The following is a 144179-nucleotide window of genomic DNA, read 5'->3' on the forward strand; positions in this document are numbered from 1 at the left end:
AATGATGTTACTTGCTCTTCCACCCTCAGTTGCTCACATACACATTATTTATTCATAAATATACGTGCAAAATTCTATTTGAGGCTTCCATGTTTATTATTTTGTACAATTTATGTGGCTGCCCCATCTCAACAAAGTGATTCTGAGGGGATAACAATTATATGTCTGTCTGTCTGTCTGTCTGTCTGTCTGTCTGTCTGTCTGTCGACACAAAAATATGTAACCCTTCCCTGGTGCAGAGCTAAAGGGATTGGATACTGTAGCCTAAAGGATAATTCTCTGCCTTACAAGGCAAAGGTTGCAGGTTCAAGTCCCAGTGGGTATGGCTAGCTGATGAGGCCAAAATAGATCTATCCTAGTCTCCCTTAATTTTCAAATTCAGCAAAAAAAATGTGACATATATATATGTTATCCCCTCAGAATCACTTTGTTGAGATGAGGCAGCCACATAAATTATATATAATTTATGAAATGGTGCCATCCTAGTCTCCCTTAATTCTAAAAATTCAGAAAAAAACCCAAACGTGATACATATATATATGTGTGTGTGTTTATGTATGTCATGTTTTGGCTGAATTTGAAAATTAAGGGAGACTAGGATAGATCTATTATATATACATATATTTACAGTATGTACATACATATGGCGGTGGGCTATGAGCCGGAATGCTAAATAGCACTCACCGCCGCAGCTTGTAAGTGTTTGTGGGCCCAGCGTGATTTTGCTTCTGTACCTGTGGAGGTAGCAGAATCGTGCATGGTCCAATAGGTGTGCCAATGTTTCAGCAAGGGTTTTTTGCTTCTGTGCATGCCGAAACATGGGCTCCGTGTGCAATTTTGCTACCTCCACAGGTGCAGAAGCAAAATCGCGCTGGCCCCACAAGCACTCATGAGCCGCCGCGGCAAGCGCAATTTAGCATTCTGGCTCATAGCCCACCCCTGTATGTGTATGTATGTATGTATGTATGTATGTATGTATGTATGTATGTATAGTATATATATATGTTTGTGTGGGGTTTTTTTTCTATTGGATGAGGCCAGAACAAGGCCGAAATAGTGTTACCCTAGTCTCCATCAATATTAAAAATTCAGCAAAAAACATGTGATAAATATATATATGTGGCTAGTTGATGAGGCCAGAACAAGGCCAAAATAGTGCTATCCTAGTTTCCCTTAATTTTAAAAATGCAGCAAAAACACACACACAGAGAGAGATTTCCTTTGTTTTTAAGGAGAGCATTTTAATATTCTGTCTATAGCACTGTCAACTGCTGTATTCCAACCAAATATATCCTTCTACTCAGAATTTGCAATCAAGATCAGAAATGAGATTGCTTAGTTCTTGTTAGTTTGTTCAAAATCAAACATACTTTATGTTGTTGCATATAAGGAGTCAATGAAAAGTGGAGATGATTAGTTTATTTGGAAGAGAGGTAAACTGACGGAAAACACATTCTCTTTCAGTACTACCGTGTTTTCCCGCAAATAAGGCCCACCACAAAAATAACCCCCAGCCTCAGATCGGGGGTGTGGTGAGCAAAAGACGTGGTGAGCACATAGGAGCCAATGGTGTCTGGCAGCAGCCGCAGCCTGCTGGCCCCTTGGCGCAGCACAGATAAGTCCAAGCACAGCGGAAGAAGTGGGGAACAGGTGATCCAGATAGGCTGCATAGCTATCGGTTCATGGGAGGTCATGCAAAATAGTTTTGTCTAGTTTCTAAATGTGTGGCTTTAGGTATAGGTTTTAGGAAGAGGTGCTTTGCAGCATGCATTGACATGAGCAAAAGATCTTTAGCTGAGTGCAAAAGTGCTGTATCCTCTTCAAAGCCCAACATAACTGCTTCAATGGGTTTCTTTTATCAACATTTAATGTATATGTTCATCTAGCAACCAAACTTCAGTAGCAATTTTATTTTTATAAGTAGAATTGTGAAGCACCACTTCAAACACTTTAACTCTTCTAGAAAACAGAATTACTAGGGGAAACAGGGTTTGTGACTCTCTAAATAAACTGAAGAGTCTCCTGATGTTTGATTTTCTTCATCTTTACTAACTGGAGTAAGATTCTTATACTTTATTCTATATATCCTATATCAGGCCAACAAGGAATCCCTAAAGATGGTGGTATGTATTTTTGTTGTGGTCTCTGAAGCTTTTACTATAACATGAAGTTTGTAAATCAATAAGTAAACATAAAGCCATAGTTGCAGAGTAATTATTAGAGAGATGATTACCTTTTTAAAATTATTAATGTGAATTCTTCGATCTAATCTAATAGTTACTTGGAATTTTGCATTCCATTTTTTGCTGTCTTAAGTATATATGTACCTTCACATCACAATTTGGAACAGTATTTTCTTTAATTTTTTTCAGACTGCGACTTTGTCACTAAATTCTTTTCAGGGACATTCTATACATTAGAGATAGGATTACTGCATTCTTCATGTGGTTCTCCCCGGGCGGGGGGAGGGCTACTGCCTGGACCAGGGGGGAACACGGGGGACGCAGTAGGGTAGCAAAAATGAAGCTATACCCCAAAGCACCCAATTTGCACTGAAAGATGTTGAAAGAAAATGCAGGACGTCCTGCATTATCCACACTCACAAATTAAAAGTGAATGTTAAAAATGTTATCAGAATCTCCTAGGGCTGCCAAATTTTGTAAGACATTGGTGTATCCATTAGAAATCTATCAAAACAAGTTGAGTATGTTAAAATCATGCTAGATTTGTGATGTTCCAAAAGATTGGCCCATTTAAAATTAGTTTGGCACAGCCTTTAGGAACTTCTTCCATTTCTGTGTGAGTTGTCCATACATCATAGAGAGAAACCACTCTCTAATCTAGACTAAATATACAGAATATTGTGGGTAAGTGGGTATTTATGTTTTGGTTTGTTTGTTTAATCCTGCCTTCATTGTTTTATAACTAACCTAATACTCCAGCCTATTTTACCCACCTCACACTATGAGATGGGTTGGGATGAGAGAATGTGCCTGGCACAAAATCACCCACTCATCTTTCATGCCTAAGGTTGGACTTAAAACTATAACCTCTTGGTATCTAACCTAGTGTCTTAACCACCAGGCAACAGAATATTCATAATTTGGAAAGCAAACTACTAGACTATGTACAACAAACCATTTTCATTTTATTTTCTAAAAAGATTCTGCAGTCTATTTGAAATCCAGAATCATTATTGGAAAGACAATTTGGGTTTACAATTAAGTCCCTATAACTTTTTAAATTAAAAAGCATGTTTAGAACAAAAATAAACATAATAGAACATGCTACTGGGACAGCATTGCTTTTTGTACAGTATTGAGGAACTAAGATTTAGATTGTTTGATGTAATTTTGGGATCTTCATCTTCATTCTTCAATTGTGTAGTCATTGAAATGGCAACACAATTACATCTTAGTAAAGGGGATTTAGGATGGCATCATTTTTAGATAGAATAGAATTATTACTAAGATTATGCATGTACAATTATGAATAATAATAAGAAAGCTAAGACTTGTAATGCATAAAACATTCATGCTGTAGATTTGGCAGTTGTCCAACTGTGCAATGAATAAGCAAGAGGAAGTAGCCGGCAATCTCTGTTTTAAGTATAGATGGGAAGATAATAAAAGCAATGTGCAATAAGTCAAAAAGAATAGTACAGATTTTGTTAGCATTCTTTGCTGTACCTATTTTATTCAGGTATTATGTTAGTTTGAGCTGTGGAGCAATCTGAACAAGATTAGATTCAGCTTGATTATAGTATGACTGTTCCTGCCTGCCCCAACTATCACCATCTTCTAATTTGTTATTGATTTAATTACTGGGTTTTGTTCTTTATTTATGCATTGTTCTGAGCTGTAGTGCATTGGCAGCCTTGTACATTTAAATTATAAATAAAATAAATTATAAAATCCATTTACACGAGCAAACTGCAAAGTACAAAAATGCTCATCATATAAGCTCATGGCAATTAATGCTCACAATCTGGAACAGAAAATCACAGTCAGTAAAAAAAGCAATTTAAAACTATTAATCTGTGTGAAATATACAACATTACAATACATAATTAAATTCTAATGAGTAATGGTAAAATTATTCCTCTTGTCGTACTTTGTTTCATGCAAAATTAGGACAAAGGAGAAGCCTTGGATTTTATATACAAGGGCTCCTCAACTTAGAACCATTTATTTAGCAACTGGTTTGAAATTACAACGTTACAGGAGAAAATTACTTATAATCAGTCCTCGCATTTACAACTTTTGCAGCATTCCGATAGTTGTGTGTCCTGATTGCCATTTGTAATCTTCCTTTGGAATCTGCTTCTGACAAGCAAAGTCAACAGAGGAAGCAAGATTCACTTAATAGCTTCAATAATTTACTTAACAACTCTGTGCAAAAAATTTGTAAAATCAGTGCAACTCATTTAACAACAGCTTTTCTTGGCAATGGAAAGTCTACTCCCAACTGTGGTCTTGTCAGGATTATCTATAGTTCAACCTCACACTGCACTCAGTATAAGAACATTGAAATATCAGTTCATCCATGGACTTAATCCAGTGAAGGGCTACCAGAATTTTTACTACCACATTGTGGGCGTGGCTTATGTCTGCATTTTCTTTCAACATCTTTCAGGGAAAAATTAGGTGCTCTGGGGTGGAGCTCCATTTTCACTACCCCACTGCGCCCCCCCCCCCCCATCCAGGTAGTAGCCCATCCGTGACTTAATCGTTCATCTTTAGTTTTGGTATGCAGGGGGGGAAAGTACTTTGTTTCATGTTTGAAACCAAACACTGCAATCTGAAAGTGCCATCGAACAAAATTTGGAAGCAAATGAGTCATTCTGTGCTTTATCAAAGCAAAACTCAATTTGCATTTTGGCAATGAAAAACAACTGTGACCTACTGAAAAGAATGATCTAGCTCAGGGTCGATGTTGATGTTTTCTGAGCTTGATTGTTTACTTGAAGATCTTTTCATTAAGCTACTAAGTTATAAATTCCTTGCATCGTCTTTGTGAACAAGGAATAAATCACATCCCCACCAAAAGTGGCACGGCGGACTACTACTGTATATACAGTATAAACAGGCAGCGAACATCACACTCACTTGAACTGATGATGTTACCCCAGATGGTAACAAAACTTATAGTTTAGTGAAAAGAAGGGCTAAGGCTGACAAGATAGCAGTGTTCCAATATTTGAGAGGCTGCCACAAAGAATACTGGGGTGTGTGTGCTCAATTGCCAAAAGAGCTGCATGCCCACACATCCAATGCCCTCCCCTTGTGCATACGTGCACAATCTCCCTCCAATACTTCCCACACACACGTGTGCAGGACTCACTGAAGCCTCCAGAGCCTGTGGATGGCAAAAAATGGACCCAACAGGCCTACTGGAAGTTCGGAAACCAGAAGTTCCCCAGACTTTCTGAAGCCTAAGGAAGGTGAAAACAACCTCCCCCTTGTCCTCCAGAAGGCCAAAACTCAGCTGGCCAGCACACATGCACACTGGATCTGACATAGGGGAACACCTGGCGTACCCTCAGATATGGCATGTTCTGCCGGCGTGTCCCAACCGCCCGTAATTACAGGGTAATTAGTCCAAAAAGACACACACCACACGATAGAAGGAAAACCAAAAGTCTTTATCAACAGAAAAGCAGAAAAAACTCCCTTTTTAAATGTCAAAGGGATTTTCTGGTACACACAAGGCACAGGTTAAATGCAATCCAATTTCTCATCCAGTAACTGGGAAATTGAGTCCAATTCCAAAGTCCAGAAGGGCCACACACAGTCTTGAACAGGGAAACAGCAAAACCACGATGTTGACGAAACTATGAATCAGATAAACTTCCATAAGGCTAAACCAGCACGCTGCTCTTTTTATCTGTAGCACTAATTACAGCAGCCTCACCCAACCACAGGTGGCCTCACCTATCTCCTGTAATAATCCTCCAGTTGTTCTCTCCTATGCATCACTCTGCGCATGCGTGGGTCCGTCATACATTCTTGTTCAGAATTCAGGGATGATAAGGATGATTTATCTCCTCCTGTGCTGTCTGCCAAACTCCCCTCTTCCCTGCTACTCACGCTTCCTTCGTCAGAGGACCCTTTGTCGGGAGATTCTATCGGGAGCAAAACAGGCCTGTGGCATGTGGATGTTTCCCCCACATCCACCTCCACATTCCTTGGGGCAGGAGCTGGGCCAGAGCCAACCACAACATGGCACATGTGCCATAGGTTCGCCATCACGGGTATAGGGTCTCCTGCTTGTGCAGGAGATTGGACTAAATGATCTCCAAAATCCCTTCCAACTCTGTTATTCTGTTCTTTTAATTAAACAAACAAGTTCAGCAAGCACCAAGGACTCCACACAAACAACTCTGTATTTAAGCTATACGTTTTATATTGATGTGTGAATATTAATACAGCTCCGTCCAAGCAGATGGACTTCAATGTCTTTTTCAAAAGTGCCGATGTTGCCTGCCTCAGTCTTTTGTTTTTTTTTCTTATGAAAAAGTCAAAGCGGTACAAAAATCACAGGAAAAAAAATTGTTCCTACTGCAGAAAACTTTCCAATACTTGTGGAATAAATTGGTAGAGATTTGAAAGGCTCAATCATACTAAAACAAGCCATCATTAAAAACCCGGAAGATGGGGAAGACCAACTACAGATGATGGCTTGATTTAGGTATGCATGTTTCGTGCTGGCTTTTTTCTACCTAAAGGCATCTTACATCAATGCCAACAGAAAACAGGAGGATGCACAGAATTTACATATGTCAGCTCTCCCAGGTAACCCAGATAGGAAACAACTATATAAACTAACTCTACTGTAAAGCTATGTTAACGGAATCTTCCAAGTCTGACAGTTCAAACTTCCTGCTGCCACTTTAGATTGCTTCATCCATCAGGACAAGTCTTTCTCAAGCTCATCATTGCAGCTCCTCCATATATTTACAGATTTTAAAATTAAGGAAATCACATCAATGCCTTTGTTTTCTTTTCCAATTGACTTAACTAGTCGTCAACCATTGATGTATCAGCATGATTTCGTATTTTAGTAAGCTTAAGCAGAAAACCTATCAGGAAAGACTTAATGAACTCAATCTGTATAGTCTGGAGGACAGAAGGAAAAGGGGGGACATGATCGAAACATTTAAATATGTTAAAGGATCATATAAGGTTCAGGAGGGAAGTGTTTTTAATCAGAAAGTGAACACACAAACAAAGGAGTACAATCTGAGGTTAGTTGGAGGAAAGATCAGAAGCAACATGAGGAAATATTATTTTACTGAAAGAATAGTACAGTAGTTGCTTGGAACAAACTTCCAGCAGACATGGTTGGTAAATCCACAGCAACTGAATTTAAACATGCCTGGGATGAACATATATCCATCCTAAGATAAAATATAGGAAATAGTATAAGGGCAGACTAGATGTTCTATGAGTTCTTTTTTTTTGCTGTCAATCTTCTATGTTTCTAACCTTGTCCTTTCTTTTGCATGATCCTAACATTTGTTAAACAGTATAATTTTAATGCAGATTTATCTGAGATCAAGTCTCATTAAAATTGCATCAAATTATTCTAGAGTAAACATGCAGGGGAATTGTATGCATGCCTAACATTTAAATCTGGGTAATTTGCATATCTGCATATCTGTATGTATTATGCTTTCTTACTTGTTCTTATATTTTGAGTAAGCATCATAGGGACGTATTGTTTAAGACAAATCTTGCCTAAAGGGTTCAGGTTTGGTTGCACATCCAATACAAATCAAACAACGTGGGTTATGCAGGCCCCCTAGTGCCAAACATGTTACAGTACATTAAAAAAAATGTTTTATCATTTGAGTTAACTATCATTTCTTCTCCCCCTTTTTATCAAAATTATCCATATTGAGTAGCAAGGGTACTTAACAGAGAGACATGTTAAGAAACTACCATAGGGGAAAAAAATGTACGCAATTCTTTCTTAAAAGTATTTTTAAGTTGCATTTCCTTTATTATAAAGCAATAAACATATTTCAGCAGAAAATACAAGGCCATATGTTCAAAGTCAAATAAAGGTGAAAGAATAAAATTGAGTTCACAGTATTAAATTAAACTATATAATACTTAAAATGCATTCACATCTACTTCCTGTCATTTATTCATTCAGGGACCTAGCATACAGGGACCAAGTTTTTTAATCAGTCCAAAGGACCACAATAACATTGGTTCATCTCAGTTTTAGAGGGACGAGGGCAGAAAGGTGAATTACAATTTTTAAGACCACTCTAAAACTTAACATATTAACCTGTATTTCACTTTTTAGAAGCTCTCATCCATTTTGTGTAATCACTATAATCAGAAAAGCTGAAAAACAACCAGAAAAATAAAATAAAAGCAGTTTGTGGATCATGCCTGGTCCACAGGCTATGGTGTAGATACTTTGGCTTATTACAATATATTAATGAAATGAAAAACAAGAAATTACAATTATAAAAAGACAAAAAATAATCCTACATATTTTTGAAATCGTGAACTCACATTAATAGCATCATCAACATGGAAGGTTTTTATATTCACTTATGTAAAGAAAACTACAGGGAAAAATCTATAAGGTTTTTTTCCCCATAGGCTACACACGCAGACACCCATGTATTTATGATATTAGCATAATATTTTACCTACAAAAAAAAATAAGTCATACTTTATATATCAAAATGCAGATCTACAGTAGTTTTCCAAATTTGCATATTTGGTGTGCTATATGAAAATCCTATTAATATTTGATAAATTGGAATGTTTTATTTCAGTACTTAGAGTAATGTAGACTACCCCTAGGAATATTTAGCACCTTAGTTATAGAACAGTTACAACAAATCTTAGAAAACCACAGAACTGCATTAATTGTAAATAAAGCCAAAACCTTATATGGGGAAAATCTAGTCTATTTTAAAATAAAATGATATCTTGGAGGATTCTCTTAAATTCAATTTTTTGTATAAACAGTAGTTAAAGTAGAAAACACCAAGCACCATTTAGCTAAATGAATGATATTAATTAATATAATTCTGGAATGTAATGGAAGTCACATTCAAGCAACCACTTTATAACTTTCAGGTGTGGTCAACCTGGAATATTTAGTTTCTAGTGTGAGAGGATGAAAGGCAAATTGAATGCTTTTTTCCCATTGAGTTTTAGGTGTAGAAAACTTTATAAGTATCCTCAAAAAATTTATAAGCATCCTCAAAAACAAAAATGCATCTGAAAATATTGGTCCTGCCCATTCAAATGATTCATGAGGTTACCAGCTGGCAGATGGATAAGGGAAAATGCTGCCTGAAGTCCCAAAAGCAAGGTTTAACTCAAGCCTCCCTAAGAAGATAACTCTCAAATATACCAGGACTTCAGTTTTCATGATCCCTAGAAGAGTTATGCATAAAATAGTTTTGGAAACAATGGGTGTACTTAGTATCATTTATCTTCACGGTACTATACAAATCCAATCGGTTTAAAGTGCTTGGACCACACAGGGAGTGAGTACCGGTAGAAAATAAAGGTGTAGGGGAGAGAAAACTAATGAGGCTCAGAATCATCTATTTGTATAATAATAAGAAATGTTGTAGAAGATGTATCAATGAATTTGTGGCAATAGTTTATTTTTTAAAAAGAGCAAAATCATTTTAAAGTGCTACATTATTTCCAAGAAAGATGTATAAAAGAAGGGACTATCAAAAAAGGGATTCGACAAAATACAGCATTGAATGAATGGTGATTCTATGGAAGATGTATCAGTGATTTTGTGGCAAGTTTCTTTTTTAAAAAGAGCAAAATCATTTTTAAAGTGCTACATTATTCCAAGAAAGATGTATAAAAGAAAAGAATACAAAAAAAGGGGGGAAAGGGGGGGGGATTCAACAAAATACAACATTGTTTGGGTGGATGGTGATGTCTACTCTGAAAACACTAAAACAACATGCTAGGATACAGGGAGATATAAGAAAAGGAAGGGACTCGAAAGGAGGCTCGGAATGTGGAAAACTGTTTCCTTTGCGTGTTCTAGAAGAAACGTTGTCCTTTATTAAAAAATTGGTTACCTGAGAATTTTTATATCACACTGTTCCTTAATGGACAGAAACAACTATAGCAGAAGTTCTTTGATCAAAGAGGAAAAGCCATCACTCCTATTCACATTAAAAAGCCATCCTCTTCAACTTTTCCCATAAGAGTTTTAAATGAACACAAATAGGTAAGTGCAATTTCTCAAATGAAATATGTGCAATTAATGCAATCATAAACTACATATAGTGCTAAAGTATTTACCAATTCCAGATATGAAAAAGACAAGAACGATGTGAGTTCTACTGAGGGTTAGGCTAATACTTCTGTCACCTCTTTGCCAAGCCCATAATAATAAATACAAAATGGTAAGTCAAATCCTGTGTAATTTACTGTAAACCCCAAACTAACAAGTGCTGCTCCATTCCTACTTATTGACCCCAAAAGAGGATCATATCCTTTTTGCTTAAATTGAAAAGTTATTGGGGACACTTAGAACTATTCTTGCACAAGGTTCATAGAACTCAAGGCTTTCACAGCAAGCCTTTTATTCTCAAGCTGCTGCAAAGTGGTGAATTTTCCAAAATTCACCGCTTTGGAACATAAAAAGTGATTTTACAGAAAGGAATGGGAAGGATAAGTTCTATAAAGAGGTACAATCTGAATTTTTCCCCTTATAGTACAATATACTGTATCAGTTTAAACAATATGATCAAATCATTTTAAAATCTACTTATGTTCTTCTTCAGGCTGGCAATTTAATCAAAAAAGTACGCTTGGTCAAAAGATGAAAAGGTCCCAGTGTAGACAGGATTAAAATTATAAATCAGTGCATCAGCCTCAGCCTTTTTGCTGGAAAAATGGTGATTGCTCTTCCGGGCTGCAAAATATTGGAGATATATGAATTATTTCATGTCATCATCTTGCATAATCCCAATTCTTTTGTTAACATTCTAACACTCAATATAATCCAGAAACTTCTAGAGTATTACAGTTTAGAGGATATGCGGAGAGGGGCGGCATACAAATCTGATTAAACTTAAACTTAAACTTAAGGCTCTTTTTTATTTCTTTCCTCTCTGTAGCTTCTCTGAAACACTATATTTAAAGATAACAGGAGAAATGCATTGGGATGAATTTAGCAGCTTTTTCACAAAAGTCAAGCAACTTGTCAGAGGTTATTGTGGAATAACCTTAGGGTGGTTGAAGTAAGACTATAATTTTCAATATTGCAGCCATTTAGTCTAGTGATAAACATACAATCTATGAAATATGCTATATTGCCAACAAATATTCCATGAATATGAATTTCATATTTGCAGTACAAACACTAGTAAATTATAATTATGCTTTTCTTTTTAGACTCTTTTTAAAAAGAAATGTTTCATTATATCCACCGATATCCCTTACTAATGTTACTTACCTTCATTGACAAGGAAGTCAGCTAGGAAAAATGTTACTTTTATAGATGCTGAGGAATGTGGAATGCCAGTTGAATTTTTCCATTCAAATGGATTTTTTTCTGGATGCCACTGGACACCATAAATAGGGTATCTGTAAGCTACAAAACAGAACAAACGTAACCATCGTAGAACACCAAAATCACTCTCTTTATCATCTTTAGAGACAGTTATTTGGGGATCTTGAAAGTAAGAGTTGCTTGATGGCAAGAAGGGAGTCATGTAAATTTGATAATTAAAACTTAATAACTAATAAATAGAAACAAAGAGCAGAATCTCAAAATTATCACCCAATGTACTGCTCAATAAATATTCATAAATTTGACAGTCTATGCTGTCAAAATGGATACACTGAAGTTAATTCTTATTACAGAAGCTTTTATGACATTGTTCAGTCTTGATAGTAAAGACTAACAAGTCTATTCTTTGAAAGTTAGAATACAGACCAGAGACCACTGTGTCATCCATTCCAGTACTGTCTGTATTTACAGTAGCTTTCTTCTTTGCTCACTTGATCACTTGAACTATGATCATTTTTAATTAAAGGTATTAATGCTCTATTGCTAAACTATGGTCCTATTGAGTTTTCAACCACTCTTTTAAAAGTGCAATTAAGAAATAGTAATATATACTAATTTAACTAACTAAACTAACATAAATTAACAATACAATAATTCCAATTTGATAACACTTTTTCATCTATCAATAATCTGAATGCTAAATAATATACAATCACTGAATATGAGAACATTTGCAACTGTTTTCTTCCACTTGATGTTTACTTGAAATACAATTTACATTAACTTCCACTAACATAAGCATGCCATAAGAGAATGATAAGAGTTTTATTGAGACACGTATGAAAACATACAAATCAAGGATAGCAATAGATGATAGCCACAGAAAATTTCAGTGTCATGTTTCCTTCAGCCTTCCTATTTCCTCCACTAATGGAAAAAAATCTATAAAATGACATCATTTTTTTGCATGTTTCCTAATTCTCCTGTGTTTAAAAATAGAACAGTGGAATGCAATGACCTCACAATACACACCTTGCAGTTTTAAATGTATAAGGAAAAGATAGAGCTAGAATAACCTCTGGAATCCATATTATATTATTTGAACAAATGGGATTGCCAGTCCTGCTTCTTTACTTTGGCCACAGAGGTTTCTGTGACCTTCAGCAGGTGTTTTGAAAAGAGTAAAATAGAAAGAGAAAAATCTATTCCACCATTTTGTCAGTGCAAAAACTATACTGGATTTCACTAATAGGCTGCCAGTGCAGTAGCTACAAATTTTACTTCTAGATGAATTAGATTATTACCTTCCATGGTGGATATGAACTCCACCATATGAAAATTGGTTGTTAAGATCTTATAAAAGTTGCGCAGTTTCTCATTTCTTGAGTAATTCTGTTTAAAAAAAAAGATAACCAGGATTTAAACTAATTTTTAAAAGGGGACATTTTTTTATTAACATCATTTTAATAAGCACACGCCAATGTCACAATTTCTCTGTGTTGCCCAGGTGGATCCCTTCTCCAACTTTGCACCATTAGAACTTATTCAGTCCAAATTCTAAAGTTCGGCCCTTCAACCACATAATGCACCTTGAGGCCAGAGAAAGTTCTCATGAAAGAGGAGGCTAGAGCAGTGTTGGCGAACTTCCCCCCCCCCCCCGGGTGCTGAAAGAGCGTGAGCATGCGCTATCGCACAAGCACGAGTGCCCACACCCATAATTCAATGCCTGGGGAAGGTGAAAACAGCTTCTCTCGTCCCCCCGGGGTCCTCTGGAGGCCAGAAACGGCCTGTTTCCCAACTTCTGGTGGGCCCAATAGGCTCATTTTTTTTTTTTTTAATTTATTTATTAGATTTGTATGCTGCCCCTCTCCGTAGACTCGGGGCGGCTCACAGCATACAATAAGACAATTCATAACAAATCTAATAAATTGAAAAAACATTTAAAAACCCCATTATTAAACCAGACATGCACACAGACACACCATACATAAATTATATAGGCCCGGGGGAGGGAGGGGGAATGCCTCAATCCTCCCATGCCTGACGGCAGAGGTGAGTTTTAAGGAGTTTACAGAAGGCAAGGAGGGTGGGGGCAGTTCTAATCTCCGGGGGGAGCTGGTTCCAGAGAGTCGGGGCCACCACAGAGAAGGCTCTTCCCCTGGGACCCGCCAGACGACATTGTTTAGTCAACAGGACCCGGAGAAGGCTAACTCTGCGGGACCAAATTGGTCGCTGGGATTCGTGCGGCAAAAGGCAGTCCCGGAGATATATTTTGCCCTTCCCAGGCTGCAAAGCCTCCCTGAAGCTGGGGGAAGATAAAAACATCCTCCCCCATCCCCACGGGAGGCTCTCTCGAAGCCAAAAACGCCCTCCCAGAGCCTTTGTCTGAGCCAAAAATCAGCTGGCTGGCACACACATGTAAGTTGGAACTGAGCTAGGGCAACGACTCACGTGCCAGCAGCTAAGGGCTCCGCGTGCCACCTGTGGCACCCGTGCCATAGGTTCGCCATCACTGGGCTAGAGTATGGGCAACCATACTCAACTACTAGGTAGACCACTCTTTCACACTCTTGCTCTTGCTCAAATAACTATGAGGGATGATTTTCAGTTCACATTCAATTCAATTTTCAATTCAATTTATTAGATTTGTATGCCGCCCCTCTCCGAAGACTTGGGGTGCCCCTCTCCGCCCCTCTCCGAAGACACCCCCCCTCTCCGAAGACATGGTGGGTAGGTGGAGGGAAGCAATGACAACTAAAATATAATTGGGATTCTTTCCTTCTATCCAGCATGTGATATCATGCCAAAGCTGTCATTAAACAGCATTTCTATCCAGAAAGACAATATCTCTGTGACTATGGTCATGTAGAAACTACAGAACATGTACTGTACTTCCACAGTGCTTGTATTACAGATATTCATACTAACCTCATCTGCATACATTCCAAGGGTACAAGACAATTCTACACCTCTTTGCTTTCTCAGACACTCAATCCTGATACACCATACAATGATGCCATATTCTTCACACTTAAAATTATATCAGACCTGTGCCACAAATCAGGTTTAATGAGCAGCTAGGGGTGTCAAACTTGCAGCCCATGGGCTGGATGAACCACACGCTAGCCCTGCCTCTGCCTGGTTCAACGAAGGAGGGGAAAGTCCAAATGTCCAAAAGTCCAAATGTCACATGATGATATGAGTGTGACACCCCTAAGCTAGACCATTACTATATAATGTATTGTATTATAATTCCACTTTGCCAAGCTTTTTCTGTCCATTTATTGCTCCTATCCCTCTTTTAGATTTGTTTAGATTTTTTTTCTTATTTTTGCACTTTATATTTTTTTATGCTTTTAAATTCCTTGTACCCCCAAGAAACTGCAGTCTTTGACCGCAGTTGACAAGAAATTACCTGCGTGGATAGGCTCCAGAAATGAAAATGTGAAGATACAGGCTCTGAAGCTAACAGTTCATATATCTCTTCTGGAAAATCATGGAACATCTTACTGTCCTTTGAAGCTTATGCCAAAAACAAAACAAAATGAAACACCACTCATCAACTTCAAGAAGAGCAATGACTCGGTTCAAATTCTAGGCTAGGCTGTAAATTGCAAAAGACTATTGGTTAAAAATAAAAAAATTAATAGAACAAATTACTTCTATAAATATATCACTAAAACCAGAACTCTTCCTTTTAGGAATAATAAGGCAAAAGATTAACAAAGATGATTACTACTGTATATCATAATTCAAATTCTTGCCGCTGCGAGAATTCTTTATGCTCAATATTGGAAACAGGAACAAACACCCACTACGTTAAACCTCTTAATTAAAATTATGGACTACGCAGAGATGTCAAAACTGACCATGGAATTACAAAATCGAGATGACACTGTCTTTTACCAAGTCTGGGGCAAATGATACGATTGGCTAAAGAAAAAAAAATCGTTCAAATAATCCAAAAAGAAAATAACTCAACAAAATAACTTACTACCGAATGACAATTTGTAAACTGGCAATTTGTAAACCATAATTGTTATATTCACCAATTTGCTAAGTCAAAATGCAATATTTTACCCTATACTTTAAATGATTTGTGTCAGCCAATATTGCCACTTGACTGCTGGGCACTCTTTTGTTTGCTCAGATTTAGACTAGAGACCAAAGTCAAACCTCTGTCCTTCTTGGGCAGATGGCCACTTAACTTTCCTGCTGCAGTGATGTGTGTCAAATGTTTGATTATGCCCAGCAGCCAATCCAGAGGGTCATATTTGACATGCTCACATATGAAGCTACTGATAAATAATGAAAGATAGATAATGAGAGCCTGAATTGGAATCTACATTTTCTTATTTTTCATTCAGGTTTGATACACTGAAAGTATTAGTGTTATGATTATTCAAATATATTGTCTTTAACACATATTTTAAAACAATTCCTTATAAACAGCTTTTCAATTTTAATTAAGAAAATGATAATCCACATATTTCTGAAGAAATGAATGTCACAATGGTAAGGAACTAGAAATTACACTGGATTATTCCTAACTCAGTCTTGCTGTTATTAAATAGAATGTATGACATAAGTGCCTTTTCCCTCTTTTCTGTTCTGATCAAGCAGAAATCTCTGTTATTATAGCAAAATATATTGTCAGTACAGAGACTGAGTACTTTTGAGCCACACTAGATTTGGACTACATCCAGGAGCTAGCCACAAAATAGAAGCAGAAAGACACACTGACCCACCCAACTACCATACAAATACACCCTTCTCTTCTTTACCTCTGGAAATGTTATATTATTAGGAAAAACTTCTGAATATGCTGAGCTCTGTCAAGAATTCTCATTGTGTTTCTGTTAAAAACAGCTAAGAAAATGCAACTACCGTATTTTTCGGAGTATAAGATGCACCGGAGTATAAGAAGCACCTTGGTTTTTTGGGAGGGAAATAGGGCAAAGAATCTGCTTACCAGCTATTCATCTGGCTAGCGTCCTTAGCTTCAGCATATTATTTTATCCCCTGGTTAGGGCTTTAAAAAAACTTTATTCAGAGACTAACAATGAAAGAGCTTGCAAGTGGACAAGAACTGGGAACATTGTTAGCACCTGGTTAAAGCTGGAAAAAAATGTATTCGGAGCAAGTTAGAGCAATGAAAAAAACCCTGCAAAGACTTAGGGCTTGGAAAACATTCTTCGCAGAGAGAAACAATGAAAGAACCTGCTAGGTAAGAGCTGGGAAGATCATTAGCAGCTAGTTAGTGCTGGGGGGGGGAAAGCTACATTCAGAGTATAAGAGCCTTCTCTGTGGCGGCCCCGACCCTCTGGAACCAACTCCCCCCAGAGATTAGAATTGCCCCCACCCTCCTTGCCTTTCGTAAGCTGCTTAAAACCCACCTCTGCCGCCAGGCATGGGGGAACTAAGATACACTTTCCCCCTAGGCCTTCACAATTTTATGTATGGTATGTTTATATGCATGATTGGTTTTTATATAATGGGTTTTTAACTGCTTTTTTTTTTTTAGTATTGGATTTTGTTGTATTGTTTTACTGCTGTTGTTAGCCGCCCCGAGTCTGCGGAGAGGGGCGGCATACAAATCCAATAAATAATAATAATAATAATAATAATAATAATAATAATAATAATAATAATAATAATATGCTCAACCTCTTTTAGAGAGGAAAAAGATGCATCTTATACTCCGAAAAATACGGTATTCTGTTCGCTTTCATAGGGGGAAAAGTTAACCGTCCTGTATCACGCATTCCTCAAACTATTACTTCATTGAGCTCCAGAAATCATTAATGCATCAATTCTATGGTCCCCAGCAGAACTCAGACCATGTTCTATTGGCTAAAACATATGAATTTTCACCTTCAGTAAAATTCAGTGGCATTGTGAAGCCATTTGTATTTGTTCGAACGAGTAGGTTTTCTCCACTCGTGAGATAGGTGAGCAACTGGTGTCCCAGGCACGTCCCCCAAATGGGGAAATAATCTTCTCTGTCATTGGCCTAGAAAAAGTCAATGGGAAAAAATTGCCAGGTCAATACACAAAATAATAAACCAGTCACTAAATGTTTTGAATTTTAACATCCATTAATCCCAATCAGCAGTCATCACATTAGAACTATATTTGACCTCCAAAACCATCCAGGTAGGAAAACCTTCATTCTCCATTAAAACAACAAAGCAGTCTAGACATGACAGAGAATATTTTGACTTGAAAGTGGGGGGGCGGGGGTGCAGAGAGTATAAATCAATCAAACAAGCAAAATTAAATTAACACAATTAACTGTAGCTTTGAGAACAGAGTAGATGAGTGTGGGCAATGATTCCACAAATTCAATGTCCAGATGTTTATAATTAGCAGAAACATAAGCATTGATTCATCCAAATTCTGCATGCAGTGATTAAACTAATACAGACTAAAATGAGGCTACAGACTAAAATGAGGCTACAAAGGGAATTTATTATGCCGTTTTAAGATGTATCATATACTCATCAAGATAATCCTGTTTAATATCATAGATATATTAGTTGAAGCACACACACCTCTATTGACTATGCCTACCTCGACTAGCAAGGTCATGCAAGCAGAAAAATGTGTAAACATGAATCACCCACAGCCTTCATCTCTCAAACCTTAGTGCAACTTGACTTGAATGCTAGAACACTTACCTCTAGTGCTTTTGTATAGAATATTTTAGCCACTCTGGAAAATTCTGAAGTTGCAAGATTAACACTACCTCCTGGGAAAAGTATTCTAAGAAAATATGATTGCAACAATTTTATTATCAAGAACATCATCCCAGCTGACCTCAGTTAAATGAGGGTTATAAAGCAGTAAGGTGCAACTTAAACTTTATTTAAGCTTCTTTAATAATTCTACAATATGTTTATTGCAATAAAAGTCCAATGTCTAAAAAGTCTTTGCAGTTTTAATTTGCACTTACTTTAAATAAAAAATATAATATTTTTCAGGAGCAATCAATTTTACATTTATTAAAAGAGCCAGCAAAACAGATGAATCACCATTCTGGACATATGTTTAGCTTTGGGCTAAGCAACAGTCAGTCATTCAGAGATCACACTTCCAAACTTTCTGAATCATTAAAATGTTGCTCACTGATAGACTCCTATTTACATTGCTACAATTCATTATTCACAGTAACTTTTTTATGAGCATATGCATCAAAGACAAATTCCTTGTGTGTCCAATCACACTTGGCCAATAAGGAATTCTATTCTATTCTATTCTGTGTTCCCTATAAGATAGACTGTTCTCTATAAAAGTCATCTTATGAATTTTCTTGGCTGGAAACTAAAATCAAGGTCTTTAGTATTATTTCAATATCGTGATGCTCTTTCCACTATAATTAACTTACTGGTATACTTACCCATTTATAGAACGGAATATCTCATCATACTCTTCATTGGAACGATTCAACCTATAATAATTAAAATGAAAATTTCTGGCATAAGTAAGTATCTTAGATTGGAATTGTCTTAAATGCAAATAAAATTCATCTTTAGTAATACCGGAATGTTAACTATACGAATCACCCACTCAAAATAAAATTTACTATCCTTCTCACAATACATTGACTAGAAAGTGAAATGAGCTACACATATGGATTATGATGGAAGAAGCCTGAATCCAAACCGATCACTGAATCGTTTTGGGATAAGGATATTTTTTTATTAGCATTGTAATATTTTGATGGGATTATAGTAATGGCAACTTTTTCCTCCAAGAATCTCCAAGGCAGCATATAAGACTACTGGATTTTGCATCTTATCTTTAGAACAATCCGAGAGATAGTGATTAACCCAGATGATTGTTTTAGCTGAGTGGGTGAACGAACGGTATTTATATCCTTTTATTTAAGAACTTAAAGCAAGGTGTATTGCTCTTCCTCTTCTATTCTCCTAGACAATAATCCTGTGAGGACAGCTGACCTAAGGGGAATCAGCTTCTATGTCTGAGGTTGACTTGAACATGGGTTTTCCCAATCCTGGTCCACCATCTTAACTAGGGGTGAAATGCTCCCAGTTCACTTGTTCCTATCAGTCATAGGAGAACCAGTCGTGAAGGGAGAGCAAGGCTCCGCCCACCTGCCTGGACCTCGCCATTTGAGTTCTGTTACCCTCTGAGCATGCACAAAGTCTTCTGTGCTTTCTTTCTTTCTTTCTTTATTTATTTATTAGATTTGTATGCCGCCCCTCTCCGCAGACTCGGGGCGGCTCACAACAGAATACAACAATTCATAACAAATCTAAATTATAGTTTAAAATATTTTAAAAACCCCATTTACTAAGCAAACATACACACAAACATACCATGCATAAATTGTATATGCCCGGGGGAGATGTCTCAGTTCCTCCATGCCTGACGACAAAGGTGGGTTTTAAGGAGCTTACAAAAGGCAAGGAGAGTAGGGGCAGTTCTAATCTCTGGGGGGAGTTGGTTCCAGAGAGTTGGGGCCGCCACAGAGAAGGCTCTTCCCCTGGGGCCCGCCAAACGACATTGTTTAGTTGACGGGACCCGGAGAAGGCCCACCTTTCTATGACCGACAGGCACAAGAGAACCAGGAACATTTCACCCTGATCTTAACCACTACACCACATTGGATTTCACTATGGTGAGTTTCTGAATAGCAATTTGAATGTAGACATTCCCATTCCTAGTTCAAGACTCTAATTACTACCTATGACATCACATGTGAGTGTGATCATACCAGGAAGTATTACAGTATTTAATTCCAGCCCTGAAAACTTACATTACAATTCTTAAGCAGCTTATTCACAACAGCTGCTTCTAATTCCCCAATATTGAATATTAAGTCCTAAGAATGTTTCTGTGCAATATTATTCAGTGTCACAAGGTATCTTGAAGACAAATTTAATTATATGTTTTTATGGCTGGCATATCATGGGAGCAGGTAGTTCTTAGCAGCTTACCTTACTGGTACTACTCTTGCTCCAGCTGATTCGATGAATTTCACATAAGAAGCAGCAATATAAGAACTCCCAAACTTCCGAAAAGTTTTAGAAGTTTCCTGAGCTAATATTCCTAAACCATCCAGAAAGAGAAAGGACGTATATTATATATTTGTACCACTCTTAAGACTAGTAGGTAGAGGCTGATGATAAATTAGCGGAGCTGTACTAATTGATATATTTCACAGTATTCAATAAATGTCTGACTCCTTTCAAGAATAAATCTATCTCAGCATCACCTGTTGTGCTGTGCAATAGGAAAGTCAATGTTTCTACAGAGACTTGAGAACATATCTGTAGCTATCTGAAAAAGCCATATCACTATAATTTGTTATATTATAGCAAATATAAAACATTCAAAAAGGAGACAAAATGACAAACACATCTTTTACCCTGAAACTTTCCATATGAGAAATGTGAGATGACACAAAGACAGGTTATATGAGTCTATTATTTGTTTGTTTGTTTGTTTGTTTGTTTGTTTGATTGATTGATTTTTATGCCGCCCTTCTCCTTAGACTCAGGGCGGCTTACAACATGTTAACAATAGCACTTTTTAACAGAGCCAGCATATTGCTCCCACAATCTGGGTCCTCATTTTACCCACCTCGGAAAGATGGAAGGCTGAGTCAACCTTGAGCCGGTGATGAGATTTGAACCACTGACCTACAGATCTATAGTCAGCTTCAGTGGCCTGCAGTACAGCACTCTACCTGCTGCGCCACCCCGGCTCTTATGAACATACATCAAACTATTTCTTTTAGAGGTGAGCAGTGGAATGCATAGCTTGGTGCCTTTCAAATCTTTTCGATGACTGCTTTTAATTCCCAGTCAGGACGGTCATCTGCAGGGATGGACAGCTCCAGATTTGCCCAGATTCAGGCGATCTTCTAGTGAATGCGGTCAGCAAACCGCTAAATCCCAGCTCCTGACTGACACTGCCCCGCCCACCTTAGCCCACCCTTCCCAGGAGTCTCCACATACCCATTTTGGATGCCAAGTAAGTGCAGGGCCCATGGGGAGGCTTGGGGAGAGTGAAAAATAGGACTCCTGGAGGCTCCGGAAGGCTAGAAAGGGGCCCATTTCTGGCTTTCAGAGGGTCTCCGGAGCTCTGGAAAGCTCGAAGAAAGCCTCCAGAGCCTGGGGAGGGTGAAAACAGCTCCCACCACTGTGGTGCAGGAGGCTGACTAGACCACGCCCAGCATGGCCACACCCACTCAACAATTGGGCATAGAAGATATTGCTAAAATTTTTGAAGAACAGCCCTCGTCATCTGGGACATATTTAGAAACTTTGGTCAGACCACTTGGTTGCCATTAACTTTTAAATCCTTTTTTTTTAAGAAATCCAGATTGCTTAAATATTATTATTATTATTGTTGTTGTTATTATTATTATTGTTATTATTATTATTATTATTATTATTATTATTATTATTATTATTATTAATTGGATTTATATGCCGACCCGTTCCAGAGACTTGAGGCGGCTTACAACATATAAAAAGAACAATATAATATAATGTGCTAAATCCAATTAAGTAAAATTTACTCTAAAACCGTTAGTTCTATTAAAACAACAATTATACCCATTTGAACCACAACTATACATAACATTTCGTCGGTCAGTGGGTAGATCTAATCACCCAGGCCTGGTGACATAAGTGAGTCTTGACTCTTAAATATGATCTTTGACTAACTTTGCTCTTTAAAATTTAGTATGAAGAAAGCAGATTTCAGTAATTATATTTCCCTTTGTGTTACATGTTTGTTATATTGCTTCTGGGAAAGAAACTGAACGTTCTTGTTTATTTTACTTAGGGTGTGTATCAGGGCAAGGTGAAATCCTTTCAATATTTTCCAGGAAATTATGCAATGCTCGATCCATTGCACCACCATTAGAGCGAGCCATCTGCTCAAAACATTTCAAAATATCAGCTTAAGCACCCTTCACTAAATACTGTATTGGATACTTCTTCTTTCCAAGATTTCAGGGACACAGTAAAGAGATGAGAAGAAGTAAAATAGCAACTTTACATAGGGACAGATTAAAATCACTAACAATTTTATAAATCCACTTTAAACTGATACAGGTAGTCCTTGACTTACAACACAATTGAAACCCAAAGTTCTGTTGCTAAGTGAGAAAGTTGTTAAGTGAGTTTTGGGCCCATTTTACTACCTATCTTGCCACAGTTGTTAAACGAATCACAGTAATTATTAAGTTAGTAACACAATTAAGTGAATCTGGCTTCCTCATTAATTTTGCTTGTAAGAGGGTCACAAAATGTGATCATATCACCCTGGGACATTGCAACTGTCCAAATATGAGTCAGTTGCCAAGTGTTTCAATTTTGATCATGCGACCATGGAGATGCTGCATTTAACCCTAACCCCTAACCTGTCACTTTTTAGTGTCATTGTAACTTTGAATGGTCACCTAGCATATTGTTGTAAGTCGAGGATATATATACTAAAAATTAACAGTATATAATACTTTTATTATATAGATTGTTCTGAGTTCGTGTTTTGCCCCGTGTAATATTTTGACTGCCTATTACACGGGGCAAAACCCGAACTCAGAACAATCTACATACATATACCCGTGAAAATCTATGAAAACAAATACTTTTATTATACTATCCATATCATATATTTTACGTCAATAGGAGCCAATACAACATATGTATTGAATACAACGTCTATAATTCTCAGACACTGTGGAATTAGTGTGATTATAGTTAAAAATATCTGAAGAGCAACAGGATTGATTTGTGGAAATATAATACAATATCAAAATAACTGATATTTTGTATCATATTATAAAATGTTTTACAAAAAACACTTTGCACTTGAGCTCCAAAACTTATGTTGTTGGGTCTTTGGTGCTTTCTGAGTTTGGAGACTTTCTTGCAGATGTTTCATTACCCAAACTAGATAACATCATCAATGCTAAAAAAGAAGTAGGCTTTGCTCTTAATTTTTATATATTTGTGGTTTGGCCTTTCAATGTTGATGGAAGTTGTTCCTTCATTAGGTTGCTGTTTTCTGTTAGTTTGTTAGTCTGTGTCAGTAGTTCCCTGAGTGGGGTATTGTTTACTTTTTGATTGTTGGTGTAGAGTTGTAGATCAATGTCTTTATAGCTGTTATGCATTCATATATTTATTTCAGGCCTTTGGTTTCAAGCTGCAAATTAGTTTCAGCTGAAAAATTGGATTTAGGATATTTTGTATTGTTCTTTTATATGCTATAAGCTGCCCCGAGTCCCCAGAGAGGGGCAGCATATAAATCCAATCAATCAATCAATCAATCAATCAATCAATAATCTTAATTTGCCATGTATCATTATCACATTATGTTCCTCATCAAAATCCCAAAAAGCACTTGATGATGTAAAGTTGGAAACAAAATATTTGGACAATGAAATAATTTTGGTTCAATTTAGTCAGATCAATCCAAGTGCCCTCTCATTTTAGAAGGTTGATGACTGATATTATATACTGGCTTCATTTTTTTGTCATTTTTGCATGTTCTTTATAATTTAGAGCAATCTAGTTATGTATAGTATATGCCCCAACACTGGAAGTTTTTAAGCAGATGTTGGATAACCATCTGTCTGAAGTAGTGTCGGGTTTCCTGTCTAAGCAGAGGGTTGGACTTGAAGACCTCCAACGCCCCTTCCAACTCTGTTGTTGTTGTTTTATATTATTATCATTATTATCATCATTATTATTATCATTATTATTATTATTATTATTATTATTATTATTATTATTATTATTATTATTATGCTCCAACTGTCTCTGTGCCATCTCCCATTGCTTTTCCCTTCTACTGTTCTTTCTAGCAGCCTTCTTTATATACTGATGTATCGGATATGCTCTAAATCAGTGTTTCCCAACCTTGGCAACTTGAAGATATCTGGACTTCAACTCCCAGAATTCCCCAGCCAGCATTTGCTGGCTGGGGAATTCTGGGAGTTGAAGTCCAAATATCTTCAAGTTGCCAAGGTTGGGAAACACTGCTCTAAATGTTTCAATAAGGGTGGGTCTTTTATCACTTTTCAAGATCTAATAATGAATCACAAATATTTCATTTCATGTTTGATTAGGTACTGTCCCATCTTAACATTTTTTTTAAAAAAAAACCTCATTATTCTAACTTACCTCCAACCACATTCATCTGAACAGGTAGAACCGCAACACGTCTATCCAGGCTTCCTATTCACGGCTTATGCCTTTCTTCCAAGAAGACAATGTAACGGATTTCAGTGGGAGGAATACATTTACTAGCTGGAGTAATGTTTATTTTATTTAATTTATTTTATTTGTCAAACATATATAGGATGGTAGTTTGTATAAACATAACATAAGCTATGTTTATACAAAGGGGCGTGCATAAGTGCACCTTCTTGCCTACCTTTCCTGTCCTAATGTGTTTTTATCTTTTCTATCTCTACTTTATACTTATATTATGTTAAACATACTACAATACAATACTATATTTGTATGACAAATAAAATAAATGAAGTAAAAAGTCACGATAAAAGAGGACAATAGGACAATGGGAAATCACAGGGAAAATCACACAGAAGATGTGTCATTTGAGCCACCTAGTTCCAACGAAGCCTATACAGGTGTCTCTCCCTCTCTCCCCCCTTCCTCTCTCCCTTCCCCGTTCTCCTACCTCTCCTTCCTCTTCCTCTTTCTCAACACTGAAAGCACTGAAGTCTTGGATAGTTAACTGTCAGCTTCGTTGCTCCTGCAATATCAAACGCCTTTCTACTTACCAATAATCGGTCGCTCGTTCTCATTCCGCAACACAAAGGAGACCGCAGAGGAGGAGCAGCAGAAGAAGAAGATGAGAAGACCCCAAAGTCCACGAACTTGCAACCCCCTCGCCATCGCTGCCGTTTGCCCGGCTCACTTGCACCCAGCTCAGTTCTCGAAACAAGACCGCTCTGCAAAGCCAACACTCAAGCGCGAGCCAAGCTTTTGAAACCCCGCCCACTTGCCAGGTCTCTCCGCCAACCAATGGCATGCTGGGAAATGTAGTCTCGAGGGAACTGGTGTTTTCGCCTTCCGGCTCTGCTGTTGGCAGAGAAAGTTGTGTTTTGAATAAATGCAAAAAGGATTTGGGTGGATGTTACGAAGCTTCAAAACAAAGTTTTATTGGAAAATAGATTTTTCTGTCTGCTCAAGAAGGAAGGAAATTCCGTGAAAATTAAGAAAAAGTTCCTTTCTTTCATCTGTCATATATATTCTCTTCCTTTCATATATCCTCCCCTCTAAGTTCACTTTTACCCTTATATATATTACCACATGTCTTTTTTCTTCCTATGTATTTGTGTATTGGACAAATGAATGAATAAATAAATTATCCTCAAAATTGATTATACACTGCTCAAAAAAAAAATAAAGGGAACACTTAAAGAACATAATATAACTCCAAGTAAATCAAACTTCTGGAAAATCAAACTGTCCACTTAGAAAGCAACACTGATTGACAATCAATTTCACCTGCTGTCGTGCATATTCAACTTTGTACAGAACAAAGTATTTAGTGAGAATATTTCATTCATTCGGATCTAGAATGTGTTAGTTGAGTGTTCCCTTTATTTTTGTGAGCAGTATATAAATGGTATTGCAATAGGTTATTTGATCATAGCTTAAGTGTACAAATTTCAACAGTCAGTGGCTGCAACTAATAAGAGTGCAGTCTAATAAAAGTGGGCATACAAACAGAAAAGACTAATAAAATTAGTAGCGATAATGTAAAATATGTAAAAAGTAGTAATAAGTACCATAGTAGAAGGTTAGTATAAGGTTTAGAATAGATTTCTAAATTGGTTTACATGAAGTACAAGAATGTGTACATTACTTCGTACATTTAGGTAAATGGCTCATTAATTTGCATAATGTTTAACCTATTTCTCAATAGGTTAAATTTAAATGAATAGAAGAGATTCCTATCTAGTTTAGGTGTGGATTTCACACATATGTGGCAAATTTAACATTTTAAAAGGTTGGAGTTAAATGCTTCCACACTGACACACTCTGTGTGCGTGAACACAGAGTGTTCATGCACGATACATAATAAGACTCAACAGACTCAAGCTCAACCCAGATAAGACGGAGTGGCTGTGGGTTTTGCCTCCCAAGGACAATTCCATCTGTCCGTCCATTACCCTGGGGGGGGGGAATTACTGACTCCCTCAGAGAGGGTCCGCAACTTGGACGTCCTCCTCGATCCACAGCTCACATTAGAAAACCATCTCTCAGCTGTGGCGAGGGGGGCGTTTGCCCAGGTTCGCCTGGTGCACCAGTTGCGGCCCTATCTGGACCCGGACTCATTGCTCACAGTCACTCATGCCCTCATCACCTCGAGGTTCGACTACTGTAATGCTCTCTACATGGGGCTACCTTTGAAAAGTGTTCGGAAACTTCAGATCGTGCAGAATGCAGCTGCGAGAGCAGTCATGGGCTTACCCAGGTATGCCCATGTTTCACCATCACTCCGCAGTCTGCATTGGCTGCCGATCAGTTTCCGGTCACAATTCAAAGTGTTGGTTATGACCTTTAAAGCCCTTCATGGCATCGGACCAGAATATCTCCGAGACCGCCTCCTGCCGCACAAATCCCAGCGACCGATTAGGTCCCACAGAGTGGGCCTTCTCCGGGTCCCATCAACTAAACAATGTCGGTTGGCGGGCCCCAGGGGAAGAGCCTTCTCTGTGGTGGCACCGGCTCTCTGGAACCAACTCCCCCCGGAGATAAGAACTGCCCCTACTCTTCCTGCCTTCCGTAAACTCCTCAAAACCCACCTTTGCCGTCAGGCATGGGGAAATTAAACATCTCCCCCTGGGCACGTTTAATTTATACATGATATGCTTGTGTGTGTGTCTGTTAGTATATGGGTTTTTTTAAATCTTTAAATATTTTAATTAATTGGATTATTATGATTTGTTTTCACTTGTTGTGAGCCACCCCGAGTCTTCGGAGAGGGGCGGCATACAAATCCAAATAATAGATAAATAAACAAATAAATAAATAATAAATAATAATTAAGCTTTCATCACTACTAGAAGTCTCCTTCAGTTCTTGCTGTATTGCTATACTTTGACATGATGGGCATCTCCATCACTGCATTCGTGTGTTCTCTGAGCTTCCTTCTTGCAGGAATTTCATTATCAGATTTTGTAAAATCATTGGTGCATAGGGACATAAATGTGTCCTAAGGATTAGAAGACTGGCAGAGGAATTTATTAAAAAAACAATGAAAAACTCACTAAGTTCCCAACACAAAAATTCAAAAGCAGTTTAACTTGGGAAATTTTAGACCAGATACTAAGAAAATGTCCAGAGGTTGGCACTCTAATAAGAAATTAACAGACCCACTGAAATAAACTTCATCCATAATAAATAAAAAAGGGAACAACTCAAAATCAAATAAATAAGGTCTCAGCACATCTTTCCTCATCACACCTTTATTAACCAACACCTAGATAGCCGGAATAATTATGGAAAAAATAATGTTCCATTCCAAGAGCAATCAGAAGTAGCAATATCCCAGTACCACATATAAACAGTCTACAAATTCCATTCCTCCATGTGCTGTGATTTAGTCTGGCAGTAAAATATGTGTGAAAAGAAAAGCAAGGAGAAAGAACACCAAGAACCTAAAAATTCATCCTGGACTACATATATTCTCCCCAAATATGTCCCTTAATATAAGTTGAATGATGCCCACTAACCATTCTTTTAAGGACATCTCATAACCCACCCCTTCCTTTCACCCTAATAAGTGAGGCCAGTTAGCTCCATTTTTGTTTGTTCCAATGTTAAAATGGTTGCATTTCATCTTCTACCAGTGGTGTACAACCAGTGGTGATGTAGCAGAAGAAGAAACATGAAAGAGCACAAAAAATGCCAAGAGTGAACAACAAAAGAGAAAAATATGGAATAATATGCTGAAAATCTTTAGGGTACATACTATTTCCCCCCGAAAATAAGACCCTGCTTTTATTTTTTGAATCCTGAAGAAAAGCACTTGGACTTATTGCCATGCACTCAAAAGCCCAATTGGGCTTATTATCAGGTGATGTCTTATTTGGGGGAAACAGGGTAGGAGTCCATGAATGAATTACTACCTTCCTGCCCACCAACCTCTTCCCCAAAATAGCAGAAATCTACTTTGCTTAAGTTGATCCACAGCACTCTTTATTGGCCTTATTACTGGGCAGATTAGATGTCACCTATTGGGATAAAGCAAATTATGGCAATATACTTTTTCACCATTATGTCTTTTACAGGAAAACATATTAAAGCAGCAGCCTGGATGTCCTTCCCCAGAATAATCTCTTTTGGGCTGCAAAACAAGTTTCTTTTCTGAGTCTTTGTATTGCCATCTAATGATAGGAAGGTTGATTCAGCCTTCCCTCCTTCCAAGATAAGGTAAAATGAGGATCCAGATTGTTGGGGGCAATATGCTGTAAATTGTTTAGTTAAGTCTGTAAAGAACTCTGAAATAGTATCTAAGTGTTATTGCTACATATAATGCTATATATTTGACAGACTTCTCATTCTAGAGGTATGGCATCCTGAATCATATCCTGGTTGCTATGTGAAAAGAAGAGGCAAGATGGGGAAGTATATTTTAGAGTAATAGCATAGCATAGCACAGCATAGAATAGAATTTTATTGGCCAAGTGGGATTGGACACACAAGGAATTTGCCTTGGTGCATATTCACTTTCACTGTATTTATATTTTATTCCTATTTTTGTAAGCCACCCAGAATCTATGGAGAAAGACGGCATAGAAATCCAAACAAACAAACAAACAAATAAATATGCTCTCAGTGTAAATAAAAGAAAAGATACATTTATCAAGAATAGGTGAGATCCAACACTTAATGATTGTCATAGGATACAAATAAGTAATCAGGAAACAATCAATATTAACATGAATCATAAGGATACAAGCAACAAGTTACAGTCATACAGTCGTAAGTGGGAGGAGATGGATAATAGGAACGATGAGAAGACTAATAGTAATGCAGCCTTAGTGAATAGTTTGACAGTGGTGAGGGAATTATTTGCTTAGCAAGTGATGGCATTGGGGGGAAATTATTCTTGTGTCCCCCACCGCCCTGGATGATAGCCAGAGGCGTGCATCCTTCCTGTATAAAACACCGGCTCAAGGTTGACTCAGCCTTCCATCCTTCCAAGGTGGATAAAATGACCCGGATTGTGGGGGCTATATGCTGGCTCTATTAACAAGTGCTATTGCTAACAGGGTGTAAGCCGCCCTGAGTCTAAGGAGAAGGGTGGCATAAAAATCGAATCCATAAAATAAAAAATGAAATAAATAGTTGTCTCCCCCAGAAATCTATTAATGAGTAATAAAAACTGATTTGATCAGATAACATCTCTCTAAAAGGAGGGGAGAATGATACTTACATTTAAATATTGTGGGTTTGTGTGGCTTAAACATTACAAATTTTCTGTTCTTTGGTAAAAGAAGAGGTTAACAACAGGTGTCTGAAACATTAGTTTCTGCTTGTTTCCTATTGTACTGTATAGTATGTCCATATGGATATTCTTGGTCTTCACCCTCCACTCTGCTTTATGGTTTTCTTACTTTTTAAATTGTAAGCTTCACATAGTCATCTGCAGTTGGATGGCCTTGAATTTTCTTACTTTTTAAATTGTAAGCTTCACATAGTCATCTGCAGTTGGATGGCCTTGAATTTTCTTACTTTTTAAATTGTAAGCTTCACATAGTCATCTGCAGTTGGATGGCCTTGAATTTAATCAAATAAATAAATGCAGTGGTGACAAGCAAGCCAGTGTGATTAAGATCAACTTTGAAGTTGCCAATTATTCATGTTAATAATGTCACAAACAATTTCCAGACAATTACCACTGTCCTTGGAACTCTAGAGTCACAGGACCAATCTGCTGAAATATAAAGAGTCATTCTATCTGAGCAAGAGTCAATGTTACATTATGAATGAATGCTTAATGAAACCTCATGACCATTGCAAAAATTGCAGAAATTGGAAGCATAAGTAAGATTTGAGTCAGTCAGAATGACACACTTTCCCATGTCAGCTATTAACTAGCACAGGCCAGTTCTGTTCCATACACAGTGGGCAAACATAGAATGTTGAATGACTTTCAGATGTTATTTTACAGAGAGAGACATATTACATAGGAATGTACTGAACACATAAGAACTTGCATGCTGAACAAATGACCATAGCCATTTACAGCAATTGTGAAGTGAGAAGCATACACAAAATAATTCAAAGTTATTTTCTCACCTAGTTGGAAGATATTTGATACTATATAAATATATTCCAAAACTTACTGAATAAAAGACATTTATTAAAAGGCTTAATAAAAGGCTTTATATTATTAATACTTTATTATATGTTAATAGTTTTTAACAATTCTGTATCTTTTATAAAAATGCAAATTGCATACTAGAACTGCAAAAGACAAATAAAAAATACAGTGTAACACTAGCATTTTAAGCTCATCATCAGTGAGTTAACTGATTTTTTGATGATGCAATTTTATATAAGCTGAATCCCATTGTTCTTGTGGGTCTGCTCCTGGGAAAGTGCTTATGCTTACAACTTTAAAATATTTCCCTTCAGATTTTTAGCTGATTTAACAATTTACAAAAATCCATTTCCTACAGGAATAAAACTTTAACATACATACATACATACATACATACATACATACATACATACATACATACATATTCAATAGGAAAGCATGATACATAGAAAGATACCTAGAAAAATCAGCAGCATGAATTTTCTGTATTTTTAATACAGTAAATATGTATATTTTTGGTTTTACTCATTACAGTGTTATCTTAGTTGTCATTTGATTTTTTTTCTGTTAAGAAATTACTTTATATGCTTATCTGAGAGAATATATCAGAACACCTTGGCAACATGTATGGACTTCAATTCCCAGAATTTTCCAGTCATCAAGAAAGTTGAAGTCTACATATCTCGAAGTGGTCAATGTTCAGAAACCTTGTTGTACATGACTTTGCTTTTTACTTTCAATGTTTTCCATACCGATTGCTTCCACTAAGATTTTGGATCATGCAGAGGAAGAGAGCGAGATTTTGTTCAACTGGGCTATTGATGGAAGTCCTCTGTTGATGCTATGCCATACAAGGAATTACAACTTGGGCTATCTGGGAAGATTCCATTTTAGATTACTAGAGTTGGAAGGGATCTTTTATGTTATCTAGTCCAACCACCTGCTCAATCAGGAGTCCCGACACCATATCAGACAAATGGCTGTCCATTCTCCTATTGAAAGTCTCAAGTGTTGGAGTTCTCGCAACCTCTGTAGGCAAGCTGTTCCACTGGTTGATTGCTCTGACTGTCAGAAAGTTTCTCTTATTTCCAAGTTGAATCTTTCCTTGGTCACTAGAAATGCAGTCCAATTACCCAATTCTGGAATCCTTAGCCAGGATGGTTCGTAGGCGGGTGGCGAACTCATTCGTTGATTTGCCTTCGGCTTGTCGCATGAGCATGAACTGGTGGCGGTAGACTCGGACCGGCGTGGTAGGTTGGAAATGGGAGGCAGGTTTGGCTTGAAGAGTGGCCCAGGCGACGTTTTCTACAGTGTCTGGGTCGACCAGCGTAGAGGCTAGTCTGTATATTGTTGGTCCGCAGTAATTTTTAAAAATTGTTCGCTTCCTATCATCTTCAGCGTCATGGAGATTGCTTGTTTGTAGGAAAATGTGGAATTTCGACATGTAGGATGTCCACGGTTCTGTGTCCGGGTTGTAGAATGCCGGTGCCTGAGCCATGACGGAGCTCATGGTAGCTCAGCAGGAGTTTAACCTCCTCATTGCCACCGTTAAATCAGTGCTCGGAGACTGCTTCAGTTCAACAGGTTTATATCGTTAGGCATAGTCAACAGAACAGCTCTCTCCAACAATCAATTCCCAACAAGGGCAACGACTAATCCGTTGCCCTATTTATACAGTTCTTTTACGCGGGAACATTTTCTGACAACCATTTATTTTTGGCGGCATTCTAACTTAAGCCGCATCTTAACCAATCAGTGATTTAACCGTTTATTTTCTTTTTACGGACATAACAGTTCTTCTACGTCTTAGCTGGTAGCCACACAAGGAGGCAGATTTCCTTTCCTGCTTCTTCAATAGTTGTGCTTAAAAGGCCTTCTTGGAGTCAATGTCCTTCTGGAAGCCAGTTCCATTTCTCTTTGTACTTTTTCCCAAAAGAAGGTGCAGACACAGAAACCCATTGAAAACCAGTGCTTTCTGTGGCCTGCTTTCCTTCAAGACTGAAGATTTTGTGTCTTTGAAATTAGCACTCACAGACAGAGAAAAACAATCTGAGCAAAAACAAGACGCAGATAGAAAACAATCTGTCTCTGCAAAAGGAAGGAGGTAGAGGTGGGACCCATTACATAAGGTAAAGAGAAAAGGTCAGAAAAGGTCTTAGACAGTGCTAGATATTTTCTTGAATAAAGATTTCTTATCAGAACTTGTGAGTTTCAGTCCTACCAGTTGAATGGGGTCTGAAACGTAATCCTTTTCTTAATCCTTCATTCCACCTGGTGACTGAAAAAGCTTCTTTGCAGTCAGTAGAAGTTGGGAGAAAATATAATTCAGCCTATTCTCTCAGTAAAAGAGGATTTGCAAACTGATACCTATTTCCCTTCCTTTCTCTCTCTCTTTCTTCCTTTCTTTTGTAAAAGGAAAGGGCAAAATCTGGTCAACAGTCTTAGAAAACTGAAATGAGAGTTATTCTCAGTTTATTTAATGCTATAGTCTTAATCCGATTTCCCTTAAAAAGGTTATCCAACACAGATAGGGATGCTTAGATTTGTGTATGTGTATATACTGCCTTCACATTATTTCAAACTGAGTACTTTATTAAACATCTCCTTTATAGTGTCTGAATAAGTATTGTAAAAAATGAAGAATGTTTCTATTTCCTACTTCCATATCTGATCCAGATACATATCGTTCCCAAATTGCAAAAAAGAGTGTGCCCTTTGTTACAGGCTTTCTAATGTGAATATTGTTTTTTTATTTTTTTTTTTCTCACACCAGTTGATGCTCCCCAACCTATATTCCTGAGAATTATGTCAGGTACTGTTACATGGAAAAAAACCTTAAAAAAAAAAAATCAGTAGTAAAAAAGAGTAATTGCTATACCAACTGATACAGGTACATAGCTGGAGGGTTTTTTTGCATCATGAAATAACATCTAAGTTCACCTGAGAGAAAGTGCCTTTAAAAGCTATGGTATATTTACGCAAAGCTTCAAAGTATATTTAGACTATAGTGGCTAAGCATAAACAAATCATCCCTATGTGAACCAAGCTATCACATTAAACCTTAATAGTGTTTGTTTTGATATAACATAATAAATTTGGTTGGTAAATTTTTGATTTATATACAATTTATAGCACTAAGTAGGCACATATACAGCTGAGAATGAACCCACTGAACATAGAGGCTTACTGTAGAGGAAACATGCACATATTAATAGTCTGAATACATCATCATTCACAAGGAGTCCAAAATGAATAAAGGAATAGTTATTTCACAGAATATATAAAGATAGGGACTGGGGAACTGAGTACCAGATCTGAACACAGCAAACAGTTTATTAGTATATCACTGCTTTAGCAGAAGTTATATTTACATTCTGGCAGAGAAGATTTCAGCAGGGGGTACAATTCAATTAGAAGTTGTGTAACATCATCTAGGGAGGAAACAATCCCCCTTCACAGAAAATACTTTCTCCTTTTATTTTGTAAGTAACTTTATCTCAAATCATTAACACCGGATATTGATCCATAAGTGATTTTGTATTTAAGTGATCAGAGGACTGAAAGTATCAAAAAGCACCTGTAATTTTTGAAACTGAGTTAATTGTTTCTTTTGGGACAGAGGTTCTGAGCCTAAACCTGAAATTTTCCATGACCTTTGGATCCTGCAACTTAAATCATTAGCTTCATCAGCACCTCATTCTGGTTAATAAGTATTTGTCCCTCCTACATATAGTTTACTCCATGTCAGTGGTTATGCAAGAAGAGAAATACTTTGAAGATAGTCTGTAGATTCCATTAAAAAGTCAGTCACTCCTTTAGAAAATTTTTAAAAAGGGCCTGCTTCACCATTAAATTCTTCTGGGAGAAGGCTGATTGGAAAATATTTCTGGAGCCCATGTGCAAAGTTATCCCCATGCAGATGGATCTACAATTAAATAACAGATAAAATCAGATAAGCACCGGAAAGTTAGAAATAAGGTGCCATGAAAATGGATTCCCACACTGACCTAGGAGATTGGATCTAAAAGTCTAAATAGACCTTTACAAGATTACAATTCAATGAATAGGTATCTATGCAGAATATGTATATAAAGTTATATGGACTTGACATAAGTGGACAATGTAGGAAAGAAAACCTCTTTCAGTCTTCCATCCTCCTTCCCCACACTCAAGCCAATACAGCTTTAGCTCAGAATTAACACTATCAGAAAGAAATATACAAATATATAAATGTCATATATTTTACTTTGTAGGGTAAGAACTCTATTCTCTCAGTTGTACATCAGTTGTATATCAGATACAAATTTGTTGGTCCAATTAAGGGTAAAATTTCAAAAACATAAGTGATGGAAGAGAAATCTCCAAGAATGTTCATGTAATTATGTGGTATTAAATGATTACATGACTGTTCCAGGAAGTGCTACAAAGGAAAATTTGGCTTTCAGAAAAAAGTCCATAATGTTGTAAGCATGTAGTATATTTCTTATTATGAAAAGAAGGAAGTAGGCAATAGTGATATTTATCAACCTCAATAATTTTAATATGTATCGATTTCATTAGCCGGAAATTATTTGCTAGCGAAGTTGCTGAAGTTGAGAAACACTGGTCAAGAGATAATCAGATAATCTACTTTATATATATTTTCAAAAGTGAGTTCACTGTTTCCTCCCTTGGGAAGAAATATATATGAAATAGATTACTTGAATTAAAGAAACCCAAGTACTCACAACAATATTTGTGATAAGAATCTTTTACATTCCTATCATCAGGAAATAACTATTTCACTCAAAACTACTCAGCAGAATAAAACCTTTATTTATGAACTTGCATGTTGTTTTGAATTGCTGGTTTTATATGTGGTTTCCTTTTAATTAAAATAACAAAAGAGTTGTTGAATCGGAATGGAATGGATGTATTTATTGCAAAAGAAGAAAAGTGCTGGGTACTGAAATAACAAAGGATCAATTCCATCACAAATAATAATTTGTGCCCACTTACCCGTGCTTTGATTTTTTCAGAGAGGAAAAGCTTAATTAGATTAAATACATGGTAAAAAATTACAGGCTCTCTAATCAAGTGGAGTCCTCGGACTTTTAGTGGGAAACCATCCTGCCAAAAAAGGAAAAAAATAAGAAAACAAAGTAGAGGTGAGTTTGAATGTTTTTCTGCCTTTAAGTCAGTATTGATTCCTGGAGCAATCTGGAAAAGTTTCTTCTGTTTTTGTTTTTTTTCATAAGGTTTTATTGGGAAGTGGTTTGCCAATGCTTGCTTAAGGCTGAAAGGATGCGACTGGCCCAAGATCACTCAGCTGGCTTTGAGCTTAAGGAAGAATTTAATCACTACACCAAACTGGCTACAAATATAAGAGTGCTGATATTCTAGTGTTTATAAGCAACATACATGAAAATATGGAACAGGCTACACACAAATACACACATAAATGCTGTTGATTTGAGCTCCGAACATGGCAATTTGGTTGCAAACATTTCATCACTATTCGAGGAGACATCATTAGTGAGTTTTGAGTTAAACAAAATATTTGCAAATAAATTGCTAAGTTGGAGAGCAAACCAACAGCCTAATTACCAACCCGAGCTACTAATATTCAATCATATTTCAAGGTCAATATGTTCAATATAGAAAGCAATTTCTTTGAAAAGGTTTTTAACATCATTGTTTATACAGACAACCATGCCTGTGTTTTGAAGTATGTATGGATTGTGCATAGAGAATAATTAATGAATACTCAATTGTAAGGTGAAAGAACTGACTTCAGAATTCTATCTATTTCAGAGATAGGTTGTTCCCAGTTCTAGAGCAGTGATTTTCAACCTTTCTTGAGCCGCGGCACATTTTTTACATTTACGAAACCCTGGGGCACATTGAGCGGGGGGGGGGGGGGTGCTGCTAAAAAAAGTTTGAACAAAAAAATTCTCTCTCTCTCTCTCTCTTCCTTCCTTTCGCTCTATTTCTCTCTCCCTCTTTCTCCCTCTTTCTTTCTCTCTCTCTCCATCCCTCTTTCTTTCTCTTCCTTCCTTCCTCTCTTTTTTGCTCTCTTTCTCTCTCCCTTCCTCCCTCCCTCTATGTCTTTCTCTCTCCTTCCCTCCCTATCTTTTTCTTTCTCTCTGTTGCTTTCTCTCTCTCTTGCTCTCTCTCTCTCTCTCTTGCTTTCTTTTTCTTGTTCTCTTTCTCTCTCTCTCTCTTGCTTTCTCTCTCTTGTTCTCTTTCTCGCTCGCTCACTCTTTCTCTCTCTTGCTTTCTTTCTTTCTCTCTCTTCCTTTCTTTATCTCTTTCTTTCTCTCTCTTCCTTTCTTTCTCTCTCTGAGCTTCGCGGCACACCTGACCATGTCTCACGGCACACTAGTGTGCCTCGGCACACTGGTTGAAAAACACTGTTCTAGAGAACTGGTAGTAACATGGCAACCTGGGTCGCTGGAACCAACAGCAATCCAGGCCTGCCAAACCTGGTTCTCTCCACAGCGCCATAAGTGCCGCCAACTTGTTTTTGGGTTCTGTGCATGCGCAGAAGGTTTTTTTTAAGTATTGTGCATTCACATTTTTGGGAAGTGACATGTACATTCCGTCGTGATTCGAATCAATGGGGAAGGTAAGGAGAACCCAAACCTGGACATATCTTTTGTGGTCTGCCAGCAGAGCTGGCAGCAGATTTGGACAGTAAGAAGGTTGGAGAGGAATAGGGGCCAATTCTGGAGTCTGGGGAAGGCTCTGATGAGTGCTCTTTATCGGAGGCAGAGATGGCGCCAGGGCAGCCTGACAATTATCAGCTGCCTTTGAAGTCAGACATCAGTGAAGCAGACGAACAGCTGGAGCCTATTTCCAGTGTACACATATGCAGAGCTGCCAGACAAAGGGAAGCCCTGAGTCTTCAGAGAGGGGCGGCATACAAATCTAATAAACTAAACAGCTAAGGATCAAGGGTCAACCTGGGAGTAAGACCACAGGTGGACAATGAATGGCCCCTTCAATAGGGAATAAAATAGGAGCGAAAAAGGAGGCCAGTTTGCACATGACTTGCAGAGACTTCATGCCAAGTTTTGAAGATATTGGCCTGGCAGCTCTTCAAGCCAGATAAGGTCTGGTACAGTAAATTTACCCTTGAAAGACTTTGCTGGATGTGAATGAGAAGAATTCACAGTAACTTAATAAAAGGGGGGATTATCAGAACAAGGAGTCTGCTTTGTGGTTTGTGGAATCCTAGGTCAGAACAATATCTCTCACATTATTTATAACTTGATTATGGACTGCCAAAAGACATTTTAAATCAATTCAAGCAGTTGTCAATGGAAGTGCACTGAGAACTATGCAGACAATGTGGAATTATTGACTATAAGACAGTACATATCTTTATCTTATAAGCAAGTCACATTGTTGGACAATCCAAGGTGACCAAGCTCTATTAGAGCCTATAACAGTGATGGCAATTTTTTTTGGTTTCTGTGCCAAAGGGGGGAGGGGGCATAGGGGATCACACACATGTGTATCCACATCCATAATTCCATGTATGTGACCTCTCTACGCATGCATGTGTGACCCCTCCCGCTCCCAGCATGACACGGCACACCTGTTTTTTGCTTCTCCTAAGCTTTAGAATCTTTCTAGGAGTCTCTTCAAGTTGGGAAATGGGCCATTTCTGGATTCCAGAGGGCCTCTGGGTGTGGGGAAGATCTTTTTCGCCCTCCCCAGGCTCCTAGAAAGGCTCTGAAGCTTGGGGAGAGCAAAAAAATGGGAACTTCTGGTTCAACCAGAAGTTGGCAAATGGAATGTTTCCAGCTGCGGAGGACCTCCGGTGGGGGTGGGGAAGGCCATTTGTGCCTTCCCCAGGCTCCTAGAAAGGCTCTGGAGCTTGGGAAAAGCACCCCCTCCAGAAGCTGAAAACAGGCTGTTTCCTGACTCCTAGTGGGCTCAGAATGCCCGAGAATCAGGTAGCCAAGCACATGCATGCATGCTGGAGCTAAGCTCCCGTGCCCACGCGTGCCATAGTTTTGCCATCATGTGCCTATATTAATATGGGACAAATCTGGAGAGAGTGAAGTCAGCAGTGTTTGTATCCTGGCAAAACTATGCAGCATATAATATAGAAGGTGGACAAAAAAAACCCAAGATGGGGCAGCCTGGGAAACATATTCTTTATTCAGTTTGAAGAGGGTTTAATTTTGAATTGTAGCATAAAACTATACTGAAAAGATGCTATTTATCTGCTTGAATTCAGCTATCTGATTTAAGTTCTTGGAAATTAACACAGTATTCTATTATGGAATAAATAAGAATAAAGCTTACTGTGAGTGCAAATGCTATTTTCCTCGTCACTGCTGGTGTGATCTGAAATGCATGAGCAAATTTCCATCCTTTGAGATCGAAGATTACCTTGACTCCATTACGTTGGGTGTCTGTCTCTCTTACCAATAGCTCAGATAACATAACACTTACACGAAAGAGATCATATACTGTAAATATCTTAGGATCCCATCGTGCTAAATGCAACATACAAAGAGAGAAACATATTAATTATTTAACAATAAGCCAACTTTTCTGCACAAAGTGAATATTTTGTCTTAAATAAAATTCTGGACTGGGCAACAGGAATAATGGGCATCAATAAAAAGTTTACTTATGTTTTACAAAACTTGTGCATCATGAACTATTCCACACACTAGGTAGCCTTAATAGCAATCATAATTTCAATTGATATGACTTTCCTAACAAGCATTGTACAATCAATATTATGAAAGCTAATATATAAACACAAAGAATAGAATGGAATGGAATGGAATAGAACAGAACAGAATAGAATAGAATTCTTTATTGGCCCAGTGTGATTGGACACACAAGGAATTTGTCTTTGGTGCATATGCTCCAAATGTAAGAAAAACCTATAGTATCTATACTGTGGAAATTTATTACAATTAAGCCAAATTAGGAGTCACAATTTAAATACAATCTTATTTTATAGTCTATTTCACAAAGTTTACCATAATTATTCTTGCTAAAAAGAAACAGTTGCAACAAATAAAGATAAGAGTGATAAGCATTACTATAAATGTCTACATTATTGATTTCAAAGACTAAGGATAAATGATTGAGATAACAAAATGACATACTGGATTATTCTCTATCAAGTCCAAATCTGTCAGTTCTTGATAGGGGAAAGAACTAGATAGGGGTTTTCCTAAAAAGTGTACCATGTAACAAATCAGTGAGAGAGAGGGTGAAGCCGATGCACACCTAAATATTTAATTAAACATAATTAAAAGCACAGCCTCTGTGTTTTACAAACTACAATTCAAAATTGCTTGTTCAAACAGATTCACTTTCTTCACTTTTTATCTTCAGTTTTTATCTAATTATTGCTTTATAGCTATGTTTATCTCATTTTTTCACATACCTTAATAATCAGCAGTTCACGAAAATTATCTGTAAATTATCTCACTGAATGTTGGCCAAATATTACTACTGCTCTCAGTGCAGCATTTACCTTAAGACTTCCCCCTTTCCAAGTTGTTTGAAAATAATCATAATAAAGGTACAGATGTAAGATTCATTTAATATGCAAGCAAAGCATTCATGAAAGAACTGTGCTGGCTTAGTGGTTAGAATGTAGTACTAAAGGCTACTTCTGCTGACTGCCATCTGCCCACTATTTGGCAGTTCAATTCTCACTCAGAGTTGACTCATCCTTCCATCCTTCCAAGGTGAGTAAACTAAGGACCCAGATTGTTCGGAACAATACACTGCTCTGTAAACTGCTTAGAGAGGGCTGTAAAGTGCTCTAAAGCAGTGTTTCCCAACCTTTTTTGAGCCGTGGCACATTATTCACAATTACAAAATCCTGGGGAACATTGAGCGGGGGGGGGGGGGGCTAAAAAAAGTTTGGACAAAAAAACCCTCTCTTCCTCCCTTTCACCCTATTTCTCTCTCCCTCTTTCTTTCTTTCCATCTCTCTCTCTCCATCCCTCTTTCTTTCTTTCTTTCTTTCTTTCTTTCTTTCTTTCTTTCTTTCTTTCTTTCTTCCTTCCTTCCTTCCTTCCTCTCTTTTTCCCTCTTTCTCTCTCTCTCTCCCTCCTTCCCTCCCTCTCTCTCTTGCATTCTTTCTCTCTCTCTTTCTCTGTCTCTCTTGCTATCTCTCTTTTATTCTCTCTTGCTTTCTCTCTCACACACTTTCTCTCTCTTTCTCTCACACACTTTCTCTCTCTCTCTCTCGCTTTCTCTCTCTCTTGCTTTCCTTCCCTCTTTCTCTTTCTCTCTTGCTTTCTTTCTCTCGCGCGCATGCTTTCTTTCTCTCTCTTCCTCTCTCTCTTCCTCTCTCTCTCTTTCTCTATTTCTTGCTTTCTTTCTCTCTCTTGCTTTCTCTCTCTCTCTTTTTCTCTCTCTCTTGCTTTCCTTCTCTCTTTTTCTTGCTTTCTCTCTCTCCTCCTTTCTCTCTCTCTCTCTTTCTCTCTTATACACCATGCCGGCAACAGAGAGAGAAAGAGAGAGAGAGAGTGGAGGGCGGCTTGCCGGTCTGCGGCCCCCTGGATCAGCGGCACCGCATGGCCCCAGCGCGGACTCCGCCGTCGCCTTCACCTCCGCCCCCATCCGGCTCTGCAGCTAAGAGGCAGCAGCCACATCCACCCCTTCGCCCTCCCAGGCATCCATGGTGCTCAGCGCCCGGCCACATGCCGCCTCCGCCTCCCAGTAGCGCGCCCGACTTCTACCTGCAGGAACGGGTGGTGGGGCGCCACGAAGGGTGGCCCTTGAAGGCCGCCATGGTGCCATTTTTGTCATCATGGCGCAAAGCCACACAGTCCCGGATCGCTCGCTTCTCTGGCCAGCAAACCGCCTGCCTGGGAAAGCAGCACATTTTTTAAATGCACGCTTTTCAAACATGGCGCTTTCCTGGGCAGCCGGCTTTGCTGGCCGGAGAAGGGAGCAATTCGGGACTGCGTGGCTTTGCGCCACTTCAAAAATTTCTGCAGGGGGTGGGGGTTTCCAATGGCTGTGCGGGCGCTTGCCCACGCAGCTTAGAGGCAACAGTGGTCGGCACCTCCCACCGGGCTCCAAAAGCTCACTTGCCGTCACCGCCAGGGAAGCTCCAGCCGGGCCGGGCTCATGGCACACCTGATCATATCCCGCGGCACACTGGTTGAAAAACACTGCTCTAAAGAGTCTAAGTGCTATTGCTATTGTTTATATACCATAATAATAAACTTAAAAGGCAAAGGCAATAGAAAATGCAAACTATTTTGTGTGAGATTAAAAAAGAAGAGAAATTAAAGACGTTTCCACAGAATATAATTATTTCTCAACCAATTAAACTTCAGCAGCAATTATCTATGTTAGCATTAAGAGAAATGGAAATAAAAATAAATTCTGCAAACCAAACAATGAGCTTTCAAATAAACCAGGGAAATGGTGGTGGGGGAATGATGTTGAAATTACAAGAGAGTGAAACTATAATAACAGGTAATGGGACTATGCAAAAACTATTTCAATACAATTCCAATTTATATGAAGGAAAAGAAATTTCCCTGGAGAAAATAAATGAATATTTAAATTTTAAAAAGCTTTACTGAAGATTATAGAAACAGAAGATTGACGACAGAAAAAGACCTCAGGGTCCATCTAGTCTGCCTTTATACTATTTCCTGTATTTTATCTTAGGATGGATATACTGTATGTTTATCCCAGGCATGTTTAAATTCAGTTACTGCTGGAAGTTTGTTCCAAACATCTACTACTCTTTCAGTAAAATATTTTATCATGTTGCTTCTGATCTTTCCCCCAACTAAACTCAGATTGTGCCCCCTTGTTCCTGTGTTCACGTTCCTATTAAAAACACTTCCCTCCTGAACCTTATTTAACCCTTTCACATATTTAAGTGTTTCAATCATGTCCTCCCTTTCCTTTCTGTCTTCCAGACTATACAGATTGAGTTCATTAAGTCTTTCCTGATACGTTTTATGCTTAAGACCTTCCACTATTTTTGTAGCCCATCTTTGGACCTGCTCAATTTTATCAATATCTTTTTGCAGGTGAGATCTCCAGAACTGAACACAGTATTCTCACCAGCGCTCTATACAGCGGGATCACAATCTCTCTCTTCCTGCTTGTTATACCTCTAGCTATGCAGCCAAGCATTCTACTTGCTTTCCCTACCGCCTGACTGCACTGTTCACCCATTTTGAGATTGTCAGAAATCATTACTTCTAAATCCTTCTCTTCTGAAGCTTTTGCTAACACAGAACTGCCAATACAATACTCAGATTGAGGATTCCTTTTCCCCAAGTGCATTATTTTACATTTGGAAACATTAAACTGCAGTTTCCATTGCTTTGACCATTTATCTAGTGAAGCTAAATCATTTGCCATATTACAGAGAAATAGATTATAAACAGATCCATAACAATAAGCTTTTTCTTGTATGTTTGTGTGTGTATTTGGTGTGTTTGGGTTTTTCTCTGTGTATCAAGATATTTGTGTGTTGTTTCAATGAGATCACACTCGTCAAAACGTCACAAAAACACTCTCAATACACGGGGGGAAACTCAAACACACAAAATGCATCGTTATATCCATGAAAATCTATAAAAACAAATATCTACCTACCTACCTACCTACCTACTTATCTAGCTAGCTAGCTAGCTAGCTATCTGACAGGAGAAAAAAACCCCTCCAGTTTACTTGTATATGCGCATATAGACACAGACACAAACAGGAAAGTAAGTTTTCAAATATGGTCCAATGCAGCTGGTCAAATTTTTTGGCAGCATTCTTCCAACCTTCTTAACTTAGCCAGGAGAACCTCAGCTACAGTTCTCTTCCCTTCAATAACAGAATCAGAAATTGCACAGTGGAAGGTGCGATGGAGGTGGATGTGGCTCCTGATCGTAAGATCTGAGGGCAATTTATTCATTATCCCTTTACGCATCTGTCCCGTTAGAAACTAGACAGAATTATCAACATAAAAGTTACTTGCCAATTCTATAAAAGACAACTCTAGAACCACTTGGATCCCTCTCTTTCAAAATTCCAATGTAGCCTGTTTGCAACAGACCAAGAACGGAGGGTGGATGTAAATTTGCAATTATTTCTGGGCATTCCCTTCTCCATTGGTGGTAGTTTTTGAAAACCTAAGAACAGAAATAATAAACAGAGATGGAAATGAGATAACGTAATAGCATAATTTCACACACATAAATTTTCATGTATAGCATGATATCAGCTACTAAAAAGTTGGATGTTACAAGTCTACACTTACAACACTTTCCTGCAGTGGTGAAATCTAAACGTTTTCTGTGGGCATGCCTTATTTTATGGGTGTGGGTTGGAGGTCAAGTAGGCATGGCTTCAGGTGGCGTGGCTTGGTGGTCATGTAACTCGTTGGGCATGCTTGGTGGTGAAACTCACTTAACAACACTTTTGCTTAGTAAGCAAAATTTTAGGGCTCATTTGTGGTCATAAGTTTCTTTCTTTCTCTTTCTTTCTTTCTTTCTTTCTTTTTCTCTTTTGTTTTCTTTTTCTCCTTCTTTCCTTCCTTCTCCTTTTATTTCCCTTCCCTTCCTTTCCCCTCATTTCCTTTCCTCTCCTCTCCTTTCCCCTCCTTCTTTCCTTACCCCCTTCCTTTCTTTCTTTCTTTGCTTTCTTTTCCTTCTTTGCTTCGTTTTCTTTTCTTTATTTCTTTCTTTTTTTCTTTCTCCTTTTTATTTTCATCTTTCCCTTCCTTTTTCTTTCTCTCCATCTGTTTCTTTCTTCTTTTTTCTTGTCTCTGTTTCTCTCTCTCTCTCCCTTTCCTCTTTCTTTCACTTTCTTCCTTCCTTCCTTTCTCTCTCTCTCTTTCTTTTTCTCTTTTGTTTTCTTTTTCTCCTTCTTTCCTTCCTTCTCCTTTTATTTCCCTTCCCTTCCTTTCCCCTCATTTCCTTTCCTCTCCTCTCCTTTCCCCTCCTTCTTTCCTTACCCCCTTCCTTTCTTCCTTTGCTTTCTTTTCCTTCTTTCCTTTCTTTTGTTTTCTTTTATTTCTTTCTTTCTTTTTTTCTTTCTCCTTTTTATTTTCATCTTTCCCTTCCTTTTTCTTTCTCTCCATCTGTTTCTTTCTTCTTTTTTCTTGTCTCTGTTTCTCTCTCTCTCTCTCCCTTTCCTCTTTCTTTCACTTTCTTTCTCTCTCTCTCTTTCTTTTTCTCTTCCTCTCAGCAGTGGGAGAAGGAAGAAAATGCTTTGGTAGGGCAGTGACCCTGTCACATGCCATCCCGGAGTGCCATTGCTGCCCCCCTCCCCCCTTCCTGGTTTTGGCTCCGGGATGTTTGCGGGCCAGGCAGTGCCGGGGCATGCACCTATGGAGCTCTGCTGGCCTCAGGCTCTGGGGCTGTGGGAGCCTTGGAGGGCAAGGACATAGTGGTGCTGCCTAGAGAGTAAGGGGATGAGTGTGCCTGGCAGTGTCCAAGCCTTGCCAGGGAGGTAAGCTGAAAGTAAAAGGCCAGGCCGGAAGGTACAGCTGATTGTGGGGTGGATGGGCTGGAACTTCTGTGCTACTTTGCTGGGTGGCAGTGGTGGCTTCCAGGCTGGCACCCAGCAAGGAAGTGTAGTTGAGCAGGGTCAGGGCATCATAGCCTATTGTGCAGGTGGGCCTCGTGGTGGTGGGCTTTGCTGCAAGCCGGCGTCCATCCCAGACCTGGCTACAGGCTTCAGGATGTGTGCTTGAGCAGCCATGAGCACCCATCGCCTGGGCCGGCTGGTTTCAGGGGCTGGATGCAGGGAGTGGGACCTGAGGCAGAAGGCAGCTTCCATCAGGTCTGGTCTGGTGGAAAGAGCAGCCCCCCCTGGTGCCTTCAGGGGATCAGGGAGCCCTTGTTTGTCCACGGCGAGGACACACTCGCACTTCCGTCACACTAACTCATTGCGGGTATTAAAAAAGCAGAGGAGGAGACATCCAGCCACCACAGGTGGTTTCTGAGACTTCAATGCCCACCTGGGCAAGACTGGCGATGGATGCTCAATCAGCGAGCCTCCATCCCCATCACTGCAGCTGAGCCTACTGCCCAGTGGGAAACACCCCCTGCACCAACCCTCTCCACAGCCAGGCATCCCCCTCCCTCTCCCATCAGCAAGGAAGGAGAAAAAGTTGGGAGCCGTTTCCTCTGGGAGTTCCCGAAGTTGGAAAGCAACTGATCGGGGAGCCAAAGCAAACAACGGGTGGACAATTTAAAGCCAATTCCACCTCGGACTGGTGTCCCTACAGGGCTCAGCAGGCTGTCAATTATTTTCCCCTCCCAGCCACTCACTCACCCACCCACCCACCTCGTGGCAGGGCAGCGGGCAGGCTGAAAATCCTGTGCACTCGTGGGGGAGAAGAATGAGGGCAAAAGGAAGAGAAAGGAGGTGGGGGCTCCCCGACCCAGCCAGATAGAATGGGAACGGAACACACAGGTGGGAGTGTCCCACACCAACTCACACAATTTTCCTGCATGGCCCTGGTGCCAGTGGCAGTAGAGCATCTTTGGGAGCTGAGGCGCAGCAGGTCTTCCTCACCCCTGCCAGCATCGGCCTTACCTTCTGCTGCTGCTGCTGCTGCTGCTGCTGCTAGGGGACTGAGTCTGAGAATGGAGGCAGAGGGGGAGGGGGAGGCAAGCAGGGGGCAGGCATCCAAAGGCCTCGCGAAGCAGAGAGCACCAGGCCCAAAAGGCAGGAAGCAAGCAGATGTCCTGCTGCACATTTGCACCGCATTTCCTGCAATCAGGGGTGGGCTGCTGCCTGGACAGGGGGGGACGCAGTAGGGTAGCGAAAATGCAGCTCCACCCCAGAGCACCCTATTTATTTATTTATTTATTGGTTTTTTGTTTGTTTATTTTATAATTTTATAATTTTATTTATTTTATTTATTTTATTTATTTTATTTATTTTATTTATTTTATTTATTTTATTTATTTTATTTATTTTATTTATTTTATTTATTTTATTTATTTTATTTATTTTATTTATTTTATTTATTTTATTTATTTTATTTATTTTATTTATTTTATTTATTTTATTTATTTTATTTATTTTATTTATTTTATTTATTTTATTTATTTTATTTATTTTATTTATTTTATTTTATTATTTTATTTTATTTTATTTTATTTTATTATTTTATTTTATTTTATTTTATTTTATTTTATTTATTTTATTTATTTTATTTATTTTATTTATTTTATTTATTTTATTTATTTTATTTATTTTATTTATTTTATTTATTTTATTTATTTTATTTATTTTATTTATTTTATTTATTTTATTTTATTATTTTATTTTATTTTATTTTATTATTTTATTTTATTTTATTGTATTGTATTTTATTTTATTGTTTTATTATTTTATTTTATTTTATTTACTTGTTTACTTGGTTTTTGTTTGTTTGGTTTATTTATTTATTTATATTTATTTATTTATTTATTTTATTTGCTTATGTACTTATTTCTTTCTTTCTTTCTTTCTTTCTTTCTTTCTTTCTTTCGATTTTTATGCCACCCTTCTCCTTAGACTCAGGGCGGCTTACATCATGTTAGCAATAGCAACTTGTTAACAGAGCCAGCACATTGCCCCCACAATCCAGGTCCTCATTTTACTCACCTCGGAAGGATGGAAGGCTGAGTCAACCTTGAGCCGTTGATGAGATTTGAACTGGTGACCTACAGATCTACAGTCAGCTTCAGTGACCTGCAGTACAGCACTCTACCTGCTGCGCCACCCCAGCTCCTCTCAGTTTAGAAATAGATTTCTCTCCATTTGTTATTTTAAAGTACATTGACAAGTAATTTGTTCAATTTGCACTGAAAGATGTTGAAAGAAAATGCATAAGCCTTTCACTGCTCCCAGTCCTCTTCCGGTGTGGACTCACATCCTACCGCATGTGTAGCCCTGGGACATCCATTTGAAGGACAAGCGAGCAGGGACTGTGGGACCTGTTTGGGGGTGTGGCCAGTCAGCATTGGCGAACCAGCAGCAGCTGTCACTACAGGTACGCCAGAACCGGGAGCATTTCACTACTGCTTTCCTGTGAGTTTATGTCTTTGAATTCAAGAGGCAAATCAATAGAAAACAGAACTTTCAGAAGAATCTGCATAAAACTGCAGTGATGGGGGGTTCTGTAATCTATACCAGTGTTTCCCAACCTTGGCCACTTGAAGATATTTGGACTTCAACTCCCAGAATTCCCCAAATGACAGATTATCCTGAATTTAAGAACAAAAGAACTATAAACAAAGCAAAGCAAAGTGGGAAATATTTAGCTTCCCTAGGTTGCCAATCTAATTCGAATTACTATTAGCAATTCTGCCCCATTATAAATCTATTTTATGTTTCAAAAGTAATTGATCTCCATTTGTATATTTCAACCACTGTCTGTCTCACAAGCATAAAATTCCCTCCCACACCTAAGCAATATATATATAACCTCACATATAAATTCAGCGCTCCATTTTCATCAGGGGGAAAAGTGAAGAACAAAACAAGAAAAAAGAACAAGTACAGTGGTGCCTCTACCACTGATTGATTGTGATGATGATACCCCATAAAGTTGGGCTCGACTCTTAGAAACAGTCCAGGTAGCTTTACTTCATGATGATGTGACCCTATTTCAGGGGTCCCCAACCCGTGAGCCATGGCCCATTACTGGCTGTAGCCTGTTCAAAACTAGGTTGTGCAAGTGGCTGGCCAGTGCACACACTGACTTGTGTGAGTGGCACGCCAGTGCTCATGCCCAGCTTGACTTGTGTGACCAATAGGCCGGTGCCGCTGCTGCTGCTATGGGACTGAGTCTGAGAGAGGAGGCAGACATGGAGAAGAAGGCAAGCAGGTGGCAGGGGTCTAAAGGTCCAGCGAAGCACAGAGCACCAGGCTCAAAAGGCAGGAAGTGGCAAGCACTTTCACACAGCATCTCCTGCTGCGCACACAGTGCGACTTGCATGACCAGCAGACCGACTTCTCTCTCGTTCCCTTCCTACCAGGCTGCCTAGCCATATAGATTGGGGGCTGTTGCCCTACCTGATTTTTCAGGGTTTTTTTAATAGTGTGCCCATTGTCATTGTGAGATCATCTATCTTGATGCTTATCCCCCTCACCCTCCTTCCTTCCAACTTTCCCAGCATTACAGCCTACTCCAGAGAACTGGTTCTTTGCGTAATATGTCAGAAGCAGGAGAATTTGAGCCTCTTCTTTTATGCTTCCAATGAAAACTCTGGGTTGACTTGTTTAATAATCCATGTGTTTTCTTCCTTGGCTATCCACAATATTCTCAGGAGTCTCCTTCAAGACCAGGGGTAGGCAAAGTTGGCCCTTCTATGACTTGTGGACTTCAACTCCCAGAATTCCTGAGCCAATCATGCTAGCTCAGGAATTCTGGGAGTTTAAGTCCATATGTCATAGAAGAGCCAGCTTTATTTATTTTATTTATTTATTTTGTCCAATACACCATGAGGGTTTTAGTGGGTATATATATATATATATATACACACACACATAGTAAAATACATGATGAAGGTTATAGAGGAGATACTCATAGTAAAATATATCTATGAAAGAATAGAAAAGAAGATATAGTAATAGAACATATCAATGAAAGAGTAAAAGAAGAGATATAGGAATAGAAGAAAGGTATAGGAGATATAGGAGACCAATAGGACAGGGGACGGAAGGCACTCTAGTGTACTTGTACTTGCCCCTTACTGACCTCTTAGGAATCTGGATAGGTCAACCATAGATAATATAAAGGTAAAGTGTTGGGGGTTTGGGGATGACACTATGGAGTCCGGTAATGAGTTCCATGCTTCGACAACTCGGTTACTGAAGTCATATTTTTTACAGTCAAGTTTGTAGCGGTTAATATTAAGTTTAAATCTGTTGTGCCTACCCCGTTCAAGACCAAACTTCACCGTTGTTTATACAGATAGCCTTTAACTTACGACCAGTTAATGTCTGTTCAAAGTTCTAATGGACTGACTTGGGGGTAATTACCAGTGATGGACTACCAAAATTTTTACTACCACACTGTGAGCGTGGCTTATGCATTTTCTTTCAACATCTTTCAGTGCAAATTGGGCGCTCTGGTGTGGAGCTCCAAATTTCACTACCAGTACTGCATTCCTTACCGTTCCCGTAGGAGCCCATCACTGGTAATTACCATCTAGAGTCTAAATTCCAATGGGGATCTCTCCCTGCAGTCACATGAGTGCATTTCAGGCACTCCACAACCGGGCTGCATTTACAGCCATTTACAGGATCCTGTAGTCATGTAGCCACATTTTATGATAAGTTTTACAAAGTCTGCATTTACTTCTGATTCTCAGCGAAACCACGTCCATAGCGTAACCATTAGTTTGCTTTACAACCAGGGTTGGGATTCAGCAGGCTTTGACCAGTTCTGGAGGCATAAATTTTGAGTAGTTCAGAAAACCGGTAAATACCACCTTTGACTGGCCCTGCCCTCATTTAATCTCTGCCTCCCGAGTCCTAGCTGATCAGGAGGAAATGGGGATTTTGCAGTAACCTACCCCTGGAGTGGAGAAGGACTGGACAATTTACAGTATCCTTCCCCTGCCACTCCTACCAAGCCACGCCTACCAAGCCACACCTACAGAACTAGTAGCAACGTTTTTTGAATCCCACCACTGTCTATAACTGTTGGCTTGTCTCGGTTTAGCTAAGCTATGAAACGTTCGACATCACCGAGCAAAGAATTTTAACAGAGCGTGGATGTGTGATAAAGCCAAGACAGAGACTTAGTTAAATAAGTACTGTATTATTTACATATAAACAAAATATAAACAATCCAAAATAAGCACAAAGCAAATACAGGATAATAAGCACTGAGCAATTACAAGATTGAAGCACAAAGCAAAATACAATATAGATAATAAGCACGAAGCTAATACAAGAAGATACGCACGAAGCGTAAACACAACTCCCCCTCTCTCAGGCAAAGTGAAAAAGGAAATGACTGAGCAGAATAATAAGCTTTTATAGCTTCAATGAGGAAGTGACGAAACAGCCTTGAATATTAACTCTTCAAGTACAAGTTAACTCTTTAAGTGCACATTAACTCTTTAAGTACAAGTTTGGTACAAGTGTACAACATGCAGTTTACAATGGCAATCCCTAACAACCATGTACCCTGTACTAGCAATAACTATAGTGTTTACTTAACAACCATTGCAGAAAATTACCTTTACAACTGTAATGAGTTACGACCATGCTGGGCAGGCTCCATTACACTTGTAGCCCAAGAATTAGCATTAGCATTTAGCATCTAGACTTACTGTATAGACCGCTTCACAGTGCTTTTACAGCCCTCTCTAAGTGGTTTACAGAATCAGCATGTTGCCCCCAACAATCTGGGTCCTCATTTTACCCACCTTGGAAGGATGGAAGGCTGAGTCAACCTTGAGCCAGTGGTGAGATTTGAAAGGCTGAATTACAGCTAGCAGTTAGCTGAAGTAGCCTGCAGTGCTGCACTCTAACCACTGCATCACCCCCACTTAGGAACCACTGTACTTGTATGAGAGAGAGAGAGGAAAAAGACAAGAAAGGAAGGAAGAGGGAGGGAGGGAGGAAGAGAATTATTTGTTTAACCCTTTAAATATGTTAAAGAGTTAAATAAGGTTCAGGAGGGAAGTGTTTTTAATAGGAAAGTGAACACAAGAACAAGGGGACACAATTTGAGGTTAGTTGGGGGAAAGATTAGAAGCAAGGTGAGAAAATATTATTTTACTGAAAGAATAGTAGATGCTTGGAACAAACTTCCAGCAGATGTGGTTGGTAAATCCACAGTAACTGAATTTAAACATGCCTGGAATAACATCCTAAGATAAAATACAGGAAATACAGTAGTATAAGGGCAGACTAGATGGACCATGAGGTCTTTTTCTGCCGTCAATCTTCTGTTTCGAAGGAAGGAAGGAAGGAGGGAAGGAAGGAAGGAAGGTAGGTTGTGTATCTATGTTATCATATCTGCAGCGGAGGGTTGTAAATAATTTTGCTACTGGTTTGTGTGTGCGCACATGCACAGAGGCATTCCCAGTGGTTGGGCGGATCCTCTCGCCACCGGCGCTACCAGTTCTAACACCAGGTCCAAACCAGAAGCAACCGCTGCATAGCAAGTGTGCAACAATCCAAATGGTCACTAGCGTTTATTTAGACACTATTGGCAAATATTGCTGTTCATTACTTTTTGCAGTATGGATTACACATGATGGAATCGACCAAACTTTAATAATACTCCCATCTAGTCTTCAGTTTGGAAATAGAGAGCTTACCTTAGTCCATGCATACTTTGAATTTCTAAGGGAAAACAATGCTTTGGAGCATGTTTGGGCAAGCACTGAGTTGTTAAATGGATATTATTCCAGTTTCACATGAGAAGGTGTAGGTAATGTGCTCACGTAACCCTCTTAGATAATACAGGACCACAATGCATTACAACAACATTTTATCTTCAGGTTTAAAGCATTTCACAAACTTATTCTATCCAACTACAGTATCAACATGGAATATCGCTTATTATGGCAATTGTGTGGGAAGATCAGAAGGATATTTGAGTGAAGCACAATGAACAAGGATTGGATTTTAATAAAAATAAGCTATTACCATTGCTAAAACTGACAATCAATATGCACAGCTGCATATCACCTTCATAAACTACAATATATTTTCTGTCTCTGCACTTTTACAAATAGGCCAAGGAAAGCTATTGAAATTGCAATAGTAACAACAAATTGCCTGTCCCAGCCATTGTAATAAAAATGCCAATGCACATAAATTTCTTAGTGAACAAAATGAGTTAGGCTGGAATCAAATATGTGCTTAGCATGGATTGAAATGTCAATATAAATAAATGTTGCTCTCTGTAGCAATGTTAGTTGCAGTTTGATTTGATCTGAATGCAAGTTACAGGAAGATTTTGCAAAACCAGTCACTTGGACTCATGTAAAATTGCATAAGTCCCAGCAACTGGTTGGGTCCCACAGAGTTGGCCTTCTCCAGGTCCCATCAACTAGACAATGTTGCTTGGCAAGGCTTAGGGGAAGAGCCTTCTCTGTGGGGGACCCAGGCCTCTGGAATCAGTTCCCCCCAGAGATTTGTCTGCCCCCACCCTCTTCGCTCTGCAAGAGTCTCAAGACCCATTTATGCCACCAGGCTTGAGGCCATTAGACTAAAGTGACCAGATCATGAGTTAGGTAAGGCAGGACACCATCGGAATCCCAGCGACTGATTAGGTCCCACAGAGTTGGGCTTCTCCTTAAAACCACCTCTGCCGTCAGGCATGGGAGAACTGAGATAACTTCCCCAGGCCTATATTGTTTATGTATGGTATGTTGTGTGCATGTTTTTTAAATTATGGGTTTTTAATTTTAATTATTAGATTTGTATTGTACATTGTTTTTCTATTACTGTTGTGAGCCGCCCCGAGTCTACGGAGAGGGGCAGCATACAAATTTAATAAATAAGTGAGTGAGTGAGTGAGTGAGTGAGTGAGTGAGTGAGTGAACGAACGAACGAATAAATGAATAAACGAATAAATAAATAAATAAATAAATAAATTGGCGGCGGCAGGGGGAGAGACAGATGACTGACAAAACTCAAAACGCTCAAAAAAGCTTGCCTGTTCTTCCTCATGAAGACATAGCTAACGGAGGGTGGTGGCTTCGACGGCGTCTGCAGGGCCCCTGTCTTTTAGGCGTCACTGGAGGACTTGGAGGGCTGGAGAGAGACTGTAGCGGGAGTTGTGGGTCCCACAGTGCAAAAACAGGTTTGGCCCGTTGGTTTGGGGTGGAAGCGGCTTGGGTCGGCTTACTGGCTTGCAGCAAGCCCAGCAGCAGGAGTGAGGCTGGGCGCACAAGAGGCATCGCGGTGGTGGTGGTGGGGCACTGCAGAGCCGGAGTGAGCGAGGGTGCTTCTGCAAACTGGCCACCCGAAAAAAGTGGGACTTTTGAAAAACAATGCGGGACATGAGAAAAAATCCTAAAAAGCGGGATGTCTGGTCACCTTACATTAGACCCTAGCCCCCTGGCCTAACGAATGTAGTGTGTGTTTGTTGTCTGAATGACAATGACAATAAATTAATACTATGGGAGTTTTAGATTAACTCTTTTAAATTAATTGGATTATGATGTTGTATTGTTTTTTATATGTTGTAAGGCACTCCGAGACCTCAGAGAGGGGCAGCATATAAATCCAATCAATCAATCAATCAATGTATTGAGAGAATGTGGAGTGAATGTAATATTTGTTTTTTATGGTTTCTGGGGATTTTCTTGATTTTTAATTAGTTAATTGGATTATTTTATATTTTATATGTTATGAGCCGCCCCGAGTCCTCGGAGAGGGGCAGCATAGAGATCCAATAAATGAAGGAAGGAAGGAAGGAAGGAAGGAAGGAAGGAAGGAATTAAGGAATGAATGAATAAATAAATAAATAAATAATGAATAAAGTGAATTGGTACATAAATTAACAGCTCAAATATCTATACTATCTGTTAATGCATGGATCCACAGTTAATGCATGGTCCCTGGTCTGCAAACAGGACCTGGTCCATGGCCTGCTAGGAACCAGGCAATACATGTTGTAAAGTCCTAGTTGCTCAGGCGCAGGACCAGGTAGTGTGTGAAACCATGCCCACTTCTAGCCATGGAAAAGCCACCCTCCATGGAACCAGGCCCTGGCATCCAAAAGGTTGGGGATCACTGTGTTAATGGATTCCAAGGTTATTATTTATTAGATGTACACACATGCTCACATGATGACAAATAAACTCAGTTGAATAGTGTTTGGGTTAAAGTTTTAAAGAAGTAAATAAAAATATTTTGAACTGCTTTGACTATCGTATAAGTGACACAGAATCATTCTCAAATGGAGCCGGCACTGTATACAAGAAACATCTTCAATTAAAAAATAGTCATGATAAATTTCTCCCATGTCGTTGTTCGCTTCATAAACATTTAAAAATTCTCTATATTCTGAGGAAATTTGAAATTTCCAACACATTTTTGTTATAGCTTTTGAAACTGATTGTTAGAAAGTTTTATTTTTCAAACAGCAGTAAAAATATGAAAGATGAGAGCAAAACTTTTCAAAGGACAGGGAAGGACAGAGAAATGACAGAATACTAAATAATAACCGTATAACTAAGTACCAGTAGTAACAGTAAACAAAATGTTTGGGAAATAAATAAAGCCTCTACCCCATTTGGTCAAGTCAGGAACATTCTCTTCCCAAGTCTCTTTTATGTTTTCTGTTTTCCCAGTACTTGTCAATCATTTAACTTCTTCACTTCCTTCTCAACGTCCAGAGTTAATTTTAATGTTTGACTTTATTTATTCCCTCTTCTCGTATGTTTTCCCACAACTATTGTGAAAATAGGAATTTGTATTGTGTAGATTTCTTTCTATGTCTTTGAAATTGGTAATGTACATTGAAATATGGTAATCTAGCTGGGTACAATGTCTGGTTTGTGCAAACTCAACATTTCACTTTGAATTAAGATGAAAACAAAAGCTTATAGAGACAGAAATAAAAACAGGCAAACAAGGAAAAGAGTGGCATACATGCGCTGCATGAAAACATGAACTCTGCCACTATTTGTATACAGTAATTGTAGTTTTCTTTTTTTAGTATCTTGGAGGAATCTGAGAGATCATATGCTGCAACGTCCTGCCTGTCGGCGACTACTTCAGCTTCAACCACAACAACACAAGAGCACACAACAGATTTAAACTTAATATTAACCGCTCCAAACTTGACTGTAAAAAATATGAATTCAGTAACCGAGTTGTCGAAGCGTGGAACTCATTACCGGACTCCATAGTGTCATCCCCAAACCCCCAACACTTTACTCTTAGATTATCTACGGTTGACCTATCCAGATTCCTAAGAGGTCAGTAAGGGGCGAGTACAAGTGCACTAGAGTGCCTTCCGTCCCCTGTCCTATTGCTCTCCTATATCTTCTATACCTTTGTTCTATTCATATATCTCTTCTATTATTTCATTGAGATGTTCTATTACTATATCTTCTTTTCTGTTATTTCTTAGATATATTTTACTATGAGTATCTCCTCTATAACCTTCATCATGTATTTTACTATGTGTATATAGATATTTATTTATTGGATTTGTATGCCGCCCCTCTCCAGAGACTCGGGGCAGCTAACAGCAACAATAAAGCAGTGTACAATAGTAGTCTGATGTTAGAAATAATTAAAAGCCCATTAATATATATATAAACATACATACATACATACATACATACATACATACATACATACATACATACATACATACATACCATGCATGGAATTGTAAAGGCCTAGGGGGAAGAGGGTCTCAATTCCCCCATGCCTGATGGCAGAGGTGGGTTTTAAGCAGCTTACGAAAGGCAAGGAGGGTGGGGGCAATTCTAATCTTTGGGGGGGAGTTGGTTCCAGAGGGCCAGGGCCACCACAGAGAAGGCTCTTCCCCTGGGTCCCGCCAAGCGACATTCTTTAGTTGACGGGACCTGGAGAAGGCCAACTCTGTGGGACCTAATCGGTTGCTGGGATTCGTGCGGCAGAAGGCGGTCCCTGAGATAATCTGGTCCGGTGCCATGATATATATATAGATAGATAGATATATACCCACTAAAACCCTCATTGTGTATTGGAATAAACAAACAAACAAACAAACAAACAAACAAACAAGATTGCTCAGTGCCTTAACTGACTGAGTATCCAGATTTTTAAATTCTTCTTGCAGCTTTTTATTGTCTTTTCCTGTGCCCTCATTGCTCTTAGGTACAAAGGTGATAGAAGTTATTACTATAGTTGCCTTTAACAGCACAAAAAAGCCGGAAGAAAGACAAATGAAATCCTACTGGATGAGTGGTGCTTTAAAAAAGCAAAGACAGACACACGCTTAAAGAAATCTGAACTGGAAAAGCAAAGATCAATACCACGCAAGTGAAGAATCGCTTCCAACTGATACAAAAGCCACCAAAACCTTATGTAGAGGAATTTAGCTCTGGTTATTGAGAAGGAAGTGAAGAAGTTAAATGGTTGCCAAGTACTGGGAAAGCAGTAAACATGAAAAGAGACTCTGGAAGAGAATGTTCCTGACTTGACCAAGTAGGGCAGAGAAAATTTTGGAAAGGCTTTCAAAATTATTTTAATGTGTCCTACAAAATAAAGTAGCATTCCTGGAATCCCTATAGTAAATATCTCATGACTTGGCTAACCCTCGAGGGCTAAAGATAACGAATGACAACTGGTCAATAATAATGTCTGTGGAGATTCTCAATCATCCAGGTCACGGTTGTCCCAAAGGTGCTTTTTCAAGAGACAACTGAACTTTCTGGTTTTTCTTTGAAGACTTTTTCTGTTTCTCAGCTAGTTGAAGAAGTTTCTGGGATGAGAAGTAAAATGTCGTCAAGCAAAAAACAGAAAATACAGTTGCCTCTTGAAAAAGCACCTTTGATTCAACAAAAATAGATTTCTGGTTGCAGCTCAATATAATTCCCTCGCCTCAACACTGTCAGACTTTCTAGTAAATCTGCACTTCTATTCTACTAGTTTTTCTCATCATTCCTATCACCCATTTCCTCCCATGTTGACTGTATGACTGTAACTTGTTGCTTATATCCTAAGATTTTGATTAATATTGCTTCTTCATTGCTTATTTGACCCCTATGACAATCATTAAGTGTCGTACCACATGATTCTTGACAAATGTATATTTTATTTTATGTACGCTGAGAGCATATGCACCAAGACAAATTCCTTGTGTGTCCAATCACACTTGGCCAATAAAATTCTATTCTATTCTATTGTATTCTATTCTTTCAAGAGGAAAGAACAATTAGAAAAAGATGAAAGGTAGCCACTCTGAAGTAAAAACCAGGCAGCGCTTAACTCCTGGTGAGATGAGGTGTGTTTTGCCATTGTTGTCCCCTTGCACTTGTCTTTTTCCTGATGGCCTTCAACTTCCCAATCTGTTTTCTAACCCCGCATTGCCCTTGAGGTTCCCCATTGCAATAATCATCCATCCAGACCTTGCTTAGATTCAACTAGGTGTAGGCACCTGCTTGAGCTCTATTACTGAACAATTTACAGAATCAGCACATTCCAATTCTGGCGAAAGAGAAGAGTCATGCTTGAGTTTGCCTTTCTAATTTAGGCGTCTCTAGGAAAGTAGGTGGAAGCACTTGGCCAAAAGTAGCTGAGGATAAACAGGGAAGCGAGGTCTTCAAACTTGGCAACTATTTACAGGATCGTCTTCTGCTGCATACCTCCCAGTGACTGATTAGGATGACAGGGTTGATCTTCTCCGGGTCCCATCTGCTAGACAGTGTCGGTTGGTGGGCTTGCATGGGAGGGCCTTTTCTGTGGCAGCACTGGCTCCCTGGAACCAACTCCCCCTCCAAGGTCCACACTGCCCCCATACTCCTGGCCTTCGAGAAAGCCATGAAAACCTGGCTTTGCTGACAGATCTGGGGCCACTGAACAATACCATCTAGCTCCAGCCAAGAAGGCATGAATGATCTTGCTCTTGGGAATTTTAATTGTTTTTATATTGGTTTTGATTGTATACGCCGCCCAGAATCTGGAAGGAGTTGGGCAGCCTATAAATCTCATAAATCTAATCTAATCTGATTTTCAGACTTGTGGATTTAAGCTCCCAGAATTCTCCAGCCAGCAGAGCTTTCTCCCTTCTAAATACAAGCTACTTAGCCTAAAGCAGGGGTCCCCAAACTTGGCAACTTGAAGACTGGTAGACTTCAACTCCCAGAATTCTCCAGCCACCAGAGTTTTCTTCTTTCTTAATACAAGCTACTTAACTTAGCCTAAAGCAGGGGTCCCCAAACCTGGCAATATTTAAGACTTGAGGACTTCAGCTCCCAACTTAGCCTAAAGCAGGGGTCCTCAAACTTGGTAACTTTTCAGACTGGTGGACTTCAACTCCCAGAATTCTCCAGCCAGCATAGCTTTCTCCCTTCCAAATACAAGCTACTTAACATAGCTTGAAGCAGGGGTCCCCAAACTTGGCAACTTGAAGACTGGTGGACTTCCATTCCCACCTATGCTGGCTGGAGAATTCTGGGAGTTGAAGTCCGCCAGTCTTAAAAGTTGCCAAGTTTGGGGACCTCTGAACTCTGACCTAGAGGGTCTTTAAAAGCTGGTCTCCTTTCAGCTCTTTAGCACGGAAGGAACAGCCCGAGCAGGACAGCGATGCAAAAGTTACCTGAAAGTAACCCGCGCGCCAGCCAGGAGGGGAAGAAGCAGGGAGGGAGAAAGGACGGACGGGCGCCCGTGCGTTCCTGTTCTTCTGCCGAGGATCTCGTTTACCTTCCAGGCCAGGTTGCTGTCGAAGTCCCGACACCGCAAGAAGCGGATCAGACAGGCGTCCGACAGGTCAGACTGGCGGATCTCCTCCGGGCTCTCTTCCACAGCTCGGCGCCTCAGCGCCTCAATGGCAGCCCTCACGTGAGGAGAGTCGTCCGGCAACTCGTTGAGGGGAACCGTCGGGGGATTCAGCTGGTCTCGGTCCATGACGCCGCCCGGAATGTGTGTGTTTCTCTGAAGGGGAGACTTCGGCTAAGTGCCCCTGCCCATAACTCCTGGGAGGAGAAACGGACGGAGAGTTTCGGCCCACGACACACTGGCGCGGCCAGAAAAGCACCTCTCGCAACTCCTCGGCGAAAATAAACGAGAGTCGGTGCCCCTCCCCGGGGCAAATAACAATAGTGGCAGCATGAGGAGGGTTTGCGCTCAGCTACTCCCGCTGCCAACTGCCCGGCCAAGAGGAGGAGCGCCCTGCGCAACTCAAACAAACACGGGGGTGGAGAAGCCACGGAAAACTCCAGTTGGGATAGTCCGAGCCCGGGCTGTCGGCAATCTCCAAAGGCTGCTGCTAGATCGTGGGCGCGGAGAAGCCAGCTTCTTAAGTCAACTTTTCTCCGAGTACTTAAGCCCGAGTAGTTAAACCCTTCAAAACTGGCAACTTCTCCAGCCAGCAGAGCTTTCTCCCTTCTAAATACAAGCTACTTAGTGTAAAGCCGGGGTCCCCAAACTTAGCAACTTTGAAGACTTGTGGACTTCAGTTCCCAGAATACTTCAGAACAGTTTTGGTGGCTGGAGAATTCTGGAAGTTGAAGTCCACAAGTCTTCAAAGTTGCTACGTTTGAGGACCCCAGCTGACACTAAGCTTGTATTTAGAAGGGAGAAAGCTCTGCTGGCTGAAGAATTCTGGGAGTTGAAGTCCACAAGTCTTCTGGGAGTTGAAGTTGAAGTCCACAAGTTGCCAAGTTTGGGACCCCAATTTTAGGCTAAGTAGCTTGAATGTAGGAAGAAGAAAGCTCATCTGGCTGGAGAATTCTGGGAGTTGAAGTCCACAAGTCTTCAAAGTTGCCAAGTTTCGGGATCTCTCTCTCCCCCCCCCCCCCCATTGTTAAGCGGATCATGGCAGCATAAAGTCTTCTCCAAAGCAGCTGAGGGTAGAACAAGAAGCAATGGATGGAAACTAAACAAGGAGAGAAGTGACTTAGAACTAAGGAGAAATAAATGGAACAGCTTACCTCCAGAAGTCGTGAATGCTCCAACACTGGAAGTTTTTAAGAAGATGTTGGACAACTATTTGTCTGAAATAGTGTAGGTCCCTTACAACTCTGTTGTTGTTGTTGTTGTTATTGTATAGATGAATGAATGAATGAATGAATGAATGAATGAATGAATGAATAAATAAATAAATAAATCTCCCCATGTTACAGAAGTCTTGGTAGGATTGGGTGGATTCATTTAGAAAGGTACATGCTACCTAGCTATAAATTAAGCTAGAATGTGCTTTTTTAAATTTTGGCTTAAGCTGTTATGGGCATAAACTGTGTTATATTCAAGATGGCACTTGTGGCTTAATTATTGTTGAGGCATCAAGATTTATTTCTTCTTCCTGCCATATCAGGCCCAGTGATAATCTTGGAATCTGATTTATATCAAAGCAGATTTTTTTTTGGGGGGGGGGTGTTTGTGTGCTTCTGTTTGTCACTTACTACCTATCATAAAACAATAAAATCCTATGTTTAGGGCAGGGGACAAAAGTTATGTGTCAGAGAACTCCGACTTAACACACTAATCAGGAGTTGGCAAAGTTGACTCTTCTATGACATGTGGACTTCAACTCCCAGAATTTCTGAGCTAGCAGGATTGTGTCAGGAATTCTGGAAGTTGAAGTCCACCACAACTCATAGAAGAGCCTACTTTGCCTACCCTTGCACTAAGTCATTCAACAAGGATCACATTTTGACTCAGCACAATTTAGTGAAGCCCCAAAATGTCCCACTGTCTCAGTCAGCACTTATATTTCCAGGTGCATATCTGCAAATACAGTAATGCAGATTTTCATGGTCATTATTTTTGGTAAGGTCAGAATCACAGCCTGATACTATAAGGCTGAATAAGAAAAAAATGTATTTGTGAACCGGCAGGGTTCCAAACCTGATAATCTCTAAGATCTCTTTCAATCCTAGATGTTCATTATACAGATGTCTCTGTACATGAAGTCTCATTATAATGTAATTTCAGTAGTTTACAAACTATGTGTATAACCTCAAGCTATTGGCTCTCAAAATAAGCTTTTCAAATAACACTTGAACTCTTATTAGAAAATCCAAGTTAATGTTGAAGCATTTCCACATATGTTCTTTTCATGATGTTTTTAAGTGGTTAAAAACAATTAGGCCTCAGAATCAGAGCTTTCACACTGGAAAGCATGTATCTGACCCTACATCTGAAGATGGAGCAAAATGGCCACATAATGACAACATTTTTAGTGACTTTTTAATTTTTCTATTTCAGTACTTTATTAGTTTTAAAATAGCTTTTATTATTATTATTTATTACATTTGTATGCCGCCCCTCTCCGCAGACTTACTTGTTGTATATACGTCAATTAGTAATTTTAGTTCTTATATTGGTATTAGTAATTTAAGAACTTTAGAATTAGGTTGGTGTTTTATAGGTTGGAATTCAACTGATTTAGACAAATGCTGATGATAGGAGGCAGCAATGGCTACGGGAAAGTAATGAAAAAGAATTCAACGGGAAAGACAGAAGGGAGGACAAGTTTAAAATGGTGCAAACAGAAAATTTCAAACATTATGAACACTAAAGCTCCAGACAGATAAATCGGAACTATTTGTTCCAGCCTAAGAACACAATATGTAATTTCTCTTGTCCTTCCTCTCTGCCCTCAAATCTTTGCTAATAAACCCTATGCCCTATTTGATTAGGAAATGATTTTTCCTTTTGGCATAAGTCTTTCGCAGAAGTTAGATAGGAGGACACTTTGAAAGCCACAAGGTATTTATTTTATTTTATTTTATTTTTGTATGTATGTATGTATGTATGTATGTATGTATGTATGTATGTATGTATGTTTATGTTTATGTTTATGTTTATGTTTATGTTTATATTTATATTATTTATTTATTTATTTATTTATTTTGTCCAATACATAATACACATTGAAGAGAAAGATATGTAATAATATAAGTAAAGAAAAGAAGAAAAGATATAAAAGTATAGGTGAACATATTTGAAATTTAAATGTGATTGTAAGACTTGATTGCTAAGAATTGGCTTTTAACAGCTGCAAGGGTTACAGGTAGCTCTCATCTTATGACCACAAGTGGGACTTCCTCTGTCACCAAATGATGCAGTTATTAATGGAGTCACAGCCAATGTTATGACTTTTTAAAACCTTTTTGTTAAGCGATTTGTGGTGTTTTTAAATACATCTGGCTTTCACCATTGGATTTTCCTTGACAGACGTCCCCTAGGAAGGTAGCAGATGTCTCTCGCTTGATCCCAGGATACTAAAATTGTAAATTCATGTCAATTTGTAAACAGCCCACATGATTGTAGGGACATTGCAACAGTCATAAATGCAAGGATCAGTGGTAACTCACTTTTTCAGCACTACCATAACTGGTCATTAATATGTCCATGTTACACCAACACTCCACAGTCTGCATTGGTTGCCAATCAGTTTCCGGTCTCAATTCAAAGTGTTGGTTATGACCTATAAAGCCCTTCATGTCACCGGACCAGATTATCTCAGGGACCGCCTTCTGCTGCACGAATCCCAGTGACCAGTTAGGTCCCACAGAGTGGACCTTCTCCGGGTCCCGTCAACTAAACAATGTCATTTGGCGGGACCCAGGGGAAGAGCCTTCTCTGTGACGGCCCCGCCCCTTTAGAACCAACCCCCCCGAGATTAGAATTGCCCCCACCCTCCTTGCCTTTCGTAAGCTTCTTAAAACCCACTTCTGCAGTCAGGCATGGGGGAACTGAGATATTCTTTCCCCCTAGGCCTTACAATTTACGCATGGTATGTTTGTATGTATGTTTGGTTTTATAATAAGGGTTGTTTTAGTTGTGTAGTATTGGATTGTTACATGCTGTTTTTTATCACTGTTGTTAGCCGCCCCGAGTCTGCGGAGAGGGGCGGCATACAAATCCAATAAATAAATAATACATAATAAATAAATAAATGACTGTTAATTTGAGCATTACCTGAATTTGAATTTTCAACCATCTGTTACATACCAATCAGAAAATAAATGAATTTAAGATTATAATGGAAAGTATAGACACAAACTTGAATAGTTGGTCACAAACCCACTTGCTTGACTTAGTTAAAAATCACAAGAGTTGGGGACCAGGGGTCCCCAAACTTGGCAACTTTAAGACTTGTGGACTTCAACTCCCAGAATTCTCCTGCCAACATAACTGGAAATTGAAGTCCACAAGTTTTAAAGTTGCCAAGTTTGAAGACCTCTGCTCTATATGTATGAAAATTGTCAGGGATGAGGTATTTGTTCAGTAACACGGGATTCTGTTCCAGACTGCTATCAATCTTCTGCCATATGAATCCCAGCGACCGGTTAGGTCCCACAGAGTTGGCTTTCTCCAGGTCCCGTCAACCAGACAATGTTGCTTGGTGGGACCAAGGGGAAGAGCCTTCTCTGTGGGGGCCCCTGCCCTCTTGAATCAGCTCCCCCAGAGATTCGCACTGCCCCCACCTTCCTCGTCTTAAGACTCACTTATGTCGACAGGCTTGGGGTAATTAGATCTTGGCCCCTGGCCAATAAATGTGATATATGGATGTGATTTGAATTTGTTTGACTGATTTTTAAGATATCGGGTTTTTAGCTTATGTACATAAGAACATAAGAAGAACCATGCTGAATCAGGCCAAAGCCCATCGAGTCCAGCATTGTGTGTCACACAAAGGCCCACCAATTGTACATGGGGATCTTGATCAGAAAAAGAAGGCAAAACCTTCCCTTTCCCTGGACCCCCAACACATGGTACTCAAGGGAATCCTGCCTGCCTCAACCAACATAGAGGCGGCATATGGACATCCGTTTCAATAACCATCGATACACTTGGCATCCATGAATCTGTCTAATCCTGCCTTGAAGCTATTAAGGCTGACAGCCGTCACGACCTCTTCTGGAAGTGAATTCCATAAACCAATAACCCTCTGGGTGAAGAAATATTTCCCTTTATTTGTCCTCACTTTCTTACCTATGAGTTTTAAGGAGTGCCCCCTCGTCCTAGTATTGTGTGATAGAGAAAATAATTTTTCTCTATCCACCTTTTCTATCCCATGCATGATTTTATGCACTTCGATCAAGTCACCCCTTAAACGCTGTCTTTCAAGGTTGAACAGACCAAGGTGTTGCAATCTGGTTTCATAAGGGAGGTGCTCCATTTCCTTGATGTAGTTTTTAATTAGATTTGTCTTTGTATTTACTGTTTTATATTATATGCTGTGAGCCACCCTGAGTCTTCAGAGAGGGGCGGTATACAAATGTAATTAATAAAATAAAATAAATCCCCTTAATGGGAGCATGGGAGCATGTGGCATAAGAGGCAACCAGTACTAGACTCCTATATCTTCACTGCAGAATATTAATTAATCCCTGGCTTCCCAGATGGCATGGACTTGAAACAATATTGACCTTTAGGCATTATGCACTGCCTTTGATGTTTTTTCAACTTATAAAAAACATTTTCTATAGTTTTTCAAATAACGCTTCTATGTGTGTTTCACAATAGTATTTAGTTTCTGCTAAATCCTGGGAGGAGAGCCAAGCTTGCAAGGGAGGATGGCATAAATCCCAGAGTTCATAATCTCAGCCAGCAATTTCCTACCCAGCAGTTCCACCAACTCCAAGGTCGGGCCCAGATAAACACAGGAGATAGAACAACCTTGATTTAATTAAAGGGAAGATACAAACATTCTTCAACTCTATGAATAATGTAGGAAAAACCAGTTCAGTTATTTGGAACAACAAACAATTGTACATAAACTCGAAGCTGTTAAATCAATGCGTTGGTTAGTGACTGATGCAACTGAGTACCTCAATGTTTCATCACTGCCCTCCAGTTGTCCTCCTACTGAAATGCTGCATTCTCTGAGTGTTTAACAGCCTTCTAAAAAGTTTTCCAATGTAAAAATTAATTCAAATCGAAAGAAGTGCCAAGTACAGTGATACCTTGTCTTACGAACGCCCCTTCATATGAACTTTTCGTGATACGAACCCGGGGTTTATGATTTATTTGCCCTGTCTTAAGAACCATTTTTGTTTTACGAACCCGAGCCCGGGTATGTGTGCTCTCGTACTGTGTGTGCGCTCTCTGATTGCCGCAAGGATTTCCCTGCCTTGTGACTGTCACCGCTGGGATTTCCCATTTGATTACAGCCCCCGCCAGGATTCCACGCTCGGAGAAAGTGCTCTCGCAGCTGCTTTGCTGGGAGCGCTTTCTCCAAGCGCTTCTGGAACACCCACCCCGCCCCTCTCGCATCCCCTTTTCTGGGAGCGCTTTCGTCCAGGCTGTCAGCGAAGGGGCTGCAGGAGAGGCGGGGCGGGCTTTCTGGAAGCGCTTGGTGAAAGCGCTCCCAGTGAATCGGCTGCGAGAGCGCTTTCTCCAAGCGCTTTGGGAATGCCTTCCCCGCCTCTCCTGCAGCCCCTTCACTGGAAGCGCTTTCACCCAGGGCTGTCAGCGAAGGGGCTGCAGGAGAGGCGGGGCGGGTGTTCCAGAAGCGCTAAGAGAAAGCACTCCCAGCGAAGGGGCTGAGAGCGCTTTCTCTGAGCGCTTTGGGAACACCTGCCCCACCTCTCCTACAGCCCCTTCACTGACAGCCCTGGACGAAAGCGCTCCCAGCGAAGGGGCTGCGAGAGGGGCTGGGCAGGCGTTTCCAAAGCACTTGGAGTAAACCCTCTCACAGCCCCTTTGCTGGGAGTGCTTTCACCGATCCAGCCCCTTCGCAGCCGCCCCTCTGCTCCAGCCCCGCCCTCCCAAAGGGTGGGGCTACCACGTCCCGGCGGATTCCATCCTTCTTGCCAGGACAAGAGGATAGTGGCGGCAGTGGCAAGTTTCCCTTTCAGAAGCAGCAGCACCGGGAATGGCACATCCACCACCACCACCACCGCCACCCACTCCTGAACAAGGATCCGAATGCTGGCAGTAATGGGCAAAAGGGGTGAGTTTTGGGCTTGCATGCATTATTCGCTTTCCCATTGATTCCTATGGGCAACATTGTTTCATCTTACAAACGTTTCACCTTACGAACCTCATCCGGAACCAATTAAGTTTGTAAGACGAGGTATTACTGTAGTTTAATATAATCTTTTTATAATCTCCTAGATCAGTGATGGCAAACCTATGGCACAGGTGCCACGCAGAGCCATATCTGCTAGCGTGCGAGCTGTTGCCCTAGCTCATCCCCAACATGCACATGTGCCAGCCAGTTGATTTTTGGCTCACACAGAGGTTCTGGAAGGGTGTTTTTGGCTTCCAGAGAGCCTCTGGGGGAATGGGGGAGAATGCTTTTACCTTCCCCTGGCTCCAGAGAAGCCTTTGTAGCCTGGGCAGAGCCTACCTGGAAGTTGCGAAAGAGGCCTTTTCCAGTCTCCAGAAGGCCTCCAAGGGTAGGGGAAGCTGTTTTCGCTTTTCCCAGGCATTGAATTATGGGTGTGGGCACTCGCGTATGTGCATGCTCTTTTGATACGCAAGGGAAAAAAGGTTCATCTAGGCCATCACTGCCCTAGATGATTAGCTCACAGGCAAAAAGCCCTTACAACTGGATTCTTAAGAACAGACTAGCCAATGACTAGTCCATTCCCCTTGCATAAATCTTGATTTTATTCATCCAACGACTGCCCATCTATAATTTGATATTCCTCCTTACAAGATCATTCTTTCCCTAGGACTACTGATCATGGTCAGCCCTTTGACTCTGACCCCTTATTTGCCCTATCCATAAAATATGTCTTGGAATGTAGCTGGTTGGGCCTTGAAACAAGACTTTCTATATACTGTATATATATATATATCCAACTCCATCACAGGATATATATATACTGTATATCCAATGGATATATATATATATCCAACTCCATCACAGGTCATCCAAACATGAAACCAGGTTGGTATCTTTTTCACTATTGTCCTCAGCCTTTATAAGAAAAGAGCATAATTTTAAATTAAGGTACCAGCCAGTTTGATTTGATGTCCAGTGTAGTTGCTTTTTTCCATATCATTCCCGTAGCCTTTCATTGTTAATTCCTTTCAAATTAGTCCAATCTTGTTCCTCTTTCATAACATCTTTGAAACAGTGTCTCTGAATAGAGGTAGGCACTCTTAAAATTAACTTGATTGTCCTGTTAAGAAATATCTTTTAATATATTATGTGTTAATACATTTTCATCCATTCTGAATCAGAGCAATTTAATTATTATCCTGTTATCTTTATAGGGAGTCCTTGCCTTATGGAACTTATTGGAACTGGAACTTTAGATACCAAGCTTAAGTTTCATCAAATTTGATTCTTTTGCCAAGATATTCATTGGCTAATGGAGTTGTGGTGGCACAGTGTTTAGAATGCAGTATTGCAGGCTAATTTATTACCAGTAGTTTGATTCTAACCAGCTCAAGGTTGACTTAGACTTCTATCCTCTGAGGTTAGTAAAATAAGGACCCAGATTTTGGGGGGCAATATGCTGACTTGGTAAACTTTTAGAGAACATTAAAAAGAACAATGAAGCATTATATAAGTTTAAGTGCTTAGCAGTTGCAATGCGGAGTGCTGAGATTACTATCACTAAGTGCTGGACATTGTGTTTACTTGAAAATTGCATTTGTAATATATCTAGAGGATACCAGATTGGAGAAAACTATAAGTTAAAGGGTGAAATTGCATTAAATAATTATATTTTAAATGACATTTGCCCATATCCTTTAGAAATGATAGACTAAATGAGTCAACACTGAATAAAGCTTATATCTTTAAAAAGAAAGTATTTTAGTAGTTATACACTTTCAATCCCGAGTTTGTAGTGCATGGTTACTGGCTGTAGGAATCAATGGTGTAATCCAACAGACAGATATGGCGGCATGAGGAAGGATGCTTTAGTCCAGAGGTCTTCAAACTTGGCAACTTTAAGACTTATGGACTTCAACTCCCAGAATTCTCCAGCCAGCTATCCTGGCTGGAGAATTCTGGGAGTTGAAGTCCACAAGTCTTAAAGTTGCTAAGTAGCTTGTATTTAGAAGGGACAAAGCTCCCTTGAGTTCAATGGAGCTGCATGCTTACATTCATACAGAATTGCTTTACATCAATGACCTTTACAGTGAACACAAGTTGAGTAATGAATACAATTCTAATCCCAATTAGAATTGAAACTTCCAATGCTAAGTGATGCAGTTAAGTGAGGCATCATGTGATTGTGTCCAATTTTATAACCTTTTTGTTGCAGTTGTTAAGTGGATATGACTTTCCCCATTGATTTTGCTTGTTGGAAGATTTCTGGAAAAGTCCCAAGTGGCAATCACGTGGCCTGAAACACTGCAACCATCAGATATACATGCTGGTGCCCATGCACCTACATGAGCATCGGCACGCTGCAACAGTCATGTGTGCATGGACCTGTCATAATCCACTTTCTTCAGCAACCTAAGTTCAAGTGTTTAAATGAATGATTGCAAGTTGAAGCATCTTAATCTGTAATTGATAGTCCAATTATAGATGCTAAGCAATAACTCTGCTTGTTGACAGTTGTTTTAATATTATAAGGTTATTAAAAACTAAATGCTGATCCATTATTCTATATATTATAGCCAGGTTTTAGCAACTTTTTGGAATTTTGAAAGTGACTTAACACTTATTACCAGTGGTTTTTAAAACCTATTGCAACCTTCTCAGCTGAAAAATTAATATATTAATATATTCAAATACCTGCACTTCTGAGATGTGTCAACCTACCTTTTTCCTGCTTTTGAGCTCTGTCTGTTTAATTTATAGTCATCATGTACAAAGAAATCTTTAATTCTTGAACTTTATCTTTGAGAATTAAACGCTATCAAAGTCTGTCTCAAACAGATTGAGTTATTATTAAAACCTATTTCCTCAATGTTTGTGGTGTATATTTATTCAAATTATGATGCTCAGTACAATAATTGATTACAAGACAGAATTCTTATCATTTTTTTTATAAATAGGACCTGTACCATTAAATATCCAGATTCTCCCTATATATGTTCTTGCATAATAAATGTGAGTCAAGTATGCAAAAAGCTTTACTTGTATCTGTAATAAAATTTGTCTAATATCCTAACAGAAACATGATATCGATACATATAAATAAAAAGCATGGATTCGACATATTTAGGAATGGAATACATATACTTGCCATTTTTAAAATTATGGTATGCATATTTGTATAAACCAATAGCACCTTGAAAACAAATTCAGAATAATGTTTAGATTTTATTTGGAAACTGCTAAAATTATAGGCTATAATGTTAAACCAAAATTTTTGTGCTTTCCCTTCCCTAGCAAAAAGACTAATTTTGGAAGAAAATAGAAGCAAAAGCCTTCAATATAGATTTTAATTGAGAAAGAAATAACACATCCAATGAGTTCATGTATGAACTACTGAACAATGGTCTAACATATTACAGTTCAAACCTATTTAATATCTAATGCTACAGTTGATGTGCTTGCTAAGTAGTAGAACTTTCAAAGCTAGCAATAAAAAAAAAATCACTCTAGGCCAAGCAGACTTGAATTAATGACAAATTAACAAATTGTGAAGCTTTTTTGTTCAAAATAAAAAGGCATCTGCGGAGCAGATTTCAATCTAACTTTCTTAAAGGGGACTAGATTTTCAATTGACATGGGTTACTCTAGTCATCCAGAATTGATTCACAAATATGTGAGCTGAAGTATTGGACAAAAAGTACTCCTAGATAATGAATTTTTTAACAAGTAAAACTGGATCTGAGTGATATAAAAATTATATTGGTTTCTAAACTTGCATAATAACAAGAATGATTTCAGTAAATGCTCTTATTGCATCTAAATGAACCAATTATATGGATTCAGTTGATTATATAGCAACCTCTAAGCATGTGGGAATTGCTCATGGATAAGCAGTTCTCTTAACCCCCAAAGGAAATTCTAAATAAGGTTTCACATTTTATGTAAATCACTCTGAAATTGTTGGTCCAGGTTTGAACTGAGACACACATTTTAAATGCTGCATACTGAATAAATGAAGCTACTCTATTTGGAATGGAAGTGGTTTCAGGAAGTAGCAGTAGCTGAGAAACAATAGTGAGAAAAGGTGCCAGTAGGTTTAGGGCATAGGTGGACAACACTTGCTGGAACATCAGCAGTGGTGGCTGAAAGGAGGAAGATCATGGGTAAACAGGACATGCCATTCTGGAATATAAGTAAAGCTGCTGAGAAGGGAAAAATACAGGCTTTTATTTATTCTTTACTAGGAGCTGAAGTGTAGCAACAGAGAAAGGGGTGATATATACTCATCTTATCCTATTCAAATTTCATCCCAAACCTAGAATAAATAAAGCTAAAGCTGAACTGTGAAGGACCTAAGAAAGTTTGCCAGAACCTCCAAAATGAAATGGTTTAGTTCTGTGTTGCAAACAGAATATTCCTTCTGATTTATATACATCTCTAATTTTTACTACTCTATTATAAACGGATAGGGAAATCCATACCATTTAACATTTGAAAATGGAAAAATATTCAATTGTCTATTGAAATTCTGAATACTGTAGAGTGATTGTTTCTATGTTGCGTATTTGTGATAATTTGTAAATATAACTTTCATTTGGAAGGTAGCTGCTAAGAAACCTTTGATTATATAATAAGCAAATATCATTATTTGTTAATGGCAACCAGACTAATAAGGGATTTCTTAATATTTCCAAAATGCACCTATATTTAAATGAATAATGATAAAAATGTTCAGGCTGCACTATAGGAAGAGAATGGAAAGAACCATTAGGACTTCAATATACCAGAATGAAAATGTATTTGCTGAAAGACAGCATTAACTATTTTCATTGTGTCAAATATCTGAACTATAAGCTTCTTACGCCAGAACTCGCATTTCAGTTTGCCTTGTTCTTAGATGGTGATGAAGTAGATTTCAATTTATTCTTGTTAAGTTGGTGAGTGTAGAAAGTATTTCTTTATGGTTATACTTTAGAGTCAAACATTCTCTATTTATGGCCATACTATCTTCCAAAAAGCCTCCCAATAAAAGATTTAAACATTTAATGTTAGAAATGTGGTGCACTTTGGCTACAAAATAGTCTTCTTGCAAATGTAGAAGTTCACGCAAAAGGTAGAATATCATCAGGAAAAAAAATGTGGGTTCCATTTTTTTAGAATGAAATGCAAAAAGAAAAATGTAGGCTGCTATTATTCACATTATCATAAGCATGACTTGTATCTTGGGCAAATTAAAAAAGATTTTCATCTGGTCATCTGAAGTAAAAAAAATGTAATCTTGAAGCGGTGTCATTTTTCAAAAACAGCATAGTTATACTATTTTGCTTTCATAGTAGCTAACTGTCCTTCAAACATCTACAGTACATACCACAGTGGACTATAAAGCCAACTTCATATGATTAACCAAATCTTTTTAAAAAGCTTGCATCCTAATAAAACTCGATAATGGTCTGCATGTTAACTGCTGGGAAATTATAATATTCTATTGTTGCTGAAAATATAAGTATATGAAGCATTCAGAAGAGTACAGTTTAGATTCTTTGTAGAGGGAGCTAAGTTTCATATATAAATTGGATGATACTGTTTGCAGCCAAGTTTCTTCCTACAAGTTGGGCAAGAATTAGAATTTCTTAGAGAATCCCGGAGACACTGGCTACAGAAGACATGACCACATTTCGTTGATACAATGAGCCGTCCATTCTGAATAATCTCTGAATAGCCATCCATGCAAATTGGGCAACTCACAGTACCTGAACGGTGTGAACTTGGAACATCATCTTCTAATAATTCCAATTCTTTAGTTAGAGTGCTAGTTAAAATCACTTCATCTCTTGATTCATCATCATCACTGCTTAATATACAGCTGTCAGGGACTTGATTTCTAAATTCTTGGTTTTGTGGTTGACAAACATTTTCTTCAACAATCACAACTGAATCATTGTGTGTCAAATCAACTACTATTGGTTCCGAAGATTCACAAGTCAGGTCAACTACTTCTTCACAAGTGTTAGCTTCAACATCAATTGGTTCTTGGGAAGCTGTTTCAGGACCCATGTTATTAACTGTGTTTCCTGTACAAGTTTGACTAGAGTTAATTGTTCCTCCACATCGCTTTTTCTGAAAATCGGCCTTCTTCATTCTTTCACTAGGACTCAAGTTGGCAGCTGTGGCAACTTCTGCCAGAGGACCATTTTCGGTGCTAGAAGAAGCTATGTTGGTACTAGGAGGCTCCAAGAAGGCTACAGTAGAGGTAGATGGGGTTGAGGAGGAGAAAGAGGAGCAGGAGGGGGCAGTATTGGAAGATGGCCCTACAGATTTGACCTCGAAGATTCCAGCTAGGTTTGATGGGCTAAGGCCGCCTCCCTTTTTATTTTTCCGACGCTTGGTCCCACAACGCTTGGCATCAGTTGGGCTCATGGTTGGCTATAGGCAGGGAAAACCAAGCTTCCAAATAAACAAGTAATCTAGGAGTAAAATAAATATATGAGTAAAACAGATGAAAGTAAAAATCCACTGCATGTGCTTCCAACTGATAAACCATAAAACAAGGAAGAATACTAACCATACTGTACAATGCAAATTCTTTTTAAACAATACTAATTTTATTTGGATAGATCATCCTCAATTTTATTTTTGTTATATCTGAATTATATCTTTTGACCAGGAGCAAAGCTAGCATATATTGCATGCCCTCACCCATTTTCCCCATAATAACAAACCTATGAGATAGGCTGAGCTGAGAGATAGTGACCGAACCAAAGTTACCCAGTGAGTACTTAAGACTAAAGTTGGATCTTAACCACCACACTATACTGCTCTAAATTTAGTCAGCTTCTTGTCTATGTTATAGCTAGAATACTGGTTTCCCCAAAATAAGATATCACCTGATAATAAGCCCAATCAGGCTTTTGAGTGCAATAAGGTCAAACACTTATTTCAGGGTTCAAAAATATTAGGCAGGATCTTATTTTGGGGAAACATGGTAGCAGTTCCTATTATTTCCTGGAATGTAAATTGCATAACATTTGTTGCCTTAGTGCTTATCCAAATAAATTTATGTTTAAACTAGTCTTATTTTCTCAGTGAATCAACAGTAAGTTTAAAATCTGCAGATTTATCAATATAAAACTACGAAGTCACCAAGAGTTCTACATTTAACAAGAGCCAGAGAAGATAAAAGCAGACTGTTCATATTTATTTAGCATTTAGCATGGAACAGTTAGATCATGCCCCCCCCCTCTCTTTCTGACCATTAAATGTTATGCGTGGATATGATTGAGTTATTGACTGCTTTTTAATGTAATGGGATTTTAGCTTATAGTTTTTAATTATTAGATTTGTACACATATTGTTTTTGTATTGTGTTCTGTGAGCCGCCCCGAGTCTTCGGAGAGGGGCGGCATACAAGTCTAAATAATAATAATAATAATAATAATAATAATAATAATAATAATAATAATAAAAAAGAATTGTTTATATTCTGCTTCACTGCAAAAAATAGCAAGCAGAATATCTATACAAATTCTACAAATAATGTTTATACAAATTCTAAAGTATTACAAAAAGTAAACTTATGTAATACCTATATTTTAAAAATCTTAATTTTGCCAGTAAAAGTTTGATGAAAGAAGAATTTACAGGATTACTCCAGCAAATGTAAAGGAGTGAATTTTGAATTCATGTTAAATTTGTCTAAGAAAAAAATATATTCTATATTAGTGCTGTCAAGGTCTCAGTCTGCAGGTCTGATGTAACATGGGCTGGCTAAGCCCATGTCCGATTTAGCAAAGGGGAAACAAACTGTGATAGTTCATGTAACATCTTGAGTTTGACACCCCTCTTCTGGATATATCAGCAAGTTGACAGCGAAATTAATCTAGAGGCCAAACCATTGGGCTATGAATGGTGAAGTCCAACTTCTAAGTCCTGCCCCACACACCAGAAGCCAGCTGGGTGACTTCAGACCAGTCATTTCCTCTCAGCCCTAGTAGAGAAGGCCTCACTTTCAAAAATGTTGCCAACGAAGAAATAAAAATGAACTCAAAGGCTTTCCCCACTTCAGACCCAACAAGTTAGTAGCAAAGGTTATTAAAAATTCCAATTTATTATTTTTCTAAGCCAGTGATAGCAAACCTTTCTTTCCTGAGGTGCCGAAAGAGCGTGTGCACAAACTATTGTGCATGTGTGAGTGCCCAGACCCATAAATCAATGCCTGGGGAGGGTGAAAACAGTTTTCCCCACCCCCTAGAGGCCCTCTAGAAACTGGAAATGTCCTATTTCACAACTTCTGGTGGGCCCAGTAGGCTTGTGTTTCACCCTCTCCAGGCTCCAAAGGCTTCCCTGGAGCTGGGGAAGGGTAAACACGCCCTCCCCCATCCCCCTGGAGGTGCTCTGGAAGCCAAAAATGCCCTCACAGAGCCTCTGTGTGAGCCAAAAACCATCTGGTTGGCACACACATGCGTGTTGGAGCTGAGCTAGGGCAATGACTTGCGTGCCAGCAGATATGGCTCTGTTTGCCACCTGTGCCATAGTTTCGCCATCACTGCCCTAAGCTATTGAAAAGCCAATGTAGGCTTTTACATGTTATTAACTATTGTGAAACTAACTAGTTAGCTGAAATATATAACTAGTTAAGTACTATTGTATTTATAGTATGTACTAACTATAACTAGTATAACTAAATCAAAATTACAACTAATTCAAGTTCACAGATCAAATGCAGTCATCGAATTCAGACAGGATTACTAGAATTACAACACTAGAACAAGGTTACCCCAGTTCAATACACTTTTCAATCCAAGAATCCAAATTACAGGAAATCCAATTCATCCACTGTTTAGTTTGTCACTGCACCCTGTACAACAAAATTAAATGCCACCTTCAGTGTACATAATAACTATAAAAATAAAACACAAACACACATCCTTCACATTCTATACAATTATTTGAATTTATTCAGTGATTTTCTTATTGTCAAAACTATTTTGTTAAGAAATCTTTGTTATATTAAACCCGATTCAGATGACAGTACTAACTCAACTTTCTGTAGAAATGGCTACCTGTATCCTCATGTTTATCTATTTATAAACATTAACATAATGTAATGTAACTTACAAACAAATAAGACAGATAAGATATTTACACTAATTTAACATTTTTATATTATTTCATTGCTTAAGCTAAAATTTACTTTAGTGATCAAGAAAAATAAAGTGGGACTTTTTGTTGCTTTTATTTGATAGGTCATTAGATCTGGAAATAGAAAGTTCCCACCACTAAAGAAGTGCAAGATAACAACTGACATGTGCAACTGGACAAATTCCTTGTGATATGAACTGGTGGCAAAGGTAACTGGACTCCACCCCTGAGCCCCTTTCAAGGGTCCGCACACCACAGGTTGAAAACTACTGAGATAGTCTATTGATAGAGATCATTAAAAAAGATGTGCAATTTGAAGAGAAATGGACCATTTTGTATATATAAATGTCATCTATTCACTATTATTATGAACATATGAAATAAACTGCCAACCGTTAAACGGGCAATCAAAAATAAATTCAATACTATTAACAAGATGATTGCATAACCTTCCTTAGAAAACACATACGTTCAAAAAACAACATATTTTAATATATTCCACACAACAGCATAGCATTCAATAGCAGTACAGCATTCAACAGGAATCATGAATCCATCTAAAGTTTTAAAATTTAATTTCAGCCATGGTGATTACCCCAACCAAATTCTTTATTATAAAAACTGAAGCTATCATTCATCTACACTGGTTTTAATTTTATGAATGAATCAAGTCCAATGAATAGGAATAATAGAAAATTTTCATTTCTTTCAACACATACTCTACCATGGTTTAAATTAGGGAAATGTGTGTGCAAGGAGAGTAGGATGAAATTTAATATTAAGTTTGGTTGAAGTTAGTTAACAAATCTGTATGCCTTGTAGTCAATCTATGCTTAACTTGGTTTCCAATAATGAATACATAAAAGTATGGTGTTCATAACATTTGTAAGAAAAAAAAATGATTTTTCTCAGCTTGTTTATTTAACTGAAATAATTTTTCCCAAGATAATTGGGAAACCTTTTAAAGTTAGTGCAAAGTGATTATTTACTGATTGGTCCTGACTTTACCCAAGAACTGAGCCAGTGACATAAAATTGATAACACTCACATTATTTTTCTTCCATTCAATTGTATCCAATTCTCTGTCTAGACAAGTCCCTCAGTTTTCTTTGCAAGGTTTTTTTTTAGCAACGGTCTGCCATTTCCCCCTTTCTTGGGCTGAGAGAAAATGACTGGCTTAAGGTCAGTGAGCTGCTGTGTTCCTAATGTGGAATTAGAATTGTCTCCCTCATGCCTTAACTTCTACATCAAACTGGCTCTCATAATAAACCTATATGCAAATTCTTCAGTACAATAGTCACTGACTACCTCTGTCAATTTCCTATTTTGCTTTACTAGCTTATGTCTCTTAAGCCAGCGTTACCCAACCCGCGAGACACAGCCAGGTGTGCCGCGAAGCCTAGGGAAGTTCCAGCTGGGCGGGGCGCTGCCGGACCACCGGTGCCTCGGACCTGGAGCTCCCACTCGCAGCTGTCCCCCGGCTACTGCATGATGCAGCTGTTTCCGGCGCTCTCCTGCTGGGCCCCAAAGAAGGAAGGCGGGAAAAAGGAGAGCTTCATTATTCGCGCCTCCTTTTTCCCACCTTCCTTCTTTGGGGCCCAGCAGGAAAGCGCTGGAAACAGCGGCATCTGGCAGTAGCCGAGGGACAGCTGCGAGCACCGTTCCCCGTAAGCTGCCCCCTCTCCTCCGACTTTTCCCTGCTGCCCGAGCCGTTTTCTCTTCATGGCGCACAGCCACATAGTCCCGGACTCCCGGATCGCTCGCTTCTCCAGTCAGTAAAGCCATTTGCCAGGAAAGCGCCGCGCATTGAAAAAGTGCGATGCTTTTCCGGCAGCCGGCTTGCTGGCTGGAGAAGCGAGCGGTCCGGGAGTCCGGGACTGTGGCTTTGCGCCATGAAGAGAAAACGGCAGCAGGGAAAAGTCAGCCGGGCTAATGGGAGGCGGCGTGTGGCTGGGCGCTGGGGACGTCTGGGAGGGCGAGGGGGCTGATCGCTGCTGCCTCTTAGCTGCAGAACCGGCTGGCGGAGGCGAAGACAACAGCTGCCGGCTCTCTCCCTCCACTCTCTCCGGCTCTCTCATTTTCTTTTTCTCTCTGTTGCCGGTGTGGTGAACGAGAGAGAAAGAGAGAGAGAGAAAAAGGAGGGGAGAGAGAATGAGAGAGAAAGAAAGCAAGAGAGAGAGAGAAAGAGAGGGGGGAAGGAGAGAGAGGGAAAGACATAGAGGGAGGGAAGGAGGAGAGAGAAAGAGAGCAAAAAAGAGAGGAAGAAAGAAAGAGGGATGGAGAGAAAGAAGGGAAGGGAGAGAAAGAGGGAGGGAGAAATAGAGTGAAATGGAGGAAGAGATTTTTTTTTGTCCAAACTTTTCTTTAGCCCCCCCCCCCCCGCCCCCCCAGTGTTCCCCAGAATTTTGAAAATATGAATAATGTGCCGCGGCTCTAAAAAGGTTGGGAAACACTGTCTCAAGCTATTAATTGCTTTTATTTTATGCCTGCTACTTAACATGTGACCTTAATGGCAAACCCTTGGTGAAAATGGAAAAGTCACAAGGGAGAAAATATTATTATTATAACAATTGTGGCAAGAAAGTGGTAAAATGGAGCAGGCTTAGTTGTGCTCTTAAATGGAGGACTTCTTGTACTGAACATAGAAAGAGCAAGGTCAGATATAGTAACCATCTAGATGTCATAGAAGAATGCCAAATGCCATTCCAAAATAAAATCAAAATCATAGTGAATAACTGCAGCCTTTTAGTTAGTAACAGGGTTCTTAATTAAATCTGGCTTTCCCATTAACTTCGCTTGTCAGAATGTCACAAAAAGTTTCAAATGTCTGGTTCCTTGTGTTTAAAACGACTGACCAGTAAAGTAACTAAAGGATGTATCCCTCTTGGTCAATTGCTTCTGAGTGTTCTGGAATAGTAAAATAATTATTTTAAAAATAAAATAGTAACAATCTGGTAATTTCAGATTAGGCTAATAGTGCTATTAACCAGTCTTCTCGCCTAAATACTTATTTAGTAAAGGTGTCCTCTTCTCTAAGCTGTAGATATTGGTGATATTGGTGCTAAATAAGAAAAGGGGCTGGAAATGGAGAAATAAATGGATTAAAAAGGGAATTTGGAAAACAAAAGTGCTAATGACAGTAAAGACTGAGTCCTTTGGGATTGGGTGGCATAGAAGTTGAATAAATAAATAAATTAGTGATCAGGGACGAAGATTTGGCTGGCCATATAAATATGATCATGAATTAATAAATACAGAAGTTTGTCTCCCCAAATCCAAAACATATCTTCCATCGCTCTAACAGGTCATCTGACTTCACCTCTAAAATAACAAGTAATAAAACAAAATAAATGTAACATATAGCGAAGCCATGATGAGCTTGAAGTGGAAAGTAAAACTTGTATAGGTCGTCATGTAAAAGAGGAAATATTGTCAGAAAAAAAAGATTAAAAATGCAAATGGAAAGGGAACCAACCCCTTGTTTCCCCCCCCCAAAGCTATGCTCAGCAATAAAAATTAAATCCCAAAATAAATGACTCGTGAAAATCCAGTTCTCCATTATTCTATGAATAACTAACAACGCTAGTAGCGAAGGAGAAAACAGTGTATTATGCAGATATTTACTAACCACTTCCTGCCCTTCCTGAATTACAGCGAATCTAAATTTGAGGGCCTCGGAGGAGTCGAAACAAAGCCTGTTTTTAAAATCCTGGCTCTCCACCCTAATCCCAACTCCCATCATCAATCTGTCCCAATGTCTCTCTTGTCACAGAATCGGTTTTAGGAAGACGAAGCCTCTGCGGCACTTTCACATTAGGCACGTCCTCCATAGCGACTCGCACCCAGGCTCTTTCCGTCCGATCTCCTTTGAAAACAATGGGAGACGGGTCAGAAAAAGGCTCGGGATACAAAGCCAGGGCAACACCTTCCTTGCCTCACTTTCCCGCGTCCTTTTTGTCCCACTTCGGGCTTCCAGGGAAGGGGCCCGCTTCGAAATCCACAGCCCAGACGGGTCACAATCAACAACCGGGACAATGGCAGCCCCTATAACTCGAACAACGCAACTCCTTTTTCCCAGGAAGCTCTACGGCTCCAACCCTTCAACCACACCCTGAAAAAAAAGCCCTGGTCTTTATATACGCACCACAGGGCCGCTGGCGAAGAGGAGGAAGGCCGCGGCAGGCCCTTCTTCCTAACAGCCACCCTTCGGAAAAGCAACCGCTCCTGCCAGTCCTCAAGACGCGAAACGCTAGCCTCACTTCCTCCTGAGGTCCCAACCAGGTCTTACTGCGCCTGCGCCAGCGGCCCGTTTTTCCCCGTCAGAGGCGCCGCCTCTCTACGGGCCTTCGGCGCACGCGTGAAGATCCGCTCCCCGCTCACTTTCCACTCCCGCCCCCCCACCTCACCACGTGACTCGAAGCGGAAAAGGAAAGGGAAAGGTCAGGCGGCGACGTCGTCAGCGGAGGAGGAGGAGGAGGGGGAAGCGGGGGAAGAGCGGAAGGTCAGGGTGCCGCGGAGCGGAAGTAGGAGCCGGAGCGCGTCCGCCATTGTGGGAAAGCCCGGAGCCTGGAGTAGAGGTGGGAAGTCGCGCTGCGTCCGGCGGGTGGCTTTGGGAGGCACTGACCAGGACAGGAGGGTCCGGGCTGCGGAGACAATCAGCCAAGCGGCGGAGGGGAGAGTAGAGGAGGCGGAAGCGAGCGACCACGTCGACCTGAGGGAGAGAAGGAAGGAGGCCCGAGCGGAGCGGGGTGAGGGGGATTGCGGCTCCCCGTGAAGAATGTCAGCCACCAGCGTCGACCAGGTACCGCCTTCTCGCGGCTTCGTGGTCCCCGAGTGGAGGATTCCCCCTCGTCCCGCCTTCCTTCCGTTGGTCATAGCGGGGATCCGAGCCCGCTACATCCGAGACCGTGGAACTCCTCCCCTCCCCTGCTCCCAGGACCGCCCCTTCTGCAGGCCTGGAGGCCGCTCGGCCTGGGGCCTTCCTGCCGTGGCTCGACGCTCCCGTGGCTTCTGTTCACGAGAGGAGGGCGGCTTCACTCGCTATAGTCTCCCTAAAATCTACGAGCTCCGGCCTTTGCCTTGGTCGCGCTGGCCCCCGGCTAAATGTTCTGCCCTCCCTGACTGTTGAGTTGGACGTGGCTTTGAGGAATTCGCAGTAGTCGTTGCCGTTTGTTCTCCATTAATAACAGTGTTTTCTGCCGGCCCTTTTTTTGTTGCCGCGCTTCTTTTCTTCTCTCCAAATATTTACTTTTCTTCCTCTTTTGTCGCCTCAGGGTGATATTGCTGTTTCCCCCCAGATAGTATGGCTGTGCTTTAACGCCATTTCATGCACAGTTTTTTGCTTGCTTGTCGTCCCCCCCCCCCCCCTCCTAGTTTTGCTGTTTTCCATTCTTATATGTTTGCAACCATCTGATGAACTTCCTCTCTCCCTCGGTGTACACGTTACCCTTTTCAAAGAGAATTGATACTGGGGGTCTGTAGTGGACAGCCAATTTAATAGACATCAAAATCAGGCACATCGGGGTCAGTATAACAATCTCAGACTTGAATTTTCACTTGTGGAAAATACTTCCATGTTGGTCAAAGCTAGACGATATAGATTTTTCTGTACGTATTGGTTTTATGCTTCACCAATATAAGAAGATTATTACAATTCCAAAATCATTAAGTCTAATTAATGGCATACAGGAGAAAAACAGAAATAATATACAGCGGAGTGTTTTATAATCATATTATCACAGTGGAGTGTTAATTTTTAGCTATGCTTTAATGATAAATCTAGTGCTTAAATAAAAAGTTCTAATAGTTTTATGTCTTATTGCTTGTGCTAATAGTGTACTTTTATGTTTAAATATTAAACTTATGTATTTTTAAAGTGTATAGTTCTAGTGATCTTCCACATACCAATTCATTAGATGATTAGATCTTAGTATTTACTATTTTAAAAATAAGATGACTTATTTTATATATTTAATTTATTGTTATTTTATTTCATTGCTAACAGAGACCTAAAGGACAGGGAAATAAAGGTAAGGTTTTTCTTTTCTTAGAATCTCAGCTAATCAGTATAATTAATTAATCTGAAAAAAGTCTATACGGAGTGAGGATATTCATTTATTTGACAACTTTTGTTGACACTAAATGATTCACCAATGAAATTCTGCAATTTTGTTTGTATTTCTAATAAACTTGAATTACCTGAATGTTTTGCCATTTTCTTTATTTCTGCCATCAGAACAAATAGGACTAATCAACTGTTCAAATGACGTAGGTTCTTTATTGTTTTCTTTTGCCTGTTGATTTTCCAGTTCAGATATTAAGTGTCTCAACTACATTTCAACTTTAACCAGGGGTTTGCTATAATTACATATTTTTGCAGTTCATTTTAGAATTAAATTAATTTAAGGAAGTTCATAAAAGATTTTCATTTCCTTTTCATTCCATTCCTTTCCTTGAAACCTCAAGCAGAAGGTCTTTAGATTCAGGAGGAAAACCTGTAGATTTGAGGCAGAGTTTTTTAATTTCAAAAGAAGTGAGAAAAGTAGCTTGAATACATAGACTGGATTTGTGGCTGGTTTGGACAGTTTTTCTGTAGGATTCACTTTATGTATTTCACATTGATTAGGATAGATCTAAAGTTGAGTGTTTTGAGGAAGAATGTTGGAGTTTTCATAATTTCAGGGAGAGAAGACAATGGAAAAGCTGTTTAAATCTATTTTTAAGCTAACTTACAGTTTAAAACTTGTTTTTAAAAATAACATTCCAAAGACTTCTCTGGTGATTTGGTACATTTGTCAATTGGCCATTTTTTGGTTCTTTTTATTTATTTGTGGATGACCATGGTCAATGTTTAATCCTGAATTCTAATAACTAATAACTATTTCTGAGTTTGGACTTGTGTAGATAAAAAGAAAGTTGTACAAGGAACGAAAAATCTTGCATAAACATTTAACAATATATTCACAGTGTACTTACTGTGTCAACCCAAACTGTGATATAAGTGTTCACATCATTGAAATGATAAATTCCAATAGGATTTGTTATCTGTGACATTTCTTTCAGTTCTTTACTGAATAGTTCTTTAGAGCTATTAAAATTGATAGCATCTATCACAATGAAACACTTTCAATTTTGAAGGATGAAACGACGAAATTATTGTGATACCTTTTTTCTGGTATCTCAGTTTTACTTATTTCTCATCACAAGGATAAATAAATGTATTGTTTGAACATTTCCACATCTGAGAAGTAAACAGAAATAATTTCTATAAATTTCTTATATTCCATACTTATGGTTTTAAATATTCCTTACAGGATTTATATAAGTTTAAAAAACATCACAAAGCTAAAAAAATGCATTAAAATAACATCAAATAGTGAGAAAGATGTGATACCTAAAAGTGTTGTGAAACATTAGACAGTTTAAGATTTTATAAATTTATTTATGCAAAAAATACATAACCTGATAGTATTTTAGGAAATATTTTGAATATGCATTAAAATATAGGAATTGAGGCAATGGATTGAAAGCAAAGTTGTGTATTTTGTCTTTTCAGATACTGGTAATTCAACTGAATAAATTAAAACATTGTTAGCAATATGATTATACGCAGTTTATAATATAAATTAAGATGGCAACTAGTAATGTTCTAGTTTTAATCATTCATGGTTTACAATGGCAATTTATTATTAGTATAGCTCTGAACATATGTGTACAACTCATTTACAAGTAAAAAACCTAAATATATTAAAATGAGTTACTAGTTTCATTATACTTTACAAAATTATTTGCTTTTAATAATTGATAAAAATAAATCTATAGAATCAATGTCAGATTGCTTATATTAAAATTCTCAATAAAATCCTAAAATGTCTGTTACTCTGATATTGCATTGCACATAACATTTTGTTTTAATTTTTAAAATAAATTGCTAATAAAAGTAAAACCCATTATTTATTTAGTGTTTATTCCATTTATAATCCACTTCAATTATTGAGGAAACTGGTTGATTACAATATATTAAAGCAATAAACCAAGGAGCAAAGAAGATTTTTTTTTGAAATTATATTTTTTACTACATTATGAAAACAAACATCAAGAACTAAGGAATACACTGTATTTATTTCTATTTGTAGTTCTTTTAAATTACTTTTAAATAGCCATGACTGAACTTTAACTGAAACAGGGTGCCATACATTTACATTCTATATATATAATCATTTTTTCACTGAATATTATATTGAATTAATAATAATTGTGCTTTCTACTTTGTGGTTTAGATTTTTAACAGCTAAAATTCAGTTACGATGTAAATTAATCAGACTTGTAATATCTTTTGTTTAAAATTTGTTCTGGCACATACCTGTTATTGATTTGATATTTTTACAAAATTTGTTTCAGTTCTTATGAGCTAGTAGCATATGTTTCTATTCCTGTTCTATGGCATAGTTGATTTCCTATAAGGTGAATCCCAGGATAAATTGTCTTTCTCTGAAATACTTGGTAGAGAATTTTGCCTTTCTCTAAAAATTGTATCGCACATTTACATCTTTTTCTTTTGCTTACTCTGTCAGATATTCTATTAGAATGAATTGTACCAATTTTGGTATGTACTTGTTTTGAATTTTATTAATTTTAAAGTTAGTGTTTGCACTTGCAATATTATATGACTTATATCTTTGGCTTGTGGTTTTTAACAAGCCCAATTGTCCCCCCTCAGTGCAGGAGTTGTGCAAAGGGATGTAAATCATGTTAAGAAGATTCAATGTTTTGACAAGTGAAAAAAAAATTAGGCTGTAGTTTACAAAATATGTGTAGAAACAATTTAAGAAAGAAGTCTAAGAAGAAAATATGAAATTGAAAGTATGTTAGAAGTAGAATTTTAAAGAAGCCAATACAATGAAAATGTGATTCTTGAGTGTCAAGTAGGACTGCAATAAAGCTTATTGTGGAGTCTTTGGTGCTGTCTGAACTTGTTTGTTTGTTTGCAGTTGTTTCATTGTCCAGTTAGGTCACACCCCCAGTGCACTAGGTATTGGCACTGAGGATGTTACCTAGTCAGGTAATAAAACATCTTCAAACAAACAACCAAGCTCAGAGGACATTAAGGACTCCACAGTTCAAACTGAGCTACAGATATTCTCTTGATATCTGTATTTATATCTATTTTGCAACCCAAATTTTAGGCACATTTTTCTCTTCTCCAAAATTGGCTATTTGTGACAGAAAAGAGAATACAGTACTTAACAATGATGTATATTACATGGATGAGTAACTTTATTACAGACCACCAAGCTTATCAAAACAAAAGGTGAGATATGTTGGATATACAGTATAGCTGAAAAATCTGCTTTCAATAGAATATTAGAGTATAAATCTCTTAGTATAATCATTGTAATATGGGTACACAGTACCTAATATGTAAAGTAGATGCTCAGTTGAGTGGTTGGAGTTATATATTTGTGAATTGTTTTATTTGCAAGTTAAATTGTAAACCTTAATATCCATTATGGTTACCAGAAATGCAGAGTAAAATGTACCAGCTTTTGAAACATTTTTTTCCTTAATTTTAAGATTGAAATTAAAATATTCTAGTTTTTATATAAGGATTTGGCAGATTCCTACCTAATTCCTACCTATACCTTTAATGTGCATCTAGTGCAATCTCACTTCTTAAAAAAATTGTTGCTGCTTGTTGCTAGAAATGGAAACCAAGTAGAACACTTGGAAATATTGAGAATATATGGTATACCTGTCTTGAAATTCTTGCTTATGCATTGTGATATCTTTGTAGAGAACAGACAGACATGGAACACAGGCAGATTATTAAAGCCACATTTTAGGACCAGTTCATTTTATATTACAGTTTTTATTAGTTGAAATTCATTGGTATTGACTTTTTTAAAAACCAGTTTTTGTCATATACCTGGAATCTGGTTAAAAAGCTACATTTGAAGTAATATGGAGGAAATCCAGTCATTTGCCATCTAAGGCAATATTGTATCACTGAATTTCAATCAGGAATTTTACATAGTGATTGAGTCTGAGATTACTTATATATAAACCAAGTAAAAATAACTTTTAATACAAGCATTTGCAGATTTCATTTTTGAAATAAAATTGTTATAGATATATATTGGGATTTCACTGTACTATAGAAAGAGAATATAAACAGAAAAGTTGGACTTTTCGCTGTTATTCCATGTATTTCAGTATAGAAAAATTAAATTGGCTGCTTTCAGTAAGCTATTCATCTATTCTCTCTCTTACGAACTTAAGGGAAAAAATTGCTGTCATGGTATAGTATACAAGGTAATTAGATAACTTAGTATTCATATAAGGTGCTGTATAACCCTAAACAGTATTTAGTTAAAGACCAGATCAGTGCTGTATTTTCACTTCTGGATGAATCCATTGAAGTTCTCTTGTTCTGATGTACATACTTACCCAAATTAGTTTGTTTTCATTAGGGCCTTCTTACAAATAATACTTCAGTCTTACCTTTTTTTTTCTTGCTTTATATTTTAATCTGTGGCCATAGAAAATGTAAAGCTCCCTTCTCACCTTCTATTTATGTAATATTTTCCCATTTTCATCTTTTTTCTGGATGATTCTGTAAATACAGAGTGCCAACCCTTTGCAACTTTTTGATTTAGGATTCCACAATACATGCATGTTATCAATTATAATTTACCTTAAAATGTTATTTCCATTAGTTGTTCAGAGTAATGCCCAATGCTTTTATGTTATTTCTAATTTTAGTTGCATTTCAGTTTCAGTGCAAAACGGTTCGATTCATCAAAAGGATGCAGTAAATGATGATGATTTTGAGCCATATCTGAGTAGCCAGACAAATCAGGCAAGTATTTACAAAATGCTTACATGTTCTTGGAACTCTGTAATAAGTAATAAAATAGATTGCTTTAATTATCCAATAACAATAAAACATAACCTTTCAAAATTTTCATAGACCATTTACTTATAAAAAATTGCTGCCTTAGGAACATGTCAATGAGTGAACTTTATTTTTTCCTTAAATTCTTTTGCTTAGGATCTAAATACAAAGGGGGTACCTTGCAGTGAATATGGATGGGAAACAAGCTTAGTTTTTTATCATTCTCCGTACTGAAGGAGCGGGTCCAGCAGTCACATGGGGTTGCTCACGTCCAATCCGATGGAACTGAGCCTAGTATTAAAAAAGCTTGCCGGATCCGCCCCTTCCCCAGAATTCGCTCAGTTCGCATATCCTGCGGTTGTATTGTGATAGCTCGTTCAACATTCTAACACCTTCCCTTCGATCTTTCCTTCAAAAAATAGTAAGATTTATTGTCTTTATTTATTACTTGCACCATTGCGCCAGCCGTTTAAAGGAAAAAAGTAAAAAAGCGGCTCGGCTTTGTCCCTTAGGAGAAGTTGCGGTTTCGTTTTCCCCCGGCGGTTTTTGCCGGTTACGATTCCTGCGGCCGCTAGTGGATTCTTCTAATCCCTTGGCCCGGAGGTCCTGGTGCAAGTATTTATCGATTACATTATTGATTATTTATCGTATAAATATATTTAAGGGCTTAAAAAATACCTCCTGCGGAGTGAGACGCCTTCCAGTCTCCTGGACTTAGTCGATCGCTTTTCCCTTAAGAAATTCTACGGAGCGATCTTTTCGGCGCGAAGGCCTTCGCGCCCTTTTTTAAATCTAGGCCTCTCGTGTTGGCCTCCTGCCAGCCGCGTAGGCCTCAGTCCACCGCGTGGATCCCGGAGCGGGCCTTGGGGGTCCCAGGCTAAATTCTCCACCGGCTAAGCCTCCAACCAGAGTGCCTTGGTTTACTTAATTATTAAGTTTAGGGAGGCTGGCCCCGCTGGATTTGGGGGCACGAACTCTGGGTTTGCCCAGATTGTCCTCACTCTTCAGCAGCTTCGAGGCCTCGAAGCAGGATCCATTCCTCTTGGGAAGTCCTTGAAATTCTTCTCCTTATTATTTAATTATTGGCTCAGCCTTGTCTTCTGTTAATTGTCAGACTATGGCTTCTTTTCCCAAGAGAGGCACAACTAAAGGTCCCAGAGAGGCCAGGCCTACTGGCGATGAGATTACTAGCATCCCCCAGGCCTCTTCCTCCTCTTCTCCAGGGGCCCGCCCCCCGACCAAGGTCACCAGGGCCGAGAAGAGAAGGGACCTAGCCCTACAAAAAATTCATGACAAATCAGCAAAACGTTTGAAAGTGCAGGCCCAAGTAATCAGTAGTCAAGACCCCCCAGAGGCCTCTAGCCTGCCTCCTTCTGGGGTCCCTGTGTTATCTCTGGATGAGCCAAACCTAGACAGACCCCAACCTAACCTATGGGGCATAGGTCCAGAGGAACCAGATATTATTGAAGATTCCCCCCAGCCAGGATCCTCCCAGGCCTTTAGGGATTCTTCTGCCATTTCTGCTGATATTTCCAATTTACCTCCTGAGTTCCAGTCTATTTTTGCTGTGTTGTCCAAAGCCATTGATGCCAAACTCTCCACCATCAATGCGCTTCCTCTACCTCTTCCTCCTTCTCGTCCCTCCCGCCCCTTGGGTTCTTCCCCAGCGGTCAGAGCTCCTATTCAGGATGATTCAGATTCCTCCCAGGATGAATACGAGGAGATGGAGGATGATGAGGACCCTTTCCAGGGATTATCTGATGATGAGGAATCCCAAATAAAGGTTCCCCCTCCAATTACTATTTTCCCCTCTCAATTATTCAAATCTCTTCTCCTCAAAGCTAGAATTTCTACGGGATTAGCGGCCCAGGAGAAACAAGCCTCCACTTCCACTGATCCCCCGGAGGAGAATTTACCTTACTTCACAGAGGAACAGGAGGATAACGAGGTAATTCCTATGCCTAAATTGTTTAAAGATGCCTTACTCAAACAGTGGGAATTTCCAGCCTCTGGCCTTAATCCCTCCACCAAGGACAGAAAGTTGTACAAACTTTCCTCTTCCTATGAGGAACTTCTATCCTTTCCTAAACCGGATGAACCTGTCAAGATTCTTCACTCGGCAGCGGCTGTGCCAGGAGAGGCGGAGGAAGTCCTCCGCCCAGAGGACAAGCGCATTGAGCAAATACTCAAAAGGGGATTCACCTCTGATTCCTGGGCCATTAAAAGTTCTGCAGCGGCTTCCTTTTTCTCCAGAGCCATGCTGCTGTGGCTTCGCCAACTGCAACAGCATATTCCTCCCGATGACTTGAGAGGTCAACAAGACTTCAACAAGGTCTTTGCAGCTGCCCAGTACGTGGCTGATGCCACATTGCAATCTACTAGATTTTCTGCTAAGTCTATTGCAGCTTCTACAACGGCAAGAAGACTCCTTTGGATTCGCCCTTGGCAAGCGGGAGTTCGCCAAAAGTGGCAGTTATCCCAGGGCCCCTTGAAGCGCGACCTGCTCTTCGGTGATCTTCTGGATCCACTCCTCACGGAAACCACGGACAAGAAGAAAGTTTTGGGTCCAACCACTAAAAAGGCTACCAAAACGCAGTCCTTTCGTCGCCCAGGGCGCCAGCAAGACCAAGCGGCGTCCTATCAGAGGTCTCCAGGTCAGTATTCCCCCCGCTTTCGTTCCCAAGGTAGGAACTCCAGGGGTAGAGGGTTTCGCTTCCAAAGGGGAGCTTCATCTAACAGGGCTTCAAAGAAACCTAGATGGTAACCTTTCCTCTATTCCCATAGGGGGTCGCCTAGCTCATTTCGCCTCTAATTGGCGTTTCACCTCCAAAGACCCTTGGGTCATTGACACTGTTCAAACAGGTCTTCTTTTAGAATTTGTTTCTCCTCCCCCAAGACGTTTTATTTCCTGCCCTTCTCCCAGGTCATCCTCTGATTGTAACCGTATGGAGGAGGCCATTTCTCATCTATTGTCCATCAGAGCCATTCAACCGGTCCCTTCCGATCAGAGGGGCCTAGGTTTTTACTCCATTTTATTTATGGTTCCAAAGTCCTCCGGAGGTTGGAGAGCTATTTTGGATTTAAAGAAACTAAACCTTTTCATCAAATATAGGAAGTTTAAGATGCACTCCTTGCCTTCTGTTTTGGCCGCCATCCACTCGGGAGATTTCATGACTTCCTTGGACCTCACTGAGGCCTACCTTCACATTCCTATAGCCAAATGCCACAGAAAATTTTTACGTTTTTCTTTTCAAGGCAGGCACTTCCAGTATAGGGCGATGCCTTTTGGCCTCTCCTCGGCCCCTCGGGTCTTTACAAAACTCTTGGGGTCCCTGGCGGCCTATATCCGGGCGTTTCCCATTCACATTTTATGTTATCTTGATGATATTTTGATTCATGGGAACTCCCTAGAGAAAGTGAAAACAGACCTTTCTGTTACCATGTCAGTCCTTCAGGACCATGGATTTTCCATCAATTTTGATAAAAGTCATCTCCAACCTTCCACATCCATTGCTCACCTGGGATCCATTATTGATTCAGAATCCTCCCAGGTGTTTCTCTCTCCCGAGAGAAAACTCAGTATAGTGGAGTTAATTTCTAACTTTTTATCTAATTCTTCAGTATCCATAGTCACTCTATCTTCCCTTTTGGGGAAGATGGTGTCATGCATAGGCATCATTCCCTGGGCTCGCCTTCATGCTAGGGAACTCCAGTGGCTCCTGTTACCTTTTCAGAGATCGGGGCACAGCAACTCAAATCGACGCATTGTCATCCCACTGAGTGTTCGCAGATCCTTCAAGTGGTGGAAGTCTCCGGCCATGGACAAAGGATCCCCGTTCAGGTGCCCGGATCAATTTGTCATCACCACAGATGCCAGTCTATCGGGATGGGGCGCCCACGCCCAGGGGATGATAGCCCAGGGCACGTGGTCCCCGGAGGAAGCTTCCAGGCCAATCAATTGGCTAGAGTTAAGAGCCGTTTCCCTGGCGCTGAAGCATTTCTCTCCTCGCATTCCCAACCGGCACGTTCTCATTCTCACCGACAACATTGCCACAAAAAGCCATATCTGCAGACAGGGGGGCACGAGATCCAAGGCTCTCATGAGGGAGGCTCTCAAGTTGGGCCTTTGGGCGGAAAAACATCTCCAGTCGCTCCTAGCCGATCACATCTCCGGGAGTCTCAACGTCCAGGCGGATTGGCTATCCCGAGCAACGATAGACCCAGGAGAGTGGAACCTCCATCAAGACCTGTTCCATCAAATCACCCTCAGATTCGGCCTACCAGTCCTGGATCTCTTCGCGACCAATGCGAACGCCCAACTCCCTCGCTTCTATGCCAGATTTCCATCCCCGGGAGCGGAAGCAATCAATGCCCTCCGGAGTCCATGGCCTCCAGGCCTACTCTACGCATTTCCTCCAATTCCAATCCTCCCGGACGTGATTCACAAGGTCCTCACCGAGAGGGCCCGAGTAATCTTAATCGCCCCTCATTGGCCCCGCCGGCCCTGGTTCGCGGATCTCCAACAGCTGTCCGTCCAGGACCCTTGGCGACTCCCCGTTTCGGGGGATATGCTGCGGCAGGGGGCCTCTTTCCATCCAGACCCGGAGTGGTTCCACCTCACCGCCTGGCTGTTATCAGGAGAGATTTAGAACTGCGTGGCCATGACCCCGATTCAGTGGAGGTCATCTTAAAGGCCAGAAGGGGCTCGACCAATCGAATCTATGACCACACGTGGTCCAAGTTTCACCAGTGGTGTCTACAGGAAGGTTTCTCCCCTCTGTGCATCCCCATACACAGAATTATTTCCTTCCTTATGCAAGGCTTCCATAAAGGGCTTTCCACCAGCACCCTCCGGCGTCATCTGGCAGCCATCTCATCTGTCCTGGGGGGCCCCCGCAGACAGCCTCTCCGATCCTTCCCTGAAGTTCAGGAATTCCTCAAGGGCATAGCCAACCTCAGACCTTCCAAGGTCCACAGGTATCCATCCTGGGATTTGCCACGGGTTCTCCATTCCCTCACGCAGGTTCCATACGAACCCCTAAAATCGGCATCCCTCAGGTACCTATCCTTTAAGGTAGCTTTCCTGGTGGCTATTACCTCTGCCCGACGCATTTCGGAGCTGGCTGCTCTCTCAATCAGGCAGGACCTTTGTCAATTCCATCAGGACAAGGTAGTTTTGCGACTGGACCCCACCTTCTTACCCAAGGTCAGTTCCATGTTCCACAGATCTCAGGATATTGTCCTACCTTCCTTCTGCCTCCAACGAGACCATCCCTTGGCAATTAGATGGCACACCCTGGATCTCATCAGAGCGCTGAGAATATATATCCAACGCACAGGACCCTTTCGAAGGTCAGAAGCACTTTTTGTAGCCTATCATCCCAGAGTCATGGGGGCCAAAGTGTCTTCAACAGTACTGGGCCGTTGGATCAGAGGGACTATATCTAAGGCCTATGAGTCGGCCTCCCTCTCCGTTCCAAGGAACATCACAGCGCATTCCACCAGGAGCGCAGCCACCTCGGCCGCTTGGGCGACTCAAGCCCCGTTGGAGGAGGTCTGCAAAGCAGCCACTTGGGCCTCGCCAAATTCCTTCATCAGGCACTACAAGATTGATTCTTACGCTTCAGCGGACGCTGCCTTCGGCAGAAGGGTACTCCAATCCGTTATCTCACACGATAGCAATCTAATCCCACCCTAGGGACCATCTATTGGGTATGTCCCATGTGACTGCTGGACCCGCTCCTTCAGTACGGAGAATAGGCGTTGATTGCTTACCTGAACGCCTCTTCTCGTACGGTGAGCGGGTACAGCAGTCACTTCCCGCCCTTGTATGTGTCTTCTTTACCTTTCTATACTTTTCTTTCTCTAACAATGAGAGTTGAACACTACAGAGCTTCACAACTGAGCCTAGTCTATGGATTCGCGAATTCTGGGGAAGGGGCGGATCCGGCAAGCTTTTTTAATACTAGGCTCAGTTCCATCGGATTGGACGTGAGCAACCCCATGTGACTGCTGTACCCGCTCACTGTACGAGAAGAGGCGTTCAGGTAAGCAATCAACGCCTATTTTCATTCATTAATGCTCTAAGCAGAAGTTATATATTCTATAAAACATAGTTAAATTAGATTTTTTAATGAAAAATAAAAAAAATAGTGCTAGGGAGTTTGAAGCCTTGGTTTGAAGCATTGCCTGAATTATTAACCAGAGCTGTCTAGCTAGTCTTAATTAATCTTATGGGGTGCTTCTGTTATTTTCTTCTTGCTCTAGAATAGTGGTTATTTAACAAAAGCTATAGACAAAGTTAAGGATAATGAACCAGGATTTGCATATGTATCTATTTAGTTATTCTATTCTAGTTCAACCCTATTGTTTTAGTAGTTTCACTGATATATTATAGACTTTTTTCTCTCTCAAGCAGCTGCAAAGGCCTTGTTTTCCCTGAAAAACTCTTAATTTACTTCTACTGAGGCTCTGGATGTTTCAGTGTGGCAGAAGTCAAGGAAGTATTTTTTCATCCAGGTTTGCCTAAGGCAGAGTAGGAGCAAAGCTATATATCTACAATAGACAATTTGATGGCATTATCTTCTGGATGTCTTTTCTAACTGAATGCCTAGATAATTGTGATTGATACATCATTGCTGGATTGTCTCCACTGCCTTCTGTATCTTCCAGTTTGGGATTGCAGTTTGATTGCATATTATTGCTAGTTGAGCATCATAGCAAGCAGTATGTATATAATTATAAATATTTGACTTTTGACACTAAAGTGCCAATTTAAATGTTATTTAATATGCATAGGATAGGATACTTAGATAATTCTGACAAATATAATTAGAATTTACATCTGCCAATCACTGTTCCCTCTAACCTGCACTATGCACTATTATAGCGCAGGAGATTTGAGATCTCAGCGCAGAAGTTTCCAGTTCTACCGCATAGGTCTCAAACCTCTTTCCCCCCGGCAGATTCTATCGCCGGGGGCCAGAAAAACGTGGAAGGCGCGAAGAAGAAAGCTACCGGTCTCACAACTTTTTGCTGAGGGCACAAAGAGCAAAAAGTTGCGAGACCGGAAACTGAGCTTCCTTCTTCGCGTCTTCCAAGTTTTTCTGGCAAAGTTTGGAGCATGGAGGCCCTGAGGCAGCCTCTCCCACGACTGCAGCGCCCCGCCCAGCTGGAGCTTCCCTGGCGGCAACAGCAGGTGAGCTTTGGGGCCCGGCAGCGGCAGGTGAGCTTTGCAGGTCTCGGGCAGCAGGAAGGGCTCGGGCCTGAGGTGGGCCTGCAGGGGCATCGGGGCCGGGCAGCAAAGGCGGGCAAGTGGCAGCAGAGCAGGCAGTGAATGCGCCGCTGCCAGCAGGGGTTGAACTAGGAATGGGAGGGCACGTCCGTCCTGACCCAGCCAACGGGCCAGTGCCAACCCCATGCCAGCGCAGTGCCAGCATGTAAGGCGTCCAGCAACATGTCCAGTTTCTTGCGTGGTGTACAAGAGAGAAAGAGAGTGCGCAAGAGATAAAAGTTGCGGCCGTGGCATTCCCCCCCCAAAAAAAATAAAGCTTCCCTCTCCAGCCTTTGGATCGGGCGGTTTCTTTGCCCGGCCTTGGGTTACGCTGCACTGCGCTTTGGCCAACTTCCCGCCCTGGGTCGAAAGCAGCTCTGCTGCTCAGCTCACGTTGCCTCTGAGCTTTTGGAGAGCCATGCTCATGGCTGGCGATGTCGGAGACGGCAAAGGGGTAGACAAGAAAGCAAGAGACAGAGAGAGAGAGAGAGAGAGAGAAAGAAAGAGAGGAAGAGAGAGAGGAAGAGAGAAAGAGTGAGAAAAAGAGAGAGAGGTAGCAAGAGAGAGAGAGAGAGAGAAAAGGATAGGAAGCGAGAGAGAAATGAGAGAAAAAAGCGGAGAAAAAAGAAATGAGAAAATGATTGAGGCAGAGAATGAGAGGAAAAATAGAGAAACTAAATAGAGAGAGAAGTGACTTGATTTAAAACATATGATAAAAAGCACCCAAAGAATAAGAGAGAACCCCCCCCCAGCCCTCACCTGTTTTTGGAAATGGTTCAAGAGTGTGTATACTCTTGGGGGGGGGGGAAGAGGAGACAGGGAAGGAAAAAGAGAGAAGTGAGAGGGGGAAGGAATGAGAGAAAAAGGGAGGAAGAGGGAGAAATGAGAAACAAATGAGAGAGAAAAGAGGAACAGACAGGATAAGTATCTAGAAAGGAGACAGTGGTAGAAATTTGAGGAGGGATGATTCATTATTAAATATGGATTGACTATGAATGATGGTAAAAGATATATTTACGTGTTTTTAATATTATAATGTATTAATTCGTAAAATTGGATTAGAATTTTAGAACTATATAGAATTACATAGGTAAAAAAAAATTCAAAAAAAAATAGGGGGATGGGCGGGGTCAACGGCCATGGCGCCACAGGGCTCTCGCTCCTACGAGGGTAGCCCTGAATCCCCATTGTCCAGGGGTTTCAGTTCTGCCGAACTGGACCCGATCCTCCCTGCAGGGGAGGTGACGGGACGCGGCTGGTGGCCCGATTAGGGGATCGGCAAACCCTCATCGGACAAACCCGCCTCTCTCATGCCGGCGGTGGTGTGAAGTCGGCTTGCCGACATTAGCCATGGACGATCTTACATAGGTAAAATTAATGGAAGATACATCTGATAAGTAAGTGGTTTATGATATATACTGTATGATTTTATGATTTTGCATTATGAATTTAAAATATATTTGGAAATGTAGAAGATTGATGAAAGTTAATAATATTAAATGCTAAGTGCCTGAAAATTAATTGAACTTGGAAATATTGAATGAAATTATAGAAAAGTAAATATGGAAATATATTAATTGATGCATTGGGGTTCAGATCGATTTTCATAGTATTATTAGATTACTATAATACTATGATAAATTTTTAAGAAATGAAGATTTTAAAGCATGGATTTCTTAATAGTTGTGTTTTTGGTTTTGCTGGTTGTTTAATAGTAATATATTTTGGTTTTGTTTTATTATTAATTTCTTTTAATAAAAAAGAAGAAATTTTCCCCTCCCTATTAATTAGGAAAAAGTTGTATAAGGGTTTTTTGTTTCTTTTAAGAAGAATATATAAGAAGGAGGAGTAGGCATGATGGCCTATCTGGATTTATAAGAGGATAATGATATTAATTGAAATATAAAATAACAGAATAACATAGTGGAAAGGGACCTTATTCTATCCCAGCACTGAGCCCCAAATAAGGCGTTCAGGCATATATATAAACCACACCCAGCCACCAGTATTTATAGAAGGAAGGCAGCTCAGGTCTCGCAGTGTTCGTTCTAGAACAAGGACAGAAACACCAGCCTGAAGATGACGAGTGGGACCTCGTCGAAACATTGCCAGAAATTTCCAAATCCTACACTGGAAGAAACCCGAATATACCAAGACCGTCATACCTGTACCCGTGAAAATCTACGAAAACACACACACACACATATATATGTATATGTATATGTATGTGTATATATGTATGTGTATATATATATTCTTCCATGCCGCCACTATACTTTTCCGCCCACACTGAAAAAAAATTAGAGGGAACATTGCTGCCCATAAATGTGAGGGGTCTCAGTTGCAGTCATGTTTTCTGTCATTAGTGTTTGTGTCCTACTTCATCTGGACTTACCACATTGTATCAGTAATACAGATAGTCCTTACATTAGGATTGGCAACTTTCTTGCTAAGCGATATGGTTATTCAGTGAGATATCACATATCTCATGTCTTGCGACTTTACTGCCAATGTCTCCCTTGACTGGTTGTCGGAAGCCCTCAAATAATGATCACATAATTGATGCAGTGGTGGTAAACAGCCACAGGTTGTGAAAAACCCAAATGGTACAGTGGTCAGTTGTAAAGTTATTTTTCAGTGTTGTTATAGAGATCTATTGGACATAGTTCCCCTCCTCCATTTTTAAAATACACTAGAAATTATACCTGGAATCTTGTGCAACAATGCTGATATCTCGCAAAGGATTGGTATAACACCATTTCAGACATTGCGGGAACTTTACATATCTTGTTGCGTATAATTAAATTTTAGCTTAACGTTTTCCTGGTGAAAGTGATAGGTAAAAATCTGGAAGATTTTAAAATATAATGTTGAGTTTTTTCCATGCAAAAATGTTCTTTGTGATGTGTGCTTATGAAAAAAGACAATTGTATGTGTTTTTGTCCAGGAAGTAGGTGATTTGAGCATCATATTATTTATTTATTATTATTTATTAATTGGACTTTTGCAATGGAATACAAGATACATAAATTCAGTATGATAATTTTAATAGTTTCAGTATGAAAATTTTAATAGGATGGTTTGAGAGCTCCAATAAAATGGCCTTACATTTCATTCCCAATTAAACAAGAATATTCTAGGCCTGAAATTTTCCTCTCCATCCTAAGATAGCTAGCTAGCTGTGTGTAGGTGAGATGATTAATTATTTATACTTCAGGTCAATGCTTTAAGCCAATTTTTAGTTTATGCAAATCACTGCCATATAAGGGTTCAAAAATTTCTGTGCTTAACACAAATATTACCTTTCCCATTTTGTTTTCCTATAATTTGATAAAATATTGAAGATAAAACAGGTAACATAAACTATTGTGCTTGTTTTATTTTTTGTGCTATTGTACAATAAAAATATTTAGGTTGAATGAACAGAACATGGTATATAAATTCAGAGGTTTTTGGGTCAATTAAACTCATTTTATTTAGTGATGTATGTTCTTGGCGTCTCAAATTTTGTTCCTCCTCAAGAGTAAGAAATAGTGTTCCATAGCTTGATCTCTTATTGCTATCTTTCTATAGTGAAATTAGTATCATCTTGACCTGAGACAACAGTGAATTTTAACACACTGAAGATACTGAATTCATATTGGCTAAATAAAACTTGTCATGTACAGCCTGATTTAAGATGATGAAGAAGGCAGGAGCCCAGTTAGAAGAAATAAAATAAAATGGTATCTGGAATATTCTATATTAATTACACTGATAAGCTATATCAGTGAAATTAAAACTGAACCACTGTGGAGCAGTTTTAAAATAGTGATTATTTTTACCAGGTATTTTAATGTGAAAATATTTTTTCTATATTTAAATTTTGGGACATTAACAGTATTACAAATTATTAAATTTAGATTTGTAACAAATGAACATTATAAATGCAACATTAAAGTTTAATTATTATTTTTCTTCTTTTGCAGAGTAATAGCTATCCACCAATGTCAGACCCATACATGCCTAGTTATTATGCGCCCTCCATTGGTTTTCCATACTCTTTGGGTGAAGCAGCATGGTCCACAGCTGGAGATCCTCCAATGCCATACTTGACAACTTATGGACAGATGAGCAATGGTGAACATCACTATATCCCCGATGGTGTATTCAGTCAACCTGGGGCTTTAGGAAATACTCCTCCGTTTCTTGGTCAGCATGGATTTAATTTTTTTCCTGGGAATGCAGATTTCTCTACATGGGGGACAAGTGGATCTCAGGGGCAATCAACCCAGAGCTCTGCTTATAGCAGCAGCTATGGCTATCCACCCAGCTCTCTTGGTAGAGCTATAGCCGATGGACAGGCTGGATTTGGAAATGATACTTTGAGCAAGGTACCTGGAATTAGCAGCATAGAACAAGGTATGACTGGATTGAAAATTGGTGGTGAAATGACAGTTGCTGTAACAAAAACGGTTGGATCAGCTCTAACCAGTACTGGTATGACAAGTATTGCAGCAAATAATGTGCCTGCAGTTAGCAGTTCAGCACCTAAACCAACCTCGTGGGCTGCCATTGCAAGAAAGCCTGCTAAGCCTCAGCCAAAACTTAAACCTAAAGGTAATGTGGGAATTGGGGGCCCTGCAGTACCGCCACCACCTATAAAACACAACATGAATATTGGCACTTGGGATGACAAAGGGTCGGTGGTAAAAGGTCCTCCAATCCAACCAGTACTTTCTCCTCAGACTATAATTCATCAGCCTCAGCCTTTAATTCAGCCACCTCCTATGGTGCAAAGCCAGCTGCCGCAGCAGCAGCAACAGCCGCCACCACAGTCACAACAGCCTCAAGGACCTCAGCAACAGGCTCAGCCTCATCAGTTGCAGCAGCAGCAGCAGCTGCAAAATCGCTGGGTGGCTCCTCGCAATAGAGGTGTAGGCTTCAATCAGAGCAATGGAGCTGGCAACGAAAACTATGGTATAGGTGTGATACCAGTTAGCTCTTCACCATCTGGTGTAGAAGTACACCCAGTTTTGGAGAAATTAAAGGCCATAAACAACTATAATCCCAAAGACTTTGACTGGAACCTGAAGAATGGTCGCGTGTTTATAATCAAAAGCTACTCAGAGGATGATATACATCGTTCCATTAAATATTCTATCTGGTGTAGTACTGAACATGGTAATAAGCGCTTGGATGCTGCATATCGTTCACTGAACGGAAAAGGCCCACTCTATTTACTTTTCAGTGTGAATGGCAGTGGACACTTCTGTGGCGTGGCTGAGATGAAGTCGGTGGTGGACTACAATGCATATGCTGGAGTCTGGTCTCAGGATAAATGGAAGGGGAAGTTTGATGTTAAATGGATCTTTGTTAAAGACGTTCCAAACAACCAGCTGCGGCACATTCGCTTGGAAAATAATGACAACAAACCAGTTACCAATTCAAGGGACACTCAAGAAGTACCCCTAGAAAAAGCCAAGCAAGTGCTTAAAATAATTGCTACTTTCAAGCATACCACCTCAATCTTTGATGACTTTGCACATTATGAAAAGCGTCAAGAGGAGGAGGAAGCCATGCGTAGGGTAAGAAATCATATTACTTTTTCTTAGGTTGGAAGCTTGATTATTAAAAATGGAGTTGCTTCTGATCTTAATTAATAGAAATTGATATTTAATGCCACCTTAATAGATTTAGGTGAGAGTTATCAAATTTTTGGATAACATGTTAGTTACTGTCTGCGTTAAATTTTAAATATCCTAATTTTAATTTATATTGTATTAATAAACTGCAAGGCCAAATATTTAATAGTAGTTATGAGGTTCTGTGGCTTCATGTAAAATAAATTCAAGTTGTAATCGACACTGAGGTGTACAAAAAAGAAATAATTCCTTTACCAGCACTATTGCTGGTTAAAAAAAATACAAAATAAAAATTTATCAAAAAAATCAATAAAACACTTTTTGAACCCTTTGCCCCAATTCCTCAAAAGCATTATAATTTGTATCCAAATTCATTGCAGACCAGGAATGAAAAAGCTACAGCTCAGCTAAAGTAATTAATGGAGTCTGAGTTCATGCTGGCAGAATTCTGCAGGAAGTAAGGAAACAATAGTTTTGAGATGTTTAAGGCACATTTTCATCCTTTAAATGTCTTGAATTACACAAAATCTTGAGATTTAATTTTGTACTTGGAAGGAAACAAAGAGCTCTGTTGAAATCATATCTGATGGAAACAGTGTTTGTGAGTTAAAAAACTTTTCTCTTGTGTTTTCCATTCTTGGATTGCTCTGAGAAGGCTAAAGGAATCAACCTTGGTAAAGCAATAAACACATTTTTTTATGATTTGGATCCAAAGACTCTTCTATCCAAATTTAACTTTTTCTTCCTTGGATTATCTACAAGTAAGAATGTTGTTTCAGACACAAGGCTTATCAAAACACGTTTATTTGTGGAGACAAAAGCAGTTTATTATTTATTTTTTAAAAAGACTGAACTTTTGAAATTCATTTATTTGACAGTAGGCTATTTGAAAGATTATTTTAAAAATGCTTGCAGCTTTTGTGGACAAAATTGCTCAGGTTTGACAGAAGCTAGATATCTGGCACACACTAATAGTATAAGTGATTGAAGTCTTGTCTTGTGGAATAATCTGGGGTAATTTTGAGTTTATGTCTCTGGGAAAGCAAATCCCCTACAGCAAGGGTGTCAAACTCAAGACCTGGGGGCAGGATCTGGCCCACAGGGCTGCCTGGAAACAGCGAAGGACCGGCCCGTGGTGTCTCTGCCAGCGAAAATGGAATTCGGGAGGGCTCTGTCTGGTCCTCCCAAGCTTTGTTTTCACAGGCAGAGCACACCTCGACAGACACCCCCCCCCCCCCGATATGAGTGATGTTGATCTAGCCACTTCCACCTGGCCATGCCCACCCCTCCCCCAAAGTCAAAAACAATCCTGATGTGCCCTCCGTGAAATTGAGTTTCACACCTCTGCTCTACAGTGTTACTTTTATCACTTTTCAATAAGAACCCTACTCCTACTGCTATGACTTCCTGTCAAATGGCAGGAAGCTGGATTTGGCAGTGATCAATAGTTTCTGGAGATGGTTGTAGCGTACCTCCTGTTCAAGAAACCTTGGCTCAGTACAACTACAGTATACCTATTTACCCTAGAAAGAAGTGGTGTTCTTACATTTTTTTCTAGAGAAAGTAGATTAGATTAGATTAGATTTATTGGATTTATATGCCGCCCCTCTCTGCAAACTCGGGGCGGCTCACAACAATAATAAAAAACAGCACAGTACATAATACCAAATCCAATGCCCACCAAGTAGATTATTGATATATTGGTAGTCTGGATTCAGTTTGTGATATAGTAAGTAAATTGCATTGGATATGCTTGCTGATGATAGCTTTTAGAAAGTGCAGTTCTCTGAGTCCTCCTTGAACTTGGGAATTTTGGAGTTCTTCTAGCTTCATAATTCTTGATTGAAGAGCAAGTAGCAGTGGTGACTAGTATAGCTTTTTCACAGTTAAATATGTTATATTGCCTGCAACCATTCCTAGGCACTTAGGTCCTAATCAATTCTCACCTAGATTATTGTAACAACTATACATGGGGCTACTGTTGTAGAGCATTCAGAGGCAGCAGTTAGCACAGAATATGGTGGACCAGCAGTGATGGTATATGCTGGTATAGCAATGTCATTTAGATTTATATACCACTTCACAGCCCTCTCTAAGCGGTTTACAGAGAGTAAGCATATTACCACCAACAATCTGGGTCCTCATTTTACCGACCTTGGAAGGATGGAAGGATGAGTCCACCTTGAGCCTGGTGAGATTCGATCTGCCAAACTGCTGGCAGCCGGTGGTCAGCAAAAGTAGCTGGCAGTACTGCACTCTAACCATTACGCCACTGAGTTCTTTATATAGACTGATTGGTATACTGTATATTGGTATACAGTATCTTGGTATACTTGGATAACACCTGTTTCATGAACTACATTGGTTGCCAGTTGGTTCCTGGTCTTCTGTTTACAATTGAGATCTGGATTTGATCCAGAGGCCATGTGGCAACATACCACATCCTTGTGTGGTCTCTGCAGCATCCAAAAATCTCATAAAAGGACACCCAGTTCTTGTGTCATTTTCAGAGACTGCAGAAGTTGTGTGAGAACAGGGCATGCTCTTCCAGTTCATCTAGAAGTTGTTTTTGTGTAGCTTCTGGAGCCTTTGAAAATCCTACAAGAATGGATGTATGCTTCCTTGCAGTTACTTAAAATAAGAACAGCTGTAAAACTATTGCTCTGCAGAGGCTCTTGTAAAGAGCATGCTCTGATTCTGCTTCAAAAAGAAAGCCTGTGTGTAAGGTGTAGCTATTATGGGTAGGCTATAGGGGCCTGTTACAAAAAGAGAATACTATATGAAAGTAAGAGGCAGATTTTGGGAAATGTTAGACTGCAGAATCATTACACCCTTCCCCAAGGCTTGCATGCCCTTGAGATAGGGTATAACATGGTCTTTTTGAGTGATAGTGGCAATGCTAGGGCTGAAATCGAAGCCTGGGCTGCTGACAGGTTGTTCAGCAGGAGAGGTAGGCAGGTGGTGGGAGAATTGCAGCGTTCCCATGGTTACAACAGCAGGCTCACTGACAAGCAGCCAAATTTTGATCATGTGATTGGAGGGACATCTCAATGGTCATAACTTCAGACACAGTTTGTAAAATTGTTCAATGCTGTCACAAATTTTGAATGACTCCTGAAAAACCAGTTGTTGAGAGAAGACTATGTCTAAAGATCTGGTTACCTGGGGTACTTATTTTTCTTGTACTCTTCTGTCTATCAAACCAGATGACATACAACATATTCCCTCCCAATCCCATCCCTGTAAGTGTCACCTGATGGAGCCTTGGAAATGGGTATGTTGAATAGCCCTGGCCCATGTTGTGGAACTCTTTCCCAACAGTGATAACTTGCTTTGGAGCTTTAGAACAATGTTTCCCAACCTTGGCAACTTGAAGATATTTGGACTTCAACTCCCAGAATTCCCCAGCCAGCGAATGGAAGTTGAAGTCCAGATATCTTCAAGTTGCCAAGATTGGGAAACACTGCTTTAGAAAATTGTAAAGGCCTACTTGTTCCATTTTGCAAAAGAGGAGGGTATACTGTAATTGAAGGTCGGATTCATAAATGCATGAAATTTTTATTTTTGAGATTTGATCTTTTTGCCTTTATATTTTTAAATGTGCTTCAGTTATTTTTAACCACCTGCAGACTTTGAGAATGGATAACATGTAAACAAAATGATTAAGAAATAAACAATTTAGTGGATGTATCTTCTAAATGTGTATAATATTTTAAAGTATTAGACTATTATTAAATTGTATATGCACAAAGTAGTGTAATCTTGAAAATATAGTTTAAATGTTTTCATATTTATGTTAGTTATAATTGGGGTTATTTTAGAGAACATCACCATCCACAGGGAAAGTGAAGGAGGTCAAGAATGGAAAGATAATACTAGTAGCAGTGTGATCAAAGCTCTACCTCTTTTGTATGTGTGTCAGCATTGCATACATGACAAAGAGAGAGGGGCTTCAATTATCCTGCAATTGCCATTAGGCCTTTTTTGATTTGGTCAAAAAAGAACACAGATGACCTACTATCTGGACAAAAATACAGTGGTACCTCGGTACTCAAACGCTTCCTTTCTTGTACATTTCGGATAACGAACAAAATTTTTGGCAAAAATTTGCTTCGGTATCTGAACAAAAATCCAGATACCGAACAGCCAGAGAAAATTTTGTTCATTACAGTATACGAAATGTAATCCCGGCAGCTTCAGGGGGCTGAGGAGCTCTCTAAGAGCTCCAAGCTGCAGGAAAGGTGGGGGCTGCTGCAATCTTGGCAGCTTCTGGGGGCTCCTTTCCTCATTGCTTCCTTTTATTACCTGTAAGCAGCTTCAAAAACTTTCTCCTTCCCTGTGGCTGCAACAGCGGCGATTTCCCTTCCAGTAGCAAGAGCACCGGGAAGTCACGTAGTGAAGGGAAGCTGCTGGAGCGGCAGCAACTGCTGAGATGGCTCCGGCGGCTTCCCTTCATCACGTGACGTTCCGGCGCTGTTGCTACTGGAAGGGAAATCGCCGCTGTTGCAGCCACAGGGAAGGAGAAAGTTTTTGAAGCTGCTTACAGGTAATAAAAGGAAGCAATGAGGAAAAGAGCCCCCAGAAGCTGCCAAGATTGCAGCAGCCCCCACCCTTCCTGCAGCTTGGAGCTCTTAGAGAGCTCCTCAGCCCCCTGAAGCTGCCGGGATGGCAGCTTCTGGGGACTCCTTTCCTCATTGCTTTCAGCAGCCCCTACCTTTCCTGCAGCTTGGAGTAGCGAATTTATTTATCCCATTGGAAATAAAGAAAATAGATTTAATTGGTTCCCAGCGAGTTAACAGGGGCTGGGAACCAATTAAATCCATTTCCATGATTTCCTATGGGATAAATAAATTCGGTACTCGACCAAATCGGTTCTTGACCACACTTCTGGAACGAATTGTGGTCGAGTACCGAGGTACCACTGTACTGTGACGGTAATACACCCCTAACACCCATCGGTGTCTGTGTATTCCAGCATAACTCTAACTCCTTGAGCAATTTCAACCAAACTTGGTACACAGATATATACTCTCTGGGCGGAAAAAAACCCTGTGGGGGTAACACCCCTAACATCTCGAGGTGTGTGTGTATGTGTGTGTTCTAACATAACTTTGGAACACCTGGGCTGCTGAAATGAAAAGGAATGGATTATATCTATAATATCAAATCACACTACTTTTCACAGTGATGATGTGCATTTTAGATTCATGTTCTGTTAAAATACAGCCTGTTGTGCCTTAAAATGGCTTCTACTGTACAGCGCAGTGGAGTTGCCATGGCAATGGCTTCACAGCACTCCACAAGGGGGCTCCCTCTGGTAAGTGGGGGGGTTGGTTCTACAAACAAACAACAACAGCAACAACAAAAATTCCCTAGGTCTTCAGCTTCAAGCAAAGAGGGCAAGTTGTGCTAATGCAGATAATCACCTCAAAGACTATTCTCTTTATAATTTCCCCCATGCTGTTGGCCAGGGCAATTATTTGACACTAGATATAATTCATTCCTTTTCCTGTCTAATACAGGATTGGGATAAATAAATTCCCAGGTTATCAGCTAGTTTGTTAATATAAACAAATATTTAGTTGAAGACCAAACCAATCATATCATAGATTTGTTTTTTGAAAAACTGGCTTATCTGGTTTATTGGTAGCGGAAGCAGAACTTTTTGCAGTTGGTTGTGCTAAATACTGTGCTGTGAATAAAAACCGACTGAATCCAGATTTGACATATTGAATTAAAAGAGTCCTAATACTGACAGAAGAAATTCCTCATTGTAGATAAGGAGCAGATGATTGATTATTTTTGTGGATTCCTCCTCCTCCATGTTCCTTATTTTCATAGATGATCCCTACATTTCCAGATTTTGGGAGGCTACAGGGGAAGGAGGTTGTTTTGCCTTCCAACTATGAGGTATTTCAGTTTGCAGATAAGTGCTCTGAATAATTTTGATGTATAATGAAAATAAGAATTGAGGGCTCAGAAAAAAATAAATCTTAAAAAGAAAGTTTGTGCAAATAGCTTTTTCTAAATATGTAGATGAGTTGGGACTTGCTTTTTCCCATTGTTTTTCTAGCTAACAAATGGCCCTTTGGAATGAGAAACTTTTTTTATAGAATATCACCCTTTGAATCCCCAGTCTGTTACCACATATACACCTTTTAATAAGCTTTTAAATTGCTATCTAAGAAAATATTTTATAATATTTGGTGTGACTCTGCCTTGTAAGGCAGAGACTTAGCAGTTGTGCTATTAGATCAGATCCCTTCCAGCTGTGTACCAGGGAGGGGCTATATGGTTTTTTATGTCGGATCACCCTGGTATATTTGAAGGAACGTCACAGCTCCTTTTTGCCTCTAGGCCCAACCCAGGGCCACTTCAAGGCAGTTAATTTATTTATAGCCGACATACATACATACATACATACATACATACATACATACATACATACATATGAAAGAAACACAAATTCATGATTGAAAATGCTTCATTAAAAATTGGTTTCAACTAGATACTTAGTTAACAGTTTCAACCTAGGCACCTTTTACTTCTCTTGTATTGACTCTGTTTTATGTTCAATATGAATAAATTGTACAATAAGCAGCATAGAATTTGGCTGATCTACTGAAATTATAAATGCAAAACAAATTGCACTGTGTGAATATTTGTAGGAAGATATTGATTTGTATTTGACATTCTGTAACCATGTTTTGTATGCATATTTAAATAGAGTATAAGATTAGATGGTCACAGGCTAGCATACTTGTTTCCCTACTGTAGTTTTGCAGCATGTATTGTGATAGAATTTACTATTGAAGGGGTTCCCACCTTCCAAAGACATTGTTATGAAAAACCTTTGACAATGTTATTTCTATTAGAAAGACTTGAAAGTGGTATTTATCACACAGGGAATCCCAAAGCTTATCTCTGGAAGTTTTCCCATTAACTTTGCAAATGAAAAACATGGAGTTGTATCTTAATAGACTAAATTCCATTTACCACAGAATGGATCTTGGTGTCCTCTTACCTTGCTGAATAGCTTTATTTGGGAATTGGGTTGTTTTAATTTTATCTAGTCAATTTATATAACTGGTTGTCTCACTTTGCAAACAGTTTAAAATAAAACAAAAACCCCGCAGATTATCTAATAATAACACATAGCAATCTGGCATGGTTTAACATCATCATTACGACCAGGAGATAGGCTCTAATCCATGCTCAGAAGCCCAGGCCTTACAAAAAGCCCAGAGGGGCAGCCTAATCTTGCAAAAAGCCACAGGGACAGTTTAATGATGTTAAAAGAAACAGGTACCACAGCTGAAAATATTCTTCTTCTGGGCCTCACCTAGCTGATAGTAGCTTGAGCATACCCTTCAGACAGAACCAGTAGAAACAATTGGGACAGATGGTCTAAGTAGCCTGGTCCTTATACATGAAGAGCTTTAATGGTGATAACCAGAACCTTGAATTGCAGAAATTGCGGAAGTACATTGGAAACTGATGCAGCTTACAGAGCAGTGGTGTCACATGTGCCAAATAACTGACATCACAGTAACAGTAAATGTGATGTTGCATTTTGCATGATCACATTTGAATATTCCAAATATTCTCCACATAAAACACATTGTAGTAGTCCACACTGGATATCAAAATAACATGTATGACCATGGGCAGCCACTCCTCTGTTGCAGGAATGTGTGCAACTAATAAACCCTTAAGCTTTGCAGAGGCCCTCTTAACCTTGGCTGCCGCCTCCTCTTCAAGTAGGAACTGTGAGTCCAAGAGAAGGCCCAGTTGGCACAGAACCAAAGATGGAGGGACCCATGAACTAATAAATCCCAAATATCAGAGCCACACAGTCTTGCTTGAGTTGAGCTGACGCCTGTTGTGCCCCATCCAGACTCCACATCCTCCATGCCCTGAGACAGAGTCTCCGTGGCATTTCTTAGGCATCTTTGGGTAGAGATACAAAGCTCACCACAAACTGTCAGATGACATCATCCCATTTCATAGATTTTAAACAAGAGAAGAGATGGAATCTGATCCCTGAGGTGCTCCACAGAGGGGCCACCACTACTGGATCTTTTCCCTCCTATCAACACCGAGACCGATCCTGGAGGAAGGAAGACAACCAGTGTTTGTTTCTTTCTTTGTTTCTTTTTTGTTTTCCTTCCTTCCTTCCTCCCTACCTCCCTTCCTTCCTTTCTTTCGAATTTCTAGGCTGCTCTTCTCCAGTGGACTCAAGGGTGGCTTACACAGTAAAATCAATACAAAAATACAAAATGTAAGAAACCCAATCTAAATATAATATGAAAACCCAACAATTAAGAGCATTAAACTAAAAACAAGTCACATACATTCACTCATACTGTCAGACGGAGCTGGTGGCAATGCTCAATGGCCCCAGGACTGCGGGCAGACAGTGTGTTTTTAGAGCCTTATGAAAGGCCAGGAGGGTGGGGGTGGTGCAAATCGAATTGATCCAGAGGACCGGAGCTGCCACAGAGAAGACCCTTCCCCTAGGTCCTACCAGGCAACATTGCTTGGCTGACAGGATCTGGAGAAGGCCAATACTGTGGGCTCTGACTGGCCACTGGGATATATGAGGCAGAAAACAGTCCTGTAAGTAATTTGGTAATAACCAACACTTTAAATTGCATTCGGAGACCAATTGGTAGCCAATGCAGCTCATGGAGTAATGGTGACACATGAATACCTTGGAAGGCCCATGGTGGCTCGCGTAGCTACGTTTGGGACTAAGTGCAATGTCTGAACATTCTTTAAAGGTAGTCCCATGTAGAGAGCATTGCAGTAATCGAGCTGCGAGGTGATGAGGGTGTGAGTGACTGTGAGAAGAGACTCTGTCCAAATAGGACCACAACTGGTGCACCAGATGGACCTGTGCAAAAGTCCCCCTTGTCACAGCTGTGGATCAAGGAGGACTCCCAAGTTGTGGACCCTCTCTGAGGGTGTCAAAAGTTTCCCCTTCCCCAGGCTGATGGAAGGACAGATAGAATTGTCATTGGGAGGCAAAGCCCACAGCCACTTTGTCTTGTAGGGGTTGAGCTTGAGCTGTTAACACCCATCCAGACCCTAACGGCCTCCAAGTACTGACACATCACCTTTATAAATAAAACTGTAGATTTTACCTCTTTTCTAAACTTATATTGTGCCTCTTTTGTTTCATGGTTCAAAACATAGATAATTTTTTTTCTATTTTACACAAAAGTCCATAAGGGATTTTCAATCTGCAATAAATATAGGTACTGTATTATCTTTTCTCTAGGTCAATTTGGCTATTTCAACAAGTTTTTATCATCTTTGCTAACCACTCCTCAACTGTAGGTATTATCAGGTATTTCCATCTTTGTGTGTGCAATAATCTTGCTGCGGTTGGGACTAGCGATGGCACCTTGAGACCAGCAGAACTATCCACCTCCCTCAAAGAGAAATTAACTACTGCCAAAACCAATTACATGTTCCCTCTCTGGAGATTATAACCAGCCAGGAGGAACATGGATCTAACACAAAAGTGCTGCATAATAACTCCAAGGACTGTGTCCATGTCCTCAGGCCTAATGAACTCAAATTTGCCCCAAATATTGAAGCTGGATCTAGCCACAATAACTTCCACATGACCCGATCAAGGACAGAGTCTACCCTAAACTGGATTCTTAACATTAATATGAAGAGAAAAACCTTTGGTCAAAATATGCAACCTTATATTGGATTGGTTAAGCCATTGTATTATATTAAAAAATAATGTCTGAATTTAAAAGATCCTTTCACCCAAAAAGAATCAGACTGTTAATATTAACATCAGACATTAACCTTTTGAATACAGTTAAGATGATTTTGCTATTTTAAGGATTCAGATTAAAGTTAATGGTTATAGGTTTTGCCCTGTGCTCTGACTTTGTGCTTAAATTGAAAGAGAGCGTAATAAATATTCTATTCATTTTATGATTAATGACCCTACTTATACTTATTATAACACTTATAATAATGAATACCATCATGGTCTTAGGCCTATACAGAAAATTGAAGCGATATGAAATATAAATTATTATGAAAGAGTGGTTTATGGCTTTGATAAAATACTATGGCATGCTTATTTTTCTTAAAACATTGTATAGAACTTTATAAACAACAAGTTCAAACTTTGTAGGTTGAGAAATGATTTTTTAACCAAGGTAATTGTTTTCATGTTTTGATACAGATGACAGATTCTTTCTATGAATCAGTTATAATTGAAGAGTTGGTTTGTCTTCCACTGTATAGAACTTAAGCATTTTATGATAATGCTTTAATGATTTTCCCTTTTTTCTGTCCTGCAGGAGAGGAATAGAAACAAACAATAATTATATGGAGATGATCCGGCTAGAATTACAACACTAATGATGTAGACTCTGGAAATGCCTAATATGTCTAAGAAGACGTTATTAAAGCTTTGTTCCTGCTTAAGGTGACATCTTTGAACACTTTAACACAAATGACTCTTCTTGTAATGGTTCTCATCAGTGCATCTGCCCTTATACTCTCTCACCAAACACACTTGAGAACTGTAACTTCGTCAAGCACTTTCTGTCCTGAAGCTTTTACCGGTATCTGCTATCTTTTGTAATTATGCATCCTAGCTAAGGCACAGGAGATGGAACGAATGCAAGGATTCATTAACTCTTTGAATTTGTTAAATACTAACAATTAACCATCATAAGTGGTTCAATGATGTGAGATTCACATTGCTTCAATTTATTTTTTTCTTTGATGTAGTTTTTTAATTGTCAGGTTTTTTTTTTAGCTATACAGCAGAATTTAAAGCAAAATCATGCCATATTTAGTCCTGGAGTAAAATTCAAGTCTAAATGTTCATGTGAAAATTATTGTAGTAAACTTTTAATATGGCAAAGCAACTTTGAGCTACAGTTTAGCCAAATGAATTATAAAATTCATGAAATTATATTAGGATGTCATTTCCCTTGTTTCAAACTGTTTGGTGTAGAGAATATTAATATATGCAGCTTGGTGGGCCGCACCAGTTAATGCACATTTCTCCCCCCCTCGCCCTCCACCCTGTAACATGTATACCAGAAGAAGTGTGTTTGTCTGAGGAACTATTTGTTTGCTACACTCAATCTCAATTTTGAGTACATGTACCTCAGTCTAAATCAGACTTTTTATGACCTTTATAACAACACTTAAAATCTTTAATTCCTATTTCTGGGTGTTTGCAAGCCTGAAAAGATTGCTATCATGGAAGTGAAAATTTATTCCTCAAAGTGATTCACTAGCTAAATAAACATTATTCTTGTTTTAGCAAGCATATATTCAGTTTCTCAGATTTTGTTTGTTCCCAATTCTGAATATAATAGTCTGCTATTTTTTTCAGTTCAAAATACTTTGGGAAATAAAACGTTTATTCATGGTTTCAGTTTGTATGCTCTCATGGCTGTGTTTACATGTTACTTATTAGTACAATATAATAAAAGCCTAGGAATCATAATCACCTGAATATGTTCTATGCTACTTCTTAAAATTTATTTTAAAAGTTTACTTGTGCATCAATGTGAGTACTTCTGTTTGAAAACACAATAGCTTAATTATCTACATAAAAAACAGCTGTAGAACGGCATCAAGTTGTGTTATGTTTTTAGAAGAGTGGAAGGCGAAGAGTGGAAGTGTAGAGGCATCTTTAAAAACCTACTTGTGAATTCTTTAATTATGACTGTAAACCATAAATGTTTACATCATCTTTGGAACTCTTCGTTAGCTTGAAGGCAACCTTGTACAGGTAGTTCTCATCTTGCAACCGTTTGCTTAGCAACTGTCTGAAGTTAAAACGGCAGTGAAAAAAAGTGATTTACAACCACTTACAGCCATTGCAGCATCCTCACAGTCATGTGATCAAAATCTGGACATTGGCAACTGCCAGCAGATATTTTATAACAGTTGCAGTGTCCTGAGGTCATCATTTCCAACCTTCTGACCAGCCTCCGCGCAACAAAGTCAATGGGAGAAATGAGATTAATGAGTAACCACTGCATGATTTTCTCAATAGACATGGCCAAAAGATCATAAAATCAAATGCAACTCACTTAACAGTTTCCTTGCTCAGATGTAGAAATTCTGGTTCCAATTATAGTCATAGGTTGTGGACTACCTGTACAAATTAAATGTATCATCCAAGTCAGTAACTTTACTTTTAGAAGAATATTATGTAAGGAAGGAAAAGAGAAATTGTGTCATTCCAACTCGTTCCTCTCTGCTCAGTGCTGCCAAAGTTTCTGCTGGGTTGAGCTTGTGTTAGCAGAAGAAAGGATAATTGGACAGTATATCACACAAGTGAATCTAAAGCTGCTTCCAGGGGGGCCCTGACACCACAGTTCCTCTGTGACAATCTAAATTATTATTATTATAAATGGGTCCATTCTGAAGAAAACTTCCACCATAACTCCATGGGATTGAATCTAAGTTATAGTACTTTGAACTCTATGGGGCTTCCTTCTAATAAAATGTATTTAGGAAATTTGGTTGTTACATATGTATTTCCAAATGAATAATTTAATTTGAAATAAGTTACATATTCTCTAAATCCAGTGGCCCCCAAGCTTTTTAGCACCAGGATCTGGTTTTGTGGAAGACAATTATTCCATGGGGGGGGGGGGGGAGACAGGAGGAGTGAAAACTAGATCCCATCAAATGCAGTTTCGCTTGGCTGCCATTCACCTCCAGGTGTGTGGCTCAATTCAGAACAGATCACAGTGTCAATTGATAATGTCTATTAATTGATAGACCCAGCAAGTATAATTGTACCCAGTCATACTTTATCTTTGCATTATGAAGTCTACATTTTTCATTGAACCATGGTTAAAGTTCATTATATGAACAGAGATCATACTTGCTGCTTGAGTTAGAAAAGCAATGCCTCTGTGTTTATCTTGATATTATACCTACAAATGGCTCGTTTTAATAACTGCAAAATATACTGATAGAATCTTGGATAATTATTTGGATAATCTTGGAGAATAATATTTTGTTATTTTGCAGTTAACAGTGGCTTTAGAAGACTTACAATAATTTGAAATAGGCCATCCTAAATTACAATATACAATATGAATATAGTAATTTATTTTGTATTATGCAGATTAATATAAAACTATCCAATGTTCTCAACTAAGGGTGCATCAAACAATGAGTGCTTGAAATGGATTATTCTAATCATTTAAAGGATTTTTTTATTCTGGGTTCAGAATGCCTCTGTTTTCAGCTTGGAAGTTAGAACAATTTGTTTCAAACTAAAATCAACTTTGGAATTGGAAACATTTAGCATTCCACTATCATCCACCATTTCATTAGTTATTCAAAATCACACCAATACTATTTTATTAGTTGATCAAAATCACACCAATACTCATTGGTGTGATTTTGATAAATCTAAAATCAAGTTTCTTAGGCTTATGTAACAGGACATATAAACCTGAGAAGATTTTAGACTTTTATACTTAGAATATGTGCTCTAGTTGTAAATTTAACACAATCATATGCTGTAATCACGCAGTAAAATTGTCTACAATTATAACATAAAATATTACAAAATTAAGTCTGCGGAGAGAGGCGGCACACAAATCTATAAATAATAATAATAATAATAATTATTATTATTATTATTATTATTATTATAATTAAGGGAGAAATCGCAGAAGCTTTTAATGCCGAACTGCATTGATAATAAAATGTGAACACTTTCCCCCCTTACAAAAACAAAACAAAACAAAAAAGGATGTATTCACCAGCAGATGGTAGTAGAGTAGGGCTTTCAAATTATGTTAACAATAAAACTGAAATATTGTATATTTGGCATCAGGTAAGCCATTTTCCTGCCGCACGTTGTCAAAATTAGCCTATTGAGAACAAAGAAGAAAAATGAATTTGGAGAGTTCCTATCAATTTTTTTGAAAAAATATTTATTCGCTCTAGAAGAGATGACACAACCCATATGACATTAGGCACACACTGTTTCTAAGAAATCCAAACAGATTTCAGAAGCTGCAGAGTTGATTGACCTAGCCAAGTTGTTATTCACTGCCCTTCTTCTGTTTGCTCTTGATAGGCCTATCCATGAATTTTCCCAACTCCCTTTAAAGCTGCCTTTATCTTGTCCACAATATAAAACTATTTTGTATCCAACATAGAGATCATATGAAACCCTAGGCATCTTCCTAACAGCTGTTGGCTAGACACTTGGAGAGCAACATAGTTAATAAGTTTGCAATTCTAGTGGTTAAATCAGAAGATATGCTCAAGACTCATCTGGTCAGATTTCTTTGGATGAGTTTCATATTTTAAGAACCAGTTTGACAATTCAGCCACTACGTTTACTCATCTCTTTCTCTATTTGCCTCGTGTTATATAGCATTCAATTCAAGGCTCTAAATATCTTAGAATTTTAAATAAAAGATGAAATAAAATCACTGGTAAAACAACAGTACCTGAAAAAACAGACCAACAAAACTATTCTATCCTAAGATGAGACATAAATAGATGGCTAGTTGGACCGGTTGCCTTAGTGGCTACCTCTTGTACATTGGGCTCCCTAGTCATTTTGACCATTGGCAAAGGCATTTTAATTGTTCTTGAACTTTGCAGAAACCGGTGACCTATCTCACTGAATGATTTTGAGTATTTGAGACAGGAAATCTTACATCTTCGAGTACTAAAGAAACTGAAGGATGTGATTTCATGGAAAATGCAACAAGAGCTAATGTTTTTATTTTATTTTTTAAAAAGAAAAAATAGACGTAAGAAACTCTTGAGGAGTCAGCTGGACATCACTGAGAAAAATCCTGGAAAAATAATAACAAGACCTGGGTATGAAAATTCTTGAAAAGGAACAATAGCATGGATTTGTTAAAAATAGGCAATGCAGGATAAATCTACTTTGGGTGGGACTGTATGACCAAATTAATAGACCAGGGAAATATCATACATGTTGTACACTTAGACTTCAATAAAACATTTGTAAAATTGATCATAGCCTCCTTCATAAAGTGGTATGCGAGTTTTATGTTTTGCTCTCAGATGGATTCCCAGCAGGTTCAGTAATCATACCTGATATGTACATCTATATGTCTACCTCTGGGAAGACAGACAATGGAGTACTTTAGGATTTTGTCCACTTCCATTCAATATTTTAATAAGTGACTTAAATTTGTGGATAAAAGGGATGACACAAAGCAGGGAAGGTTGCTAAGTAAAGAAAAAGAAATCAAATCAAAAGGATAAATAAATGTGAACATTGTCTCTTCAACAACATTTGAGAAACAATTATGCACTTAGATAAGGGACAAAAAAGCAGATGCAGAGATGCAGGGGGATGTCACAGTAGAACCGTGAGCCACCAGTGTGCTGCAGCTGCCAAAATAGCAAATGCAATCTTGGGCTGTATTAATAAAGGTATATCACTGGAAGCAATATTTCTGTCATCCTCTGCCCTGATGAGATTCTGGAACACTGTCCAGTACTAGTTGCCACAATACAAGAAGAATGCTGACCAGTTGGGAAGAAGAGAAGAACAACAAAGGTAATGAGGGCTGTAAAATTAGTTAAAGAACTGGGTAGGTTCAGCCTGAAGAGAAACAGAGTAAGTGGAGATATCAGACCTGTCTTTAAAAACTTAAAAGGCTGTCACGGGAGTACATTTTTCTGCATAGAAATATAGGGCACGAATCCATGGTGGAAGCTTTAAAGAAGAAAAACCAAACTTGAAATAACGGAATTTCTTAACTTAAATATTAGATTTGTTTTACATTGTATTGTTATTGCTGTGAGCCGCCCCGAGTCTGCGCAGAGGGGCGGCATACAAATCTGATTAAACTAAACTGATTAAACTAAACTATGTAGAACGTCCTGCCATTTCTAACACTGCCTACTCCATTGTGGGTTGAAGCCAAGATTGTAGGTCTGCAATGGTACGGGGAGGTCTTTCTAGGACCGTGATGGCGAGCCTATGGCACGCAGAGCTCTCTGTGGGCATGTGTGCCATCGCCAACTGGTCTTCCAGGTTACAGCGTTGCGTTAGGGTTACAGGTTCCAATGTTCGCACATGCGCCAGTTTCGGTACTCAATGCTGAAAAGGTTAACCATCACTGGGCTAGATTGTCCTTGAGATTACTTTGACAGTACAGGGATACCGCATCTTACAAACCACTTGTCATACAAACCTTTCGAGATACAAACCCGGGGTTTAAGATTTTTTTGCCTCTTCTTCCAAACTTCCAAAGCCTCAGGGAAATCCCAGCAGTGCAAAAACGGGCACTTTGGCTGGCAAAAGTTTTGGGCTTGCACACATTAATCGCTTTTCCATTGATTCCTATGGGAAACGTTGTTTCATCTTACAAATTTTTCACCTTACAAACCTCGTCCCGGAGGTATCACTGTATTTCCTGCTGTTTTGGACTACTCTGCTATATGATGGGGAAGAGTTTTTCATTATTTCTGATGTCCTATGGAACAAGCCAGACCAGTTCCTGCCTTCCCTTCCCCCACCTTTCTGTTTTCGTTTTAAAGTTTTCGAAGTACTGAAAACATCTAAAACAAAAATGGAGTACATTTCAGAGCAATATAAAAACCCAGGAAGCACAAGTCAGTACCTTAACAAAGACCTTTACACTATTGAAGCAATGTCACCTATACTTGTCCAAGGAGAAGAAACTACAGATTTATGCAAGTATTTAATAGTAGCTTGCCAAGAATGTCGGCAAGCTTTTCAAAAGGAATCTTCTTTTGTGTCTTTTGATATTTAAAGAGCTGTAATTACAATGGCATAGCTTTGAATTTTCTTCTTCTTCCCCACCCCCATCTCTGTTAGTCCCTTATGCAGATTAATTTATGGACCAGTACATGTTACAGACAAGCTAATGAAAGAACTACACATTTCTTTTATACTTTGTTTCTTTTATGGTTTCATTTGTGTGGATAAATGCAAAACAGAATGCTATAAATAAGCATAATGAGGTCTCTTTCTTTCTCCAATTGTTGGTTGTTAGTGCTGAAGTCCTGCATAATAGAGAGAAAGAAAAGAAGCAGAATTTAAATGTTCATCTCCATTTTTTCCTTTTATTTCACAAGATTAATTTGGTCAATGTTAAATTTTACTCTTGTGCCCCCCCTTTGGTCTTTCCCTAAAGATTTATAGTACTTTTTTGTTCTTGATAACATATTAAACACAAACTTATAATTGTTTTCCCCACTGAAAATTGTGAAACTAGAATACCCTACACTGCTTAGGCTGGCTACGTTTTGGCACAGAAAATAAATTCTGTCACAGGAAAGGAATTCCAGTTTGAAAGTATAGATTAGAATATCAACAACTTCTTTGATGAAAGTTAATTTTTATCTCATGAAAACTTTTTATGGGATACCTGTCTTTACATGATTGGATTAATTTTAAAAAAATAAATTCTTGGCATGTAATTATAGAGAAACCCATTAAAGGTTAGAAAACCAGATTTGTTTCTGACCTGGATGTTTAAGAATTTGTCATATTTGTCATTTTTTTTAAAATTAAAAACAATCCTTCCAAAACCTTTTCTGATAAAACCCTTGTGTGCCTCTCCCCCCCCCTAACCATATTAACACCTTCAATGCCTGTTTACACAGAAAATTGAAAGAAAAAAGGGAAGATGCCTTAAATGTTTAACAGAGTAATGCTATTAAATCATTTCATGGATACAGAAATTCACTGGATTTAACACATAGCACTAAGTCCAAAATATTCTAAACTTCCTAAAAGAAAGGAAGTAATGTGTCTTCTTTTCATGCAAAACCAATTCAGATGCCATCTTCATGATTAATTTAACTCTGGAATTTATTTTTCCTAAATGTACTGTAACCTCTTTCTCCAGGAATTTTGCAATATATACTGCTCAAAAAAAATAAAGGGAACACTCAAATAACACATCCTAGATCTGAATGAATGAAATATTCTCATTGAATACTTTATTCTGTACAAAGTTGAATGTGCACAACAGCATGTGAAATTGATTGTCAATCAGTGTTGCTTCCTATATGGACAGTTTGATTTTACAAAAGTTTGATTTACTTGGAGTTATGTTGTGTTATTTAAGTGTTCCCTTTATTTTTTTTTGAGCAGTGCATATACTGTACCTGTAAAGTCTAAATATTGGATGATTATACAGATAGCCTTGACTTATGACCATTGGTTTAGTATGATAGTCTTTTAAAAAGTATTTTTAAGACCCGACACAAAGTTATAATTGTTGTTCCATTCCTATGGTCATGGAATCACAATCTGGGCACTTGGTAGCTGTCTCACTAGGTGAGGCAATTGTCAAGGTGTAGAGGGCCTGGCTGCGGGAACCTGAGGTAAGCTGGTGCAGGATGCATGGGGCAGCTCACCACCTGGTCTAATGGTGGTGGCACTCAAAAGACATAAGCCATCCCCTGAAAATAAGACCTAGTGCAGTGATGGCGAACCTATGGCACGGGTGCCACCGGTGGCATGCGGAGCCATATCTGCTGGCACACGAGCTGTTTGTTTGTTTGTTTGTTTGTTCGTTCGTTCGTTCAATTTTTATGCTGCCCTTCTCCTTAGACTCAAGGCGGTTTACAACATGTTAGCAATGGCACTTTTTAACAGAGCCAGCATAATTGCCCCTACAATCTGGCTCCTCATTTTACCCACCTCAGAAGGATGGAAGGCTGAGTCAACCTTGAGCCGGTGATGAGATTTGAACCGCTGACCTATAGATCTACAGTAAGCTTCAGTGGCCTGCAGTACAGCACTCTACCTGCTGCGCCATCCCGGCTCATGTTGCTCTAGCTCAGCTCCAACGTGCATGTCTGTGCTGGCCAGCTGATTTTTAGCTCACACAGAGGTTCTGAGAGGGCATTTTTGGCTACCAGAGAGCCTCCAGGGGGGTGGGAGAGAGCATTTTTACCCTCCCTCAGCTCCAGAGAAACCTTTGGAGATGGGGAGGGCGAAACACGAGCCTACTGGGCCCACTAGAAGTTGGGGAAAAGGCTGTTTCTGGCCTCCAGAGGGCCTCCGGGGGGGGGGGGTGAGAGAAGCTGTTTTTGTCTTTCCCAGGCATTGAAGTATGGGTGTGGGCATGCGCTCTTTCGGCACCTGAGGGAAAAAAGGTTCGGCATCATTGATTTAGTGCTTATTTCAGTGGCCAAAGGAAAAATAAGACTGGGTCTTATTTTGGGAGAAACTCAATAGTATATTAAGTGCCATCCAACCTGAGGGGTTTTATTGATGCATCTACAGGGATGGCATACCATCACCTGAGCTATATGAAATTACGGCTTTGCTCTTGTCACTAAAATGATCTACCTCGAACAACTTCCTTTATTGTTGCCAGTTTCTTGCTTTAGCTGGACAAACTTCAAACCTTTTCTTTTGTAAATATATTTACTTGATATACATTCCTAGTATTCTTTGTTTATCCCTTCCAGGAACACTCTGCTACCATGATAAGAATTTGGAGGGACTATAACAATTAATTAATTAATGGAATCACACAATATTAAAATAATTTAATTGATAAATGTCACAGGTAATAATCACAGTATTTATTATCTATTAATTTTCATAAAAAGAAATATAAAACCTTGAAGGATACTTTAGTGTTTAGAAATGAAATAGAAAGTTTGATAACTCAGCAGACAGTCAGATAAACTTTTACCCATATATCATACTTGGCAATTCTCCATCTCTTAAATAACCTTTTGATCTTCAGTAAAGGCTTTATCTCAGCAGTCTTTCTAGTCATCTAGATCATTTTGCTTATTACTTTTTCATATCAGTTATTCAGAATTGATTATGGTTGCTTTGCAACTTTATCTTTGATCTTTGACCTCTTTTACAGGAGCAGTTTATCAAAATCACATTTTTAAAAAACATCATTTCCTAGTATGGATTTTCCATTATCAGTCTGGATCCTTAGGTGGTTCTTAACAATTCTAATAAAGCTGAGGTTATTGATTTAAAAGTTGAAGTTTGGGTAAGAAGCAATTCCTTTATCTAATTCCTTTTAATACAGGCATGAAAAAAAGTAGTACAGACGTGTTATTATGCAAGTAATCCAAAGGTTAAATGTCTGCTCATTTTCTTCAACCCCTACATTGATGTGTAATTATGTAATTGGTTTATGGGAGAAAAGCTTATAAAGTTATTTTTGTATTTTTTATAACATTAGTGATAGGTTTTATGTGGTATCATACAGTAGAGTGTTTTAAAAAAAATAAATTTTATCGATTTTTATAATATAAACAAATACACACAACACAAAACAGTGCACAGTGAAATGTGCTCCAGCCACTCAACAACAATCATTCGGTTCCTCCACCAAATCAGGGTGTACTAATTTATAATACAGTGGTACCTCAAGATACGAGCCCCTCATCTTACAAACAACCTGAGATACGAACCCGGGGTTCAGAAAAATTTTGCCTCTTCTTACAAACTTTTTTCGTCTTACGAACGCCAAACCCGAACTTCTGGGTTCGGCGTTCGGGAGGCTGCTGGGAAGCCCCCCGGCTGTTTTAAAAGGTGACAGCCGGGTGGCGGGGCTTCCCAGTGGCCTCCCGAATGCCAAACCCGGAGATTCGGCAAAAGTTCGGGTTTGAGAGGCCGCTGGGAAGCCGCGCCATCTGGCTGTCATCTTTTAAAACAGCCGGGGGGCTTCCCAGCAGCCTCCTGAAGCCGAACCTGGAAGTTCAGGTTTGGCGTTCGGCTGCTGGGAAACCCCCCTGCTGTTTTAAAAGGTGACAGCCGGGCTGCGGGGCTTCCCAGCAGTCTCCCGAACCCCAAACTTTTGCCGAACTTCCGGGTTCGGGGTTCGGGAGGCTACTGGGAAGCCTCGCAGCCCGGCTGTCACCTTTTAAAACAGCCGGGGGGCTTCCCAGCAGCCTCCTGAAGCCGAACGCCAAACCCGGAAGTTCGGCAAAGGTTCAGGGTTCGAGAGGCTGCTGGGAAGTCCCCCGGCTGTTTTAAAAGGTGACAGCCAGGCTGCGCGGCTTCCCAGCAGCCTCCCGAACCCTGAACCTTTGCCGAACTTCCGGGTTCGGGGTTCGGGAGGCTGCTGAGAAGCCCTGTAGCCCGGCTGTCACCTTTTAAAACAGCCAGGGGGCTTCTCGGCGGCCTCCCAAACCCCGAACCCAGAAGTTCGGGTTTGGCATTTGGGAGGCTGCTGAGAAGCCCCCGAGCTGTTTTAAAAGGTGACAGCCGGGCGGCAGCGTTTTTTTGCGGGTTTTTTTTTTTTGGTTGCACAGATTAATTGACTTTACATTGTTTCCTATGGGAAACAATGTTTCGTCTTACGAACCTTTCGTCTTACGAACCTCCCCCAGGAACCAATTAGGTTCGTAAGACGAGGTATAACTGTATTTTAAAACCAGGAACATCAACATATTTACAAAGTGTAGAGTGATTCCAATTTGTTCTTTATGGCTCTCTCTCGAATTCTACTAGCCATAAAAGTGAGTGTTTAGTTTCATGATATCACATAAACATTTTATTTAAATATTTTTTTTCTGAGTTTTAATATTTTTTTAAAAGAATTTTGTAGATTGGAGCTGTTTATAACAATTAAATAAATATCCTTGTGAATGAAATAACTCTCAGCCAACTTTGTTGTTTTTTTTGTTAGGTAATAAATGTTCTTACATTTAGGTAAGAAATATTTTCATTACTTTAAATTAGCATTTCAAATGTCTTGCATCTACAACTGAACAGTTTCAGCTATGAAACCATCAGAAAGAAATATATTTATTATACTATTCAGAATCCTCATTTCTGGTACAAAATGTAAGAAATGGAGAATAGTAAATAACAAAAGACACAAGGCAGACAATTTTCCTTATGTTTAATCAGGCTTCCATATCTAAGGCAGTGATGGGTTTTTTTTATCATCCACACGATGATAAAATCATGTTATGCAGCTATTCCAACTACAGGTGGCACTGTGGCTCAACTGAGACATCAACAAGGTAAAGTATCCTTTCAGACCAGCAGATTTCAATCTTGTGTCTCTTAAGTGTGTACACCATTTGCTCATGAACCAGACTTACCTGCTTAGCGCATCATATTAATATGTTTTGTTTATATAGTTCTTTTACTGAAGGATAGATGCATGTAGGATACTACACAGGTCAGGAGCCTTGAATTGTCTTATCAGATTATTATTATCATTATTATTATTATTATTATTATTATTATTATTATTATTATTATTATTAATTATATTTGTATGCCGTCCCTCTCCGCAGACTCAGAGCGGCTCACAACAGCAAAACAATACAAATCCAATGATAAAACGATTTAAAACCCTCAATATAAAAACAATCATACATCTCATACAAACTATACATAAAATGGAAATGGCCCAGGGGAATCAATTTCCCCATGCCTGGTGACAGAAGTGGGTTTTGAGAAGTTTGCGAAAGGCAAAGAGGGTGGGGGCAGTTTGCGAAAGGCAAGGAGGGCTTTATAGGTCATACCCAACACTTTGAATTGTGACCAGAAACTGATCAGCAACCAATGCAGACTGTGGAGTGTTGGTGTAACATGGGAATACCTGGGGAAGTTCATGATTGCTCTCGCAGCTGCATTCTGCAGGATCTGAAGTTTCCGAACACTCTTCAAAGGTAGCTCCATGTAGAGAGCATTACAGTAGTCGAACCTCGAGGTAATGAGAGCATGAGTGACTGTGAGCAGTGACTCCTGGTCCAGGTAGGACCGCAACTGGTGCACCAGGTGAACCTGAGCAAATGCCCCCCTCGCCACAGCTGAAAGATGGTTCTCTAATGTAAGCTGTGGATTGAGGAGGACGCTCAAGTTGCAGACCCTCTCTGAAGGGGTCAACAATTTCCCCCCCCCCCCAGGGTAATGGATGGACAGATGGAATTGTCCTTGGAAGGCAAAATCCACAGCCACTCCATCTTATCAGGGTTGAGTTTGAGTCTGTTGACACCCATCCAGACCCTAACAGCCTCCAGGCACTGGCACATCACTTCCACTGCTTCGTTGACTGAACATTGGATGGAGATGTACAGCTGGGCAGTGTTCCCTCTAATTTTTTTTTGGGGGGGGGCGGAAAAGTATAGTGTCTGAGCGGCAGTCCCTTTGGGATTGGACGGCACAGAAATAATAAATAAATAAACAAACAAACAAATAAATAAAAAACCCACCCTGTTTTGCCTAAGAGAATTTCAAAATAAAATACTGTACTGTATGTCTATAACAGTGAGCTCATAATAGGGCAACTCTATCAATATCAAAATGCCACTTAAATAGTTGAGCTAGTTTCAAAGTAGATTTTGATTTTCTTTCTCTCTTCCTTACTCCCATTCTTTTTCTTTCTCTTTTCCTTCCTCTCTTTTTTTCTATCTGTTTCTCTCTCTTCCTCTCTCTCTCCTTCCCTCTCACTCTTTCCCTCTCAGCTTCTGGGCAGGTTTGGAAAACTCTGAGTTGATGATGATTTTTAAGTGAGCGATTGCTCACTGCTCAGCTTAGAGGGAACTATGCAGCTGGGTATCATCAGCGTACTGATGATACCTAACCCCATGTCCCTGGATGATCTCACCCAGCGGTTTCATGTAGATATTAAATAGCAGGGGGGAGAGGACCAACCCCTGAGGCACCCCACAAGGGAGAACCCTAGAGGTCAACCTCTGACCCCCCACTAACACCAACTGCAATCGACGGGAGTGGTACAATGTTTCCCCGATAGTAAGGCAGTGTCTTACTATCTTTTTACCCCCAAAAGCCCCACTGTGTCTTACTTTGGGGGTATGTCTTATATTGTCCCGGGCACCGGGGCCGGCTCGTCTTCAGGCTTCGGCCCGGGCGAGGCCTGTTCTCCTCCGGGCGGGCGGCATTAGGCGGCATTGCGCGGCAGGCGCGGCTGCCCGTCAGGCCCGGCCTCCATCCCTCCTGCGCCGCGGCGGGGCCGGTCCGCGATGCGTGTCCTGGGGACACCCGGCTGGCCGGCTCCAGATGCTGCGGCTCGTCTTCGGGCTTCGGCCCGGGCGAGGCCTCTTCTCCGGGCGGGCGGCGTTAGGCGGCGTTGCGCAGCAGGCACGGCTGCCCATCGGGCCCGGCCTCCATCCCTCCTGCGCCGCGGCGGGGCCGGTCCGCGATGCGCGTCCTGGGGGCGCCCAGCTGGCCAGCTCCGGAGGCTGCGGCTCCTCCCACTGCTGCCCAACGCCGAGGATGCCCCGCGCCCAGCCCGGCTACGGCAGCAGGCAGGCAGGCAGCCCCAGGCGCGGCGGGGAGAGCAAAGCCGGCGGCGAGAGCGGCGGCAAAGCGTTGGGGTCCAGCCCTCTAGCCAGCGCCTCGCCAGCTATCCGCCGCTTCTTTCTTCTCCGGAGCCTGCCGCCGCCGCCGTGCTTCCTCCGCCGGCCGAGGAGTCCTTATCCGCGCCGGGTTTGGGAGACTCTCCTGGGCGCGAAGCTCCCTCGCCAGCGCCACGAACTGCTTCGATGCCTCCCTCGCTTTTAGTACCGTGTTTCCCCGAAAGTAAGACATATGTCTTACTTTCGGGGTATGGCTTATATTAGCCAACCCCCCTGAAACCCCCCATATGTCTTACAATCGGGGGGGTCTTACTATCGGGGAAACACGGTAGGAGGAGAACTACTGAAGAACAGTGCCTCCCACTCCCAACCCCTCCCTACAGTACAGATACTGTACTTCATTTCCAAATTGTTTTCTTCTCAGAGCATGGGAAACATCTAATCATAGATCCTATTATAGATTCTGACACATCCAAGTACAATCAATAATTTACTTCTTTGTGATGTTGATGACCAATCAATCATCATCCGTTCTGAGCTTCTTCTTCTTCTTTTTAAAAAAGATTTATAAGCAAGACTTCCCTTTCCCCCCTTATCTAATTTAGAACCTATAAGCATAGGTTGTTTTTAATAGGCCTCTAAGCTACTTTCATGATCTGCACCTCTATAACTGTCTGGTTTGGTGCTGCAACCCAACAGGATCGAAACAAACTTCAGAGGATAATCAGAACTGCAGAAATAACAATTGCTGCCAACCTGTCTTCCATTGAGGACCTGTATACTGCACGAGTCAAAAAGAGGGCGTGGAAAATATTTACTGACCCCTCACATCCTGGACACAAATTGTTTCAACTCCTACCCTCAAAACGTCGCTACAGAGCACTGCACACCAAGACAACTAGACACAAAAACAGTTTTTTTCCGAACGCTATCACTCTACTAAACAAATAATTCCCTCAACACTGTCAGACTTTCTACTAAATCTGCACTTCTATTCTACTAGTTTTTCTCATCATTCCTTTCACCCATTTCCTCCCATGTTGACCGTATGACTGTAACTTGTTGCTTATATCCTAAGATTTTTATTAATATTGCTTCTTCATTGATTATTTGACCCCTATGACAATCATTAAGTGTTGTACCATATGATTCTTGACAAATATATATTTTATTTTATGTACACTGAGAGCATATGCACCAAGACAAATTCCTTGTGTGTCCAATCACACTTGGCCAATAAAAATTCTATTCTATTCTATTCTATTCTATTCTATTCTATTTATTCTGAATCTTTTCCAATGTGACAATATTGTGTTTGAGCTGTGGTGACATAAAATATGGTCCAAAGATGCAAAATATAAACCTTGTGTCTCCTGCAAATATTGTTGTGAGAACACAAAATGACCATACAAAACTATCATAAGAGTTCATTTATTTATTTATACGATTTTTTTATGGCCACCCATCTTAGTACCGGTAGTTCTCTGGGTGGCTTAAAACAACCATGAAGCCAATAAATAAAACAATAGTAAAAATAAACAATAAAAATAAATAAAACAATAAACAAAAACCCTGTCTCATAATTGTTCCTCTTGGGATGTCCCACAGCAGGGATCAATTTCTCTCATTCCATGTCTTCTACCTTACAACAGCAAAAGCATTTGGACTTATATACCACGTCACAGTGCTTTACAGACCTCTCTAAGAGTCAGCATATTTATTCATTTATTTATTTATTTTATTTATTCAATTTTTATGCCGCCCTTCTTAGACTCAGGGCGCTTCTTAACAGAGCCAGCCTATTGCCCCCACAATCTGGGTCCTCATTTTACCCACCTAGGAAGGATGGAAGGCTGAGTCAACCTTGAGCCGGTGATGAGATTTGAACCACTGCCTTACAGATCTACAGTCAGCTTCAGCGGCCTGCAGTACAGCACTCTACCTGCTGCGCCACCCTGGCTCATTATGCCCCAACAATCTGGCTCGTCATTTTACTGATCTCAGAAGACTGGAAGGCTGAGTCAACCTTGAGCTGGTGAGAATTGAATTGTCAGCAGAAGAAGCCTGCAGTACTACATTTGAGCCACTGCACCACCATAGCTCATGCTAGCGTTTAATTAAAAAAACAGGTTTTATTGGCCTTCTAGAAGGCTAAAAGGCTGTCTCAGGTCAGATTTTTCTTTCCCAGGAGCAACAGGACAGCATCCGGTCCTTGGTGAATCAGTTGCGCGTAGCAGAGAGGCTCTGATTCTAATCCTGTCGCAACTGTTGGGAAAGATGATCTCCTGCCTGGATATTGTTCCCTGGGCCCATTTCTACACCAGATCCTTCCAATGGCTGGTCAGTGGGTTGGTCACTCGCCAGGATTCACATCCCATCAGAAGTGTTGAGGGAATTGGGAGCCATCATGAAAGGCTGCTATTTCCATGAGCCAGTGAGATTGTTAGTGACTTCCAAAGCCAGCCTTTTTAGAACATAAGAACCATAGAACATAAGAACATAAGAACTTTTTGACTGGGATGCTCACTTCGACTCCAAAGTCACTAAGGGCAGGTGGTCTCTTCAGAATTCCAGCACAACATCAACTGGCTGGAGCTCAGGGCAGCCTGGTTGGCCCTCAAGTTTTTTCAAGTAGGGTTGCAGGATAGTCATATTCTCCTTCTGACAGACAACATTTTATGCTCACTATCCCTGACTTCTGCTTGGGCATAATTGTCATCATCTATCTCCTAGGGATTAGCTCATCAACCCTGGACTGTAGGAGAAATTTCTTTCTTTCTTTCTTTGTTTATTAGATTTTTATGCTGCCCTTCTCATGAGAGAAAGTTTTCTATGGTCTACTATCCTTTATTTTATTTGTCAAGTACATATTGGTGATATACATAGATACGACATTGTTTAAATACATAAAATGGGTACTAATAAGAGGGAACATTAGGACAAGGATGGTAGGCATGCTGGTGCGCTTATGCATGCCCCTTAAGGACCTCTTAGGTTGAAGTCAACAGTGGACAGTCTAAGGATAAAGTTTTGGGGTTAGATGACAAAACCACAGAGTCAGGTAATGAGCTCCAGGCATTAACCACTCTGTTGCTAAAGTCGTATTTTCTACAGTTAGGTTTGAAGCGGTTCACTTTGATTTTGTATCTGTTGTATGCTTGTGTATTGTTGTGGTTGATGCTGAAAAAGTCATTGACAGGAAGGACAGTGTAGCAGATAATTTTATGAGCTATGCTTAGGTCATGCCGAAGGCAACGTAGTTCTAAGCTTTCTAAGGCCAGGATTTCAAGTCTGGTTGTGTAGGGTATTCTGTTGCGAGTAGAGGAGTGGAGGGCTCTTCTACTGAAGTATCTCTGGACACTTTCTAATGTATTTATGTCTGATATGCGGTGTGGGTTCCAGACAGATGAGCTGTATTCAAGGATTGGTCTGGCAAATATTTTGTATGCTCTGGTTTAGTAGAGTGATATTACCGGAGAAGAAACTACGTAAGATTAGGTTTAACAACTCTTGAAGCCTTTTTGACAATGTTGTTGCAGTGGGCTTAGGCACTTAGGCCATTTGGTATGAGTGTTCCAAGGTCTTTCATGGAGTGAGGGTTGTCTATAAGGTCTTGTTTGTTCAGCTTGTATTTGGTGTTCTGATTCTTTTTGCCAATGTACAGGACAGAGCTGTCAAGCGAACAAAAAAAAACATCTGAGAAAATAAATGACTTCCACATCTTATTTCTTTAGCGTAGAGTCATATTTATTAACAGAGCCAATTTAGATTCAGCATTGTTCATTCCAACTTAAGGTTCCTTAAGATTACATCCAGGTCAAAAGCTCATCTCCCATTCCCACACCCACAAGAGCAATCATGTGGACAAATCCAATGCAGGGATTTCTAATTCCTTCCTGTGTTCAGTTACTTTGGATTTTGCATGAAGGAATGTGTGCTACGTGGCATATTCTCTCCCTTTAAATTCCCCCCCCCCCTTTTCTGCCATACTGTGTCAGGCCAGCCTTTGAATTCACATATTAATCTTGGGCCTGACAAGAGCATTTGTTGGTTGAAATTTGGAGTTGCCAGATGTTTAACCATTCTGACACAAAGTCAAGGTCTTTTTGGAGGGTAGCAGTGTTGTTGTTGTTCGAGATTTTTACATCATCAGTCACTTGTAATGTGATTGCAAAGGTCATTTATATAGAGTTTGAAGAGTATTGGTCCTATTACCTCCTTCTTGTAAATAAAACATAACAATTGACATACTGTAGTTAATTTCTAAAACACAACCTACTGGCTTTGAAGGCATGTCAATACAGGCAGTGCTCAACTTACAATCATTCATTTAAAGACAGCTCAATGTTATAACAGCATTGAAAAATATGACTTACAACTGGTTCTTGCGGTTGGATTCTCCATGGTCACATGATTAAAGTTTGGGTGCTTGGTAACTGATATGACTGTGGGGTTGCCGATCCATAATGGGTCTTATTCAGACCATCTTGGAAAGTAACATACTGGTCAACATGTAAGGACACACACACATACCCCAAAAAAATGTGAGGGAGGAGGATCCCTCCTCATGATAAATAAATATGGGAAAAAGCAGAGTTTCTGTTTCAAATAACATCTGTATCATCTGTTTCCCAAGCCCTAGTTACTTAATTTTTAAACATCCCTGGGCCTTCTAACTCACCCAAACCATACCAGTCACAACTGCAAAGTTAAGACACATTGTGTCTGTTATGCATAGGATTATATTTTCCTCTGAATTATTTGGTGACGCTGGAAACTTTTTTTGTGTCTGAATTTGATTGCTTACATATGTAAGTGGTACATATAAAGGGGATAAAATACTATATCTGTCTCTTTTTTCCTGCTAGTAGGACAATCCTTATTGCACACTCCATATAAAAGTATACTAGAAATAGGCAGATAGACACATACACATATACATGGAATGAAATGGAGGTAGAAAGAAAGATATTTGGATCGTTTTGATTAGGTTTGCTATAATTAATTTTTTTCCTTCTGTTTTGGAAATCATTTCAGTGAAAAAGAATTTAAAACTCTCAAAATCAGTTTTGAGGAAGACCTACAGTTTGCCTTGCCTTGAATTTTGACTAGAATGTAAATCTGTTTAAGTAGGAACAATCAGAATGACAGCTGAAATCTAACTAGACTTTTTAGTGAGGTCATTGAAACACTTCCTATCCATCTTTTAAGGGCTAAAAAAAGAGATGTTTATTGTCAGTAATTAGAAATGAAGTGATTATCATTTCAAGATAATTTCATACTTCTGAATCAATTTGAAATTCATTTTAGAATGCCATTCTGGAATTCCTGAAGATGTGTGTTTTCTATGAAATACTGCCCTGCCAGGAGGTTGTAAACAATCACCTACATCTTCAAAACGTTTGCGCTTCTGAATTTCCCATTGCTGATGGTCCTTTACAATCATAATGGGATATTAATTGTATGGGCAATGAATGAAACAGTTTGGAATAATTTAGGAAAGCATCATTAGCTGTGCAAGATAGATGGCCATGTCAGACCCAGCAGACTCCTTGAAAACAGTGTGGAACCAGGACTTATTGTGAACCACTGCTTGCAGTTAGCTTCAAACTCAAATCCAGTGGCTCAGTTCGAGAGCAAAGTACTGCATTGCAGTCTCTCTCTGCTTTGTAGAAATAGTTGCTGGCACTGACCATCCAGAGTGGCTTTGCACTAGCAAGCTAATTTCAGCTTCATCATGCGGCTTTATTATCAACTCTTTTTAAAACAACTTCCTTTTGGAAAGGAAAGCTATCAGAGGGCTCATGTGTTGAATTCCTATTGTCCTTAGAGTTTCCAATTGGGTAGTATTTACTCTTTACATAAGTGTAATGCTTTCTGACATAGATGTTTCTTAATTTGAAAAATTGCCTACCCCCAGCCTTTAATTCTGGATTCCACCGAGGCTTTATGGAGAGTTTGAGATGAAGAAATATGTTGGACATGTTTGGCTAAAGGCGGAGGTGGGTTCCTTTGGTTTGGACCGGTTCACCACTGGTAATGTCACAATGATGTCATGGAACTGGTTTTGTTGGCGCCAGACTGTGGGAGTCACATGATTGTCAAGCCACTACCACCTGGTCACATGGCCGGCAAGCCACTCTTACCTGGTCACATGTCCAGCAAGTCACACCCACAAAATAAGCCAAGCCCACAGTGTAGTAGTAAAAATTTTGGTAGCCCTTCACTGACTTTGTCAATAAATTGGAACTTGAAAGAAGGCTATAAACAGTGAAATGACAGAAACATCTCACTTAGACTTTTGAAAGCACATTTTGAGCATTGTAATAAAGGAGTTTTATGATTAAAATGGCCACTCACAATATAATCACTTACTCAAAGGCAACAATCTAAAGTGTTTTTTGCTACTTTCACAGCCTAAATGTTATGCTCCATTCTACATAACAGTCTTAACCCTCCTTCCTTCAGACTACCAAACAAAATCACGGTTTCTGGCAAAACATTAGGTTTCAAGCATTATTCATTTTATTTTCTAGAACAGGGGTCCTCAAACTGGGCAACTTTAACACTTGTGAATTTCAACTCCCAGAATTCTCCAGCCAGCTGTAAAGATCTCTGTTCTAGAGAACACTATAGCCATTCGGAAAGGAGCGGGAGGCAGAAACCCAGTTCACATAGAATTCATTCCCGATCTTAGCTCCTTATACTTTTCCTGGACACTTTTGTTTGTAGCAGAATCGCCAGCTTTGGGGTTTTGAAATGCTTTCGGGAAGAACAGAGAGGCTGTCCAAAGAAGATGCCCTGCATTTTCTTTCAAAATCTTTCGGTGCAAATTGGGTGCTCTGGGGTGGAGCTTCATTTTAGCTACCCCACTGCATTCTCCCCCATCCGGGCAGCAGCCCACTCCTGGACAGAGACCACGTTGATTACAAACTGTAGTCATCCCAATACTAACTTTTCCTACAGTTCTCCACCCAGGTTAAGGTTCATCCCTTGTTCCCACCCACACAAGTTCATCACATGGACCACTCCGGTTCTTTCAACGTCCACCATCCTCCCCTGTACTTCTGGTTAGTGCTGAACAAAGGATGACCTTGAATCTTCTGGAAAAAGTTTTTTGTGGCCAGTATCTTTCTTTCTCATCCAACCAGTATTCTGCTTGTGGCAGGCCAAAGTTTCTAACTCAAAATGATGGCCTTTGGCCTGATACCTTCATTGTTTATAGGGCGGCCCTGCGGGCCAGATCTAAGCACTCCACGGGTCATATCTGACCTTGAGTTTGACACCCCTGTTCTAGGAAAATCCTAGGTTTCCTATAGGCATGAGTAAAAAGGGGCCTGACCACTTGCAAGTAGCTACACCCTGACCTCTTTTCCAGTTGTAGAATAAAGAAAGAAACAATGAAACACATACAGTATACTCTAATCCAAGGTGAGGATTTTTAAAAAATGGGAATAGAAGATTGATTGATAGCAATTGATGCAGAACCAAGTCGGAATGACATTGACACAGACTGATTCAAGGAAAGTTGGGCTATTTCCAGAGTCAAGGATCTGACAACAATAAATTGGGCAATTCCCCCACTGCTCTAGCTCTGATTTCTCTGACTATAGGTCATTTGTTTTCATTTAGTATTTAAGATAATAGCTACATTGAAATGTTCAATATTCATAGAGAACCACCAGTGAGAGGGTGTGATGATTTGGCATATTTTTCCAGGATAAGAAGAAATCCCCACAAGCCTAATGTGTCCCTTATCCCGTTTGCTGAAGGTTTTCTTTAGTCTTCTGCATGAATTTGCCAATTACTTATACAGCACTGAGCATTTGCATTCCAATAGCTTCAATTAAGTCATCTGTTCATATTACCAATTTGTTAACATTAGAAAGGCAAGGTTTTGCTGATGTAGAGGCTGGTATGCTGAGCAACATGGTAATTAGTGGATGCGCTAAGGTCACAGGGAAACGATGCAACGGATCTACAGATTTCCAATAGTTAGTATTCTATGGTGACCCTCAAGACAGCTACATTTATAAAAATGTGGGTACTTGTTAGGTGTTAAAGAGTAAGCAGTGCTACCCCTAAGAGTTACGCAGAGGAAAACATGGAGGTAGACATCCTACTAATATTCCAGAAATATGAGGAGTATATCAAATAACCAGATCACATACACTAAATGTATAAATATTATTTACATTAGGCAAATATCGTAGTCAGTAACAGTCCTAATCATTCTTAAGTATAGTAATCAATATTCTCAATACATATACAGACCAACATTAGAATACATAGTTCTTATTATACATAATAATCCTTACAATGTGTTCTGCCGGGCTCTCTGGTAGGAGCCTCCCGAAAATTCAAGGGTACAAATTACACACACACACATACGTTTGAAAATTCAAAACAATGTTCTTTATCCCAAAATTCAAAATAAACTAAGCACTCTTTTTGTATTGCAAAGAGCACTCATCCCAAAACAACCGGGTAGTCTGTATAATTAACCTTAAGCAGTCATTAAGTACTTAGCTAGCAGCTGTGAAGAAACTTCACACCCCTTCCAACGAAGTGAGACACACACAGGTTGCTCTGCTTTGTTTTCAAAGGCGTGAAAAATCAACAAACAAAGTCCAGAAACCAGTAACACAGGATTCCTGACAAACTGCGATCAGATACTCTTCCACAATGGCCAAACCCACATGCTGCTATTTAAAGCAGCAGCACTAATTACTGGAGCCCCACCCAACCACAGGTGGCCTCATTTTCTCTTGTAATAATCCTTTAGTTGTTGTCTCCTATGCATCACTCTACGCATGCGTGGAAGTGTCATTAATTCTTGTTCAGAATCCAAAGATGATGCAGATGATTGATCTCCTGGGCTGTCTGCTAAACTCCCCTCTTCCCTGTCACTCACACTGCCTTGGTCCGACGAGGCTTCATCAGCAGATTCCATCGGGAGCAAAACAGGCCTGCGGCATGTGGATGTCTCCCCCACATCCACCTGCACATTCCTTGGGGCAGGAACTGGGCCAGAGCTAACCACAACACAATGGAATAGTCGTATAGAGAAACCTGCATAGAATCAGAGAGTCTCAATAGGAAGAGATTCTCATTAGGCTCTGAGCTCTGAGAAAGAGAGACACTGCTGACTCCCTCTTATACCCAACTGCAACACCAGTTCTTAAAGCAGTAGTGTGCTAATTTCTTTAACCATATATTGCTGGCTTAGGTTATATATTGTACAACGCAACCAGTTATACACAGAGTACTAACAGTACTAGATTTATACCTTGAAGGAATTTGGAGCATTGACATGGGGAGGAGAATGGCTTATACCAGTGATGCCCTAGCTCAGCTCCAACGTGCATGTGTGTGCTGGCCAGCTGATATTTGGCTCACAGAGTCTCGGGGGGGGGCATTTTTGGCTTCCAGAGAGCCTCTGGGGAGATGGGGGAGGTTGTTTTTACCCTCCCTCGGCTCCAGAGAAGCCTTTGGAGTCTGGGGAGGGTGATGCACGAGCCTATTGGGCCCACCAGAAGTTGGGAAACAGGCCATTTCCAGCCCCCAAAGGGCCTCCGGATGGTGGGGGAAGCTGTTTTCACCCTCCCCAGGCATTGGATTATGGGTGTGGGCACTTGTGCATGCGCAATAGTGTGCACACATACTCATTTGGCACCCGAGGGAAAAAAGGTTCACCATCACTCACTTATACAGTATACAGTGGTACCTAAAGTCTCTGAACTTCTGGTAGGCCCAATGGGTCATTTTTTTATCTTCCCCAGGCTTCAGGAAAGTGAATTATTTTAATACTCATAATACAGAGACAAATCTGGTTCACAATTCAAAGGTTTATTGCAAGAGAAAAAGTGTTTGTAAAGGTGACCTCCAAGTCTCTTGCCAAGTTTGATTGAGCCCAAGGAGAGCCAAAGAACATTTTACAATTAATGCGGTTTGTACTTTCTACACATCATACGCTATGCCTAATAATCCCACCCCACTCCCCTTTATTCTGCCAAGTCATTTCCTATGTTTTTCTATATTCTAAAGGGTCAGCATGACAATTCTCTCCATAGTCATAGCTATCTTATCTTGTCCTCTGGGAATTTTGCTCCTGGGCGACGTTTTTATCTTATTGCATTTTAGCCTGACCATGGGTGTTCCAGTGGCCTGGCCTTGGGTGTGTTCACAAGTCATTCCTATTTGTTTCACTAAATACAGCCTGGGTTAGTTAGAGAAGAGTATTACAGCTTGTGTTTAATATATATTTATAAAATTTGTTAGCATATTAACTATTCTTTTATAAAATAGTACTTGATCATTCTTTTCCCTCACTGGGAAAGGCAAAAGATGGTGCGACCTGTTGGGTCCATTTTTGGGGGGCTGGGGGCTTTCATGAAGTCTGGGGAGGGTGAAAATGGCCTTCCCACTTCCAGAAGGCTAAAAATTTGTGCTGCAGCTGACGTGAGGCAATGCCTCATGTGCAATCAGACATCGCTTCATGTGCCACCTGTGGCATGTGTGCCATAAATTCGCCAGCATGGCTCTAGAGCAGTGTTTTCAAACCTTGGCAACTTGAAGATATTTGGACTTCAACTCCTAGAATTCCCTAGCCGGCGAATGCTAGCTGGGGAATTCTGGGAGTTGAAGTCCAGATATCTTCAAGTTGCCATGGTTGGGAAACACTGTTCTAGAGTACATACTCCTAATTCTACTGGATCTATTGTCTCCCTACACAGAATTGGAATTTAAGGGGAATACTTTCTATTGACATTATTAAAATTATTGCTGTTATACAATTTTTCTTTTAAAATTGAGGCAAAAATGGTTAGAAGCAGTCCTTCCAGTCCCCGCCAATCCCAGACTGCAGTAGTCCCAGTTCAGATTAGGCCACTATCTGCTTATAGCTGACAAAAAAATGTATAATTTAGTTTCCATTCCTATTAAACCAGGACATTTGAGATATAGCTTAACACATATCTAGATGTCATCCAAAATAGCTAGTCAGTTCCCAATAATTACAGAATTTGAGAATAACAGACTTGGAAGGGACCTCGGAGGTCTCCTAGTCTAAATTCTGCCCACGTAATGATGGTGTATTCATTAAATGATCACGGGATAATCATTGAACTTTTAACTTAACAACCACAGCAAAAAAAGTTCACAAAATTGAGTACGACTCACTTATGACCACATCACTTAGCAACAGAAATTCTGGTTCCAGTTATGATTGTAAGTCAAGGATTAGCTGTAGCTGTAACTAATTGGACGGTGGGCTGATCTACTGGAAATAAACTTCATGATGGATTTTAAATCAGGGACACACACCAGAACAACTAGACACAAGAACATTTTTTTTCCTGAATGCCATCACTATTCTAAACAAATAATTCCATCAACACTGTCGAACTATTTACTAAATCTGCACTACTATTAATCTTCTCTTTGTTTCCTTCACCCATCTCCTCCCACAAATGATTGTATGACTGTAACTTTGTTGCTTGTATCCTTACAATTTATATTGACTGGTTCCTAAGATTGGATTGCTTATATTTTGGATTGGATTGGATTGCTTATATTTTCCATTATCATTAAGTTTTGTACCTTATGATTCTTGAGGAACTTATCTTTTCTTTATGTACACCGAGAGCATCTGCACCAAGACAAATTCCTTGTATGTCCAATCACACTTGGCCAATATTCTATTCTATTCTATTCTATTCTATTCTATTCTATCCCATTCCATTCCATTCTACCTCGGGCGATGGCACAAATGTCAGCAGAGAGGGCTCTGTGTGCCATCTCTGGCACATGTGCCATTGGTTCGTCATCACAGATCTAGTGTGAATGGAAAAGGGAACAGCCAAGTCTCAGTGTTTGAACATTATAATGATTTCAAATGATCACTATAAAACTCAGATTCTAACTGCATTATCCACAGACTGACACAAGGGGGAGACTCCAGAATGCTATCTGTTTAGAAATTAGACCTATTTGGGCTTCTTTATAAACAAACCAGGGGCGTCATACATTGGAATACCAATAACAAATATCCTTCACAAGAAGGTGCATGCTGTGGAAATGGAAGGAAGTAAGAGAGGGAGAGAGGGAGGGAGGAGTTGGTACTTTGCAGATTTGTTGGGAGTTGACTTTATCATGCTGGCTGAAAATTTAAATCTCAACAATTTTAGAGTATGTCAAGTGGAAAAAGAATGGCATGGTGATATTAGGTGACATTTTGTATTTGACCTAGCAAAGGGCAGAATGCTTACAACTAATAAATAATTATTAAATGGTCCCTATATTTGCAGGATTGGAGATTCATCCCCTCTGAGCATTACAATGAGTCAGGATGGTGCTGATGTAGATAGTTCATGGCTGTGGATCCCAATTGATTAATTTAATTTGACTTCTATGCTGCCCAATCCCGTAGGACAAAGGGATTTGCTTTCATTTGGCAAATTTTGTTCCCTTTTCCCCTTAACCCTAAGAGTTGCTTTGTTACTACATATTTGCAAGGATTTAATGTCTAGCAGGTATTGATGGACTGCAAAGAGAAAAGACAGAAGTAATGACAGTGGTACCTCATGATACAAACTTAATTGGTTCCAGGAGAAGGTTTGTAAGGTGAAAAGTTCATAAGACGAAACAATGTTTCCCCTAGGAATCAATGTAAAAGCAAATAATGCATGCAAATCCTTCATGAAAATCCCAAACTTTAGAAGGGAGGCAAACAGAGGGCAGGGAGGAGCAGCTAAAGGGGACGGGTGGAAGAAGCAAGGCTAGGCTAAAGGGTGAGTGGGAACGAAGAAAGGCAAGGGGGGCGCCCCTTCCTTTTCTTTCTTCAAAAGACACTCTTTCAGTGCTTCTGCAAGCATGCTGTTCTCTGCAAAGTCTTTCCCCCTCCAAGCTGCCCCTCCCTTTTCTTTCTTCAAAAGACACCCTTTGCTGTTCTCTGCAAAGTCTTTCCCCCTCCAAGCCGCCCCTCCCTTTTCTTTCTTCAAAAGACACTCTTTCAGTGCCTCTGCAAGCATGCTGTTCTCTGCAAAGTCTTTCCCCCTCCAAGTCGCCCCTCCCTTTTCTTTCTTCAAAAGACACCCTTTCAGTGCCTCTGCAAGCACGCTGTTCTCTGCAAAGTCTTTCCCCCTCCAAGTCGCCCCTCCTTTTCTTTCTTCAAAAGACACCCTTTCAGTGCCTCTACAAGCACGCTGTTCTCTGCAAAGTCTTTCCCGCTCCAAGCCGCCCCTCCCTTTTCTTTCTTCAAAAGACACCCTTTCAGTGCCTGCAAGCACGCTGTTCTCCTACTTTAGTTAATGCAAAGTCTTTCCCCCTCCAAGCCACCCCTCCCTTTTCTTTCTTCAAAAAAGGGGGGGAAAAGAAACCCCTTCATCCCAGCAGCAGCGGCTTGGGTTCATAAGGTGAAAATAGTTCGGAAGAAGAAGCAAAAAAATCTTAAACACCGGGTTCGTATCTTGAACAGTTCGTTAGAAGAGGCGTTCGTAAGATGGGACTTCAGCATGGGTAAAATCCAGAAGGCTCTGACAGGTTCTGCAGAACTGGTAACGGAAATTTTGAGTAGCTTGGAAAACCAGCAAATGCAACCTTTGGCTGGCCCCAGAGTGGGGTGGGAAATGGAGATTTTGCAATATCCTTCCCCTGTCACATCCACCAAGCCACAGAACCAGTAGCAAAAGAAAAAATGGATTTCACCACTGAATTTCAGTAGTACAATTTATTACCTTACAATTTGCAAGAATAAATATGGTTCCTTTCCAAGCAATCAGTCACACCTCCCTTGCCCCCGTATGCTACATCCACATATCTTTTTTCCCTTATTATTTTTAAAAGATATGCAAACCTTGAAATTGGGTATTTATTGAGAATTTTATAAATGAAATGGGGATGTGGTGCCGCAGAGGCTCAATAATGCTGAATGTGCAAGCAATTGTCAGCACTCCAGTAGTTCGAGTCCTGCTCTGCAGGACAGGGTGAGCTCCCATGTCTTGTGTCTAGCTACCTTTCAAAGCATTGTTTGTGACTAGATAAATAGGTACCATCATTTCAGTGGTGGGAAACTGCTGGCTGAATTCTGCATGGGGAGCTGGAACCGGTGCTGCATCTGCCCAGATGTGTTTGGTGGAAGAGCGATGGAGGAAAATTCTGAAACAGCCACCTTCCTCTGAGAACATTGCAAGCCAGCCGATTTGTTTGTTTGTTTGTTTACTTGCTTACTTACTTATTTATTAAATTTGCATGCTGCCCCTCTCTGTAGACTCGGGGTGGCTCACAGCAGTGATAGAAACAATGTACAATACAAATCTAATAATACAAAGTTAAAAACCCATAATTTAAAAAAACATGCACACAACACACCATGACATAAATTATATAGGCCTGGGGAAGATATTTCAATTCCGCCATGCCTGATGGCAGAGGTGGGTTTTGAGAAGTTTACGAAAGGCAAGGAGGGTGGGGGCAATTCTGATCTCTGGGGGGAGTTGGTTCCAGACGGCTGGGGCCGCCACAGAGAAGGCTCTTCCCCTGGGTCCCGCCAAATGACATTGTTTAGCCGACAGGACCTGGAGAAGGCCAACTCTGTGGGACCTAACCGGTCGCTGAGATTTGTGCGGCAGAAGGCGGTCCCGGAGATATTCTGGTCCGATGCCTTGAAGGGCTTTATAGGTCATAACCAACACTTTGAATTGTGACCGGAAACTGATCGGCAACCAATGCAGACTGCGGAGTGTTGGTGAAACATGGGCATACTTGGGAAACCCCATGATTGCTCTCTGCAATTCTGGTGCATTCTGCACGATCTGAAGTTTCAGAACACTTTTCAGAGGTAGCCCCATGTAGAGAGCGTTACAGTAGTCAAGCCTCGAGGTGATGAGGGCATGAGTGACTGTGAGCAGTGAGTCCCGATGCAGATAGGGCCACAACTGGTGCACCAGGCGAACCTGGGCAAAGTTGCCGTTTAAGGCAAGTTTTCCTCAACCAGTGGAACAAAACAGACTAGTAACTTTGGCTTCCAGGACATCTACATTGTAGCCTCCCTGGCTTTGTATGCCACACACTAAATAAATAAACAAATATATATTTGCCTATGTTACAAATTTCAAGGTATGTTCTGTGAGACACGGGCATCCTTTTTAAATGCACATTTTGCATGAGATTATATTCAGATTTGTTTGTTTAGACAGTTGAATAGCAAAATAAATTAGTGTTTACTACTTTTTGCTTTTCTTGACAGGTAGAGATAAACGATGCTCTGCTTCAACATCTTTGTATCAAGGTACTCCCGTACCAGATCTTGTTTTTTGTCCCTCCTTGTGGCAGAGAGACATTGTGAGAAAATGCTGGTGATCCATTATTTGTATTTGAATAGAAAATCCAATTTAGCCATTAGAGTGGAGAATTTTTCACCATAATTGCTCAATGAAGCATTAATTTGTCATTGAGTTGCAACAGCACTTGGTTTTCATAGAGGTTTTCTCTCAAGCCCTATTCAGGCATTTATTAAATGGAGAATAAATATACAGTACAGGATAAGGGGAGGAAAAACAGGGCCACATTTACTGATTCAATCTGTGATGGTCCAGCCTTTAAAGCCATTGTGTCCATGAATAACAGTGATGGCAAAACTTTTTTTCCTCAGGTGCCAAAAAAGTGTGTGCACATGCTATTGTGCATGTATGAGTGCCCACAGCCATAATTAAATGCCTGGGGAGGGTGAAAACAGCTTCCCCTGCCCCTGGAGGCCCTCTGGAGGCTGGTAATGGCATGTTTCCCAACTTCTGGTGGGCCCCATAGGCTTGTGTTTCACCCTCCCCAAGTTCCAAAGGCTTCCCTGGAGCCGGGGGAGGATAAAAACACCCTCCCCCATCCTCCTGGAGGCTCTCTGGAAGCCAAAAATACCCTCCCAGAATTTCTGTGTGAGCCAAAAGTCAGCTGGCTGGCACACACATTTACGTTGGAACTGAGCTAGGGCAACAGCTTGGGTGCCAGCAGATATGGCTCTGCGTGCCATCTGTAGCACCCATGCCATAGGGTCACCTTCACTGGCCTATAAATACAAAACTCTAAACATGGGGAGATTCTTGGGGGCACATTTCCTCTAAAGCATGGGTGGGGATGCCCAGATGTGATTGCCCAGATGTAAAAGGCTGGCCCTTTTATGACTTGTGGACTTAAACTTCCAGAATTCCTGAGCCAGAATCATTCCCCACCTGTGCTCTAGAACAGAGGTCCCCAACCTTTTTTGCACCAGGGACCGGCTTTCAGCTAAACCAGTTTTCCATGGCCCGGTGGGGGGGGGGAGCTAGCTGTCAGCGGCGCCGTAAAAGGGGCGATCAAGAGAGGAATGGGTGAATGAATGGACGGAGGGTGGGAAGGAAGGAAGGAAAGAGGGAAGGTACAGGAACAGAAGAAGGGTGCAAAGAAGCAAAGAAAGGTGTGAAAGGGGAGAGTAAGAGAGGAAGGAGTGAAAGAAGGGAATGAGGGAGGAAAGAAGGGAGGAAGGAAAAGGAAAGCAAGAAATGGAGGGAGGAAAGGAAGGGAGGAAAGGAAGGAAGGAAGGAAGGAAGGAAGAAGGAAAGAGGGAAGGGACAGGAACAGAGGAAGGAAGCAAGGAAACTTATGAAAGGGGAGAGTAAGAGAGGAAGGACTGGAGGGAGGGAGGGAAGAAGGTAGGAAGGAGAAAGAAAAGAAATAGAGGAAGGAAAGGTAAAAGAGAGAAAGAAAAAGAGCAAGAAAGAAAGAAAGAGAAAGAAAGAAAGAAAGAAAGAAAGAAAGGCAACTTCAAAGAAAGGCTCGCTGAGCATCTCTCACTCTCTCTCTCTTTCTATCCCTCTTTCTTTCTTTCTCTTCCTTTCTCTCTCTCCTCTTCCTTTATCTCCTCTTTCTCTCCCCCCTCTCTCCCCCTTTCCCTCTCTCTTTCTCTCTCCCTCTCTTGCTATCTCTCCCCCCTTTCCCTCTCTTTCTCCCTCTCTTTCTCTCTCTCCCCCCTCTCTCTTTCTCTCTCTCTCCCCCTCTTTCTCTCTCTTCTTCTCACTTTCTCTCTCTTGTTTTCTTTCTGTCTCTTTGCTTTCTCTCTCTCTCACTCTTTCTCTCTTGTTTTGTTTCTCACGCTCTTTCTCTCTCTTGTTCTCTCTCTCTTGCTATCTCTTTCTCTCCCCCCCTTTCTCTCACTCTCTCTTTCTCACTTTCTCTCTATCTTGCTGTCTGTTGCTTTCACTCACTCTCGTTCTCTCTCCGTTCTTCTCAGCGGTGACGCGCGCACGCCCTGCCCGCCTCACATTTGCCGAGAGGACTTTCGCCCCGGGCTCTCAGCAAGGGGGTTTGCATGAGAGGCGGGGCCGGCAGAAGGTGATATTCAATGTCGGGGGCGCACGGGCGGTTTTGCGCGCGCTCCCTATCTCCCTGCTAGCCCACTCGGAATACGTATTCAAAATAAGAAAAGCCTTTGCCGGCGAAGGCTTTTCTTATTTTGAATACAGTATTCCGAGTGGGCTAGCAGGGAGATAGGGAGCGCGCGCAAAACCGCCCGTGCGCCCCCGACATTGAATATCACCTTCCGCCGGCCCCGCCTCTCATGCAGCCCCCTTGCTGAGAGCCCGGGGCGAAAGTCCTCTCGGCAAATGTGAGGCGGGCAGGGCGTGCGTTCCGGGTGCGGGAGGAGCTGCGGTGAAAGGCAGGAGGTGGCAGAGGAGCAGAGGGGGCAAATCGGGCGGGCGGTGGGCAGCGCGGAAAGGCCGAGGGGGCCCTGGCGCCGCGGACCGGCTGAAAACCCCCAACGGCCCGGTCCCGGTCCGTGGACCGGCGGTTGGAGACCCCTGCTCTAGAAGGTAGGTGCTCCGTTAGAGCTTTGGAATATTTCCATTCTGTCATTATATCATTCTGCTTTTTATTGATGGGCAAACATACTATCAAAATGGGTGGAGTTAATTTCTTAGGCAATGTTGAAGCTTTGTGGAGGGAAAGTTTAAGAGGCAAGTTAGGTGCATGGGATTTTAATTGAATGCACTATTGAATGCACTATTCTTTCCTTTATTGTAAACAAATAATGTTGAAAATCAGAAACTCTTGGCTGAATAAGTTTTGTAAAAATGGGAGCAGGAGACAGACACCCAGGGGTAGGCTACTGCCCAGATTGGCGGGGGGGGGGGCAGTGGTTTAGCGAAAATGGAGCTCCACCCCAGAGCACCCAGTTTGCACTGAAAGACGTTGAAAGAAAATGCAGGGCATCCTGTATAAGCCACGCCCACAGTGTGGTAGTAAAAATTTTGGTAGCTCTTCACTGCAGACATCTGACCCATAGCCATGACTTTCTCCATCTTGCCTTTCATCCTAGGAAGGAAGGAAGGAAGATAGGAAAGAAGGAAGGAAGGAAGGAAGGAAGGAAGGGAGGGAGGGAGGAAGATAGGAAGGTATGAAGGAAGGAAGGGAGGAAGATAGGAAGGAAGGAAGGAAGGCATGAAGGAAGGGAGGAAGATAGGAAGGAATGAAGGAAGGAAGGAAGGGAGGAAGATAGGAATGAAGGAAGGAAGGAAGGGAGGGAGGGAGGGAGGGAGGAAGATAGGAAGGTATGAAGGAAGGAAGGGAGGAAGATAGGAAGGAAGGAAGGAAGGCATGAAGGAAGGGAGGAAGATAGGAATGAAGGAAGGAAGGAAGATAGGAAAGAAGGAAGGAAGGGAGGGAGGGAGGGAGGGAGGGAGGAAGATAGGAAGGTATGAAGGAAGGAAGGGAGGAAGATAGGAAGGAAGGAAGGAAGGCATGAAGGAAGGGAGGAAGATAGGAAGGAAGGAATGAAGGAAGGAAGGAAGGAAGGAAGATAGGAAAGAAGGAAGGAAGGAAGGAAGGGAGGGAGGGAGGGAGGGAGGAAGATAGGAAGGTATGAAGGAAGGAAGGGAGGAAGATAGGAAGGAAGGAAGGCATGAAGGAAGGGAGGAAGATAGGAAGGAAGGAATGAAGGAAGGAAGGAAGGGAGGAAGATAGGAATGAAGGAAGGAATGAAGGAAGGAAGGAAGATAGGAAGGAAGGAAGGGAGGGAGGGAGGAAGATAGGAAGGAAGGAAGGAAGGAAGGGAGGGAGGAAGATAGGAAGGAAGGAAGGGAGGAAGATAGGAAGTAAGGGAGGGAGGGAGGAAGATGGGAAGGAAGGAAGGAAGGGAGGAAGATAGGAAGGGAGGGAGGGAGGAAGATAGGAAGGAAGGAAGGAAGGAAGGAAGGGAGGAAGATAGGGAGGGAGGGAGGGAGGGAGGGAGGAAGATAGGAAGGAAGGAAGGTTGTTCATGTGATTTTAAAGAAGGGCAGAACAACAACAATGTTGAAACGTTTTAGCATTTACAAATAGGAGCCCGAGAATATCATAAGGAAATTGCTGATTATTGATAAAAGTGAGAAATTATAATGCGTTTGAAAACAACTAATAAAATTTAATTCAAATATTTGGCCTTTTTAATTTGGACAAAAATAAAAGTACCCCAATCAAAATCTTTTTTGAAATGTGTTTTAAGAGAACTATTTTAATTTAATTAATGAAAAAATCTTTAAGTTAATTGCCTCACATTAATGCAAAGACATTATGCATGCAGGCATCTTTTATTTATATCTCAATGGTTTGATCTACACAATTCAAAAAGGGATAATAAAGAAATGTTACATCATGTGAAGAATAATAATTAGAGATTCTAGCATGTTTTTTCCTAGACTGGGCAACACTATAAACATATTTGACATTATGCCCACGAAAGTATTTGCCAAATTTTATAACTCTCTGAAATCTGCCTTGCTTTCCTAAGTCATTAAAAAACACCCAAAATAAATATTAAACCCAACCATTATAGGACATTAATCTAGACAGTTCTATCTAATTCAGGAAATGCAAGCAGTGAAAATATACTAGAGGAAAACCTGGTCCTGTTCTGTCTGGGTCCCCACAGACGCCAACACCAACTAAAAAGAGTATCAGACACACTGGTACAAAGCAAAGGCAGTTTATATATTTGAAAGCAAACACAGGTAACAAAAACTGTTCTTACAGACAGGAACGTTATGAAGCTTCACAGAGGTTTCATGACGGCCAGGCAATAAAACAGGATTCTTGCTGGCAAAAACAAAACTGGAGGTAATAAAACCCACGCCTCCCCCAAGTCTTCAGCCTTCGAAGCCACAAGCCAGGATCAGAGACGCCAAGAATTGAAGCAAGGTTACAGGACTCCCAATTGATAACTCTCCACAATACAGTAAGGGCAGGCCTGCCTTTTCAACCCTGCTGAGGAGAACCACATCCAAACCCAGCTGTTACCAATTCAGGGATGGAAATACCTTGCTAATTGGCCCCTTCTTTGGGCTGCCCGTCTCTGCCTCATATCTATGATAGCCTGGGCATCTTCATCTAATGAATCCAGGCTACTCGCTGGGGAGAGCCCCCCCCCCGGGGGTCTCAGGCTGCTCTCCCTCC

At 40.1% G+C, this 144179-nt stretch overlaps 4 protein-coding genes across 37 annotated transcripts; 1 reads left to right on the forward strand and 3 right to left on the reverse strand.

Moving 5' to 3' along the window:
• Positions 1-7981: 7981 nt before the first annotated feature.
• On the reverse strand, positions 7982-25530 carry GGH (gamma-glutamyl hydrolase). 2 transcript variants are annotated; one of them, XM_070747850.1, is made up of 9 exons: positions 25316-25530; positions 20490-20601; positions 18926-18976; positions 18207-18291; positions 17401-17539; positions 14942-15048; positions 12831-12918; positions 11470-11607; positions 7982-10926 (listed from the first exon to the last, which is right to left on the reverse strand). In XM_070747850.1, the coding sequence occupies exons 1-9, from the start codon at positions 25428-25430 to the stop codon at positions 10805-10807; spliced, it is 957 nt and encodes a 318-aa protein (XP_070603951.1). In that variant the 5' UTR covers positions 25431-25530; the 3' UTR covers positions 7982-10804. The 2 variants fall into 2 exon arrangements, with proteins under 2 accessions (XP_070603951.1, XP_070603952.1); XM_070747851.1 differs by lacking the exon at positions 25316-25530 and adding an exon at positions 24693-25251.
• A 3857-nt stretch (positions 25531-29387) lies between these two features.
• TTPA (alpha tocopherol transfer protein) lies at positions 29388-59986 on the reverse strand. 2 transcript variants are annotated; one of them, XM_070747854.1, is made up of 5 exons: positions 59212-59664; positions 43850-44003; positions 39175-39368; positions 35875-35985; positions 29388-30328 (listed from the first exon to the last, which is right to left on the reverse strand). In XM_070747854.1, exons 1-5 carry the CDS (start codon positions 59413-59415, stop codon positions 30302-30304), a joined length of 690 nt encoding a protein of 229 aa, XP_070603955.1. In that variant the 5' UTR covers positions 59416-59664; the 3' UTR covers positions 29388-30301. The 2 variants fall into 2 exon arrangements, with proteins under 2 accessions (XP_070603955.1, XP_070603954.1); XM_070747853.1 differs by lacking the exon at positions 29388-30328 and adding an exon at positions 30898-34801 and having other exon boundaries at positions 59212-59986.
• Positions 59987-69804: 9818 nt separating this feature from the next.
• LOC139165005 (E3 ubiquitin-protein ligase RNF4-like) lies at positions 69805-80427 on the reverse strand. Its single transcript, XM_070747849.1, has 2 exons — positions 79758-80427; positions 69805-72939 (listed from the first exon to the last, which is right to left on the reverse strand). Exon 2 carries the CDS (start codon positions 72890-72892, stop codon positions 72035-72037), a length of 858 nt encoding a protein of 285 aa, XP_070603950.1. The 5' UTR covers positions 72893-72939; positions 79758-80427; the 3' UTR covers positions 69805-72034.
• On the forward strand, positions 79776-110904 carry YTHDF3 (YTH N6-methyladenosine RNA binding protein F3). 32 transcript variants are annotated; one of them, XM_070747818.1, is made up of 8 exons: positions 80084-80414; positions 81618-81642; positions 84187-84218; positions 86386-86471; positions 97749-99347; positions 105246-105314; positions 108688-108742; positions 109739-110904. In XM_070747818.1, the coding sequence occupies exons 3-7, from the start codon at positions 84200-84202 to the stop codon at positions 108727-108729; spliced, it is 1815 nt and encodes a 604-aa protein (XP_070603919.1). In that variant the 5' UTR covers positions 80084-80414; positions 81618-81642; positions 84187-84199; the 3' UTR covers positions 108730-108742; positions 109739-110904. The 32 variants fall into 32 exon arrangements, with proteins under 32 accessions (XP_070603917.1, XP_070603914.1, XP_070603918.1 ...); XM_070747820.1 differs by having other exon boundaries at positions 80100-80190; XM_070747832.1 differs by lacking the exon at positions 84187-84218 and adding an exon at positions 84799-84923 and having other exon boundaries at positions 80101-80190; positions 108688-108756; positions 109739-110829.
• The last annotated feature ends 33275 nt before the right edge of the window (positions 110905-144179 follow it).

This window comes from Erythrolamprus reginae, chromosome 3 (genome assembly GCF_031021105.1).
Source record: "Erythrolamprus reginae isolate rEryReg1 chromosome 3, rEryReg1.hap1, whole genome shotgun sequence".
Taxonomy (NCBI): domain Eukaryota; kingdom Metazoa; phylum Chordata; class Lepidosauria; order Squamata; family Dipsadidae; genus Erythrolamprus; species Erythrolamprus reginae.

Coding starts and splice junctions, on each gene's coding strand:
- LOC139165005 (XM_070747849.1), bottom strand. CDS start 72,892: ATGAGCCCAACTGATGCCAAGCGTTGTGGGACCAAGCGTCGGAAAAAT.
- YTHDF3 (XM_070747816.1), top strand. CDS start 80,391: ATGTCAGCCACCAGCGTCGACCAG. Junction 80,415..81,617: donor CAGCCACCAGCGTCGACCAG/GTACCGCCTTCT, acceptor CATTGCTAACAG/AGACCTAAAGGACAGGGAAA. Junction 86,472..97,748: donor TGAGTAGCCAGACAAATCAG/GCAAGTATTTAC, acceptor CTTCTTTTGCAG/AGTAATAGCTATCCACCAAT.
- GGH (XM_070747850.1), bottom strand. CDS start 25,430: ATGGCGAGGGGGTTGCAAGTTCGTGGACTTTGGGGTCTTCTCATCTTC. Junction 18,292..18,925: donor ATATTCCGTTCTATAAATGG/GTAAGTATACCA, acceptor ATATTTTCTTAG/AATACTTTTCCCAGGAGGTA. Junction 15,049..17,400: donor GCCACTGAATTTTACTGAAG/GTGAAAATTCAT, acceptor TTTTGGCATAAG/CTTCAAAGGACAGTAAGATG.
- TTPA (XM_070747853.1), bottom strand. CDS start 59,415: ATGGACCGAGACCAGCTGAATCCCCCGACGGTTCCCCTCAACGAGTTG. Junction 35,986..39,174: donor AAATAGCATTTGCACTCACA/GTAAGCTTTATT, acceptor CTTTTTTGGCAG/GATGGTTTCCCACTAAAAGT. Junction 34,802..35,874: donor CTGAAAAAATCAAAGCACGG/GTAAGTGGGCAC, acceptor ATTTAATTGTAG/ATCCATCTGCATGGGGATAA.